The sequence below is a fragment of the Salvelinus namaycush genome, chromosome 9 (assembly GCF_016432855.1).
Source record: "Salvelinus namaycush isolate Seneca chromosome 9, SaNama_1.0, whole genome shotgun sequence".
Taxonomy (NCBI): Eukaryota; Metazoa; Chordata; class Actinopteri; order Salmoniformes; family Salmonidae; genus Salvelinus; species Salvelinus namaycush.
The window spans coordinates 17,612,957-17,757,135 of NC_052315.1; the positions used below are offsets into that span (position 1 = coordinate 17,612,957).

Sequence of the window (144,179 nt, forward strand, 5' to 3'; positions counted from 1 at the left end):
TATATTTATCGAATAAACACTTTTTTCATAAAGTTCAAGGGAATTAACATGGAATGTAGACATAACTTGTAACGACGTAAAAAACTAATTAGGTTCTCTATCAAGATAATAATTATTGCGGAGCTAATGTGATGTAGTAATAAAGGAATTTCATTATGTCGCACGAGAAAAGATCATCCGCTTTTATTAAACTCGCCAGATCTGTTTCCAAATCAATGAATGTCGATTCAACTCGTTGACTGCTAAATTCCCTTTGCGCGTGTGAAATCTTTGCATAGAAACAATTGTATAAACTTTAAGGCTATTTTCTAGTAATTGTGTCGTTATTATGTGCCAGATGTTAAGACTACAATTGCAAAAATCGCTGAAGCTGGAGACTTACATTTCCCTCACTAACTTTAAACATCAGCTATCTGAGCAGCTAACCGATCACTGCAGCTGTACATAGTCCATCTGTAAATAGCCCACCCAATCTACCTACCTCATCCCCATATTGTTTTTATTTACTTTGCTGCTCTTTTGCACACCAGTATCACTACTTACACAACATCATCTGCTCATCATCATCTGCTCATCTATCACTCCAGTGTTAATCTGCTAAATTGTAATTACTTTGCTACTATGGTCTATTTATTGCCATACCTCCTCGTGCCATTTGCACACACTGTATATAGACTTTCTTTTTTTTCTATTGTGTTAATGACTGTACGCTTGTTTATTCCATGTGTAACTCTGTGTTGTTGTTTCTGTCGCACTGCTTTGCTTTATCTTGGCCAGGTCGCAGTTGTAAATGAGAACTTGTTCTCAACTAGCTTACCTGGTTAAATAAAGGTTAAATAAAAAAAGAAAAAAAAGAAACCCATTATAATTGGGTTATTTGTGGGATTTACTTGTCATTTCAATAGTTTTGCGTCTGTTACTGACTAAAATCTGGATTTCTAATTGTATTTCAACTATTGCCATGTTTTTCTTAGCTAAAAAAAGCAGCCAGGGTTTGTTTTAAAATGTAAACTGAATGATTTAGCAGCTTGCTTAGTTCAAATTGAAAGGCTAATTTATTCAACATGAATAGCGAGGCCATTTTGTGGTAATACATTTTTGTCTTGCCTAATAACCTGCTAGAATAGGCTACTGAGAATGGTGTCATAATTTCAGTCACAAAATATTAATAATATGGATATGAACTGAATATACACTATCGTTCAAAAGTTTGGGGTCAGTTAGAAATGTCCTTGTTTTTTAAAGAAAATCACTTTTTTTGTCCATAAAATAACATGAAATTGATCAGAAATACAGTGTAGACATTGTTCATGTTGTAAATGACTATTGTAGCTGAAAACGACTGTCACGACTTCCGCCGAAGTCGGCTCCTCTCCTTGTTCGGGCGGCGTTCGGCGGTCGACGTCACCGGCTTTCTAGCCATCGCCGCTCCATTTTTCATGTATCCATTTGTTTTGTCTTGTTCCCTGCACACCTGGTTTTCTTTCCCCAATCAATTCATATGTATTTATTCCTCTGTTTCCCATCATGTCTTTGTGTAGGATTGTTTTGTGTTACGTGTATTTTGATATTGTGGATATTGTTACGCGCAATACTTTTTGTCTATGTTCTGTGTTTTGGGCACATTTTATGTTACTTTGTGCTGTCATTTTGTCCGGAATAAAAAGTGCGCCTGTTCACTACACTCTGCTCTCCTGCACCTGACTTCGCCTCCAATACACAATCCTAACAGAATCCTACACCTACCATGGAGTCAGCAGGAGCAGGTACCCCGGTCAGAGGAGTCGAGGAACGCGTCCAGGAACACGCGGCTATGCTACATCATCTTGGTGCCATGATGGATCTCTCCAGCGCCTCGACCAGCTCAACCGGGGTTCTCTCTACCCGTCCCATCCGGATCCAGCTCCAGTGGAATACGTCTCTCCCTATCAGCGAGTATGATGGGACGGCCGCACAGTGCCAGCGGTTCCTTTTACAACTGAACCTATACTGGCCACTGTTCACCCAGCTCCCTCAGGAAGGGAGAGAGTATCCGCCCTCGTCTCATGCCTCTCGGGGAGAGCTCTGGAGTGGGCAAACGCCGTGTGGGGAGAGGAAGACGCAGCGTTGGACCACTTCGAGGAGTTTACTCGCCGTTTCCGGGCCGTCTTTGACCATCCGCCCGAAGGTAGAGCGGCGGGTGAACGACTCTTCCATTTGAGGCAGGGGACGAGGAGCGCACAGGATTTTGCGCTGGAGTTCCGGAACTTGGCCGCCGAAGCAGGATGGAACGACAGGGCCCTCATCGACAACTATCGATGCAGCTTACGTGAGGACGTCCAACGGGAGTTGGCCTGCAGGGATGTCACCACCTTTGACCAACTGGTGGATATGTCCATCCGGTTGGATAACCTGCTGGTCATCCGTGGAGACGTCCTGAGGGGGCTCTGTCGGTTCCATCTCCCAACACTCCCGCTCCGGTGCCCATGGAGTTGGGAGGGGCTGTGCGTAGTGAGGCTGGAGGAGGGGCCTTCACGTGCACCATCTGTGGCCGCAGAGGGCACACTGCCAGTCGGTGCCGGGTTGGTCCCTCTGGGTGTTGAGGCAGCAGACAGGGCACTCTGGCGTCACCCCAGGTGAGTATGCACCACTCTCATCCAGAGCCCTGTTTTCCACCTGTTTGTAACTGTTTGTTTCCCTGAGTTCTCCCCGCATTCCCAGCATAAGGCGCTCGTCGATTCAGGCGCAGCTGGGAATTTTATTGACAGAGCGTTAGCACTTAGTTTAGGGATCCCCATTATTCCTGTGTATAGACCTTTTCCGGTTCACACTCTGGATAGTCGAGCATTAGGGTCCGGGCTAATCAAGAAGGCCACCCTCTCCATGGCCATGGAGACGCAGGGGGGTCGCGATGAGAGAATCAGTCGAGCCAACCTTCCCTGGTTGGCTCGTCATAACCCCACTATTTCCTGGCAACAGAGGGCTCTCACGGGGTGGTTGCGAGAGTGCTCGGGGAGGGGTTTCCGTTGGTGCTACCACGGTGGAAAGTCCAGACCAGGTCTCCACCGTGCGCATTCCCTCAGAATATGCCGATTTGTCATGTCATGGAACGTTTGGGGGTCTCGATCAGCCTTACCTCGGGTTTCCACCCCGAGAGTAATGAGCAGGTTGCCAGGACCGGCCGGGACCGGCCGGGGGAGTGGGCGGCGTTCGTGCCCTGGGCAGAGATGGTGCAGAACTCGCTCCGCCACTCCTCCACTAACCTCTCCCCCTTTCAGTGTGTATTGGGGTACCAGCCGGTTCTGGGACCGGAGTCAGACTGAGGCTCCTGCGGTGGACGAGTGGTTCAGACGCGCGGAGGAGACCTGGGAAGCCGCCCATGGTCACCTCCAGCTGGACGCGTGCGCCAAAAGACCAGCGCGGACTGTCACCGCAGTGAGGCCCTGGTGTTCGGACCAGGGGACAGGGTCTGGCTCTCGACCCGAAACCTGCCCCTCCACCTGCCCTGCCGGAAGCTGGGCCCGTGGTTTGTGGGGCCATTCAAAGTCCTGAGGAGCGTGAACGAGGTATGTTACAGGTTACAGCTTCCCCCCGATTACCGTATTAACCCCTCATTTCCATGTGTCTCTCCTCAGGCCGGTGGTGGCTGGTCCACTCCAGGAGTCTGAGGTGAGGGAGGTTCCTTTCCTCTCAGGAGTGTGACATGAGTCCACGTGGAGAGAGCATGGAGAGAGATCCCGTCCAAACTTCTCTCATGCTGCTGGTATATTGGTTGGCAAATGGACAAGACATAATGGGTGATAAAGGTGGTGGCAACCCAGGTGAGACATTGAAATCAGGACATTATCATGGACCATCCACTTTGAACTGTGAATCTATCTGAAGAAGACAATGAAGAGATGCCAGAAGAATGAGTGCCTGAAGCAGGGGTTGGTCAACTGTGCCCATAATTGATTTAGGGTTGCCCTAAATTGTTTATTTGGGGTATCAAGTTGATGTTAGAGGTCTACACACTGCAAAATGTATAGTAATTTAGACTAAGAATGCATTAAGATACTGATCTGTAATTATGACCGTGATGATAAGTCAATGCTAGAATTATAAAATGACTATATTGTATGTTTATATTCATGTCAATCTGTGTTAAGTTGAGGGTTTTAACTTTGAGTGATAGTGATTCACGTTAGTTCTAAGCATTGTAATTCTAAATTTGGGTTGGATAATTCATTAATTGGGTTTTAATTATGATTTGGAAACGGAAAGATTTTTTGTAAACTGACATTGATTTGAGTAGGTTTTTAGTATGTTAACGATATGAGTGGAGCAATTAATGTATTATGGATTGATTTGTTATGCAAATTGTGACGTGTGCTAAGAAGTTGTGTACTAAAGATCTCACCATGCCCCTGCTAAATGGAGAGGGGAAACCCTCTGATCCTGAGAGTGAATCTTATCCTAATCTATTTGACCTATATCCATTACCAAATTACATTTTGATGATAATACTTATGAACTATAGCATGTTTGTGCTAATGGCACATAGAGTCCATAGGCGATGCCCTTAGACTTGACTGCCCTTGACCAGCACAAAAACATCCTGTGGTGTACTGCATTAGCATCGAATAGCCCCCGCGATATGCAACTTTTCAGGGAAGTCAGGAACCAATATACACAGTCAGTTAGGAAAGCTAAGGCTAGCTTTTTCAAACAGAAATTTGCATCCTGTAGCACTAATTCCAAAAAGTTTTGGGACACCGTAAAGTCCATGGAGAATAAGAGCACCTCCTCCCAGCTGCCCACTGCACTGAGGCTAGGAAATACTGTCACCACCGATAAATCTACGATAATCGAGAAATTCAATAAGCATTTTTCCACGGTTGGCCATGCTGTCCAACTGGTTACTCCTACCCTGGCCAACAGCTCTGCACCCCCTGCAGTAACTTGCCCAAGCCCCCCTTGCTTCTCCTTCACCCAAATCTAGATAGCTAATGTTCTGAAAGAGCTGCAAAATCTGGACCTCTACAAATCAGCTGGGCTAGACAATCTGGACCCTCTCTTTCTAAAGTTATCCGCCAAAATTGTTGCAACCCCTATTACTAGCCTGTTCAACCTCTCTTTCGTAACGTCTGAGATCCCTAAAGATTGGAAAGCTGCAGCGGTCATCCCCCCCTTCAAAGGGGGAGACACTCTAGACATAAACTGTTATAGACCTATATCCATCCTACCCTGCCGTTCTAAAGTCTTCGAAAGCCAAGTTAACAAACAGATCACCAACCATTTCGAATCCCACTGTACCTTGTCCACTATGCAGTCTGGTTTCCGAGCTGGTCATGGGTGCACCTCAGCCATGCTCAAGGTCCTAAACGATATCATAACCGCCATCGATAAAAGACAGTACTGTGCAGCGGTTTTCATCGACCTGGCCAAGGCTTTCGACTCTGTCAATCACCGCATTCTTATCGGCAGACTCAATAGCCTTGGTTTCTCAAATGACTGCCTCGCCTGGTTCACCAACTACTTCTCAGAGTTCAGTGTGTCAAATCGGAGGGCCTGTTGTCCAGACCTCTGGCATTCTCTATAGGGGTGCCACAGGGTTCAATTCTCTGGCCTACTCTTTTCTCTGTATACATCAATGATATAGTTTTTGCTGCTGGTGATTCTATAATCCACCTCTACACAGACAACACCTTCTGTATACATCTGTCCCTTCCTTGGAAACTGTGTTAACAAACCTCCAAACGAGCTTCAATGCCATACGTCTCCCGGGTGGCGCAGTGGTCTAGAGCACTGCATCGCAGTGCTAGCTGCGCCACCAGAGTCTCTGGGTTCACGCCCATGCTCTCCCGCTGCCGGCCGCGACCGGGAGGTCCGTGGGGCGACGCACAATTGGCTTAGCGTTGTCCGGGTCCGGGTTAGGGAGGGTTTGGCCGGTAGGGATATGTGGATATTGTAAAGTGTAAAGTGTGTAAAGTGTAAAGTGGATATTGTAAGTGGTTGTTCCACTGGATATCATAAGGTGAATGCACCAATTTGTAAGTCGCTCTGGATAAGAGCGTCTGCTAAATGACTTAAATGTAAATGTAAATACAACACTCCTTCCGTGGCCTCCAACTGCTCTATAATGCTAGTAAGACTAAGTGCATGCTCTTCAACTGATTGCTGCCCGCCCCCCTAGCATCACTACTCTGGACGGTTCTGACTTAGAATATGTGGACAACTACAAATACCTAGGTGTCTGGTTAGACTGTAAACTCTCTTCCAGACTCACATTAAGCATCTCCAATCCAAAATTAAATCTAGAATCGGCTTCCTATTTCGCAACAAAGCCTCCTTCACTCATGCTGCCTAACATACCCTCGTAAAACTGACCATCCTACCCATCCTTTACTTCGGCGATGTCATTTACAAAATAGCCTCCAACACCCTACTCAGCAAATTGGATGTAGTCTAACACAGTGCCATCCGTTTTGTCACCAAAGCCCCATATACTACCCACCACTGCGACCTGTATGCTCTCGTTGGCTGGCCCTCGCTACATATTCGTTGCCAAACCTACTGGCTCCAGGTCATCTTTAAGTCTGTGCTAGGTAAAGCCCTGCCTTATCTCAGCTCACTGGTCACCATAGCAACACCCACCAATAGCTTAAGCTCCAGCAGGTATATTTCACTGGTCATCCCCAAAGGTAACACCTCTTTGGCCGCCTTTCCTTCCAGTTCTCTGCTGCCAATGACTGGAATGAATTCCAAAATCACTGAAGCTGGAGACTTATATCTCCCTCACAAACTTTAAGCATCAGCTGTCAGAGCAGCTTACCGATTACTGTACCTGTACACAGCCCATCTGTAAATAGCACACCTCATCCCCATATTGTTATTTATTTATTTGCTATTTTGCACCCCAGTATCTCTACTTGCACATCGTCATCTGCACATCTATCACTCCAGTGTTAATGCTAAATTGTAATTATTTCGCCACTATGGCCTATTTATTGCCTTACCTCCCTAACTTACCACATTTGCACACACTGTACATACAGTGGGGCAAAAAAAGTATTTAGTCAGCCACCAATTGTGCAAGTTCTCCCACTTAAAAAGATGAGAGAGGCCTGTAATTTTCATCATAGGTACACTTCAACTATGACAGACAAAATGAGAAAAATAATCCAGAAAATCACATTGTAGGATTTTTTATGAATTTATTTGCAAATTATGGTGGAAAATAAGTATTTGGTCAATAACAAAAGTTTATCTCAATACTTTGTTATATACCCTTTGTTGGCAATGACAGAGGTCAAACGTTTTCTGTAAGTCTTCACAAGGTTTTCACACACTGTTGCTGGTATTTTGGCCCATTCCTCCATGCAGATCTCCTCTAGAGCAGTGATGTTTTGGGGCTGTTGCTGGGCAACACGGACTTTCAACTCCCTCCAAAGATTTTCTATGGGGGTGAGATCTGAAGACTGGCTAGGCCACTCCAGGACCTTGAAATGCTTCTTACGAAGCCACTCCTTCGTTGCCCGGGCGGTGTGTTTGGGATCATTGTCATGCTGAAAGACCCAGCCACGTTTCATCTTCAATGCCCTTGCTGATGGAAGGAGGTTTTCACTCAAAATCTCACGATACATGGCCCCATTCATTCTTTCCTTTACACGGATCAGTCGTCCTGGTCCCTTTGTAGAAAAACAACCCCAAAGCATGATGTTTCCACCCCCATGCTTCACAGTAGGTATGGTGTTCTTTGGATGCAACTCAGCATTCTTTGTCCTCCAAACACGACGAGTTGAGTTTTTACCAAAAAAGTTATATTTTGGTTTCATCTGACCATATGACATTCTCCCAATCTTCTTCTGGATCATCCAAATGCTCTCTAGCAAACTTCAGACGGGCCTGGACATGTACTGGCTTAAGCAGGGGGACACGTCTGGCACTGCAGGATTTGAGTCCCTGGCGGCGTAGTGTGTTACTGATGGTAGGCTTTGTTACTTTGGTCCCAGCTCTCTGCAGGTCATTCACTAGGTCCCCCCGTGTGGTTCTGGGATTTTTGCTCACCGTTCTTGTGATCATTTTGACCCCAGGGGGTGAGATCTTGTGTGGAGCCCCAGATCGAGGGAGATTATCAGTGGTCTTGTATGTCTTCCATTTCCTAATAATTGCTCCCACAGTTGATTTCTTCAAACCAAGCTGCTTACCTATTGCAGATTCAGTCTTCCCAGCCTGGTGCAGGTCTACAATTTTGTTTCTGGTGTCCTTTGACAGCTCTTTGGTCTTGGCCATAGTGGAGTTTGGAGTGTGACTGTTTGAGGTTGTGGACAGGTGTCTTTTATACTGATAACAAGTTCAAACAGGTGCCATTAATACAGGTAACGAGTGGAGGACAGAGGAGCCTCTTAAAGAAGAAGTTACAGATCTGTGAGAGCCAGAAATCTTGCTTGTTTGTAGGTGACCAAATACTTATTTTCCACCATAATTTGCAAATAAATTCATTAAAAATCCTATAATGTGATTTTCTGGAATTTGTTTTCTCATTTTGTCTGTCATAGTTGAAGTGTACCTATGATGAAAATTACAGGCCTCTCTCATCTTTCTAAGTGGGAGAACTTGCACAATTGGTGGCTGACTAAATACTTTTTTGCCCCACTGTATATTTTTATATTGTGTTTTTAACTGTACATTTGTTAATCCCATGTGTATCTCTGTGTTGTTGTTTTTGTCACACTGCTTTGCTTTATCTTGGCCAGGTCGCAGCTGTAAATTAAAACCTGTTCTCAACTGGCCTACCTGGTTAAATAAAGGTGAAATAAATATAAATAAATCAATAGTGGGATCATGATGCTTGTCCTGGATCATGTTCATTAGACACCAACCTGAAGAACTTTTACTGAAACCCGGAGATCACTACCTGGATTTGTACAAAATATGCTCATTTTAGTTTCTTCAGATGGTGCTATACGGATGGAAATAAACTCAGCAAGAAAAGAAACATCCCTTTTTCAGGATCCTGTCTTTCAAAGATAATTCGTAAAAATCTAAATAACTTCACAGATTTTCATTGTAAAGGGTTTAAACAACTGTTTCCCGTGCTTGTTCAATGAACCATGAACAATTAATGAACATGCACCTGTGGAACGGTCGCTAAGACACTAACAGCTTACAGACAGTAGGAAATTAAGGTCACAGTTATGAAAACTTAGGACACTGAAGAGGCCTTTCTACTGACTGAAAAACAGCTAAAGAAAGATGCCCAGGGTCCCTGCTCATCTGCATGAACGTGCCTTAGGCATGCTGCAAGGAGGCATGAGGACTGCAGATGTGGCCAGGGCAATAAATTGCAATGTCCGTACTGTGAGACACCTAAGACAGCGCTACAGGGAGACAGGACGGACAGATGATCGTCCTCGTAGTGGCAGACAAGGTGGTACCCATCGTGCAGGCTCATCCTGACATGACCCTCCAGCATGACAATGCCACCAGCCATACTGCTCGCTCTGTGTGTGATTTCCTGCAAGACAGGAATGTCAGTGTTCTGTCAGGATTTGGCCAGGATTGTTCAAGTTTTGGTCACTAGATGCCCCCATTGTGCTTTTTTGACCCTTTTGTTTTTTCCCTTGTTCCAGTTATTAGTTGCACCTGTGTCTCATTTCCCTTGAAAGTATTTAAACCCTTAGTGTTCCTCAGTTCTTTGCTCTGTGTTTGTATGTTAGCACCCAGCCCCAGCCATGCTGTGAACATTTGTTTCTCTAGTTGGATATTCTTGAGGTACTCTGGTTTTGTTCTTGTTTATTTTTGATTATTCTTTTGAGGTTTGTTTTTTCCCTGCTGTTCTTTTTTTTTTTTTTTTTTTTTTTTTTTTTTCTTTGGGGTGGATCAGCTTAATATTGCGGAAAGAATGTTGCTTCCAATGTAATTGTCTGCATCATTTCCAATCCCCCATATTTTTTTGGGTAAATATATATATCCATACCCGCATGCATACATATATACATATATACATACACATACCTATATAGACATACATACTTTTTTAAAGAATATACCTTTATTATTATTCCCCGCAACCCTACCACCGCTCCCCCAATTGGAGTAAACTAATAAACACTTCTGCTTTTACCTTCAATTTATACATCTTATACCTATTTTACAGACACAGACTACTTTATAATAGTTCTCTCTTGTTTGTTCTTAGTCCTTCCTCTATTTCTGTTGTCCATCCAATTTTATTTCCACTTGTAACTGTGCTATTTCACAAAAGCTCCGCACCTATACAAATTTCACAGATCCCGTATGCCCTACATTGTTTATCTTGTTATTAGTCCCACCCTTCAGTTCCACTCAACCCTTCCCATCTATCTTCCAACATCATCCATTTCGGATTTTTATTTGCCATATATTTTTCAACTGTGCTGTGATGCTTCACAAAAGATTTGAACCTTCCTATTCTCATAGCTTCTACAGATTGTAAATTAAAAATAAACATTTTTGCTAAAATAATTATTATATTATTGATTGATTGACTATGGCTTTTCAAATCCCCCAGTATTGCTATCTGTAGCGTTAGTTCTAGGCAAATGTTGCAATTCTTCAGCCATTCCTGGACCTGTGACCAAAAACGAGCTACATATGGACAATACCAAAATAAATGATCTAATGACTCTGCCTCCTCACAACAGAATCTGCAGAGCTGGGAAGATTGTATACCCCATATATATAACATTCTATTAGTTGCAAGAATTTTGTACAGTAATTTAAATTGAAAAATTCGAAGTTTTGAATCCGGCGTTGTTTTGCGTATCAATTCATAAACCATGTGCCATGGAATGGGTACATCGAAAATCTCTTCCCAACTATTTTGCAATTTATATGGCACAGCTGTCAGTTTTTTGGTCCTTAAATGAAATTGGTATATGTTTTTATTTATCACACTTTTCTTTAACCATTTATGTTCTTTAATACAGGGCCGACATACAAGTTCCTTACTTTTTTCCCCTTCTACTTGCCTCTTCCATTTTTGTGGTAATGCTGCAATTAATTGGTTGTAATTTTGGGTAGAGCAGACATTTCCATATGTCTGTGTTAGCTGCATGTGTGACATAACTCCACCAGTCCTATTTATGATATCATTCACAAAAATTATACCTTTTTTAAACATTTCTTCGATAAATACAGTTTTTTTATCAATTACTATATTTGAATTTAACCACAAGATTTGTTGTACTATTTGTTCCGTCCTTTCAGGTGGATTAAACTGAAATTGCAACCAACTTTCTAAGGCTTGTTTAAAAAATAAGGATATTTTGGAGATTATTTCCTTTTCAAACAACCGAAAGTGAGCAGGTGTAATCTGAATAAAGGGAAAAAGGCCCTTCTTGAACATAGGATGAGACATTCGTACCAATTTACTAGAGAACCAGTTTGGATTTAAGTATAACTTTTGTATGACTGATGCCTTTAGTGAGAGGTCTAATGCTTTAATATTTAATAATTTCTGCCCTCCGAATTCATATTCGTTATATAAATAGGCCCTTTTAATTTTATCTGGCTTGCCGTTCCAAATAAAATGGAATATTTTTTGTTCATATAATTTAAAAAGCAGGTCACTAGGTGTAGGCAAAACCATAAGCAAATAGGTAAACTGTGATATGACTAAAGAGTTAATCAGGGTGATTTTTCCACAAATAGACAAGTATTTTCCTTTCCATGGTAGCAAGATCTTATCTATTTTTGCTAACTTTCTATAAAAATTTATTGGAGTGAGATCATTTCTTTCTTTTGGGATTTTTATACCGAGTATGTCCACATCTCCGTCAGACCATTTAATTGGTAAACTACATGGCAATATAAAATGTGTATTTTTTAGTGATCCAATACGTAATATGGTACATTTATCATAATTTGGTTTTAATCCAGAGAGGATAGCAAAGGTATCTAGATCCTCTATGAGGCCGTGGAGAGACTCTAGTTGTGGTTTTAAAAGAAAACATGAATCATCAGCGTACAATGACACCTTAGTTTTTAAGCCACGGATTTCTAATCCATTAATATTAATGTTTGATCTAATTTTAACAGCTAACATTTCGATGGCAATAATAAATAGATATGCCGATAGTGGACAACCTTGTTTTACTCCTCTAGATAGTTTAAAACTTTCTGAGATGTAGCCATTATTTACTATTTTACACCTAGGGTTACTATACATAATTTTAACCCATTTTATAAGAGATTCCCCAAAATTGAAATATTCTAGGCATTTATATATAAACTCCAGTCGTACTTTAAGCCTTTTCAAAATCAGCTATGAAAACCAGACCTGGTGTCCCCGATATTTCATAGTGTTCTATTGTTTCCAGTACTTGCCTTATATTATCTCCAATGTATCGTCCATGTAAAAAACCTGTCTGATTAGGATGAATAATATCTGACAAAACTTTTTTTATTCTATGCGCCAAGCATTTTGCTAGGATTTTTGCATCACAACACTGAAGTGTAAGAGGTCTCCAATTTTTTAATTGGACTGGATCTTTATATATACCACTTGGGTCCTGTTTCAGTAATAACGATATCAGACCTTCTTGTTGCGTGTCTGATAATCTACCATTTATATAGGAGTGGTTAAAACAAGCTAATAATGGTCCTTTGAGTATATCAAAAAAAGTTTTGTATACTTCCACTGGTATGCCATCCAGCCCTGGAGTTTTCCCATCCTTAAAGGCCCCAATTGCATCAAGCAGTTCCTCCTCTGTAATTTGGCCTTCACATGAGTCTTTCTGTACAGATGTTAATTTTACATTATTAATAGGAAAAAAATCCATACAATTAGTTTCAGTTAGTGGAGATGGAGGAGCCTGAAACGAAAACATATTCTTAAAGTACTTTACTTCCTCTTTCAAAATATCATTTGGTGAATCATGCGTGACTCCATCATTTGTAACAAGTTTTAATACATTTTTTTTGGTAGCATTTCTATATTGAAGATTGAAAAAGAATTTGGTGCATTTTTCCCCATATTCCATCCAGTTCGCTTTATTTTTATAATATATTACACTGGATCTTTCTTGAATAAGTTCCTCCATTTCTTTTTGTTTTTCCTCTAACTTATTCTGTGCCTCTATGGTACCGTTTTTATTGCTATCTAACTGTACTGTTAGTCCTTCAATTTCCTTTGTTAATATGGACTCTTTTGATCTAAATTCCCTTTGTTTTATAGATGAGTACTGAATTGCATGGCCTCTAAAGGCACACTTAAAAGTGTCCCATACAATAAGGGGATCTGCTGTACCTATGTTATGTCTGAAAAAGTCAGTTATAAAATCTTCTGTCCTAGTTCTAAACAATTTATCATCTAGTAGACTTTGATTAAATTTCCAATATCCTCGCCCACGTGGAAATTCTGTAAGAGAAATATATATGCCAATTATGTGATGATCCGACCGCATTCTGTCCCCTATCAACACTTTTTTAACTTTTGGTGCCAGAGAGAATGGTATAAGAAAGTAGTCAAGACGACTAGCTTGATTCAGCCTCCGCCATGTATATCTCACTAAATCAGGGTATTTAAGTCTCCATATATCCACTAATTCCAATATATCCATGACATTCATGATTTCCTTAAGTGCCTGAGGGTGATAGTTTGTAGTGTGAATTCCTTTCCGGTCTATAGAGGTATTTAAGACCTCCCTGCTGTTCTTACCACTTTGTGGATTTTTCCTTGTGTCTTGGAGGATATACATGTTTTCTCTTGGAATTACTTTTGATGTTGTGGACTTATATTTTTTGCCTGAAGATCTTTTCCTTTTTACTTTATTAAACCACCGTCTCTAGTACTGCTGTGTCTGCCTCATCTTCTGGGTTCTGCCGACTATTAGTGGCTCAGTTTACTAAGTGACTGTTTCTCACACCGGAGACCCGAGTTCGTTACCGGGTCCTGACATGTTCTGCCATGGCCAGCGAAGAGCCTGGATCTCAATCCCATTGAGCACGTCTGGGACCTGTTGGATCGGAGGGTGAGGGCTAGGGCCATTCCCCCAGACATGTCCGGGAACTTACAGGTGCCTTGGTGGAAGAGTGGGGTACCATCTCACAGCAAGAACTGGCAAATCTGGTGCAGTCCATGAGGATGAGATGCACTGCAGTACTTAATGCAGCTGGTGGCCACACCAGATACTGACTGTTACTTTTGATTTTGACCCCCCCCCCCCCCCCCCCCTTTGTTCAGGGACACATTACTCCATTTCTGTTTGACACATGTCTGTGGAACTTGTTCAGTTTATGTCTCAGTTGTTGAATCTTGTTATGTTCATACAAATATTTACACATGTTAAGTTTGTTGAAAATAAATGCAGTTGACAGTGAAAGGACGTTTTTGCTGAGTTTAGTTATTTCCACCATGCTGTCCAATGGGAGTATGCTCAGTGTCAATGTGATTGTGTTTCATCCCGAATAATTTGTTAAGGTTAAACACAATGAACCAACAGATGGTCATTTACAATGGTAATATAATAGTGCAAGGAAGTTTTTTTAATATATTTAAGTTAGAAGTTGTTTCATGTCTGATGTGTTTTTCTACATTTGTATTCATGTCTTTTTAAAACACATTTTCTTTGAAGTTGAGACAAGTCTTAAAATGGGGGATTATGGTAAAAAATTACAAGATTGTTTTAAAACTGTTTATACATTGAATAAGTTTTCTCAGTACAGTCTCATCTGTGTCTGTGGGACTGAGTTGGGCCTCTGGGGCTTGGGGTTGGCAATTGATTTATGATGGCTAGGTGATAGAACCTACAGCCTGCATTCCATTGATTGAATAGTGTCTACGAAATAGTGGCCTTTCTGCCAGGGCCAGGTGAACCCTCCCTCCAGTTTCTCTCTCACATACAGATGAACACTGGACTTGTTGCATTAGTATATGTGTGTTAAGGAGGGTGAAACTGAAAAGATACCCCTGTATAAACAAGCAGTAAATGACCTAGAGACAGAAACCTGGCGCAATGTAAATCTTGCTGTTGCTTGATAGCACAATGTACTTTTGTATAATTCTACACATGTTTGTCATGAACATTCAGGAGGATGTACTATAAAGAGCTGTAACCCAAATCTGCTCATTGGGTTCTCAACGATTACCGATGGGTGGTTGTTGACCCGCTCCATTATTGCAATTCTTAAATCGGTAATAAAGATTGATTGTTTGAAAAAATAACAAAGTCTCTCTCACTTGGTTAGAATTTCCACTACAAGCCTTAGTTATTTTGTTGCTTTGGCAAAGTCATTTATGAAGATATTTGTGATTTGGTGCTTAATTTCGACTGTCCTTAGGGTAAACCCTATTATGTGAAGTGAACGCTAACTTTAATATGGTTAAACTATTCCTTTAAAAAAACAATTCAAAAGAAACATTGAACATCTCGTACTCAAATCAGAGTAATATCAGGTGAGGTGATTCTACTCTTACATTTTTTGGTGTTTTGTGCTGGAAAACTGAACGGGTCAAGCATAACACAACCCTGCTAACCATAGATAGACAGGCTAGAAATGTTTTAACAATTGTATTTTATTTTTTGTGAAGCTTGCATTCAATTGCCACTCCCTGTTGCACACAACAAGCTTCCATTCCCCGTCTCAATTTATGTCTGATTTAAGATTGTCAACCCGGTTACAGTCAACCTTCCCACTGGGTAAAAACTGTTGGAATCAATGTTTCCACATCATTTCAACCAAAATAAATAAATGTGATGTTGAATCAACCTGGATTGGATTTGCAAAAAGTCACCAACATAAGGGAATGGACGTTTTTTCACCCAACTTTTAACCTAAATCCAATGTCATGGTGAAATTGTTGTTGATTTCTTGTTGACAAGTCAATCAAATGTACATCAGAAATAAGCATTAAACTGACATCTGTGCCCAGTGGGTTTTACTTTATTTGGCACAATTTTTATTTTATTTATTTTTATTTAACTAGGAAAGTCAGTTAAGAACAAAATCTTATTTACAATGATGGCCTGGCAAAAGGCCTCCTGCAGGGACAGGGGCCTTGGATTAAAATAAATAAATAAATACAATATAAATATAGGACAAAACACACATCACAACGAGACAGCACAACACTACATAAAGAGAGACCTAAGACAACAACATAGCAAGGCAGCAACACATGACAACACAGCATGGTAGCAACACAACATGGTAGCAGCACAAAACATGGTACAAACATTATTGGGCACAGACAACAGCACAAAGAGCAAGAAGGTAGAGACAACAATACATCACACAAAGCAGCCACAACTGTCAGTAAGAGTGTCTTTGAATGAAGAGATTGAGATAAACCTGTCCAGTTTGAGTATTTGTTGCAGCTCGTTCCAGTCGCTAGCTGCAGCAAACTGAAAAGAGGAGTGACCAAGGGATGTGTGTGCTTTGGAGACCTTTAACAGAATGTGACTGGCAGAACAGGTCAAGTATGTGGAGGATGAGGGCTGCAGTAGATATCTCAGATAGGGGGAGTGAGGCCTAAGAGGGTTTTATAAACAAGCATCAACCAGTGGGTCTTGCGACGGGTATACAGAGATGACCAGTTTACAGAGGAGTATAGAGTGCAGTGATGTATCCTATAAGGAGCATTGGTGGCAAATCTGATGGCCGAATGGTAAAGAACATCTAGCCGCTTGAGAGCACCCTTACCTGCCGATCTATAAATTAGGTCTCCGTAATCTCGCATGGGTAGGATGGTCATCTGAATCAGGGTTAGTTTGGCAGCTGGGGTGAAAGAGGAGCGATTACGATAGAGGAAACCAAGTCTAGATCTAACTTTAGCCTGCAGCTTTGATATGTGTTGAGAGAAGGACAGTACACCGTCTAGCCAAGGGTAAGGTTAGAGAAAGCTTGTTGGACACTAAGAAAGCTTTGTTGTAGAGAATTTATCACAGAATCCAGGGAGGGGACAGCTGAGTACAAGACTGTATCATCTGCATATAAATGGATGAGAGAGCTTCCTACTGCCTGAGCTATGTTGTTGATGTAAATTGAGAAGAGCGTGGGGCCTAGAATTGAACCTTGGGGTACTCCCTTGGTGACAGGTAGTGATTGAGACAGCAGATTTTCTGACTTCATACACTGCACTCTTTGAGAGAGGTAGTTAGCGAACCAGGCCAATGACCCCTCAGAGACACCAATATTCCTTAGCTGGACCACAAGAATGGAATGGTCTACCGTGTCAAAAGCTTTGGCCAAGTCAATAAAAATAGCAGCACAACATTGCTTAGAATTTAGGGCAATGGTAACATCATTGAGGACCTTTAAGGTTGCAGTGACACATCCATAACCTGAGCGCAAACCAGATTGCACACCAGAGAGAATACTATAGACATCAAGAAAGCCAGTCAGTTGATTATTGACAAGTTTTTCCAACACTTTTGATAAACAGGGCAAAATAGAAATAGGCCTATAACAATTAGGATCAGTTTGATCTCCCCCTTTAAATAAAGGACAAACTGTGACTGCCTTCCAAGCAAAGGGAACCTCCCCAGAAAGGAAAGAGAGGTTAAAACGGTTGGAGATAGGCTTGGCGATGATAGGGGCAGCAACCTTAAAGAAGAAATGGTCTAAAATATCTGACCCAGATGTTTTTTGGGGGTAAAGTTTAAGGAGCTCATTTAGCACCTCGGACTCAGTGACTGCCTGCAGGGAGAAACTTTGTAGCTGGGGAAAAAGAGGGAGACGCATCGGGGATAGTCGCATTAGAAGGGGTGCGAGATGAGGAAATGTTGGACAGGCAGAGTCAAATAGGAATCCTGAATTAATGAAGTGGTGATTAAAGAGCTCAGCCATGTACCGCTTGTCAGTAACAACCACATCATCAACATTAAGGGACATGGGCAACTGTGAGGAGGAGGGTTTATTCTCTTGATCTTTAACCGTTTTCCAGAACTTCTTGGGGTTAGACCCACAGAGAGAGAACTGCTCCTTAAAGTAACAAACTTTGTCCTTCCCGGATAGCCTGAGTGCACTTTTTACTCATTTGCCTGAACAATAGCCAGTCAGCCTGAGTATGCGTGTGCTGAGCCTTTCGCCAAATGCAGTAACTCTGCAAGATCACGGTTGAACCGGGGGCTGAACCTGTATTTAATTCTCATTTTCTTTATGGGGGCATGTTTGTTAACAATCCCATTGAAAATATCAAAAAAGAAGGTCCAAGCGTCGTCGACAGAGGGGATCAAGCTGATTCTATACCATTTTACAGAGGCCAGTTCATGAAGGAAGGCTTGCTCAAGCGTCTATGACAAATCAGAACAGGTCGTTTCACTGAGCAGCCATTATGAACACAGGCTGTAAAACAGTGATCACTAAGGTCATTACAGAAAACACCAGACTGATACCTATCAGGATTATTTGTGAGGATAACATCGAGGAGAGTAGCCTTTTCTGGGTGTTTGGAGTCATACCTTGTGGGATTGGTGATAATCTGAGAAAGATTTAGGGAGTCCCATTGCTTTAGGACCTGGTCAGGTGGTTTAAGCATGTCCCAGTTTAGGTCACCTAGCAGGACAAATTCAGACTTAGTGTAAGGGGCCAGGAGAGAGCTTTGGGCAGGTAGGGTACAGGCCGGTGCTGATGGAGGACGATAGCACCCAGCAACAGTCAACAAAGAGCTATAGGAAAGTTTAATGCTTAAAACTAGCAAATCAAATTGTTTGCGGACAGACTTAGTGGAGACAACCGAGTACTGAAGGTGTTCCTTGGTAAAGATTGCCACTCCCCCACCTTTGGAAGATCTGTCTTGCCGAAAAAAGTTATAACCAGAAAGGTTAACATCAGTATTCAAAACACTCTTCCTTCACCACGTCTCAGTAATGACCAACATCTGGATTGGACCTGTGAACCCACACTTTCAATTTATCCATTTTAGGTAATAAGCTTCTAGTGTTAACGTGCAGAAAACGCAGACTTTTACGAGAACAGAAAACAGTGAAGCAGATATCAGAGCACAAGTCAGAATTGGGGCTAGCAACAGTAGGTGGGCCAGGGTGTACATGCACATTTCCAGATATCATCAACAGTAATACAATCAAGGCACGGCATAGTACGGGGAGAACTCTTGTTATGATTTTTATGAATAATGACTAAATGATGTATACATTTAACGTAGAACTATAACTAACAGAATTCTACCCTGTCACTGTATGATTGTATGAAATGTATTAGAATCATAAATCTAAATCTGATGTGTGTAGTTTTAGTCAGAATTAGAACAAGGACTTTTTGTTCCTTTTTAGTATGTAAGCAGGGTGCAAGTGTGAAACAAATGATAAGAGGAGCTATCGATAGACAAGCTGTACTACTGTGTTCCTTTCAGGACATTCTGTCCCCACCCAGGGAGGGGAGAGACCTTGGGCTTGTAGTAGATTGTATAACAGGTGGCAGACAATGTATGAGAAGGAGAAGACTTGTGAACTATATTGTTATTGTCTTAGAGGAGGAGGGACAGTTATGACGAAATGAGAGGTATATAAACCAATGTACATGTAAGGATGGGCAGAGCTCTCGTAAATAAACATGCTGACTATGGTAGACTGGCCTCTGTCTGTTTCATTTGAATAAGAACCTTACAAATTCTTAGTAACAGACAGAGTATTTTAATTGAAGTTCAGTTTATGAACATCGAGAACAAAATTCTCATGACAACTCTGCAGTGCTGAATTATGACATGTGAATGTGCATCAGATGGCAACAAGATCATATTGTACAGCAATATCATCAGGTAACATGAATACAAAGCCAACGAATGGTGGTTAGAAGAGGATGGGAGGCCAAAAGTCTGTGTAACCAATAGAGAGTCAGAGTCCCGAGTGTGGGAACAAACATAGTCTGTCCCACGGTTGGGTAAAGAAAGTTTGTAGTCAACAAAGTATGCAGGAGTCATGAGGCAAATAGCAAAATAGCAAAATGCACAAAAAATAAAATATACAACGACTTGGGGCTTGCCATTGTAAGATCAGAGTCACTCGCCCCAACAGTGCGTGAGTGCTTGAGGCGAGCGAAAGCTCGGGAGAGAGGGGTGAGTGTGGTGGATGTACCTGAACCAGACAGGGGAGACAGGCCAGGGCAGACGGTGAACAGATCACCAGGTGTTATCCAAGCAGCAGTGCAGCAGGCAATGAGAGTAGGTGTCACACCCACTTAGGAGAAGCTTTTATTTCTGGAGGCAGATTTCTTGTAGAAAATGCCCGTGAATGGTCTTTGAACAGCAGGAGGGGGCTTCAGAGGATGCTTCAAAGACTCCTGACACTTGTTGGGCCCAAAGGCCTTGACACCGTTTACCTCACACCTTAGTGCTAATTGAATTTGTATCTGGTCTGTCCTTGCAAGCCTGGGAGCCTTAACTCAGCATTCAGTCCCCATAAAATAAAATATATAATCGTAATTGTCACGTTCTGACCATAGTTCTTGTGTGTTTTACTTGTTTTAGTGTTGGTCAGGACGTGAGCTGGGTGGGCATTCTATGTTGTGTGTCTAGTTTGTCTGTTTCTATGTTTGGCCTAATATGGTTCTCAATCAGAGGCAGGTGTTTTGTGTTGTCTCTGATTGGGAATCATATTTAGGTGGCTTGTTTTGTGTTGGGGTTTGTGGGTGGTTGTTTCCTGTCTTTGTGTTTGTTTCACCAGAGAGGACTGTTTCGGTTTGCCACGTTTGTTATTTTTGTATTGTTGTAAGTGTTCACAGTTTCGTTTATTAAACATGTTGAGCACTGGCTACGCTGCGTGTTGGTCCGATCCCTGCTACACCTCCTCTTCTCGTGAAGAGGAGGAAGGCTGCCGTTACAGTAATGTACTTTATTTTTCATTATTTCATTTTTCCTTTTCTATTTGGCTTACAAAATAGAATCGGACCAAACACTACTCACTCAGTTCCAGGTTGGAATGGTGTCCTCAGGTCTCTGCTGTTAGAGCACCCTCCGTATAGCTTGGAAAAAGAACCTTGAAAGTAATCTCTCCGGTTAACTTTGGTCAAAATTAGGTTGTAGGTTTGGAGTTCTGATCTGGAGCGAATGCCATGCTGTGGAGGGTAGCATTCTGCATATGCACCTGCTGAAAAAGTTGATCTAACTTCAAATCTATCCTTTTGTAAAAAAACATGTTCTCTGAGGGGGGCGTGTTAATAGGCACTTAATCTATAGTACATTTTTTTGCATGTATTTACATTGTGTGCTCATGGTTCAGGTAATCGAAATCTGAACGCTCTTCCAGCATTTTGAAGTCTGTTTAAAAATGATTTCCTTTGGATATTTTGTAAAAAATGCCCAGCTGCATAAGGACCAACCACTGACAACCAGTAGAGTAAATTCCAATGTCATTTTATTCAGTATCTTGGCAGGCACATAACTGTTTAAAACAGTTATATTGCTATATTTCAGACGGTATGTGTTAGCCCAAGCTATCACCGGATGATGGATCAGGCTACCTGGATGCCTGCTTCTCTACAGCTTATGATGTGATGAAATGGTCCCCAACATAGACTGAGTGTACAAAACATTAGGAACACCATCCTAATAGTTGCACCCCCTTTTGCCCTCAGAACAGCCTCAATTCGTCAGGGCATGGACTCTACAAGGTGTCAAAAGCGTTCCACAGGAATGCTGGCCCATGTTGACTCAAATGCTTCCCGCAGTCAAGTTGGCCAGATGTCCTTTGGGTGGTGAACCATTCTTGATACACACTGTTGAGCATGAATCACCCTATGCATGGCACACACAAAATCCACGTCTCAAGGCTTAAAAATCCTTATTTAACCTGTCTCCTCCCCTTCATCTACACTAATTGAGGTGGATTTAACAGGTGACATCAATAAGGGATCATAGCGGCAGGTAGCCTAGTGGTTAGAGTGTTGGACTAGTAACTGAACGGTTGTGTAACGGATGTGAAATGGCTAGCTAGTTAGCGGGTACGCGCTACTAGCGTTTCAATCAGTTACGTCACTTGCTCTGAAACCTATTAGTAGTGTTGCCCCTTGCTCTGCAAGGGCCGCGGCTTTTGTGGAGCGATGGGTAACGACGCTTCGTGGGTGTCAGTTGTTGATGTGTGCAGAGGGTCCCTGGTTCGCGCCCGTGTCGGGGCGAGGGGACGTACTAAAGTTATACTGTTACATTGATGCTGTTGACCCGGATCACTGGTTGCTGCGGAAAAGGAGGAGGTTGAAAGGGGGGTGAGTGTAACGGATGTGAAATGGCTAGCTAGTTAGCGGGTACGCGCTACTAGCGTTTCAATCAGTTACGTCACTTGCTCTGAAACCTATTAGTAGTGTTGCCCCTTGCTCTGCAAGGGCCGCGGCTTTTGTGGAGCGATGGGTAACGACGCTTCGTGGGTGTCAGTTGTTGATGTGTGCAGAGGGTCCCTGGTTCGCGCCCGGGTCGGGGCGAGGGGACGGTTTAAAGTTATACTGTTACAGTTGCAAGATCAAATCCCCGAGCTGACAAGGTAAAAGAAATCTGTCGTTCTGCCCCTGAACAAGGCAGTTAACCCAATGTTCCTAGGCCATCATTGACAATAAGAATTTGTTCTTAACTGACTTGCCTAGGTAAATAGGCAGTGATTGTGACTATCTGTATGGGTCCCTACTCTATAGAACAATAGGCCCATTGTTTTTATGTCTGCCACTGACAAACACTCCAACAGTCTGACCTTTTCCATTAGCCCTACTCCTCCTGATGTACTTACTTGCACTGTTGCATCTCAACATCATCATGGTCTCCTTTTCTGATTTTCTCAGGTAATTTTACTTCCACCTGTGCAGGTTTTTCAGAGATCAGGAGAAAAGGCCAAGAGGCCATTGATTTTAGGCAGTTAACTTGAGATGCATCCCCAGTCAAACTCAAACACAAAGTTTCATGTCCCTAAAAAGTAGTGGGCATTCAGTAAAGCTCTTGACAGAATTATTTTCTTCATTGGCAGGTACAGTAGTAGGCCTATCCTACAAACAAAGAGAAATACTGTAATGGCCTTAACCCTTTTCTGGGATACACCCAATGATTTATATAAACACTAGATTGAAAAGGGTGCTGTTTTGAAGCCACCACACCTCCATCTTGGCACTCCCCCACCATCGTAAAAAATATATTTTGGAAGGTATAGAAAAGCATTTATTAATGTCTACATTAGTTTTTTCCACGTTTATTATATTACAGATACCTTAATGCATACTTTTAAATTATATTATGTGAGCTCAACATAAACATTTAAAATTAAAACGGTAGCTTCAAAGACTCTCACTTGCCAATACATAGCATCAGCAATCCTGAGGTGCGTTCAGGTCACTTGAACGTTTGCTACGTTGCGGAACGGTTTGCACTGAACGACACGTTTCCCCTAAACGTTCTTGTACATTCTTGAACATTCTTGAACAGACTTTGAGGTATGTTGTTCCCGTTTGGTGGGTGTGGCTTGAAGCAATGAGTTAAGTATTTAAAGGGCAGTGGCCATGCTGACAGCATTACCCAACTCACAACCTCCCTGTTTTTCAACTGGTCTTTCAGTACAGCCCGGCTTCTGTTCAATTTAACGTAACATAAAAACGTACTGTACACATCCCAGGGTTTACGCCTCGATCACACAGACAGCGTTTGTGCGCAAAATGGTATGCAGCATTATCTGGATATTTGTGCAGCAAAAGTTAAACCTTCACCTTCTATTACCATTTCTGTCAAGCCGTCAATGCATACAATTTGTTGCATATGTTCTATAAATCCAATGTATGTACCACACAGAACACGCTGCAACTGCCTCTGCAACACAATGCTGCAAGGCAAACACAGAGTTCCATTGGAAATGAATGTACTTCTGTACCAGAAGTGCAAATGCACTGTCGGTGTGATGAAGGCATTATACATCATTGATACGCCACAACTGAGGTGCATTCAGTTTGCTTGAACATTTGCTACATTGTGGAACAGTTTGTACTGAACAACATGTTTCCTCAAAACGTTATTGAACAACTTTGTGGTATGTTTGGTGGGTGTTGCTTGAATCAATGAGTGATGTATTTAAAGGGGAATTGACAACTGGTGCTGCGTTCAAAATAACTGGGAACTTTGAAAAAAACAAGCTCCGACTGGGAAAAATCGATTTTAACTCAAGCCTCTTTCTAGAGCTCCGACTTTCCAGCCTGAAAATCACTAACGTCATGATTTGACCTCATATTTTTCAGAGTTCCCAGTTTTTTTAAACATGGCATTAGAACTCTCCAGGTCAGAAAGTCGGAGCTCTAGAAAGATGGCAGAGTTTCCGACTTGGAATTCCGAGTTGGATGACCGTTTTTCTCAGTCGAAGCTTGTTTTTTTCCCGACTTGCCACTTGTTTTGAACGCACTGAATTCGGAACTCAGAGATTTCCCGAGGTCCGAGTTCCCACTTATTTTGAACGCAGCAAGTGGCCAATCAATGCTGATGGCATTGCCCAACCCACAAATATTTTACAATTTATGCCACAACCCAACCCCGTATTTCAACTGGTCGTTCAGTACAGCACCATTTCCGTTCAATTGAACGTTCCAGAACGTAAAAACGTACTGAACGCAGCCCTGGATACTACAGGGGTGTATTCACTATGAACCAAACGGAACAAAACGGGGAGGGACCTACCTGCATTTGTCCAACAGAAACTCTTGTTTTCCTTGCAAAACGCAACTGTTTGGATTTTGGACTAATGATTACACACCCCTGGGGTGTATTCATTAGTCGGATTCAGTTGTTGCAAAACGTTTTGTAACTGAAGCCGTTTACTCCAAACGGAAACGTTTTGAAACGAAAACGAGAGTTTCTATTGGACAAATGCATGTAGCCTACGCAAGTCCCTCTCTGTTTCGTTTGCTTCCGTTTGGTTCCTAGAGTAAACGGTTTCGGTTACGAAACGTTTTACAACGGAATCCGACTAATAAATACACCCCAGGATCCATGATGACGACTAACCACGGAAAGGCAGTATGACATCACCAACCCTGCCTTTACATGCTAGGAATCATTTGCTAGTTGTTACTCACACAAAGGGAAGCTGCTTCGAATACTGTATAATTTCTTCAAAGGAACAAAAACTACTATAGATCGTTCAGTTATTTGCAACCGCGGAGAAACACAAAACAATTGTGTCCGAGTTACAGTCTGAAACAATGTCTTTCATCCCAGGACAACCAGTTACTGCTGTTGTGGTAAGTTTTGGAACAGGCTACTCTTCATTCAATAGCTACGGAATCCATTGTCCAGGTCTAAAATCCTGCAATTAGTGCCTAGATGCGAACTATAAATAGGTAAAGTATTTATTCCAAAAATGTAGACTAGCATTACTGGTTATAAAAGTTAATTTAACATTGTGGTCATGCGTGCTTGCTTACTCTTGGCTATGTAACTCTTCGAACTTACCCTTGTCAAAATGGTTACATTGTAGTTAACAGCAAAGTTCCTATGAAACATTGCTGTTCGATAGGTTCTAATCAAACCTACAGTATCTACGTTTTACTCCTTTCTGTTGTAACGTTAGCTGCTGTATCCAGCTGGATAACAGTTTAGGAGCACTTCATGTAATGGGTTATGAAGTTAGTTGTATTTAATTTTCACATGATGAGAAATCTTTTCCCCTAAAATACATGTATCTAGTTAGCTAATATTACACGGTGCGGCCTTGCCAACATGTTTTTTTCTTTAGGAGTAGCCTGTTATCTGTACATTATGGATAGCAGCTAGCATTATTAGTCAACTTGTTTGCTATGCTACATGCATGAAAGTGAAGTGTTTCAGAGAAGGGTGTCACCTACCTACCTGAGACTGCTTGCATAACGTTAGCTTACTCTATTGACACAGCCATTGAAGTAACATGGTCAATACTCTGTAATTCATGAAAGGCTATGCCTCTCAACACACTGTTCATTCCTAACATCCAGCTAGAAATATGAGTCATGAAGTAATTGCCTAGTGACAATGGGTTGATATTTCCAATAATACGGAGATCCTGGTGGTCAGCCTGCATTATACAATTCCATGAGTGTTTCCATGTTCTCATCACCAAGAACTTCAGATCCACTGAATGATGGTTAACCATATTGACCACTGAGTGCAGGGGTTTTAAGAACTTCTGACCACTGACACTGAGGCTCCTCTTATTCACCATCACACAGACTTGCTTTGTGCTGTAAAGAGCAGTGAGCTGGATGTGCCAGACTCCTCCATCTGTTTTATTGAGAGGGCAGCTGTCTGAGGACCATGAGGATAGCTAGACTGAGAAAAGATCTGTCTCCAGTCAGTTGGTGGCAGAGAGTTTCCCTTTAAGTCAGTCACTCAACATAACACACCACAGGGAGATTATCTTTGTCCCTTCAGGGAACTAGTCTATTCATAACCCTTGTGTTCTGGACAATTCCACAGTAACATAATGATGTTGAGACAATTCCACAGTAACGTAATGATGTTGAGACAATTCCACAGTAACATAATGATGTTGAGACTCAGATTTTTCACATTAAAATGATTGGCAAACAAAAAACAATTCTCAATGACTACTTTTAACAATTTCCACAAACATTTAGAAAAACACATTTACTTGAAGAACAGTGCAGATGCAACGTTTGGTAACAGAATCATGGTTTGTGCTGTCATTCTGTTACCAAACTTTGGTTAACAAACCATGGAGATGCCCTTCTGCATTCTTAAAGGAAACACAGTGCATGATGTGGGGGACTCGGCACTAAATTTGACGTTCTATGTAAGTCATCACCTCATTCTAAATATTGTGGCTAGTTATGCTATTGGAACTATTGGTAGTCATTTACCACATTTTTATAACCTGGTGGAATGGGAATGCGAACAGATACTTGGTGGTTGTTGAAGTTATGAGTTCTTTCCTCTCCCAGCTCCACTTTCAACTTTCATGTGCTTTACAGCAACGAATTGAAATCTGCAAACTTCGCCAGGGTGAACATTTGATCCTGGGTTTCAGCATTGGAGGGGGAATAGACCAAGACCCTGGTCAGAACCCCTTCTCTGAAGATAAGTCCGACAAGGTACGAGTAAAACACATGGAAATACTCTCCCTGTCAGTTCTTAGTGAGCTCTGCTCTGGCAAAACTCTAACATCAACAGTAAACTAAGGTATTAGAGAGGCGGTCCTGAACACATCAACTCTAGACTCAGGTAGTAACACTACAGACCCAGATAGCTGATTGCATGGATGGATTACTCAAACAGTGACATTTTGTAGTTCGGATTTATCATCAAACTAGACTATAATGAATTGACGTTAGTTAATACGTTTTATATGTAGATGCACAGATGTTGGACTTTCATATGTATTTCTCTTTTGCTGTATTGATGTTTTTCTGCATGATCACAGGGCATCTATGTGACACGGGTGACACCAGGGGGACCAGCAGAAGTTGCGGGCTTGATGATGGGAGACAAAGTAATGCAGGTATGCCATTTTTTTACATTAATTGCTTCAGAAATGCATGTTTCAAACTTTTGACCCCGATAAACATTTAATTTGACCTTATTGATGCATTTCCACAAGGTGGCACCATTTACTCAATTTCACTAGGGTTGATATACACTACAAAAGTATGGACACTTGCTAGTCGAACATCTCATTCCAAAATCATAGGCATTAATATGGAGTTGGTCCTTCCTTTGCTGCTATAACAGCCTCCACTCTTCTGGTAAGGCTTTCCACTAGATGTTGGAACATTGCTGCGGGGACTTCTGTTCAGCCACGAGCATTAGTTAAGTCAGGCGTTGATGTTGGGTGATTATGCCTGGCTTGCAGTCTGCGTTCCAATTCATCCCAAAGGCGTTCGATGGGGTTGAGTTCAGGGCTCTGTGCAGGCCAGTCAAATTCTTCCACACTGATCTCGACAAACCATTTCTGTATGGGCCTCGCTTTGTTCACGGGACCAATGTCATGCTGAAACAGGAAAGGGCCTTCCCCAAACTGTTGCCACAAAGTTGGAAGCACAGAATAGTCTAGAATGTTGCTGTAGCATTAAGATTTCCCTTCGCCAAATTCAGATTCGTCCGTCGGCCTGCCAGATGTTGAAGCGTGATTATCACTCCAGAGAAGGCGTTTCACTGCTCCAGAGTCCAATGGCGGCGAGCTTTACACCACTCCAGCCGACGCTTGGCATTGCACATAATCTTAGGCTTGTGTGTGGCTGCTTGGCCGCGGAAACTCATTTCATGAAGCACCTAAAGGGAAAGCTTAAAGATCATGTAGGTTTTCTGAGTGTGAGATGTTATTGGTCCCAGATTTCAGTCTGTTTCAAGAGGAGATTCAGTTTGATACTCTGTAGTGAGTGTTGCAACCGAGGACAGACTATTTTAATGGGCTACAGCACTAGGGGGTCCCGTTCTGTGAGTTTGTGTGGCCTACCACTTCGCGGCTGAGCCATTGTTACGTTTTCACTTCACAATAACAGCACTTACAGTTGACCGGGGCAGCTTTAGCAGGGCAGAAATTTGACAAACTGACTTATTGGAAAGGTGGCATCCTATGACGGTGCCACGTTGAAAGTTACTGAGCTCGCCAGTAAGGCCATTCTACTGCCAATGTTTGTTAATGGAGATGTGCTCGATTTTATACACTTGTCAGCAACGGGTATGGCTGAAATAGCCGAATCCACTAATTTGAAGGGGTGTCCACGTACTTTTCTATATATAGTGTATATGCCAATTAGCAGACGCTGTTATCCAAAGCAACTTTAGACATGCGTGCATACATTTCATGTATGGGTGGCCCTGGGATTCGAACCCACAATCATGGCGTTGCAAGCGCCATGTTCTACCAAAGCGAGTCTGCATGATGGTGAATAAGAGGAGTGTCAGTGGTCAGAAGTTCTTAAAAACACTGCACTCAGTGGTCAGTATTGGTAACCATAATAAAGTTCTTGGTGATGAGAACATGGAAACACTCATGAAACTATTCACTGTATACCAATATTCCACTTACATCGCAACAAGAATATATAATACTGTAATGACAAACTATTGTAGGAAGACTTAACAGTGTTGATATCTGTCTCCACCAGGTAAATGGATGGGATATGACCATGGTGACACACGACCAGGCACGCAAACGGCTGACGAAGAAGAATGAAGACATTGTGCGGCTACTGGTGACCAGGAAATCACTGGAGCAGGCCGTCAGACATTCTATGATGTAATGACTCCAACGCTAGTCCTTTAGTGCAGACAGAGTTTGCTATCGGACGTGAGACAATGCCAGTGACCGAGAGCATAGTATTTCAAATCCTTTATCACATACTGTAAGTTTGGGGTGAATTCCACATCAATTCTGTCAATTCAGGAGATGGAATGAAATTGAAAAGTGCAATTTATTTTCATGAAGGATTCCTGAGTTTGAGTTGAAAAGAAATTGATTATGGCTGTTCTCGCATATTCCCAAACAGAGTACACCATTTATACCATGTCTCTACAATTCATCAGTATGGTTCTAGTTATTGGGATCATTAACGCCTTTAACTAGCTGACTTGTGTATTACTTTTTCAGTTATTAGTACATTTCATGATGTCAGTCATGATTTGATTTACTCTACATTTTATATCTATGTTTTCGAGTCAATGTCTGTACAAGCCAAAAGAAAACAATTCAAAGAAACTATAGACTAATAAATGTAACTATGTCATGTGGTGTAACTTCCACATATTTTGCATGAGCAGTTTTATAGTGGGGATAGAGGTTGTTATGCAAACATATGCATACAAAGCACATATGGTACTTTCCAGCATTAATCTGCAACACTAATTTGTATGTCTTCCATAGAGGTGTCCTCTTTATATGACTTGTGTTTTTGAGTTTAATATATGGCTTTAATAACAATTTAACACTTAAGTGCTTAACACCGCCATGTCGTCTGGAAAATTAATGAATATTCATCTTCAGGCTTGGATGATATATTTTGGAATCTTTATTTTGGTATCATCCATGTTGTGCATCCACCAAAGTAACAAGCACAGCTGCACTGCATACTTTATATTCCATTTTACAATATTGTACTTCATGTCTACCAAATACTGTAATATTCATTTGAGGATTTTAGTTTTGTATGTTGTGCAGGAAAACAGTTACTTCTCAACCATATAGTTAATCTGGTGTTGCATCCTTGACGTGAAATCAAGGCTAGGGCATAGTCAACCTTTTTATAAGTGCCTTCTCTCTCATGTTCATATAGAGAAAGTGGCATGTTGGATTCTTCATTAGGTCACTTGCTGGTTGATCTTAGACTGCTAGTTGCACCCTGAAATTGTTTTGTCCAAGGTTGAAGGATCTAATGAATTGAGAGAGATGTTTGATACACAACAGCCTTAAATGAAAATCTAGTGGTTGTACCACTAAATCGTGATGGTGTGAAATAGTGTTTTTTTCTATTCAAGCCCTTTTCCATTCCTATTGTTCAATGATATGTAAACTTTATCACTGCCTTAGCCGTACAATAAACAGGAATGCCTCACTGATTTAATCTAATCTTCTCAGTTCCTATTAAAATGGATCAAACATAAAGTACTGTTGTAATACATATTCCAATGGTACCTAATATACATACACCCTAGTATGTTCTACTAATTTAGTATTTGATATGGCTTTGTTTTTGTTAGAATTTATTTTATTTGGAGATTCTAATTATATATAAACTAGTTGGTTTGAGCCCTGAATGCTGATTGGCTGACCGCCGTGGTATATCAGACCATATTCCACAGGTATGACAAAACATGTATTTTTCATATTCTAATTATGTTGGTAGCCAGTTTATAATAGCAATAATGCACCTTGGGGGTTTGTGGTATATCGGCAATATACCAAGGCTAAGGGCTGTGTCCAGGCACTCCGTGTTGCGCATAAGAACAGCCCTTAGCCGTGGTTTATTGGCCATATACCACACCCCTTCGGGCCTTATTGCTTAAATATCAATGGCAGATTGACACATCTACCTCCACACCTAACTTTTAAAAGAATAAACACTTCAAAAGACTGACCAACCTTTTGGTAAATGTAGCCTTGTATGAACATTTTCTATGAGGTCGATTTCTATCTACATGTCAACTGTTAAACTATCATTTTATTTGTTCTTCATAAGTACTCAGAGTATATGAGGAAAAGCTTTTGAATTTACCATTTTGGCATATGATTGTATACTTTATACTTCGAATGTTCTTTAACATAAATCAAAATCAACTGAAAGAATGCATCCTTTTTGGGTATTATGTGTTTGTCAGGCACTTTGCAAAATTGACTTGTCACCGAGCGGTGATATTTTCTGACAAAACAGGGAATATGTGGTTCTGTGACATGAGCAGGGGTAATATTTTCTCTGTGTGCAGTGTATGTTGGAAGAAGTAGCCTATACCAAGACAAGCTAATTTTATGAAAAAATGAATGATGAAAAGCAGCTGTTCTTCACAGATCCACAGCTGCTAATTAAATGGTGTTTGTTAGCATTAGAAAGATGGGGGGGAGGTGTGAATTTTAGATTTGAGAAGCTGTTGGAGCATCCTGGTGTGTGCATAGATTCATGGTGTGTGTGGGCAGTTGCACAGCTTACCATCACCCTGTCATTGACCATTGTATGAAGGATATTACTCAATAGAAATACAGACGTGGGTATATATGCGATACAGTATTTCCATAGGTTGACTTTTATTATTAACATATTGATAGATTAGATCTTGCATCATACTGTATTTGGTCCAATTGTCTTGATCTTTGGCCTTTATCACCACCATTGGCTTTAGATATCTTCATGTTACCAACTTGAAAGTAATCAGATGACATTTCAAAGCAGTGAATCTATTACCTGACCTTTCCCTGTGTACTCAGGCATTTTATATGAGCAGTTTCTCCACTTTCATCTCTTAATATTGCCACTCGTCTAAAAACAAACACTCCTCTTTTAACTGCAGGTGTGGAGACAACACCCGATGCACCACCCAGAGAGCAACCTGGTCCATCCTCTCCCCTTTAAGAATAGCAGCACATTCCTGAATCAATTTATCACATCAGCTTTTATCCAATTCAGCATCTTTTTATTCATGGCTGTCATTATCAAAGAAATACATGGCACAGTTTTTAACTTACTAATAATATTGCTAATGACATACCCAAATGGGTTATGCTGTTCCCAGAATCAGGGGAAGGGGGGCTGATCGATTCAGTGTGAGGCTTAGCTAAATTCCCCTTTGAGAAATAATTGATGAAGTGTGTGTGTGTATCTGTGTGTGCTTTCTCAGTATGAGAGAGTGAGTCTGTTGACATGAAGACATCAGTAAGAGTTTTGTTTGTCTCATAGGGACTTAGCTACATACATTATTTTGGTTCCATTCCACTTGCCTAAACACTACCCAGGGAGATATGACGTGGGGCTACAGTGAATGTGGTTGAGCACACATTTTCCACAAAGAAATCACACCAGTAATCCATTAAAACTCTGTGTTCTCACTAATACGATCCAATCTTGCCATATTGTCCACAACATTATCACATTGCTTGTTGCTAGGTAACTGGATTTATAATGAGAGAACCACATCCATCTCAATAAATAACAATACTACAATACAGTACTACCCATCCTAATAATATGTAGAGTAGTTGTTGTTCATGTTGAGGTAATCAGTTCATTGAATTAGAAAGTCAAACCAAAACGATGCCAAAACAATAACTTCCAAATATTACTATTACTATACACTTCAGTGTTGTGATGCCCAAATCCTAGCAAAATGCATAGTGCATAATATTGAAACGGTATTGTTGGATATTATTAATCCTAATCAGACAGGTTTTGAACATGGACAATACATTGGAGATAATATAAGACAAGTACTGTAAACAATAGAACACTATGAAAAATATGGGAAACCAGGCCTGGTATTCATAGCTGACTTTTGATAAAGTACAACTGGAATTTACAGTGAGGGAAAAAAGTATTTGATCCCCTGCTGATTTTGTACGTTTGCCCACTGACAAAGAAATGATCAGTCTATAATTTTAATGGTAGGTTTATTTGAACAGTGAGAGACAGAATAACAACAAAAAAATCTGGAAAAACGCATGTCAAAAATGTTATAAATTGATTTGCATTTTAATGAGGGAAATAAGCAAAACATGACTTAGTACTTGGTGGCAAAACCCTTGTTGGCAATCACAGAGGTCAGATGTTTCTTGTAGTTGGACACCAGGTTTGCACACATCTCAGGAGGGATTTTGTCCCACTCCTCTTTGCAGATCTTCTCCAAGTCATTAATAAGGTTTCGAGGCTGACGTTTGGCAACTCGAACCTTCAGCCCCCTCCACAGATTTTCTATGGGATTAAGGTCTGGAGACTGGCTAGGCCACTCCAGGACCTTAATGTGCTTCTTCTTGAGCCACTCCTTTGTTGTCTTGGCCGTGTGTTTTGGGTCATTGTCATGCTGGAATACCCATCCACGACCCATTTTCAATGCCCTGGCTGAGGGAAGGAGGTTCTCACCCAAGATTTGACGGTACATGCCCCCGTCCATCGTCCCTTTGATGCGGTGAAGTTGTCCTGTCCCCTTAGCAGAAAAACACCCCCAAAGAATAATGTTTCCACCTCCATGTTTGACGGTGGGGATGGTGTTCTTGGGGTCATAGGCAGCATTCCTCCAAACACGGCGAGTTGAGTTGATGCCAAGTTGAGTTGATGCCAAAGAGCTCCATTTTGGTCTCATCTGACCACAACACTTTCACCCAGTTGTCCTCTGGCAAACTTCAGACGGGCATGTATATGTGCTTTCTTGAGCAGGGGGACCTTGCGGGCGCTGCAGGATTTCAGTCCTTCACGGCGTAGTGTGTTACAAATAGTTTTCTTGGTGACTATGGTCCCAGCTGCCTTGAGATCATGGACAAGATCCTCCCGTGTAGTTCTGGGCTGATTCCTCACCGTTCTCATGATCATTGCAACTCCACGAGGTGAGATCTTGCATGGAGCCCCAGGCCGAGGGAGATTGACAGTTCTTTTGTGTTTCTTCCATTTGCGAATAATCACACCAACTGTTGTCACCTTCTCACCAAGCTGCTTGGCGATGGTCTTGTAGCCCATTCCAGCCTTGTGTAGGTCTACAATCTTGTCCCTGACATCCTTGGGGAGCTCTTTGGTCTTGGCCATGGTGGAGAGTTTGTAATCTGATTGATTGATTTCCTTCTGTGGACAGGTGTCTTTTATACAGGTAACAAACTGAGATTAGGAGCACTCCCTTTAAGAGTGTGCTCCCAATCTCAGCTCGTTACCTGTATAAAAGACACCTGGGAGCCAGAAATCTTTCTGATTGAGAGGGGGTCAAATACCTATTTCCCTCATTAAAATGCAAATCAATTTATTACATTTTTGACATGCGTTTTTCTGGATTTTTTTGTTGTTATTCTGTCTCTCACTGTTCAAATAAACCTACCATTAAAATTATATACTGATCATTTCTTTGTCAGTGGGCAAACGTACAAAATCAGCAGGGTATCAAATACTTTTTTCCCTCACTGTATATATGCATGTCTGGATTATTACAATTTCGGAGAATCTCTTATACAATGGGTTAAAGTTATGTATATTAACCCCAGGTGTAAAATAATAAATAATGGCTACTTCTCAGAAAGTATTAAATTGTCAAGAGGAGTAAAACAAGGTTTTCCACTATCGGCATATCTATTTATTGTGGCCATCGAAATGTTAGCTATTAAAATCAAATCCAGCAATGATATCAAGGGGCTAGAAATCCAGCGCTTAAACACAAAGGTGTCATTATACGCTGACAATTTATGTTCTCTTTTAAAACCGCAATTTGGATCCCTGCACAGCCTCAGAGGATCTAGATACTTTTTCTAACCTCTCTGGATTAAAACCGAATTATGATAAATGCACCATATTGGATAAAACTTTCTTAAAAAAAACAAAAACTTTACATTACTGTGTAGTTTACCAATAAAATGATCCGACTGTGAAGTGGACATACTCGGTATTACTATCCCGAAATAAATAAATAATCTCACTACAATACATTTAAATAGAAAGTTAGGCAATTTAGATTAGACCTCGCTACATATGGAAAGGACAACACCTATCTATTTGTGGAAAAATCACACTGATTCATTCTTTAGTCATATCCCAGTTGACACATTTGTTTATGGCCCTGCCTATGCCTAACAACTTTTTTTAAATACAGTTAATTCGGAAAGTACGCCTTGACTTTTTCCACAATTTGTTACGTTACAGGCTTATTCTAAAATGGATTTAAAAAATAACAAATCCTCATCTATCTACACACAATACCTCATAATGACAAAACAAAAAGTATTTTTTGCAAGTGTGTTTGTGTGTGTGTGTGTGTGTGTGTGTGTGTGTGTGTGTGTGTGTGTGTGTGTGTGTGTGTGTGTGTGTGTGTGTGTGTGTGTGTGTGTGTGTGTGTGTGTGTGTGTGTGTGTGTGTGTGTGTGTGTGTGTGTGTGTGTATGTATGTATATATATATATATATATAAACTTATTTACTTAAGTATTCAGACTCTTTGCTATGAGACTCTAAATTGAGCTCAGGTGCATCCTGTTTCCATTGATCATCCTTGATGTTTCTACCACTTGATTAGTGTCCACCTGTGGTAAATTCGATTGATTGGACATGATTTGGAAAGGCACACACTGTGTGTGTAAGGTCCCACAGTTGACAGTGCATGTCAGAGCAAAAACCAAGCCATGAGGTTGAAGGAATTGTCCATAGAGCTCAGAGACAGGATTGTGTCGAGGCACGGATCTGGGGAAGGACACCAAAACATCTCTGCAGCATTGAAGGTCCCCAGGAACACAGTGGCCTCCATAATTCTTAAATGTAAAATGTTTGGTACCACCAAGACTCTTCTTAGAGCTTGCCGCTTGGCCAAACTGAGCAATCGGGGGAGAAGGGCCTTGGTCAGGCAGGTGACCAAGAACCCGATGGTCACTCTGACAGAGTTCCTCTGTGGAGATGGGAGAACCATTTCCCAGCACACCAATCAGGCCTTTGTGGTAGAGTGGCCAGATGGAAGCCACTCCTCAGCGGCAGGGACTGGGAGACTAGTCAGGATCAAGGGAAAGATGAACAGAGCAAAGTACAGAGAAATCCTTGATGAAAACCTGCTCCAGAGCACTCAGGACCTCAGAATGGAGCGAATATTCACCTTCCAACAGGACAATGACCCCAAGCACAAAGCCAAGACAACGCAGGAGTGGCTTTGGGAGAAGTATCTGAATGTCCTTGAGTGGCCCAGCCAGAGCCCGGACTTGAACCCGATCGAACATCTCTGGAGAGCCCTGAAAATAGCTGTGCAGCGACGCTCCCCATCCATTTTGACAAGAGTGTTGTAGGATCTGCAGAGAAGAATGGGAGAAACTCCCCAAATACAGGTGTGCCAAGCTTGTAGCATCATACCCAAGAAGACTCAAGGTTGTAATCACTGCCAAAGATGCTTCAACAAAGTACTGAGTAAAGGGTCTGAATACTTATGTAAATGTGTTATTTCCCCAAAAATGTTTTATTTTAATTTTTTACATTTCTAAAAAAACTTTATGTTTTGTCATTATGGGGCATTGTGTGTGTATTTATGAGGATGAAAAAAACAATTTCATCAATTTTTGAATAAGGCTGTAACATAACAACGTGGGAAATAATCAAGGGGTCTGAACACATTCAGAATGTATGAGCAAAAAATATTTTACACTTTATTTGGAACAGTAAGCCAGACAAAATTAAATGGGCCTATTTATATAATGAATATGAATTTGGAGGGCAGAAATGATTAAATATTAAAGCATTGGACCTCTAACTAAAGGCTTCAGTCATGCAGAAACTATACTTAAATCCGAACTGGTTGTCTAGCAGATTAGTAAGAATGGCCTTTTTCCTTTTATTCAAAGCCTCTCACTTTCAGTTATTTGAAAATGAAATCTCCAAAATATCACTATTTTTAAGACAAGCCATAGAAAACTGGTTGCAATTTCAGTTTAATCCACCAGAAAAGACAAAACAAATATTACAACAAATATTACAGTTAAACAAAAACTTATTTTTGGAAGAAATGTTTAAAAACAGTATAATCTTTGTAAATGATATCATAAATAGGACTGGTGGAGTTATGTCAAACATGCAGCAAACATGCAGGAAACGTCTGCTCTATCCAAAATTACAACCAACTGATTGCAGCATTCCCGCAAAAATGGATGAGGCATGTGGAAAGGGGAGAAGGTAAGAAACTTGTCTGTCGACCCTGCAATAAAGACTAAAATTGGCTAAAGAAAATGTTGATAAATAAAAAAGTATACCAGTTTCATTTCAGGACAAAAACAATTACAGTTGCGCCATACAAGTTGCAAAATAGTTGGGAGGAGATTTTCAATGTACCGATTCCATGGCACATGGTTTATGAACTGATACACAAAACAACGCCGGATTCAAAACTTTATTTTTCAATAACAGTTCTTACAACCAATATAATGTTAAGTACAGTGCGTTCGGAAAGTATTCAGACCCTTTGACTTTTCCCAAATGTTGTTACATTACAGCCTTATTCTAAAATTGATTAAATTGTTTTCCTCCTCATCAATCTACACACAATACCCCATAATGACAATACAAAAACAGCTAAAACCCTATCTATTAAAAATAAAAAATGGAAATACTACATTTATATAAGTATTCAGACCTTTTACTCAGTACTTTGTTGAAAAACCTTTGGCAGCGATTACAGCCTTGAGTGTTCTTGGGTATGCCGCTACAAGCTTGGCACAGTTTCCGTGCCAGTTCTTCCCATTCTTCTCTGCAGATCCTCTCAAGCTCTGCCAGGTTGGATGGGGAGCATCGCTACGTAGCTATTTTCAGGTCTCTCCAGAGTTGTTCGATAGGGTTCAAGTCTGGGCTCTGGCTGGGCCACTCAAGGACATTGAGACTTGTCCTGAAACCACTCCTGTGTTGTATTGGCTGCATGCTTAGGGTCATTGTCCTTTTGAATGGTGAACCTTCGCCCCAGTCTGAGGTCCTGGGCTCTCTGGAGCAAGTTTTCATTAAGGATCTCTCTGTACTTTGCTCTGTTCATCTTTCCCTTGATCCTGACTAGTATTCCAGTTCCTGCCACTGAAAAACATCCCCACAGCATGATGCTGCAACCATCATGCTTCACCGTAGGGATGGTGCCAGGTTTCCTCCAGATGTGACACTTGGCTTATAGGCCAAAGAGTCCAATCTGGGTTTCATCAGACCAGAGAATCTTGTTTCTCATGGTCTGAGAGTCTTTAGGTGACTTTGGCAAACTCCAAACGGGCTGTCATGTGCCTTTTACTGAGGAGTAGCTTCCGTCTGTCCACTCTACCATTGGTGGAGTGTTGCAGAGATGGTTCTCTAGATCTCTGTCAGAGTGACCATCGGGTTCTTGGTCTCCTCCCTGACCAAGGCCATTCTCCCCCGATTGCTCGGTTTGGCTGGGCGGCCAGCTCTAGGAACAGTTTTGGTCGTTCCAAACTTCTTCCATTTAGGAATGATGGGAGCCACTGTGTTCTTGGATGCTGCGGAAATGTTTTGGTACCCTTCTCCAGATCTGTGCTTTGACACAATATTGTCTCGGAGCTCTATGGACAATTCCTTCTACCTCATGGCTTGGTTTTTCTCAGACATGCACTGTCAACTGTGGGACCTTTTTATAGACAGGTGTGTGCCTTTCCAGATTATGTCCAATCAATTGAATTTACCACAGGTGGACTCCAATCAAGTTGTAGAAATTGTCCCAGCGTCATCTGGGTTTGGCCAGGGTAGGCCATCATTGTAAATAAGAATTTGTTCTTAACTGACTTGCCTAGTAAATAAAACATTTAATAAAATCATCAGTGGAAACAGGATGCATTGGTTATTGTGTGTAGATTGATGAGAAAAAATATTTAATCAATTTTAGAATAAGGTTGTAATGTAACAAAATGTGGAAAAAGTCAAGTGGTCTGTATACTTTCTGAAGGCACTGCATATGGGGGATACAACCATCCCAGCTCTGCAGATTTTGCCTCGAAGAGACAGAATCATTAGATCACTTGTTTTGGTACTGCCCATATGTTTCTTGTTTTTGGTTGCAGGTTCAGGAATGGCTGAACATTTTAGACATTTACTTGGAGCTAACTCCACAAATAACACTGCTGGGTGATTTGAAAATTCATAGTCAATCAATCAATATTCTAATAATATTCTTAGAATTTTTTTAAATCTTTCATTTACAATCTGTAGAAACAATCAGAATAGAAAGAATCAGAACTTTTGTGAAACATCAGTGGAAAAATATATGGCAGCTAGAAATCAAAACAGGATGGTCTTCAGAGATAGATTGGAGGGGTTGAGGGTAGCTGAAGGCTGGGACTAAAAACAAACAAAAGATAACGAATGTTACATCTCATTCAAAATCACGGATATTAATATGGAGTTGGTTCCCCTTTGCTGCTATAACAGCCGCCACTCTTCTGGGAAGGCTTTTCACAAGATATTGGAACATTGCTGCGGGGACTTGCCCTCACCTTGCCACGAGCAGTAGTGAGGTTGGGCACTGATGTTGAGCGATTAGGCCTGGCTCGCAGTCGGCATTGCAATTCATCCCAAAGGTGTTCAATGTGGTTGAGGTCAGGGCTCTGTGCAGTCCAGTCAATTTCTTCTACACCGATCTCGACAAACCATTTCTGTATGAACCTTGCTTTGTGCACAGGGGCATTATCATGCGTAAACAGGAAAGGGCCTTCCCCAAACTGTTGCCAAAAAGTTGGAAGCACAGAATCGTCTAGAATGCCATTGTATGCTGTAGTGTTAAGATTTCCCTTCACTGGAACTAAGGGCCTAGCCCAAACCATTAAAAACAGCACCAGTCCATTATTCCTCCTCCACCAAACTTTACAGTTGGCACTATGCATTGGGGCAGGTAGCATTCTCCTAGCATCAGCAAACCCAGATTCGTCTGTCCGACTGCCAGATGGTGAAGCGTAATTCATTACTCCAGAGAACACATTTCCACTGCTCCAGAGTCCAATGGCAGCGAGCTTTACACCACTCCAGCCAGCCGACGCTTGGCATTGCGCATGGTGATCTTAGGCTTGTGTGCGTTTGTTCGGCCATGGAAACCCATTTCATGAAGCTCCTGAAGCTCCTGACATCCTGTGCTGATGTTGCTTCCAGAGGCAGTTTGGAACTCGGTAGAGAGTGTTGCAACTGAGTACAGATGTTTTTTACTCGCTACGCGCTTCAGCACTTGGCGGTCCCGTTCTGTGAGCTTGTGTGGCCTACCACTTCGCGGCTGAGCCGTTGTTGCTCCTAGACGTTTCCACTTCACAATAACAGCACTTACAGTTGACTGAGGGAGCTCTAGCAGGGCAGAAACTGACTTGTTGGAAAGATGGCATCCTGTGACGGTGACACATTGAAAGTCACTGAGCTCTTCAGTATGGGCCATTCTACTGCCAATTGTTGTTTATGGAGCTTGCATGGCTGTGTGCTCAAGTTTATACACTTGTCAGCAATCCACTAATTTAAAAGGGTGTCCACATACTTTTGTATATAGTGTATACTGTGTTTGTAAAATGTGTATACAGTAGTATGTATAAGCTGGAAGAGAGAGTCTAAGTATTGTTGTCAATTAGTTTACTCCAGTTAGGGGAGTTGTGGGGTTAGGGGAAAAAGATAACAAAAATATATTTAAAAAAAATATATATATATATATAAAATTATATATTTAGAAAAATATATATATATGGGAAATTGGAAATGATGCAGACAATTACATTGATAGAAGCCACATCTATCTGCAATATTAAAGCTGATCTACCCCCTAAAGAATATATATTACTATTGTGAAAGTATTCATACAGATATTCTACTAATAATTCTACTATAATGCTAACTAATCAACTGGACTTTTGTCAATATCAATTTCCGTTGGCTTTTAGAAGGCAAAATACAGTTTTGAAGACCTTAAAGGGAAATTTCACAATGTGAATTTAACCAATTAGTAGGCAATGCCTACTCGTAATTGGTTGAAATCACATGAAGCACACCAGATGATGCGGTGGAAAAACATATCTTCCTCTATCTTTTTGACTACAAAACATAGAAACGTGCCATTGTCACATATGTTGATGTTGGGGTAGTACTGGAGATGAAGAATATGAAGTAGAACATATTTGACATTTCCCTTTAATTACTTTTTTGTTATCTGCATTCATTTTAATCAGATCAATCAACCATTTCACACTTGAGGAAAACACGTCAATTTAATTAAGAAATCAGATTTCATGCAAGACAATGAAGCCATCATCCATTACACATACTATCCTGCAAATGATGTGCTACTTTCTACAGGGAAGTGCATAATTATCTGGCTAAATGTGGATCATACACGGGCCACACCTCCCACGCTGAGGCAGGGTAATTGTGTTTCCATAGTGATGCAATTTGCTTCCAACACTTTGGAGATACCAGATTGGAATCATGTGATCATGGAACCATAGCTTCCAATCTCTGCTTCTTCTGAGGGAAAAGGATTTTCAAGCCATTCCTTATGATGATGGTTTACCACTTAGTTAAGACAGTGAAATAATGCAGCGCACAATGTATTCATAGCTGTTGGTCAATTCCAGTCTTCACCATTTGAGTGGGAAAACCCCCCAGATTAAGAGCATTGCTCATACTCACTCAGTACTAGGGATTAGGAAATACATTACATTGTGACTAAACAGAAGCACACATTTGGAGGGTTTAAGTGGAAAATGTCCAAATATTGCCTTTAATAACTCTCTTGGCTTGAACTTTGTCTCTCATTAGGAAAAACATTGCATACTATTGGAGATCAGAAGGTATTCACGTGTCTACGCCTGATTTATTTCTGAGGCCACCTGGGACAGTTTAAAAACAATGTCAAATGCTCATGGTAGAGTGCTTGAAGATGTTCAAGACACTTCCTCTTTACTCTTAAATCACCCTTTATCACAGTGGTCTAAATGTCGTCATGAATATAAGAAGGCATTTTTCACATAAATATGAGCGGAGTATATCGGAGTTATCAGAAATAACAATGGCAATGCTCACATGATTGAAGGATATTCACCTGTTTTCTATTGTTTTCTACCTGGGGCGGCAGGTAGCCTAGTGGTTAGAGCGTTGGACTAGTAACCGCAAGATCGAATCCTCGAGCTGACAAGGTAAAAATCTGTCGTTCTGCCCCTGAACAAGGCAGTTAACCCACTCTTCCTAGGCCGTCATTGAAAATAAGAATTTGTTCATAACTGACTTGCCTAGTTAAATAAAGGTAAAAAATTTAATAAACAGGACTGAGTATTGCATGACCTCACCCACATTAGAGCTCCAATACTAAGCATTATTTTACTACTTTGGAGAATTTAATGGTGTTATATCAGTGAAAATACTTATGTCAATGGCATGGTGATGAGGAGCCAATGCATTCTGAACATGGAGTTCTTTGTAGCCCCCTGTAAAGTTCTAGAATATCCACATTGAAGTAATGATTGTATACAAAAACAATATGTGTGGGCAGGAGTGTGGGTAGTCAGGAGTTAAAGGTTATACATATACAATATGGTTCCCAATATGGTTCCCTTTAGCTGCTAAGGCCAGACCCTGAGCAAGTGCGGGAAGGCCGGTTGTCATGGAAATAAGAGCAGCGTTTATGTATGTATCTTCACCTCTCTCTCTCAAAGTTCACAATATCCAAGGAGAAAACAAAACGATTAAAACATTTGAGAACAAATGTCTCAATACAAAATCAAATTCTCAATCATGTCAACCTCACAATCATCCATATAATGACAGCAAATTGATTAAGCTTTTAACTGGTAGAGCATTTAGGATATTTTTAGGCAGCAAATGATCTCTCATCATTATTGCCATAACCACTCTACCACTCACAAATGTTGGGACTACGCGAGCTCCGCCGATTCGGATGGACAGCAGGTGGCTTTTCTTCACGCCAGAAGAATCCTTAAAACCTCTCTTAAAACCTCTTCCCTCCCACGCAGACCTCTGCTCGATATCGAAGCGTTTTTCTATCGTGCAGGAGGGCTAGAGAAAAGCTCAAGCTCATGTAATTGAGGGAAATTAACTGTAGATGTGAATGTGTGCTACTTTGGGCTACTTCAGTTATGTGAGTGGAAGGCAAGCAAAGGAATTAACCATACCGTGTAAGGACCGTCTTGAGAGAAGGTATGAAAATACAACTTTTTTGGATTGTATTAATTTTTAATTAACGGTTGATTATAACATGCAACACATGTACTTCTCCGATTTAGGTGAATTCACTCTCACTTAACAGCTAGATACATTATTTCATGTCTATCAAAGATACCAACTTTGATAACTTGTACACAAGTTATAATATTGTAATTTTTAAGCATATTCTATGATTATACCACCAGTTGAAGACGTTCCACCCAGACCAGAGGAGCTCTCCATGACTGTATCGTATTCTGTGAAGAGAAAAAACATCATAAACAGGGTATCTTTTTCTTTGCAGATTTTTTTTTGCAGTTATTAAAAAGGGTACACATTTAAAAGTGACAATGAACTTGACAGTAATAACTGAAATATTGTCCTGATTTGCTGTCAGTGTTTGGAGAAAAAAAGAACAACAGCTAATATCCTCCAGCATTGAAAAGGAAAAAGGGAGCTCCCAGAGCTGACACTGATAGCTCACTTGTTGATGCTCAGTATGTCTCTTAACCATTTATTGGGATTAGGGCTAGTTGTAATGATTCTGCTCTGCTAGGTTTATCACAGCCCCATGGTAGAATAGTGGCAGTGGTGGTGATGTAATGTCCACCAACAAAAAGAGCATTGGTTTTATATGAATGGTACAAATAGAGGACCAATTTCAAAAACTGAAGTTGCATTGTCATGTATTGCTATTTCCAGCCCTGGAACTGCTGCGGAGACTAATGTTGGCTAGGACAGTGGGGCATGGGTGGAATAGGTGGGGGTTAGACTGTACCTGCGGTTGTCCCAGGGCTTTGTAGTTGTGTGTGTGCTGGTGGGCGGGTGGGTAGGGCAGAGCATGCATAAGAAGGTTAGGTCAGACGAGATGACAGACCTTTTCATGTCTGCCCGCTTATGAAATCAGCGAACCGTCACCTCCAGTCAATTTGCCCCTGACAGTAAGGGTAGACTGCATCTGTTGTATCTCTAGGCTTTGGACTGTTTGGAAAAGAAGCCCTGAACTAAACCATGAGTGGTGAGTATGCTATGCTTAAAGAGTATCCCACTGGGCACAGATGTCAGTTCAACATCTAGTTTTGATTTACATTTGGTTGAGATGTCAGCTAACGTGAATTCAACATGAAATCATAAACAAAAATCACCATGTTATTGGATTTAGGTGAAAAGTTGGATAAAAAAATACTAAAATCCCTTACATTGACAACTTTTTGCAAATCCAGTCAGTTTTCCACGTATATTTTTTTGTGTGGAAATGATGTGGAAACAATCTTGCCCAGTGGGATATTAAAGGTAAGGCAGATTGAGTCAGTTTGAAAAAAAGTGGGAGTTTAAGGGACCAGTTGATATTTTCAGCAAATTTTCTTGATATCCATTGTGTTGTTTGATTTTTGCTTCTTTGTTTACAAAACTTGTTGCATATAAAAGCTGTGATTTGCTTCTGGCTTTTACGTGTTAGAATCATACTGTAGTGTTGGTACTCTGTGTTCCTGCATATTTTAGCAGGATAGTTTGAAGAGGCTCAAGGCTTTCTTGTAAGTTAGGCATGAAATACCATCACCTTTTTAAGCCAACTTCTCCATACATACCATGGCAAGGCTAATGTAGGTTACCTGTGCCCTGGGTGGTGACATCCAGGGACTCGTCCAGTAAGAAATGCATGCAACTTTAATTTCAACCTGCAGCTTGCCAGCCTGTCAGGGTGCACACAGGGCATGTTCATTTGGGTGAAACATTCAGAACATTGCAGATATAAATATAATGTTGCCTATAGAGCTGCCAACGTCTATCAACCCCTACAAAAATGTCCATTAATTATAACCCACATAATAATTTACATGTCCTGTTTTTGCAGGATTATTTTTCCTGCTGTAGCTAACTGGCTCAAATTAAGATTCTACATCTGTAGTATGTACTGTAGTTGAATCGTCATTAGTTTCAAAATAATGCTTGTTTGCTGCCTGTATGCACCCCTTTGGGAGTAAAATCAACATTAAATCAAATCAAATTGCATTTGTCACATGTGCCGAATATAACAATACAAGACCTTACCATGAAATGCTTACTTGAAAAAGCCCTTAACCAACAATGCAGTTCAAGAAATAGAGTTAATAAAATATTTACTAAATATACTAAAGTAAAAAAAAAATCGAAACAATCAAATAGTAACACAAATGTACATAACAATACAGAGTCAATGTACGGGGGTACAGGTTAGTCAAGGTAATTTGTAAAGTGACAATGCATAGATAATAAACAGCGAGTAGCAGCGGTGTAAAATCAAAGGGGGGGGGGGGTGTAAATAGTCCAGGTGGCCATTTGATTAGTTGTTCAGCAGTCTTATGGCTTGCGGAACGAAGCTGTTAAGGAGCCTTTTGGTCCTAGACTTGGCGCTCTGGTACCGCTTGCCATGCGGTAGCAGAGAGAACAGTCTATGACTTGGGTGACTGGAGTCTTTGACAATTCTTTGGGCCTTCCTCTGACACCGCCTAGTATATAGGTCTTGGATGTCAGGAAGCTTGGCCCCAGTGATGTACTGGGCCGTACGCACTACCCTCTGTAGCACCTTATGGTCAGATGCCGAGCAGTTGCCATACCAGGCGGTGATGCAACCAGTCAGGATGCTCTTGATGGTGCAGCTGAAGAACTTTTTGAGGATCTGGGGACCCATGCCAAATCTTTTCAGTCTCCTGAGGGGGAAAAGGTATTGTTGTGCCCTCTTCACGACTGTCTTGGTGTGTTTGGACCATGATAGTTTGTTGGTGATGTGGACACCAAGGAACTTGAAACTCTCGACCCGGTCCACTTCAGTCCCATCAATGTTAATGGGGGCCTGTTCGGCCCTCCTTTTTCTATAGTCCACGATCATCTCCTTTGTCTTGCTCACATTGAGAGAGAGGTTGTTGTCCTGGCACCACACTGCCAGGTCTCTGACCTCTTCCCTATAGGCTGTTGTCGATGATCAGGCCTACCACTGTTGTGTCATCAGCAAACTTAATGATGATGTTGGAGCCGTGCTTGGGTGAACAGGGAGTACAGGAGGGGACTAAGCACGCACCCCTGAGGGGCTCCAGTGTTGAGAATCAGTGTGGCAGATGTGTTGCTGCCTACCCTTACCACCTGGGGCGGCCCGTCAGGATACAGTTGCAGAGGGAGGTGTTTAGTCCCAGGGTCCTTAGCTTAGTGATGAGCTGTGTGGGCACTATTTTGTTTAACACTGAGCTGTAGTCAATGAACAGCATTCTCACATAGGTGTTCCTTTTGTCCAGGTGTGAAAGGGCAGTGTGGAGTGCGATTGAGATTGCATCTGTGAATCTGTTGGGGCGGTATGCGAACTGGAGTGGGTCTCGGGTTTCTGGCATGATGGTGTTGATGTGAGCCATGACCAACCTTTCGAAGCACTTTATGACTCGCGTCACTGGGCAGCTCGCGGCTGGGTTTCCCTTTCTAGTCCATAATATTTTTCAAGCCCTGCCACATCCAATGAGCGTTGGAGACGGTTTAGTACTATTATATCTTAGTCCTGTATTGACGCTCCTTGAAAGCGGAAGCTCTAGCCTTTAGCTCGGTGTGGATGTTGCCTGTATTCCATGGCTTCTGGATGGGAAATGTACGTATGGTCACTGTGGGGACAGCGTCGTCAATGCACTTATTGATGAACCCGGTGACTGAGGTGGTACACTCCTCAATGCCATTGGATGAATCCCGGAAAATATTCCAGTCTGTGCTAGCAAAACAGTCTTGTGGCATAGCATCCGCGCCATCTGACCACTTCCATATTGAGCGAGTCACTGTACTTCCTGCTTTAGGTTTTGCTTGTAAGCAGGAATCAGGAGGATAGAATTATGGTCACATTTGCCAAATGGAGGGCAAGGGAGAGCTTTGTATCCATCTGTGTGGAGTAAAGGTGGTCTAGAGTTTTTTTCCCCCTCTGGTTGCACGTGACATGCTGGTAGAAATGATGTAAAACGGATTTAAGTTTGCCTGTATTAAAGTCCCTGGCCACTAGGAACGCCGCTTCTGGATGAGCATTTCTTGTTTTCTTGTTATAAGGACATATTAGGTGAATTTCCTGGGATTAGTTATATGATATGGCTTAGAACAGGCCCTTACCATACTGGAAGGAGCAGTGAGGGAATCAGATATACTACTTGTCTTATAGGATTGCCTTGGACCAGGTAGGATGATATTTTTCCTTCACTGCATGCCTTGGACCAGGTAGGATGACATTTTTCCTTCACTGCATTATAACAGAATGCTTATGGTCTCCTCCATCTCCTCTCCTCCAGTTTCACAGGAAACCTGCCTCCTGGACCAGGTGCTGGAGCTGATTATGAATGAGAAGCCCACCAACACCACCAGCCTTTTCCTGAACGAGGACGCCGACAAGCCCTCCCTCCCTGAACAAGGCCTCTGGCGGTGGCTACATAGGGCCATGCAGAAGAGAGCGGCCAGTGCCAAGGACACGATGAGCTCCATCACTAAGGACAGCGTCAATGGCTTCCTGAGACGCAACCTCTTTGTCCTCCTCACCATCGCAGCAGTGGCTCTGGGCAAGTGGACAAAATACTTTGTTACTGTCTTATTGGAGTTAGGGCTAAGGTGATGTTAAGAGCTAAGGTTATGGTTAGTTTGTTGGTTGTTTGTTAATAGTTAATACCATATTAATTTAAAAAAACTATAGTAATTGCAGTGTTATTACACAGGCATATGAGCTGCAGCCCCCAAGTGTAGACTCCTGTGTCAATAAGACTTGAAATACATACAGTATTCTTCATCAATGATCCAGCCTTTATATCATGTCTCCTGTGTGTGTATCCAGGTGTCATGCTGGGTTTCGCCCTGCGGCCCCACAACCTGACCCTCAGGGAGATCAAGTACTTTGCCTTCCCTGGAGAGCTGCTGATGAGGATGCTGCAGATGCTGGTTCTGCCTCTCATCGTCTCCAGCCTGGTCACAGGTAGCTGGTCACAGGAGTACTGCTTCCTTAGCATCATTATAATTATTTGCAATTACAGTATGTATTGCTTTTGTCAAACTCAAAGTGAATTACATTTTATGGAGATCTCTCACCCCTTCTGCATGTTTTTATTTTACATTTTCCATACTTCTTGCTATTTTGAGTTCAAAGTTAGTTGGTACAGTAATAGTCTTGTGGTAGCAGCTAGAGTATTAATGAGAAAATTATTAACTTTGTCTTGTCTTGCAGGTATTTCCTCTCTGGACAGCAAAGCGTCTGGGAAGATGGGAATGCGGGCTGTGGTTTATTACATGGTGACCACCCTCATCGCGGTCTTCATTGGCATCGTCATTGTGATTGTCATAAAACCAGGGAAAGGCCATAGGGACAGTCCAGTGGCCTCTAGCGGTACCATAGAGCCGGTACAAGCAGCTGACGCCTTCCTGGATCTCATCAGGTAAGTAACTATTGTAGGATCCCAGTGACAATAAGTCAATAGAAGATATTAATAATTGGTTGTCCTTTATTCACTGTGATAATAGTTCTGCATTGTTTATCTTTCAGGAACATGTTCCCACCAAATTTGGTGGAAGCCTGTTTCAAGCAGGTAAGGGAATTCACTTGCCAATTGATCAAGCAGCTATTCTTCAATACACTGTGTTAAAATGCTTACTCACCAAATAAATTGTTAAGGACTGATACTCTTTACTTATACAATACATACATGTATTCACTGCCTGCACTGTTTCCACAAGTACAAAACAGTCTACAAGAAGACCATTTACACCAAGAAAGTGACCGTTACCCTCAACCTGACTGACTCCCTAAACGCTACAGAGGCTGCCTTGGCTGCTAACATGAGCAGAGTCCTGCAGACCATCCAGGTGGGTGACACATTGGTGGTGGGGTGACTTACCCCAATGTAAAGTCCTTTGGGGGAACAAGTGCTACAGTTACTTTGGATAAGTGTAAATGTGATGTGATGTGAAGGGGCTGTTCTGCTCCAGGAGACAGTGGTGGAGACGATCCCAGTGTCTGGTTCCTCTAACGGGGTGAACGCCCTGGGATTGGTGGTGTTCTCCATGTGCTTCGGCCTGGTCATCGGCAGCATGAAGCAGCAGGGACAGGCTCTCAGGGACTTCTTCGACTGCCTCAACGAAGCCATCATGCGCCTAGTGGCCATAATCATCTGGTTAGTAGTCAGATTAGTGGTTGCAAAGTAACGTGTTAATGTACTCGTAAATGCTTTTACCATTACTTCTCACATACAGTATATATCTCAAAACAGTTGCTTTCGGGGGAATTGTTGTGTTAGGTAGAGTGTGGGCTATCCTACAAATATCTCCCCATCAGGTACGCTCCAGTGGGCATCCTGTTCCTGATAGCAGGTAAGATCGTGGAGATGAAGAATCTGGCCGAGGTGGGAGGTCAGCTGGGGATGTACACGGTGTCTGTCATCGTGGGTCTGCTCATCCACGGCCTCTTCGTCCTGCCCCTGCTCTACTTCCTGGTCACCAGGAAGAACCCCTACACCTTCATCGCTGGCCTGCTGCAGGCCCTCATTACTGCCCTGGGGACGTCCTCTAGGTGGGTGTAGGAACAGATTCAGGGTCAGATGTAGCTAATTCATTGCCCTGGGGATATCCTCTAGTTCAGTGGTTATCCGGTCCTCCAGTAACCCAAACAGTGCACACTTTTGTTGTAGCCCCAGACAAACTCACCTGATTCAACTCATTGAGGGCTTGACGATTGGTTGACAAGTGGAATCAGGTGTGCTTGTCCGGGGCTACAACAAAAATGTGTGCTGTTGGAGGTACTCGAGGATTGGAGTTGGGAAACACAGCTAGTTGTTGTTTGGAGCATTATGATCTCATAACGTCCTCTATTCTCTGCCACCCTGCCATAGCTCTGCCACCCTGCCCATCACCTTCCGCTGTCTGGAGGAGAACAACCGTGTGAACAAGAGAGTGACACGCTTCATCCTGCCCGTAGGTGCCACCATCAACATGGATGGCACTGCCCTCTACGAGGCTGTGGCAGCCATCTTTATTGCTCAGGTCAATGACATGGAACTCAACTTTGGCCAAATCCTCACCATCAGGTGAGTGTTAAGACCATTCATCTGATAAGCCACAATGCTATCAATGAGCTAGACCTTCAACTATGAAGTTATTTTTAAGAATTAAGTTAATTTTAACAATACATATTTGTTTAAATCTCAACTTGGAAAGGATATACGAAAGCATATTAGCTAATTTTGTAACTCCATTAAGAGGAGACTCATAACTCATAACAATGAGTTTTCGTGGTTTTGATGAGATGGATTTTGTGGTCTCTGCCGAACTTCTCCATGCTGTTGGCTTTCTTCTATTGACTTCACAACCCAAGATGGATTACCTCTACCACGGAGTGTTGATTTAGCTCAGGGATGGACAACTCCAGTCCTTGGGGGCCAGAGTGGTGTCACACTTTCCCCCCCATCCCTAGCAAACACAAATAAAAAAATCACATGCTTCATAATAAACAGGTATAGACTAACAGTGAAATTCTTACTTATAGGTCTTGTTCTAACAATGCAGTTAAAGATATACAAAAAAGTATTTTTATAGTCACAAAAGGAATAAATGCACAGTGAATAACAATAACGAGTAAAAATAACATGCTATATACACAGAGTACCAGTACCGAATCGATGTGCAGGGGCACAAAGTAATTGAGGTAGCTATGTACATATACTGTAGGATGGGTAAAGTGACTAGGCAACAGGATAGATAATAGACAGTAGCAGCAGCATATGTGCAAGAATATGCTAATTTAAGAGATGGCTAGTCATTATTAGCAGATACATTATGGGACACAGGTCAAGTTGTTATCGGCGTGCAGCGGTTAGTCTATAACCATGTCCTCCCAGATCAGCCTTAAGTATTTTTCACACATCACTCACCACCGATTCCCTAATGCAATGTGTGTTTCTCTTTCTTATTAAATGGTGCCATCCCTCCACAGTATCACAGCAACAGCTGCCAGCATTGGAGCAGCAGGCATCCCGCAGGCTGGTCTGGTTACCATGGTGATTGTATTGACATCGGTGGGACTGCCCACAGAGGACATAACGCTGATCATTGCTGTGGACTGGTTCCTGTAAGTCTGCCTAAATGTCACTGTAAGGCCGCCACCCCACTATAACAGAGAACAGATCCCCCTGAAAGGTTGGCCATGCATTATGCGCATCAGATTATTGATGAACTGTTAACAACTAGCCCTCTCTAATGTTGTGGTGGGGTATACGCTTTTCTGCATGCCTCATAGTTGGATTTACACACAATGGTTATAATTTTTTTTTTTAAATAACTTGTGGATGGATTACTCCAAGGATTGCATTGTGTTTTTGTGTGGCTGTGCAGAGATTGACACCCTGGGGGGGGGGGGGGGGGGGGGGGGGGGGGGGTGTGTGTGTGTGTGTGTGTGTGTGTGTGTGTGTGTGTGTGTGTGTGTGTGTGTGTGTGTGTGTGTGTGTGTGTGTGTGTGTGTGTGTGTGTGTGTGTGTGTGTGTGTGTGTGTGTGTAAGTAAAATAATGTCTGTGCTTTATAATGTATGTACCTGTGCAGGGACCGACTGAGGACCACTACCAACGTGCTGGGGGACTCTCTGGGGGCGGGCATCGTGGAGCACCTGTCACGCCAGGAGTTGCAGAGCCAGGATGTTGAGGTGGGCAACTCAGTGATCGAAGAGAACGAAAAGCCCTACCAGCTCATCTGCCAGGAGAACGACTCAGTGAAGCACCACAACAATGAGACCCCCATGTAGGGGTCAGGACAGGGGAATTTATAGGCCCAGTCTGAAAACAACCACTAGCCTCTATTGTACTTCTTATTTTAGTCAATGCCACTCCAACATTGCTCAATCTAATATTTATATATTTCTTAATTCCATTATTTTACTTTTAGATTAGTGTGTATTGTTGTTAGATACTACTGCACTGTTGGAGCTAGGAACACAAGCACTTCGCCACACCCATAATAACATCTGCTAAATATGTGTATGTGACCAATACAATTTGATTTGATTTTCAGTGTTTGTGGATATGGAAGAACTGGATACAGTAGATGTAAACAATATGGGGAAAGATATTGGATTCCTAGGTTGAGCCATCACCAAATTGCTAACACCTATCTGGTTAACTTCAGATCTGCAAACACTCTAGGGATAGTGGTTTGGCATTGTTTTGACACTCTTAACCATATCACAAACTCTTTTGGTAATTTCAGTCCAAATCTGAGTCCATGGATACATTGTCTACTCTACAGGACACTGATGAAAGAACTGGACAGGTGAAATCACATTTTCCATAGATATCTAGCTACCATATTGATTTCACTTATCCCATGTTTTCATATCAGTAGAGAACACTTTAGACTGTTATGTACTCAGTATCGGATTCATTTACATGAACAAGAAAATTATTGCCATTCAATTACCTTTTTAAATATGTGAATAAATGGAAAATCCATTCCTATACTCACCATCACGTAGCTGGTTTTGTTGCATGGCTTGAATTTTTATTATATTTTGACACTTTTAGCATCATTGATGTAATCAATTTGAGTTTATAGCAGCCTCAGTTGCACTTCTGTAGTTGGTGGTTGTTGTTTTTATTGCGAATCTACCTCTAATATAATTCAAGTGTACATTATGCTTTCTCTTAAGCCATTTGATTTTCTGCCCCAAACATTACCTAGAGGAAATGTTGTAGGCCTATCATATTATCCATGCTACCAACTTTGATAACCAGTTTTTCAACAGTTTTGAAAACAAACACTGAAGTATTGTCATCAGTTTTGATATAATGTACATCAGTGTGAATGTATACTATATATTTGTATGGATATCTGTAATAATATTGTACACTTGGGTGATTTCTATGTTACTTATTGAGATAAATTGGGGTTGTTAGACTTTAATTTTTTGAAAACAATATTGGTAACAAAGATTTATTTTCAGTGTTTCTTAACTGAACATATGTTGGTACTAGTGCACTGTTATTTTAACACAAGTCACTCAAGACTGAAGTATGTGAAATGTTGATATCATTGGGGGTGTTGTACGTTGCTGTACATTGTAAAGATGGAGAAATATTGACAAAAGGATGTCGTATGGGCTACTGTATTACTTTATATGTTTTCCCCCAATGTTCCTGGTTGTTTGAGTGTTTTCAGACCATGCGAGAATTGAATGTACATTTGGTCCATTTGTAGAATATGAGCAGGGAGATCTAAGTAGATTTCTTGACTAAAATAACTAAAATGCTCACTAGATATTCCCTTTCCTTGATGCTGTAATCTTACATGGTCATTTCAGTTAATTTCAATACAACATCCAGTGCTTTATGGATGCACGCACTTCCGTTCATTTATGATTATGGCTTTTCTCTTTTATTTGACTGTGGGAAAATAAGTGGAAAAATGTTATGCCTAAAGCAGTTACATGTATATACATAATTTAAAGGCAATTAAGTTCAATGTTAAAGAGGCATTCCAGAGGATTTGAAAACAATCTAGTTATTATAAACCCTCTGCAGTCCTAACATTTTTACCTGGCATCATTTAGTGCACGAGATACGCGCTCATTCATGTCATGTAGCCTAATTTGTGCCTCTTGTTTTACGTATTAAATAGTTGATTTATGTTTTCGTGAGATGGTTTACATTTTGATGGCTTTAGTATTTTGATGGAAGAATATGAAAGTTGCAACAAATAAATGTCTCAGGAATTGACAACAATTGTGTGAGTCTGTAGGCTGTGATAAGTGTGGTCGAGAGAGACAGAAGCCTTGTTTGTACCTGGTGCTTTTGTGCTCACATTTGTAGACAGGTGTATACACTCAAAACACACATTCTGATCTGATTGTTTTCAGATCTTCCTGACCACCAACGGAGGTAGTCAGGCACGCACTGTGTCTGGATATCTCACAGGTCTAGACAGATCTGGACAGTAAAGCCATTTAAGCATCATTATCCTTCCTTCTAAAATCATTGACAGCTGGCACCATTGACTTATGACATCAATATGTGTCTTAAAATAAATAAGTATTATTTTGGAAGAATATCTGTCAAATAATATGCATACAGGGAGGGACCAGGAACTCTGGTCACAATCCAAACACAGTGGAGGGATAAGAGACACATTTTACTACCATGTGTAGACGCATATCTGAAAATGTGGGCACAATCAGAATGTGGACAAGATCAGGACCAAGGATGCATGTTAGCGTCAGGTATTAACGAGTCTATTCAGACAGCGAGAGATTCTCCAGGAGATTCCTGTTCTTTTGGTTGATCTGAGGAGATCGTGTAATAGCATGGCTGTATTCTTAATGCACAGAAAATGGCTACCCCTGGTGGAGAATCTCCTGTTTTTGTCTCTGATTCACCATGGAGTCTTCCTCCGACCAGTCTAAACTGCAGTACTGAACACCTGCGGTGCATTCCAGCTGGCTTCACACTTACAGTACTGCCTCTCATTGAGTAAAGCCTCCACATTTTTGCCAGTTATGTGGTCTGACCCTCTAGGTAGTGATATGGTGTCAAACTGTCTTTGTTGAAATTAACAAACTGTCAAATGGAGTGCCAGAGCAGCTTTGGGCGTCTCAAACAGTGTTGAGTCAGAAGCTCAATGCTATGGGAAGCATTAATCAACTTTTATCTGGGAGTGAAGATGCTTGGCACCTCAACATCAAACCAAGTGCATCCACCCAGACACAGTAAACAGAAGCAGCGTGTGGTTTCAGCCAGAGGGGAGCTAACGCTGTCTCTCTGGGCGACTCAGTTTTGTTCCAAACTATTAATACAGCAGTTATTCTGCTTGTTTTATACCAGTACCTTTGAGAACTGTACCTATAAGAGAAATCATAGGGTAACCTACTTTAACCAATGTATACAAAACAATATCAATATTTATGTTTGGTATATATAGTGTATATAAGCACACGGATACTCTGAGTAACCCACTGTGTCCTGTGTAGTCCAGCAGTTAAAGCCTCTGACCCCGGCGCACATGTATGTCAGCATAGGTTAGAATCCGGCCCACTGCCCTTCGACTCCCCCTCCCCCAGTCTTTACTATCTCTTCAATAAAGCAAAAAAATTACAAAAATATACCTTAAAAAAGTAAAGAACCCACTGACCTATAATATAGACTTTTGAAGAAAGAGCCTATGTGGCAATAAGACGCAACGAGGAGGAAAATCTAACTCTTTCAGGTTAATTTATTTATAAAAGATCCACTGAAGATGTGTTTAAACATACAGTGCATTTTTCTAAATAACATTGTGTTTCAGGCGAGAACAAGCCGTCTATGAAGTTGAACAGCCATACATAGATGGTGAAGACCGGTTTCTCGGAATAAAGAGTAATCAGAAATACTTGGCAAATACTTTGGCATAGTTAGCGACAGTGTGTAAAAGACATTTAGCTATATATCAAAACCTCTCATGGACTCCGCAATGTATGGCGATGACAGCTCAGCCACTACACACTCCCAGCCAGATAGATAGTGACACGAGACGACTGGAGAGTCAGCAAGCTTGGCTGAGTTAGGATGAGAAGCCGCTGGAAGTTTACTTGGCCTGCAATGACGAGAGATAGTTCAGTTCAATACATCTTTATTGTCCCCAAAGGGCAATTTAAGTGCAGCATAAATTTCAGACACTAAGTTTATGCGGAGAAAATACAGTACAATATTGCTGGAGTAAAATGATAAACAGCTGTCACCTATGACAATAATTCTCCTTCTGTGGTAACAGCAACCTCACACTCATTCCACATGGAGGGCATCCCACCCATCCTTCTTATCCTGAGAGAGAAAAGTGTGGAAAATCATTGTCTATGGTGACATAATCAGGGAGAACAACTACAGCACACGTTTCAAGAATGCTAACATTACCACTCTCTCTAATAAAGCCATTTGGATGTACAGGATGGATTTAATCTCTCCCACCATAGGAATGTTTATGTAGTATTTTAAAGTAGTATACGTAACTGCAATGTGCGTTAGATTAAAATGAGCCCTATGTGTATAAACAAGGTGCATATTTCCCACCTCCGACATGACTGGCAGGTTGCCATGAGGGTGGAGCCACATGGTTCTATGTGCTTTGGTCCTCTGCCTCTGGAGCAGCTTCCTCAGTAACCTCTTGACCCTTCTATCTCTGGGGTCAGCACACTTCACCGCCTTCTTGGTGTACAGTCTGCAGCCACAACAGATAAAGAACATTCACCAAGCCAACTTTTCAAATGAAACATACAGAACACACTATAGATATGGAGCATGGTTTCAAGAAAGCATTCTCTGAACCAAAGCTTCAACAAAGTTGGCTAGCGAGGCATCTTTTCTTTTTATGTCTTGTTATTCCCACATATTTCCTTCCTCACATCCCTGGCAATTATAGTAGAATCTGAGCCATAACAACATGACCTGGATAGATGACAATGCCTCACATCTCTGAGAGAAAATTTTCTATGTCTGCAGGTTGCTTGGAGATAGTTGGAATACTTGCATGATGGCTTGTATGCTGCAGTCTGGCCCCTCCGTCTGCACTTCAAACCTCAGCACGTCTTTGGTGCGCACGTTCCCCTGGGAGTACTGCATACAGCACTGAACGTCTCTCTGCATCTGTACCCCATCACCTGAGAGAAAGAGGGAGAGAGAGAGGAAGTAGACATACCCTTATGTCAGACTCGTCAAAGCACACTTATAATATATGAAGGCTGATTGCTATTGGCTCATAAGGAGGGTTGTTATGATAGATATGAGCTCAAATAGCAAATATTTTTGTAGGAATGCAAGGCATTTCATTGCACTGTTCTATACAGTATAGTTGGACTATGCAAGGTTAATATGTAATGGTTGCTCTTGTTGACAGGATATGTAATATTGTGTGCAGACAGAGTCAGGAGTATTGCACACCCCCTATACACACAAGAATGCCAGAGGAATTAGCTAGATCATCCCATGATCCCCAACAATGTACTGTTATGCCAGTGGCACTGTGACTACATGACAAGCCTTTTCATCCAATCAGAGTGAGTAAACACAGTAACATTAGCCGAGATAACAGTTACCATATGCATGTCATATAAAAACTGCTCTGAACCTTGTCATATATTATCATTGACATCATCTATCACTTTTTCCCATGAAAGTCTATGAGGTATTCAGTTAGCTTGTTATTAGCATTCAAGGTTTTGATGTGAAATCATTGTCTTCCTGCATTCTAGCCCTCTGTTTACATCCATGGCTCTCCCTGCTGCTGCTCCAGTATTGGCTCTATTCCCCTCCCCTCCCTCTCTCCTCTAGCTTCATCTCCTTCGCCATCACTTCCCTGCTAAACTGGCTCCCAGCAGGGTGCATACTGCTGACGGTCTAGTGTAGGTGTTATTGTGTCTTACCTTCCACTGCGTCCAGGAGAACGACAGTCAGAGAAATAACAGTCACAGTCTGCAGCAGAAACATGGTGAGCCTGACAGGGAAGTTATCCGCTGTATTACCTTCCCCTCTATTGCCGTGTCTCTTATATTTCTCCCTCCCTCCTTTTCACTCTCCCTCCCTCACACTCTCCCTCAAACACACACACTCTTCCCCTCCCTCTCCCTCATCCTCCAGTGCCCCACTCACTGTGTTCATTTCTGTCTTTCCCACTCTTCAAAAGGTGCTTTCCAAAATAAAGCTCTTAAAATAATTCAGATTTATGGCATTCTCTAATGCAGTCATGAAAAGGGATCTACCTTGTTGTAGGTGTGTCCCACTGCTATGTTATGACCCACTGATATGTTATGACCCACTGCTCGAGCAAAATACATCAGTGGAAGCTGCTGAGGGGAGGACGGCTCATAATGGCTGGAACGGAGCAAATGGAATGGTATCAAACACATGGGAACCACGTGTTTGATACCATTCCAACTAATCCGCTCCAGTCATTACCACGAGCCCGTCCTCCCCAATTAAGGTGCCACCAACCTCCTGTGCAATACAGGGAACACCACAAAGCCTGTGATACACTACTTATAAGACAAATGTTACAGTGTACTGCACAGGAGGTTGGTGGCTCCTTAATTGGGGAAGGCTCGTGGTAGTGGCTGGAACAGAATCGTATCAAATACATCAAACACATGGTTTCCATGTGTTATCTGCCATTCCATTTGTGCCGTTCCAGCCATTATTATGAGCCGTCCTCCCCTCAGCAGCCTCCACTGGTGTACTGTAATACATTCATGTGGTTTTTATCCATGCATATGACTAAGGCATCAATAATACCGACATGGTTCAAAATACAAGAAAGTTACACGCAGCCTGTTTCCAAAACCAACCACCACCGTACGCTTGAAGGCTTTAGCTTATCTGTGGTTCAAGCATCAACAATTCACATTATTAAAGAGTGAGTTGAACCAACAGCAGCAGGATGTGATTAGCAGGAGAAAACACAAGTATTAGGTGTGTCTGCTCCTGTTATGGTTTTCATTTCAACTAAATATGTTCAAAACAGATGTCAATAGTCAGACGATGACATAAAACAGCAACCAGCTCTCTACCATTAGACAGATCACAAGATTATGATAAATATTGAAAACAGGAGCTGATCTGCCAGACTAATGTACATTATAGCTTCCATAGTCTCAACTGTGACAGACTTTGTATAGAAGCTTGATTCTAACATTCTCAATACAACACCTCACAACCTTGTCAAGAGGTTTGGACCTCTCTTGGTGTAATGGCAAAGGTCTTGGACTGACAAATGCAAGTCCCAGAAGGCTACCCCATGAATTTACAACATTTGGTGTCAGAAATGGGATGCATCGTGCTGCCCACGAGAGCATCCAAAGTATAATAGAAAAAGTTGGCAAGTGCATTACTTAATTGCCTTTAGGACCCGTGTGGGACAAGCCCCCAAATTCACGACTATAACTAAATAATAAAATGTAAAATGGCTTATGTTAGAGGAAATGGATACAAAGTTAACGCTGGTTGGCGTTTGAGGATTGAATGACCCGGAGACCCAGAGTCGTGTCTTTGGGAAGAGACCGTTTGCTTTGGCAGGTTGGGTGTCATTAGAACCCAGCTGATGCTCCCTACGATGTCAGAAACCTCCCTTCTAACCAAGCAATGAAACTATTGCAGAATTACAGCACGTTCTCTAATGCCTTTGGTATTCAATTAAATAAACAAGGTTGAAAAAGGAAGTGGAAGGAATGCTATAAAAATATTTGATACATAAAATATACACAAAGTTAAAACTGAACAAATGAAATAAAACCCTTGTCTGAAAAACAAACAAAAAACTGGAGAAAAAAAAAACTTTTGGACAAGAAAACCCAAATAACATTAGTCTTTTAATTTTGAGACTGAATACCCACTGTTTAATGTACCTTAGAATAAATGCTTCCAGTGAATACAAGGAAGTGTTAAGCTATTAACTACTGTAACGTTAATAAGACACTTCATATCTTGTTCTGTATTTTACAGCAGTAGCTACTGGAAATGTATTGTTCTATATAATTATGTAGTTGTACAAAGGAATAATACACACTTGGAGAGAATTCCGAATTCAATGAATAGTCAATGTGGTAAAACACACCGCTAATGAATACAGGAAAAATTATGCTTTAAATCCCTGCTGAACGATGGGATTTAGGTAGTGGCATTTATTAAGATGACAAGGCCACAGTGTAATCCCTACTGTGTGCATACCTGAGCCCTGGAAGTGAAACTATGCAGTCTGTTGAGGGGTGTGGAGAGGGCAAGAATTCAACCCTTAAGAAATCAGGTTTGGAATCTTTCAGCTGCAAAAACATACCTTCCCCATTACTCCAGTCTGCTCCTGAGCCAAACACATTTCATGCATATCTTTGGGGCGATTAATAGATCATTGTAAAAGTATTTAAAAAAACAAGTGACTGTAAATCCACCTATGAAGTCATGGACTACACCAGTGTTCCTCTTTGAGGAGGTAGAGAGCCGGAGGAGGGATAAGTATGTCCTGGGGATGTTGTAGGGCAAGGATAACTATACCTGTGGTCCAGGCCAGGGCTGTTTAACCCAAAAGAGTGTTATTAACTAGGCAAGTCAATTAAGAACAAATTCTTATTTACAATGACAGCCTAGGAACAGTGGGTTAACTGCCTTGTTCAGGGGCAGAACGACAGATTTTTACCTTGTCAGCTCGGGGACTCGATCTAGTGTTAAGTTAGGTTTCAGGGGGCACATCTTTGTCCAATTTTGAGATATATAATTTATCAAGCACATAAAATTTGGTATGGAATGTCGAACAGTGTAAATGAATGGGTGATTATAGTCATTTTAGGACATGGTCTTCTCTACAACTTCCTGAAGATTGATCACTTTTAATCAGCTTTATGCCCTAATTTAAAAGTTGTTTCACAGTTCTTTATGTTCTGATCTTGTAAAAAGCATGAGTTGACACAATCCCCATAAAGTTGGGGATGTTTTGACTTAGGGAATAGTAAACTTTAGAAAAAATAAATCAAGACATATTCTATATATGCTCATGTGTCATTTAAAATGGGTGTAAAACACAAACACTTCTTCATGGTTACATAATGAATGATTCTAGGTGGAACCATCTTACTTTATATGATAATTTCCTTATTTACTGTGGCAAATAAAATAATGCAACATGTGATGATATTTTATTATAGCCAGGTCACTAGATGTTCTATCCTGCTTGGCATAGAACGGTGGGAGTAGACTGGTGGGAGTAGACTGGAACCCTTTGAGGCAGTCCTCAAACTAACATCTGTGGTTCACACAGGTTTGTACTTATATACTGTAACACTAAACCAGAACGTGTTTGGTTAAACATAGAAATCAATTATTTAAAATCATTGCAACACTCAATGATCTTGACAGTGCTCAATGTGGGGAAACAGAACACTTTTCCAAAACGGATGTGTTCATCAAAAACTGCAAAAAGAAAAACATGTCAAATCGAGAAGGTAGGGGACCTTGTAATAAATAATCCTCCCAATTTTACTGGTGCTAGGAAATAAATTACAATGACATTAAATGACAGAAATTTCTCAGAAATACTGAAAAGTAACCAAGGGATGAGTTACACCCATCAGATTTGATATATGTTTAATGAAGTGTGTAATTGTTCATTAGAAATAATTTGGGAATGAAATATATTGTTCTGCAGCAATATAATTAATGGCAGGTGTGCTAAACTGCACTCAACCCACCATTCTGTTGATACACTAAAGCAGAATCTATTCAGGAATGCACAAGGAGTGCCTAAGATGTTGGGTATTTTTTGTCCAGTCTTGATTTCATTTGCCATAGCTCCAGACCACCAGCACAGCCACTTTCCCCGGCATGTGTGTCTGTCCTGGCGTGAGCCATCGTAATCTTCAGAAAAGCTCATATTATGCTTTTTTGATTATGGACCTGTCCTGCAGCTCAAGTCCCTCTCTCTGGCCCGATAGTTTATAGAAACAGCAAAACAAACAGGATATAATGGTATTATACGTAAATATAGTCTCTAAGCTTGGAACCTGCAGACAGAGTAATAGATATTAGGAAAGGAAATGCCCAACGTCTTACCCCTTAGTCCGCAAAATATAGACCTGGTCATTTGCTAGACCCCCTGTAAAGCATTGTGTCTGCTAGAGGTTTTAAATGATTTTGGCAGGATAGAATTTGATGTCTCGTACTTTCCATTTTATTAAAATGTTAAGTCTATATTTTCCTCACATTGGAAACTGGCACAGTGTAGTTGTTGCCTAAACAGCTGGACACTACGGAACACTAAATGAAGGTGGATGTATTTCTTTTGAAAATAAATGACCGTTCCCAATAAAGCTTTCTTGATTAAAACGACAATTATTAGATTTACAAACATTTGTATGATTTATTTCAACATACCTCACATTATTTACAACAACAAAAAAGTCAGATTCCTTGCATACAAGACTAATTGAAGGAGGATCATCAATGATGTCAGTATTTACTGAACATGTTCAAGAAGGGAACTCCTTGCAACCAGTACCAAAATCTTCTCAAATATGCAATTACCAACTCAGTGATGTCACTTCAAAAGCAACACAGGTCAGTCTGGTTTCCAAATGCCTCTGATCTTTGAACTGCCTTCTTTCTTCTGAGAGTGTCTAGGCATCTAGAGTACCTTGAAAGAGAACATAGAAAAACAAAAACAAAAACCAAAATATTGTCAACCATACTATACAAATCTATTATTAATATATACTACCGTTCAAAAGTTTGGGGTCACTTAGAAATGTCCTTGTTTTTGTAAAAAAAGCAATTTTTTTGACCATTAAAATAACATCAAATTGATCAGAAATACAGTGTAGACATTGTTCATGTTGTAAATGTAAATGACTATTGTAGCTGGAAACGGCTGATTTTTAATAGAATATCTACATAGGCATACAGAGGCCCATTATCAGCAACCATCACTCTTCTGTTCCAATGGCACGTTGTGTTAGCTAATCCATGTGTATCATTTTAAAATGCTAATTGATCATTAGAAAACCATTTTTCAATTATGTTAGCACAGCTGAAAACTGTTGTCCTGATTAAAGATGCAATAAAACTGGCCTTCTTTAGACTAGTTGAGTATCTGGAGCATCAGCATTTGTGGTTTCGATTACAGGCTCAAAACAGCCAGAAACAAAGAACTTCCTTCTGAAACTCATCAGTCTATTCTTGATCTGAGAAATGAAGGCTATTCCATGCGAGAAATTACCAAGAAACTGAAGATCTCGTACACTGCTCTGTACTAATCCCTTCACAGAACAGCGCAAACTGGCCCTAACCAGAATAAAAAAAGAGGAGTGGGAGGCCCCGGTGAACAACTGAGCAAGAGGACAAGTACATTAGAGTGTCTAGTTTGAGAAACAGATGCCTCACAAGTCGTCAACTGGCAGCTTCATTAAATAGTACCCACAAAATACCAGTTTCAACGTCAACAGTGAAGAGGCGACTCCGGGATGTTGGTCTTCTAGGCAGAGTTGCAAAGAAAAAGCCATATCTCAGACTGGCCAATAAAAAGAAAAGATTAAGATGGGCAAAAGAATACAGACACTGGACAGAGGAAGATTGGAAAAAGTGTTATGGACAGACAAATCTAAGTTTGAGGTGTTCAGATCACAAAGAAGAACATTCGTGAGATGCAGAAAAAATGAAAAGATGCTGGAGGAGTGCTTGACGCCATCTGTCAAGCATGGTGGAGGCAAAGTGATGGTCTGGTGGTGCTTTGGTGGTGGTAAAGTGGGAGATTTGTACAGGGTAAATGGGATCCTGAAGAAGGAAGGCTATTACTAAATTTTGCAACGCCATGCCCTGTGGACGGCGCTTAATTGGAGCCAATTTCCTCCTACTTTATTTATTTTTTATTTTCTTTCACCTTTATTTAACCCGGTGGGCCAGTTGAGAACAAGCTCTCATTTACAACTGCGACCTGGCCAAGATAAAGCAAAGCGACAAAAACAACAGAGTTACAAACAAACGCACAGTCAATAACACAATATAAAAATCTATGTACAGTGTGAACAAATGTAGAAGATTAGGGAGGTAAGGCAATAAATAGGCCAAAGAGGCGATATAATTACAATTTAGCATTAACACCGGAGTGATAGATGTGCAAATGATGATGTGCAAGTAGAGATACTGGAGTGCAAAAGAACAAAAAGATAAATAACAATATGGGGTTTATGAGGTAGTTGGGTGTGCTATTTACAGATTCACTGTACCTGTAAGCTGCTCTGACAGCTGATGCTTAAAGTTAGTGAGGGAGATAAGTCTCCAGCTTCAGTGATTTTTGCAATTCGTTCCAGTCATTGGCAGCAGAGAACTGAAAGGAAAGGCGGCCAAAGGGGGTGTTGGCTTTGGGGATGACCAGTGAAATATACATGCTGGAGCGTGTGCTACGGGTGGGTGTTGCTATGGTGACCAGTGAGCTGAGATAAGGCGGGGCTTTACCTAGCAAAGACTTATAGATGACCTGGATCCAGTGGGTTTGGCGACGAATATGTAGCGAGGGCCAGCCAACGAGAGCATACAGGTCGCAGTGGTGGGTAGTATATGGGGCTTTGGTGACAAAACGGATGGCACTGTGCTAGACTACATCCAATTTGCTGAGTAGAGTGTTGGAGGCTATTTTGTAAATGACATCGAAGTCAAGGATGGGTAGGATGGTCAGTTTTACGAGGGTATGTTCGGCAGCATGAGTGAAGGAGGCTTTGTTGCAAAATAGGAAGCTGAATCTAGATTTAATTTTGGATTGGAGATGCTTAATGTGAGTCTGGAAGGAGAGTTTACAGTCTAACCAGAAACCTAGGTATTTGTAGTTGTCCACATATTCTAAGTCAGAACCGTCCAGAGTAGTGATGCTAGTCAGGCAGGCGGTTGCAGGCAGCAATCGGTTGAAGAGCATGCATTTAGTTTTACTAGCATTTAAAAGCAGTTGGAGGCCATGGAAGGAGTGTTGTATGGCATTGAAGCTCATTTGGAGGTTTGTTAACACAGTGTCCAAAGGGCCAGATGTATACAGAATGGTGTGGTCTGCATAGAGGTGGATCAGAGAATCACCAGCAGCAAGAGAAACATCATTGATATATACAGAGAAAAGAGTAGGCCCGAGAATTGAACCCTGTGGCACCCCCATAGAGACTGCCAGAGGTCCGGACAACAGGCCCTCCGATTTGACACACTGAACTCTGAGAAGTAGTTGGTGAACCAGGCGAGGCAGTCATTTGAGAAACCAAGGCTATTGAGTCTGCCGATAAGAATGTGGTGATTGACAGAATCGAAAGCCTTGGCCAGGTCGATGAAGACGGCTGCATAGTACTGTCATTTATCGATGGCGGTTATGATATCGTTTAGGACCTTGAGCGTGGCTGAGGTGCACCCATGACCAGCTCAGAAACCAGATTGCATAGTGGAGAAGGTACGGTGGAATTCGAAATGGTCGGTGATCTGTTTGTTAACTTGGCTTTCGAAGATTTTAGAAAGGCAGGGCAGGATGGATATAGGTCTATAACAGTTTGGGTCTAGAGTGTCTCCCCCTTTGAAGAGGGGGATGACCGCGGCAGCTTTCCAATCTTTGGGGATATCGGATGATACGAAATAGGTTGAACAGGCTAGTAATAGGGGTTGCAACCATTTCGGCAGATAATTTTAGAAAGAGAGGGTCCAGATTGTCTAGCCCAGCTGATTTGTTGGGATCCAGATTTTGCAGCAGGACAATGACCGCTCCAAACTATGCAAGAACTATTTATTTCATTGTTCTTTTCTCACCCATCTACACACAATACCCCATAATGTAACACAATATCAGGAAGGCATTCCTAATGTTTTATACACAGTGTGATAGATACTGTCCGTGTGTGTGTCTATCACATTGTGTACAAAACATTAGGGAACACATGCTCTTTCCATGACAAAGACTGACCAGGTGAAACCTATGATCCCTTATTGTAGATGAAGAGGAGGAGACTGGTTAAAGAATGATTTTTTTTAGCCTTGAGACATGGATTGTGTATGTGTGCCATTTAGAGGGTGAATGGGCAAGACAAAAGATTGCCTTTGAACAGGGTACGGTATTAGGTGCCAGGCACACTGGTTTGAGTGCTTCAAGAACTGCAATGCTGCTGGGTTTTTCACGCTCAACAGCTTCCCATGTGTATCAAGAATGGTTCAGCACCCAATGACATCCAGCCAACTTGACAACTGTGGGAAGCATTGGAGTCAACATGGGCCAGCATCCCTGTGGAATGCTTTCGACACCTTGTGGAGTCCATGCCCTGACGAATTGAGTTTGTTCTGAGGGCAAAGGGGGTGCAACTCAATATTAAGGTATTCCAAAAGTTTTGTACACTCAGTGTAATATACACTGCTCAAAAAAATAAAGGGAACACTTAAACAACACAATGTAACTCCAAGTCAATCACACTTCTGTGAAATCAAACTGTCCACTTAGGAAGCAACACTGATTGACAATAAATTTCACATGCTGTTGTGCAAATGGAATAGACAACAGGTGGAAATTATAGGCAATTAGCAAGACACCCCCAATAAAGGAGTGGTTCTGCAGGTGGTGACCACAGACCACTTCTCAGTTCCTATGCTTCCTGGCTGATGTTTTGGTCACTTTTGAATGCTCTAGTGGTAGTATGAGACAGAGTCTACAACCCACACAAGTGGCTCAGGTAGTGCAGCTCATCCAGGATGGCACATCAATGCGAGCTGTGGCAAGAAGGTTTGCTGTGTCTGTCAGCGTAGTGTCCAGAGCATGGAGGCACTACCAGGAGACAGGCCAGTACATCAGGAGACGTGGAGGAGGCCGTAGGAGGGCAACAACCCAGCAGCAGGACCACTACCTCCGCCTTTGTGCAAGGAGGAGCAGGAGGAGCACTGCCAGAGCCCTGCAAAATGACCTCCAGCAGGCCACAAATGTGCATGTGTCTGCTCAAACGGTCAGAAACAGACTCCATGAGGTTGGTATGAGGACCCGACGTCCACAGGTGGGGGTTGTGCTTACAGCCCGACACCATGCAGGACGTTTGGCATTTGCCAGAGAACACCAAGATTGGCAAATTCGCCACTGGCGCCCTGTGCTCTTCACAGATGAAAGCAGGTTCACACTGAGCACATGTGACAGACGTGACAGAGTCTGGAGACGCCGTGGAGAACGTTCTGCTGCCTGCAACATCCTCCAGCATGACCGGTTTGGCGGTGGGTCAGTCATGGTGTGGGGTGGTATTTCTTTGGGGGGCTGCACAGCCCTCCATGTGCTCGCCAGAGGTAGCCTGACTGCCATTAGGTACTGAGATGAGATCCTCAGACCCCTTGTGAGACCATATGCTGGTGCGGTTGGCCCTGGGTTCCTCCTAATGCAAGACAATGCTAGACCTCATGTGGCTGGAGTGTCAGCAGTTCCTGCAAGAGGAAGGCATTGATGCTATGGACTGGCCCGCCCGTTCCCCAGACCTGAATCCAATTGAGCACATCTGGGACATCATGTCTCGCTCCATCCACCAACGCCACGTTGCACCACAGACTGTCCAGGAGTTGGCGGATGCTTTAGTCCAGGTCTGGGAGGAGATCCCTCAGGAGACCATCTGCCACCTCATCAGGACCATGCCCAGGCGTTGTAGGGAGGTCATACAGGCACGTGGAGGCCACACACACTACTGAGCCTCATTTTGACTTGTTTTAAGGACATTACATCAAAGTTGGATCAGCCTGTAGTGTGGTTTTCCACTTTAATTTTGAGTGTGACTCCAAATCCAGACCTCCATGGGTTGATAAATTTGATTTCCATTGATCATTTTTGTGTGATTTTGTTGTCAGCACATTCAACTATGTAAAGAAAAAAGTATTGAATAAGAATATTTCATTCATTCAGCTCTAGGATATGTTATTTTAGTGTTCCCTTAATTTTTTTGAGCAGTGTATATAACTATATATTCACTTTGGATTGTTATTTCTTGATTTTATTATTTGTATTGTATTTGCAAGATATTCTACTGCACTGTTGGAGCTAGTAGCATAAGCATTTTGCTGCACCTGCTATAACACCTGCAAATATGTGTACGCAACCCAGAAACTTTTATTTGAATCATTACTGATTCAGTACAGCCAATGAAATCAGGCTAATGCATCACAGCATGATCATCCAATTACATAAAATCTATTAGCAATCTTATGAGGATAAAAACATGGTAGAGGTTTAGTAAAGAAGCATGCTTGGCAGAGAATGGAAGAGAACTTACCTTCCAGAAAAGCAAACTCATCTATGGCCTCGATTGCATTGTCTGTTAGTGAAAAAAAACAATAGTTAGGAACAACTAGTCAAAGGCTAGCCCAGGGGTAGGCAACCCTGTTCCTGGAGTGCCGCTGGTACTTCAGGATTTTGTTCCAACTAGGCACCACACCTGACCAACTGAGCTAATCGATCAGTTCAGTGACTGCCTAAATTCAACACACCTGGTCTTCTAGGTCGGTTTAATCAAAAACCTGAAGTGCCTGCGGCACTCCAGGACTAGGGTTGCCTACCCCTGGTCTAGCCTAAGTGGCCACCAATCCTGGTCCTGTAGAGTTAGGCCTATACCGGATTCAACTTACCAAGGTCTTAGTGGTGAGGTAGAACAAAAGCCTGCACACCAACTCAAATACACACTTTTGCTGTAGCCCCAGATAAACACCTGATTCCTCTTGTCAACGAATCATCAAGCCCTCAATGAGATGAATGAGGTGTGTGTGTGTCCTACAATGAAAGTGTTTACTGTTGGTGGGAGTTGGTGCGCAGGCTTTTGTTCTACCTCAACACTAAGACCCCGATCAGTTGAATCAGGTATAGGCCTAATACGTGTTTAGTACGGGGATGGAACTAAAGTCTGCAAACCCTGTGGCTCTCCAGAACCAGGGGTTGGTGACCATTACACTAAGCATATGGTATATAGGATCAATGTTTGGTCAACAACATGTCCACTTGACATTACTAACCTAAATCTTTCCTCTGCAAAGTTTTCCTCTTTCCTTGCTGGGCATACACCAGGGCATCTTTGGCAATCATCTCAACAAAGAGTTCCTGGAAGACATGAACTGAAGTTTAGTAAACAGTGAGTAACATCCAGGAGCGGCGCTCCCTCACTTTTCAATTTTAGAATACATGGAGCTGGTAAAACTACGTCTGGAAAACTCATTCTAATAATTTCTAAATCAAATGATATTTAATTACCACTAAAATTCCATGAAAAATTATAGAATGACAAACCAAATAAATATGTATAGCAGCCTAGAGGTAAATGGTGGTTTCTTCCCTGTCTTATCTCTGGGAGTGGCTAGAATGATTAACTATAGGCTGTGTGTGTGTGCACACTGCGGAGACCCGTAGGAGGCTTGACCACTTGGCCAATTAGAACTGTGAAAAAAAAGTCAAGTCACTGTGCGTCTGCCTTGATGTTCATAAAACTCAACGAACCCCCTTTGCGCAGTGGAACCCAGAACAATGTGTGACCACTTGTTTACAGAGACAGCGTCCTGCCGAGGACACCCAAACCAGAGTAGCCACCACAAAGCCCAAGGAGCCTGAGCCTCTCTGGAAGTTGCTGAATAATTGCTTGGCTATTAGTTGAGACGGTAGCTCGGTATGTCAGGATGGGCAATTGGAAATGTGAATTGGGCCAAGTTGGAGGAAATAATGCATTTACGGAAATACAGGGGGTGGAGATCGGGGTGCCTTGTGAGAATTGGGGGGTGTGAACAACATCTAGTATTAAGGAAGTCTCAAGATATTGCTCGCCTGAGGTAAAGTATCTCATGATTAGCTGTAGACCACACTTCTACCGAGAGTTTTCATCTATATTATTCATAGCTGTCTATTTACCACCTCAAACCAATGCTGGCACTAAGACTGCACTCAACGAGCTGTATAAGGCCAAAAGCAAACAAGAAAATGCTCATCCAGAAGCGGCGCTCCTATTGGCCGGGGACTTTAATGCAGGGAAACTTAAATCTGTTTTAAGTCATTTCCATCAGCATGTCACATGTGCAACCAGAGGGGAGAAGGAAAAAAAAGATTCAAGACCACCTTTACTCCACACACACAGAGATGCATACAAGGCTCTCCCTCGCCCTCCATTTGGCAAACCCGACCATAATTCTATCCTCCCAATTCCTGCTTAGGAGCAAAAACTAAAGCAGGAAGTACCAGTGTCTCGCTCAATACGGAAGTGGTCAGATGACACGGGTGCTACACTACACGACTGTTTTGCTAGCACTGACTGGAATATGTTCCGGGATTCATCCAATGGTATTGAGGAGTATACCACCTCAGTCACCGGCTTCATCAATAAGCACATCGACGACGTCGTCCCCACAGTGAATGTACGTACATATCCCAACCAGAAGCCATGGATGACAGGCAACATCCGCCCAAGTTAAAGGCTAGAGCTGCCGCTTTCAAAGAGTCGGACACTAATCCGGACGCTTATAAAAAAAATCCCGCTATGCCCTCTGACGAACCACCAAACAGGCAAAGCGTCAATATAGAACTAAGATCAAATCGTACTACACAGGCTCTGACGCTCGTCGAATGTGGCAGGGCTTGCAAACTATTACGGACTACAAAGGGAAACCCAGCCGCGAGCTGCTCAGTGACGCAAGCCTACCAGACAAGCGAAATACCTTTTATGTTTGCTTCGAGGCAAACAACACCGAAGCATGCATGAGAGCACCAGCTGTTTCAGACGACTGTGTGATCACGCTCTCCGTAGCCGATGTGACCAAGACCTTTAAACAGGTCAACATTCACAAGGCCGCGGGCCAGACAGATTACCAGGACGTGTACTCAGAGCATGCGCGGACCAACTGGCGAGTATCTTCACTGACATTTTCAACCTCTCAGAGTCTGTAATACCTACATGTTTTAAGCAGATCACCATAGTCCATGTGCCCAAGAAAGCGAAGGTAACCTGCCAAAATGACTACCGTCCCGTAGCACTCACGTCAGTAGCCATGAAGTGCTTTGAAAGGCTGGTCATGGCTCACATCAACACCATCATCCCGGAAACCCTAGACACCTCCAATTTGCATACCGCCTCAACAGATCCACAGATGACGCAATCTGAATCGCACTCCACACTGCCCTTTCCCACTTGGACAAAAAGAACACCTGCGTGAGAATGCTGTTCATTGACTACAACTCAGTGTTCAAGACCATAGTGCCCATAAAACTCAACACTAAGCTAAGGACCCTGGGACTAAACACCTCCCTCTGCAACTGGATCCTGGACTTCATGATGGGCCACCCCCAGGTTGTAAGGGTAGGCAACATCATCCACGCTGATCCTCAAAATGGGGACCCCTAACGGGTGCGTGCTTAGTCCCCTCCTGTACTCCTTGTTCACCCACGACTTCGTGGCCAAGCACAACTCCAACACCATCATTAAGTTTGCTGATGACACAATGGTTGGCCTGATCACCAACAACGATGAGACAGCCTATAGGGAGGTCAGAGACCTGGCAGTGTGGTGTCAGGAAAACAACCTCTCCCTCAACGTGAGCAAGACAAAGGAGCTGATCATGGACTACAGGAAAAGGACGGCAGACCACGCCCCCATTCACATCGACAGGGCAGTAGTGGAGCAGGTTGAGAGTTAAGTTCCTTGGTGTTCACATCACCAACAAAATATCATGGCCCAAAACACACCAAGAAAGTCGTGAAGAGGGCACAACAGTACCTTTTCCCCCTCAAGAGACTGAAAAATTTTGGCATGGGTCCCCAGATCTTCAAAAAGTTCTACAGCTGCACCATCAAGAGCATCCTGACCGGTTGCATCACCGCCTGGTATGGCAACTGCTCGGCATCCGACTGTAAGGCAATACAGGGGGTAGTGCATACTGCCCAGTACATCACTGGGGCAAAGCTGCTTGCCATCCAGGACCTATATACTAGGCAGTGTCAGAGGAAGGCTCAAACATGCATTTCACACTAAGGTCTCCACCTGTTATATTCAGCACGTGACAAATAAAATTTGATTTGAAGTAGACGAGGATGGGAAAAGAGTGAGGAATCCTGAGAGGATTCCAGTGAGTAGTAGATTTGTGCCAGCACAGAGCGATAGGCCAACAAGTAATTTATGCATTAGTAAGTTTGGCTTCTTAGCATTCATAGCAATGGTTATCAACTGTACCGCAGTTATTGAATGTAAATCACAAAAAATAGATGTTGTGGTGGCAGCTGGAGACATGTATTTGGGTATAAGAGATTTGACATCAAAATAGTTACAAGGTTTGTTGAGAGGTGGTGTTCGATCCTCCCAGGACCTTAGCATGGTGCAGGAGCAGATGGGGTCAATGTAGTGGAATGGGATAGTGTATATTTAATGAGTAAAGGTGGTGTTGTCTAGGGCTATATTTCACATTCGTAGAGGAACAGGACTAATGAAGAGAATTTAATGTAGGTAGGTCGTGACAATAGGTGGCGGTGTATGCACCTAAAAGTTGAATACGATCCACCATCCAAATCCCAAAGAAGGACTTCAGCACCCAAAGACTAGCCCGCAATTACTGTCGGCTATAAAGCCCCACAGTGGAGAGGTTGGGTTAATGCAGAAGACACATTTCAGTTGAATGCATTCAGTTGTACAACTGACTAGTTGTCCCCTTTTCCCTTTCCATAATACCCATAAAACCTAGCAGTCCACCATTTTTCCCATAGGGGATTTTAGAAACACTTCAAATAAGGGCTGTGTTTCATGACCAGCTGGCTAGAGCGTTTACAGACATATTCAATCTCTCCCTATCCCAGTCTGCTGTCCCCACTTGCTTCAAGATGTCCACTATTGTTCCTGTACCCAAGAAAGCAAAGGTAAATGTAAGGGTGCTCTCGAGCGGCTAGATGTTCTTTACCATTCGGCCATCAGATTTGCCACCAATGCTCCTTATAGGACACATCACTGCACTCTATACTCCTCTGTAAACTGGTCATCTCTGTATACCCGTCACAAGACCCACTGGTTGATGCTTGTTTATAAAACCCTCTTAGGCCTCACTCCCCCCTATCTGAGATATCTACTGCAGCCCTCATCCTCCACATACTTGACCCGTTCTGCCAGTCACATTCTGTTAAAGGTCCCAAAAAGCACACACATCCCTGGGTCGCTCCAATTTTCAGTTCGCTGCAGCTAGTGACTGGAACAACCTGCAACAAATACTCAAATTGGACAGTATTCTCAATCTCTTCATTCAAAGACACTCTTACTGACAGTTGTGGCTGCTTTGCGTGATGTATTGTTGTCTCTACCTTCTTGCCCTTTGTGCTGTTGTCTGTGTCCAATAATGGCTGTACCATGTTTTGTGCTGCTACCATGTTGTGTTGCTACCATGTTGTTATGTTGTGTTGCTACCAAGCTGTGTTGTCATGTGTTGCTGCCTTGCTATGTTGTCGTCTTCGGTCTCTCTTTATGTAGTGTTGTCTCTCTTGTCATGATGTGTGTTTTGTCCTATATTTATCTTTTATTTTTAATCCCAGCCCCCGTAGGAGGCCTTTTGGTAGGCCGTCATTGTAAATAAGAATTTGTTCTTAACTGACTTGCCTAGTTAAATTAAGGTTAAATAAAAAAAATGTAAAAAAGGAACTAAATTACTATCGCCACATAGCACTCACTTCTGTAATCATGAAGTGCTTTGAGAGGCTAGTTAAGGATAATATCACCTCCACCTTACACCTACACCCACTTGAATTTGCATACCGTCCCAATAGATCCAGACTACGCAATAGACATCGCACTGAACACTGCCCTAAGAGGAATGTCTATGTAAGAATAATGTTCATAGACTACAGCTCAGCCTTCAACACCATAGTGCCCTCCAAACTCACCATTAAGCTCGGAATCCTGGGTCTGAAATCCGCCCTGTGCAACTGGGTCCTGGACTTCCCGACGAGCCGCCCCCAGGTGGTGAAGGTAGGAAACAACACCTCTACTACGCTGATCCTCAACACAGGGGCCCCACAAGGGTGCATGCTCAGCCCCCTCCTGTACTCCCTGTTCACCCATGACTATGTGGCCATGCACGCCTCCAATTCAATCAAGTTTGCAGACGACAACAGTAGTAGGCCTGATTACCAACAATGACGAGACAGCCTACAGGGGGGAGGTGAAGGCCCTGGCGGAGTGGTGCCAGAAAAATTACCTCTCCCTCAACAAAACAAAGGAGCTGATGGTGGATTCAGGAGACCGCAGAGGGAGCACACTCCCATCCACGGGACCACAGTAAAGAAGGTGAAAAGCTTCAAGTTCCTCGGCCTATACGTCAATGACAATCTGAAATGGTCCACCCACACAGACAGTGTAGTGAAGAAATTTGGCTAGGTCCCTAAGACCCTCACAAACTTTCACTATTGAGCGCATCCTGTCAGGCTGTAGCACTGCCAGGTACAGCAGCTGCACAGCCTGCAACCGCTGGGCTCTCCAGATGGTGGTCTGCCCAACACATCACCAGGGGCACACTGCCTGCCATCCAGGACACCTGCAGCACCCGATGTCACAGGAAGTCCAAAAAGATCAAGGACATCAACCACCTGAGCCATGGCCTGTTCACCCCGCTATCATCCAGAAAGAGAGGTTAGTAAAGGTGCATCAAAGTTGGGACTGAGAGACTGAAAAACAGCTTCTATCTCAAGGCCATCAGACTGTTAAATAGCCATCACTAGCAGGCCTCCACCCAGTATCCTGCACTGAACTTAATCACTGTCACTAGCCGGCTACCACCCAGTTACTCAACCCTGCACCTTAGAGGCTGCTGCACTAAGTACATAGACATGGAATCACTGGTCACTTGAATAATGTTTACATACCATTTTACTAATTTAATATGTATATACTGTATTCTAGTCAATGCCAATCCGACATTGCTCACCCTAATATTTATATATTTCTTAATTCCATAATTTTCCTTTAAATGTGTGTGTATTGTTGTGAATTGTTAGATACTACTACACTGTTGGAGCTATGCACAAAGAAGCATTTCGCTACACCCGCAATAACAACTGCTAAATATGTGTATGTGACCAATAAAATTTGATTTGATGTAGGCTTACCCTGGCGTGACATTTTGATAACTATGTAAATCTCTCTCGGACAAGGTGACTTATCAATATATTCGGCTCTATTTACGCTCAGATTCAAAACTGCTAATTAGCATCAAAATAGACATCATGCAAAACTACAAATCCCTGCAAGCTCCACCACATCATCGCTAACTGATCCCTTTGCTAAAAGGTAGTGTCAATTTAAAAAAAAATGTGCAGAAGACAGTTCACAGAATTGTCCATTTAAAGAAATTTAGCCTATCTATTCCTACATCTAGCTAAAATTATATAGTTAATCCATAGAATCTTAGTTTTACTTCAATTTGGCAGTCTTGTCCAGATTAACATAGCATTTGTAGTTCCTTATGATAGCCACATTAGCATTTCATTTTTGGGAGGGTAAATACATGCAAATATATTTGTTAGGAGAGATTTACACAGCTATGAAAACGTCGCGCCAGGGTAAGTCTACACGAAACACAGTCCTTATTGTAAGTGTTTCCAAAATCCCCTATGGGAAAAATGAAAAGGTGGAAAACGATAGGAACCATTTCCCTGTTTGACCTCTAGGTTTTATGGGTATTGTGTCATCCTGTGGTACTCAACTAACTACAACAAGGACCATAAATCAGCTGGCTAGCCAGTTACATGGCATTAGTCCATGTTGACTGTAGGCTACCAAATATGAAAACAAACTATCATACTGGTAGCTACTCCACGTAATAGTTTTAACTTACTGTGGCTTTAGCTATGATAAACACAGACTCTTGACTGGCGAGGGACACGTCTGGGTCGGCTTTCATCAATGCCTTGATGCGGGATAGCGGTAACTTCGCGAGACGGTTCTGGGGACCTCCTGCAACAGGCCCAGTTTGTTGGTTGTTCTCGCCAGCCTCGTTCCCCCGTACCTCTTCCTCGCCTTCACATCGCTCTGGGTCCGACTCTGTGGGTCCCAAGGGGGCGACAGAGACTGCAACACTTTCCGCCATTCTCTTGTAGCCACATACAGTTCGTAGCTAGCATGTGCTACTTTCCTAGCGTAGAAAATGTGCTCGAGAATCACACATTCGAATGTCCCTCCCCTTTCACTCCCGCCATCTATTCCTTGTGTGTGATTGGATAAATTGCCGACTTCATGAGGCGACGATTGTCTCGAACGGAAGCCAAACAAAGTGTTCACAACTCCTCAGCGCTCCTCCTAAACGTTGTGAAACATTGACTACAGAACGCCCACGATGCTGAATAGGAAACATGACAGATCATGACACTAATTAAGAACTCTATCATATATCTGTTGCATTCAATTGCCATCTCCATTTCTCTATTGCTGTAGAAATGTGAGCAATTATTAATTGTTTGTTGCTAGACCTGTCATAAATATTGAATTTGATTGGCCTACCTTTCAATAAAATGTTCAATGTTTATCATTACATTAGAACATTGACTACAGAACGCCCACGATGCTGAATAGGAAACATGACAGATCATGACACTAATTAAGAACTCTATCATATATCTGTTGCATTCAATTGCCATCTCCATTTCTCTATTGCTGTAGAAATGTGAGCAATTATTAATTGTTTGTAGCTAGACCTGTCATAAATATTGAATTTGATTGGCCTACCTTTCAATAAAATGTTTAATGTTTATCATTACATTAGATTCACATGATTTAGAAAAGTGCTCTAGCTGCGTGTCCAGAGATTTAGTGCTGCCTTGTCTATATCAGTCTCTAATGGATATTAATACACGGTGATAATAGGATTGGCAGGGTGATGCCCTGAGGTTTAGTGATGGTGAGCCACTCCATTCACACACACTGTATCTTCTCTACTGCTGGACTTGAAGGATGAGGGATCCGCAACTACCAGGTAACACTTAAAACTATTATTTTGTGAGTAGTTAGTTATATGCGAAAGAGCATATAAAGTGCATATAAATAACTTTTTTGCTATTTTGTTTATTTTAGATGCAGATGTGTTCATTACGCCAATACGGGTTGACATATAGTCTAATTGCATGTAGTCTACTTATTTAGGCCTTTAATTTGGTCCCAACAAATTTAGATAAAATACATAACATTTTCTATCAGATCAATAAGACAAAAGCAGTTATTTATTGTGCCCCATAACAATGTGTTGCCATTTCTATAGGGCATTATGAAATGGTGTATGTTACTGCAATAGTAGAATAGAATCAAACAAATTAATCAAAATTGTGGTTTTAAATTGGAATTCTGTGCAAACCTCATTGCTTTTTACCTGGGAACTCCTGTTATTACATTCATTTCTGAATCAATGTACCGTATAAGGCAATTGCAAGCACAAAACAGACACCTAGGCAAAAATAATGGCATGAATTTGATATTAGTGTATGTTGAAAAACATTACAGGTTACAGAGAAATTATAAGGAATTGCATTGCATCAGAATATATTATCACATAAAGTTCAGGGGCACCGATCCAGTTGTAACTGATCATTGTGTTGTGTAACAGTTCAACCAGATAGCTTCTTGCAGCACAGCGAGAGAGTATAGTACTGTACCAGTGAGCAAAATTGGTTGAAAGACGTCTTTTCAACGTCTTTTAAACCAAAAATAAGTAATTTCAACGTCTTGTGCTCTCCCTATACTGAGTGTTATCTATTGCATTTTCAGTTGTATTTTCAGAACAGAACTAACCTCCCAAACTGAGCTCTGTCTAATCCTGACCTGCATTGAGAGTGTTTCCAAAGGGGAGAGCAACATCTTTGATGTGTCAGCATCCATTAAATATAAACCAGATTGAGATGACAAATATATAGAGATGAGATAAACCTAAATGTATAATTATATATACCCTTATCACTTTTAAAATGGTTCTGTGCTCATAAAGGGATAGTTCACCCAAATTACAAAATGACACATTGGTTTCCTTACCCTGTAAGCAGTCTATAGACAAGGTATGACAGCAATCCATGTTTTGGTTTTGTTTCCTTTTCACGGTGGCCTACCAATATCAGCATTTTTCGCGCATCATGTCCAAATAATCCGAAAGTATATGACATTGATTGTGAATGGGATTTGTGACAGGGAAATTAAACCAAAGCATGGATTGGTGTCATACCTTGTCCATAGACTGATTACAGGGTAAGGAAACCAATATGTAATTCAGTAATTTGGGTGAACATTTCCTTTAAGCCTGACTTGCCTAGTTAAATAAAGGTTAAATAAAATAAAAAAAGCCTGATGCACCTGTTGTCTTGGGCCGTCATGACTTTAATAGTCTTTTCCAGTCTATTGTTTGAAGGCTACATTGGTTCATACTGTAGGCTACATTACAGAACCATGGGATTCAGTCCCATCCTATTTTTACATTTAATTCACGTATTCATACTCTTTACAAGAGTGTCTAGGGATATCATGGATTTAACATTGTTAACAAAAAGTGCTTCAGTGCCCAATTATTACTTTTGATTCAGTTTATTTCTCAAAGCAGTGTAGGAATGCACAATACAGTTATACTGTACATAAGATTTTGTATAACGCTATAATGGCCTGCCCAGGCCCAAAATGAGATTCTCTGCTCTGACCTCATTAGACCAAGGCCTCATTGGCTAATCCTACCAACTATTATAGATGTTGGTTCTGACCTCACAGTCATATATCTCCATGACCCAACCTGACCTTATGTAACGGGTGTCGTCGTCGGATGAGGAATAATCGGACCAAAGCGCAGCGTTGTAAGTGTTCATGCTTTTTATTTAAACTGAACACTATAACAAAATAACAAAGAGAATGAACGAAACGGAAACAGTCCTGTCAGGTGCAGAAACACAAAACAGAAAATAACTACCCACAAAGCATCGGTGGGGAAAAGATACCTAAGTATGGTTCACAATCAGAGACAACGATAGTCAGCTGTCCCTGATTGAGAACCATACCCGGCCAAAACAAAGAAATACAAAACATAGAAAAAAGAACAGAATGCCCACCCAAATCACACCCTGACCAAACCAAAATAGAGACATAAAAAGCTCTCTACGGTCAGGGCGTAACACCTTATCTGTGCCCACAAAATAAATAATGTAGTGATGCTGTGTGTAAGGTCAATCCCCACCTCTTTTTATGCTTCGAGTTGATGATCTTCAGTTCAAGTACAAGGCCACATATAATTTAGGGGATAGTGCTTGATGTGCCATATATTGTAATCAGCAGTATGCACACATGCCAATCACTGCCTTTTCTCTTCTTACTAGACAGTTTAGTTTAGTTTATTAATACAACCATTTAAAAAAATAAGCACACATAAAACTTAAAAAGCCATACATGCACATGAGTAAAATCCTTGAGGATAACACAATAAAGTCTGGCACTTATTTCCATTGTTAAATGCATTGCTCTTTATGTAGTTTTCCTTTCGATTTGTAAATTGTTCATTATTGATTGATTTACTGTATCTGAGGGACTGAATGATTTGTTTCGCTGGGATAAAAAAAAAATAAACAGATCCATGTATTTGACCATAGGGAGTTCTTAGAGTCAATACTGCTGTGCTATTTCCAAGTGTCGCTGTCTCCAATATGCACTAGTAAGAATAGTCAATGTCACTTAAAGCTGTTAAGATGATTATTTAGCTGGCCGGACATTCCGTTCAAGTCAACAGGAGTCTCCTGCATGGAGATTAGTGTGAGCCAATCTCATTATGACAGTCCTGCATACTGCACATTTACCCAGAGGTAATGGTGGAGCTCCACGTCTGCAATTAAATCACCTTTTGTAACGATGACCTAAAAGACATTTTGACTGCTATTATGAATCCTTAAGGCCAGTCAGACCATCAGCAGAGCTGTGCCCCAAGCCTCTAACAAAGAATGTCAGATAGAGAGAGTTATAATATGTGACAGTTTGAATCAATGATCCTTTGTATCAATGCTCAATGATCCATTTGATCCAATAGGAGCTAACAGGAATAAGAAAGACAGGTAAGTCATTTGTATCAATGCATGATAGAAGGGAGCGGTAGGATATTTAAGAAGTTGTGTGATGTTATTTTATGTGAATAGAGCTAACTGGAGAGGCCAGAGAACATCTACCCCCAATAGTCCCAAATCGGAATCCCTGCCATTGAACACAGGGAACCTCACCCAAATTAAAATCTCACCTGTAATTCATTTTTTTCCTTTGTGCCTTTTAGGACTCAAATCCAGACTAGCGTGGCCGAAACGCAAGGACAAGGAGGATAAGAAAGCCAAGCCAAGTGAGACGAGTGTAACGCCATTGGATAAAACACCCAAAGTCCTTTCAACCTGTCCTATTATACCAGAACTGACCCCAGAACAGAGGATGAGGCAGACACCGTTTGAGAGGGTGCTTTATGACATGAACCATGACCAGAGGGTAGTCAACGACCTCATACTGGGCCGGAGGATCTCCTTCTACGAGCTCAGGGGGGAAATAGGGTGTGGGAACTTCTCCCACGTTAGATTGGGTATCCATGCCCTGACTAAAGGTAAGGAGAGATTTATTTGTTTGTCATCTTTTCAGTAGTTAGTTAAATTATTAATTGGTCAATTCATTAATCTAGTCAAGCCTGACTGGTACAGTAAACAGAGTGAGAGTTGAGCAAGAGTTGAGTTGAGCAGTACCTCGTCTCCAATGATATAATCATATGTTCCATTCAGTACACCAACTGATGCCACTTTGGAAAATGTAACAAAATGGACATTACAGTTCCTACTCAATGGTTGGGACCTGGCAGTATGAAGATATAGCTCTCTAACACATTCTTACTGACTGGTTCCCTCTGAGCTGACCCTGTCTCTAGCCTCCCATGCCTGCCACACAGACTCTGTCTCCAGGGGGGTATTATAACAGGGTGAATACTGATGCCAGAGGACAAGGGGTGGTCACCTGAACTAAGCACCTCCTGATCGCCTCAGATCCCCCCCTCACCCCCTGTGGTGAATTCATGTTTTATACAGCTCTGTTTAATTTCTGTAGCAGGCAGTTAGAGATCCCTACAGGGAAATAACACAGGAGAGATGGCGAGATGGGGGGTGGGGAAAAGGAGAGTTCTTCATTTACCCTCACATTCTCCTCTCAGGCACATGTTTCACTGGACGTTATATAATTTGGTGAAGCTTCAAATTAAATTACACCAGTTGCCATGTCTCATCACCCTTCCTGCTCTCCTATCATTTCTGTATTGGTTTCTCCCTCTCCCCCCCTTCTCTCTGTGTCTTTCTCTCTCTCACTCCCTCCCTCAGAGAGGGTCGCAATCAAGATTTTGGATAAGCTTCGGCTGGACAAGAAGTCTCAGTCTCTGTTTGCCACAGAGATCAGCTGTATGGAGAAGCTGTCCCACCCTAACATTGTTCGTCTCTATGAGGTGATTGAGACCACCAAGCGCCTGTACCTGGTGATGGAGTACGGTAGTGGAGGAGACCTCTACTCACGTATCACCAACCGGGGGCGTCTGTCTGACCTGGAGACCAAGCTCATCTTTGCCCAGATCATCTCTGCCATCAAACACATGGTGAGCTATAGCCAGTCAAAGCATTGAACAGTAGACGGGCACAGATGTCAATTCCACTCTGTGATTAAGGCAGCTTCCTAACTTGAGGATTGGATGCATAACTTTTGCATAAATCATGCATTGTCTATGGCCAGGATTTGCCAGAATGTATCCAATTATTGTAGGCTATTCTTGCTTGATTGATTCAGAGAGCACATCGTAATTTTGTAGCACATCCAACTAACGTACCCCCACCTTACCCCTTTTTGTTATAATTTCAGCATGACAACAACATCGTCCACCGAGACCTGAAAGCAGAGAACATCTTTTACACCACCAGCTACTGCATCAAGGTGGGAGACCTTGGCTTCAGTATCGTGAGTGCTCCATCTGAAGTCCTCACCACGTTCTGTGGCTCCCCACCCTACGCCGCTCCAGAGCTCTTCAAAGACAAAGGCTACGTGGGTCGTTACGTGGACATCTGGGCCTTGGGAATCCTGCTCTACTTCATGGTCACCGCCACCATGCCTTTCCACGCCGACAACCTTGGTCGTTTGAAGCGCTGTATCATGCAGGGAGCCTACGCCTTCCCTGACTATGTACCCAACCCCTGCCAACTGGCCATAAAGGGCATGCTGAGGTCTGTGCCCGCCGACCGTGACTCCATCTCCCTGATAATGACCAGCACGTGGCTGAAGAGCATTGAGTACCCTCGGGCGTACGCCCCCCTGCCCCAGACACCCTTTCACCTGGCTGAGACCTCCCAGGCCCTGTGTGTGGAGGAGCAGGAGGTGAAGTCGGCCCTGTCTGATCTGGGCATCAAGGGAGTCCACCTGCAGAACAACACCTATACAGACAATCGCAGCCCCCTGACGGGGACGTACCGTATCCTCCTCCACCTCGTCCAGAAGAGGAGGTCTGTGGAGGCGGTGGGATACGCAGCCCTTTACCCTGAGGACTTTGGCAGTAAGAACGGCAGGACGACCACTGCTGTTATGGACAAGCACAACCCTACCAGTGTCTGTGTTATCCTATAGACCAGGGATTTTGCAACAGATTTTGAACCAGGGACTGGAAAATTATGGATCTTCTCTTTGGATTAAAACAAACAATTTTGGTGGGCCACTTATATTGAAATTGAACACTTGAGAAGTGAAGTTCTCCCATAACTATGAACTATCTGAGGGACCTGTCAGCAACATCTCAGGAACCAGTGCTGCTCCATGGACCTCCATGGAGGTTGAGAAATAATGCTACAGAGTCTGGCCTCCTGTATAGCCAGGCTCCACCAGAAGAGAATGTAACCGATGTGAAATGGCTAGCTAGGTAGCGGTGGTGCGCGCTAGCAGCCTTTCAGTCGGTGACGTCACTTGCTCTGATCCAGCCGCGGCTTTTGTGGAGCGATGGGTAACGATGCTTCGTGGGTGACTGTTGTTGATGTGTGCAGAGGGTCCCTGGTTCGCGCCCGGGTCGGGGCGAGGGGACGGACTAGAGTTATACTGTTACACACGCACGCACACACACACCACAAATGCACACACACATACACAGACACACACGCACAGACACACACGCACACACCACAAACACACACCACAAACACACATACACACACTACACTCACGGATCTGTTGTCGCTTATTCGTAGCAGTACAGATGATAGATAGATAAATAGCACCATCTTGTGCTCACATTAATCATTACATTTCAGTACTCCTAAGAAATCCGTGACAGAAAGATACAATGGTGAAAAGGTTCAGATTTCAGGGTTGTACTGTAAAGTACATTAATTATATTGCAGCTTTATGTACTAACAAGGCTACAGTAATTGACTTCAGCTTGTTGTGACATCACTCAATAGGCCTATGTTTTGTACAATTGGCTTACAGCGAGAGACAAAGGATTAAAAATACTATCAGCATCAGCATCTTCCAAGCCTACTTAGTCCTGTGCTTCGTCAAAATACACTGCTCAAAAAAATAAAGGGAACACTAAAATAACACATCCTAGATCTGAATGAATGAAATATTCTTATTAAATACTTTTTTCTTTACATAGTTGAATGTGCTGACAACAAAATCACACAAAAATGATCAATGGAAATCAAATTTATCAACCCATGGAGGTCTGGATTTGGAGTCACACTCAAAATTAAAGTGGAAAACCACACTACAGGCTGATCCAACTTTGATGTAATGTCCTTAAAACAAGTCAAAATGAGGCTCAGTAGTGTGTGTGGCCTCCACGTGCCTGTATGACCTCCCTACAACGCCTGGGCATGCTCCTGATGAGGTGGCGGATGGTCTCCTGAGGGATCTCCTCCCAGACCTGGACTAAAGCATCCGCCAACTCCTGGACAGTCTGTGGTGCAACGTGGCGTTGGTGGATGGAGCGAGACATGATGTCCCAGATGTGCTCAATTGGATTCAGGTCTGGGGAACGGGCGGGCCAGTCCATAGCATCAATGCCTTCCTCTTGCAGGAACTGCTGACACACTCCAGCCACATGAGGTCTAGCATTGTCTTGCATTAGGAGGAACCCAGGGCCAACCGCACCAGCATATGGTCTCACAAGGGGTCTGAGGATCTCATCTCGGTACCTAATGGCAGTCAGGCTACCTCTGGCGAGCACATGGAGGGCTGTGCGGCCCCCCAAAGAAATACCACCCCACACCATGACTGACCCACCGCCAAACCGGTCATGCTGGAGGATGTTGCAGGCAGCAGAACGTTCTCCACGGCGTCTCCAGACTCTGTCACGTCTGTCACATGTGCTCAGTGTGAACCTGCTTTCATCTGTGAAGAGCACAGGGCGCCAGTGGCGAATTTGCCAATCTTGGTGTTCTCTGGCAAATGCCAAACGTCCTGCACGGTGTTGGGCTGTAAGCACAACCCCCACCTGTGGACGTCGGGCCCTCATACCACCCTCATGGAGTCTGTTTCTGACCGTTTGAGCAGACACATGCACATTTGTGGCCTGCTGGAGGTCATTTTGCAGGGCTCTGGCAGTGCTCCACCTGCTCCTCCTTGCACAAAGGCGGAGGTAGCGGTCCTGCTGCTGGGTTGTTGCCCTCCTACGGCCTCCTCCACGTCTCCTGATGTACTGGCCTGTCTCCTGGTAGCGCCTCCATGCTCTGGACACTACGCTGACAGACACAGCAAACCTTCTTGCCACAGCTCGCATTGATGTGCCATCCTGGATGAGCTGCACTACCTGAGCCACTTGTGTGGGTTGTAGACTCCGTCTCATGCTACCACTAGAGTGAAAGCACCGCCAGCATTCAAAAGTGACCCAAACATCAGCCAGGAAGCATAGGAACTGAGAAGTGGTCTGTGGTCACCACCTGCAGAACCACTCCTTTATTGGGGGTGTCTTGCTAATTGCCTATAATTTCCACCTGTTGTCTATTCCATTTGCACAACAGCATGTGAAATTTATTGTCAATCAGTGTTGCTTCCTAAGTGGACAGTTTGATTTCACAGAAGTGTGATTGACTTGGAGTTACATTGTGTTGTATAAGTGTTCCCTTTATTTTTTTGAGCAGTGTATAACTGGGGTCGTGCTCGTGGAAGGACATGGCTAATTTGTCTTAGCTGTGATACAGGAAAAGTGCTTTGTTCAGATATTAATTGTAAGGGAGTCAGGCACGAAGCACTGGCCAATGCCCTGATATTTGAATTACAATACTTAGGTTTATCCTCAAACACTTGTATGCCTTCAACATTAATGTAAATATAACAAACATATTCTTGAGGTAAATTCACAAGCTCTATTCACAGGTACATTGTACAATTTGTAAAACATAAATGTTTTGTGCACAGATCTTTATTTTGGCTATTCAGCGGCTTGGAAGTGAAATGTTTTGTCTGAAGATGAATATCTTTATTATGATATAATGTAATTAAACTGCAGTAACATATTGCTTATGTAGATATTTTTGTACAGTCATTTTATAAATGCTTTACTGATATACTTTATGTGGATTAAGTATATCAGTAAAGTATTTATAAAATGTTAATAAATATTATTTGCCTTTGTATGTGCCCATTAATGCTCAAGAGAAATGTCATTTGAATATGAGCCTGACATGAGTAAAAAAAAATATTGTATTGTGTATTGCTATACCATTTAAATAATAAAAAAATTTAAAAACATACACATCAAGACAAATTCATTAAAAAACTTATAATAATCGATCACCTCTTGTGAGTTCAGGGGGCATCCCTGCTGCTAGTAACAGTTGAAAGGCCTTTAGGGAAGACTGACACGTTTATATTGTGAGTATCCCCTGAGTGGAAGTCTAATGAGTAGCATTTGAATATCATCTGTGTACTTGAAGCACATATTTGTTCATTTTTTACATCATGGACATCACAGAACCTCAACATCTTACAGAAAATAAATTCTAGAGAGTATGTTGTTCTATTATCAGTCAAAGTCAATAAAAGTATAAAACTTCCAAAGCCTTTTTAGAGGTTTTGCAGGTTCTTATGAGGTTACTCATAACGCAACCTACGCTCTCATAAAAATCAGGACGGTTGGATTGTATAAACATTAGCAGTTTCTCTAACTGCCCTCCCATCTTACTCAACATACATTTCCCCTGAAGCTATTACCACCTCTATGATCCAAGCAGTGATAAAAGCTGTCAGCACTTTTCCTTTTCTCTCATTATTGTGTGCCAGTTTCTTACAGTTTGTACATGTACCTGTTCTGTTCCTCTCCATTGATTGGCAGTCTGGCAGGGAAATATATTTTGCAATAATGAGATGAACCCCAGTCATGCCTTTGTTAATAAGGATCCGCCCCTTTAAAAAAATGTTTGCCTAAAATTACATACCCAAGTCTAACTGCCTGTAGCTCAGGACCTGAAGCAAGGATATGCATATTCTTGATACCATTTGAAAAGAAATACTTTGATGTTTGTGGAAATGTTAAATTAATGTATGAGAATACAACACATTAGATCTGGTAAAAGATCATTCAAAGAAAAAAACGTGTTTTTTTGTATTTTTTTGTACCATCATCTTTGAAATGCAAGATAAAGGCCATAATGTATTATTCCAGCCCAGGCAGAATTGAGATTTTAGCCACCAGATGACAGCAGTGTATTTGCAAAGTTTTAGACTGATGCAATGAACCATTGCATTTCTTTTCAAAATGTTGTATCAAGACTGCCCAAATGTACCTAATTGGTTTATTAATACATTTTCAAGTTCATAACTGTGCACTCTCCTCAAACAATAGCATGCTATTATTTCACTGTAATAGCTACTGTAAATTGGACAGTGCAGTTAGATTAACAAGAAGTTCAGCTTTCTGCCAATATCAGATATGTCTATGTCCTGGGAAGTGTTCTTGTTACTTACAACCTCATGCTAATCACATTAGCCTATGTTAGCTCAACCGTCACGTGGGTGACCCACCGATCCTGTAGGTTTTAAGACAAGCATGTGAGTACAAAATGGAGAGACAAACTATCAAATTATCTCCAAGCTAGTGCCTAAGTGGAGTCCTGACTTAATCACTTTGAATGTATACTTTTTTTTAGGCTATTGCTAAATATGTCTGAAACATTGCTTTGACTCTTTTCCTTTTGCTAATTCTTTAAAATGATAGGACAATAATAAATCATGTTTCTGACTGGAGCATTTTGGTGATAAGGGGTAACTAATCACATCCATTATCCAGTGTGATGTTTGGAATGGTCTGTTTGTTGTGGTTCTGGGGAGCTTTATGTCTTAGCTGAGTCAATAACCTAAGGTCTACAGTTGAACAGTTCCCACCCCCTGAATATCATAATGTAGTGGTGAAAGCCTGTGCTGAAGGTTTGTGGAACTTTGTGTCTACTGTACACACTTAATTTCACAATTAGCCAATTCATTTCAGCTTTACCTCAACATTTCTGATTGGAATGAGAGTTCGGTATCTGCAAAAACATGTTGAGTGGATAATAATTTGAGCAAGAATGTAATAAGAAGCTAATTCTCTCTGTGCTTACACATAGATCATTTTCTCAGTATTTCATTCCCCCATGCACCTTTGAAATAAAAAAAAACGAACTTCTATGAACTGAGTACTGAGTCACTCGTGAATATCTGCTTAAATTCAAATGTTGACCTGTTTCCTTTTGGCATTGCAACAGCATCCTTTCAGATGAATCACTTGTTATTCTCTTCCTCTCAAGTGAGACTGTTGAGAAATATGAGGTGTGGGCCAAAAACAAGTTTATAGATAGTTTATAGTCTCACAGTGCTCCTGGCAAATACAAAGAAGTCAGTGTTCTGGAACATTGATCACAGTCCATGTTCATATTGCATTGTATTGACAGTTGTATGCCTTGTTCACTGGAAGTTGGGTATGTGGTTTATAGTTCAGAAGCAGCCATTCAGATGTCTGAGATTGATTGAATACATTACTCTTGAACCCTGATAGAACATATTTTAGTGTAATTTCATTGTAGTAGTTCAGTGGCTGTATAGCAATAGTGTTAAATCAACATTAATAAGAGGAATAGGCCACTAGTAGCGATGAAAGAGATACTGTGTGTGTCCTTGGAAAGAAACAGAGGCAAACCAATTAGACAAGGTTGGATTTATGTCTCATTGTGTAGTCTCAGAGATCTTCTCATGGGAACCTTGTCCTCTGCAGCATATTGGAGCCTCCCTGTCACACTCCACTGAGGGCAGGGACAGGAGGTGATACATAGAGAGATTTCTCCTGGGGCATCACACTTGCCTTAAAATGGTGACTGTAGCAAGAATGAACATGTATAAACTGTTGTTGATTCTCTGCCCATCATACTGTATCACATTTCAGGTAGATATGTGGCATTACAAGTGATAAGCTTCAGAGAGCTGAAGTTCTGTGTCTGTAAATGCTGAAGGCAATGAGAGGAGTGAAAGCTTTTTTTCAAATGAAACTTGTGCAGTATAAAGAGTTAATGTATAGATAGAGTGTAATGAGCTGTCCTTGGAATCATACAATTAAAAAGGAAGAATATGAAGACAACTGTGGGGAAGATGGTTATTATGGACATCATGAAAATATGTCTTTCTATTAATATATATATTCTTAATTAGTTTTATGTATTCCCTATTGACATATCCATTGATATTTCTGAGATGTATCAACATTTTGTACTTTATTACATTTTTATTACAAATGTGAACTTATACAAATAATGTTTTCACATAGTAGTGATTGAAATCAAAATAGAAATTGTAGCTTTATATAAAAGTTTAGTGGTCAGGGGCCCTACAGTCAGCATGTAGTCTGCATATAGGCAGAGGCAGCACAGCACACACACAATAATGCTAAGCTGCCAAGTGGCTCATTACTAGCAGGCACCATTCATAGTTAGTCATCTAATGCTAACAGTGAATACAGTAATACAGTATAGTTGTCTTGCTATGCTACTGGATTGCCACCTTAACAATGGAACCTCAGGTATTCTCCCAAAAGCATGTGATATAAACTCATTAAGCCAAACTGTAATATAATGAGTAATATAATGATGAAGCTCACATTCTACTTACAGGATGATATGTCAGATATTTGCCCACACATTTCACTTGACATATGGAAATTGGCATACACTGGTTAAAAGACTCTCCAACGAAGCAGCAGCTCAACTACATCCCCTCATTCTCTTTTCTCAGGAAGCTATTGATACAAAAAGGCCATAATTAGATACTGTAAACTTGTCAAACGCAGAAGCATTTCTAAAAGGATTAGTTAAGAGTGAGAGTTGTACCTAGTTGCTTTGCTGCTTATCGACAACAGTCATCAGATTCTGTACCCACTTCTGGCTGGGATTGGCACAAACAGTCTTCCGTTTCTTCAGCATGAACCTACAGATATGAGACACGTGGTGGGATAAAAAGTGTTTGTTTTCCGTTAGACACTCAGACTCAGTATTGTTTTTTAGATTCACATTCTACGAGGAGAAAAAAAGGATATCAAAATATGTAGAAAAATACCAAATTTCTCTGTCAAAAAGCCTTCTTGGCATCCATTGCAGGAAACTGGAGGATTTGTTCTACCTTACCAGTGTCCCAATGATGGACTGACTGTGTAGCTTTGTTGTTGTTTGGGGAGTGAGGACTTAGGGACAGAAGGTGAGGAGGTGTTCTAACACACTCACACAACAGCCTTGATGTTGCAGTCGCCATCTGTTTCCTGTATCCTGTAGCTCATCACGTTCCTCTTGGTGTTCTTCTTCAGGCCAGCAACGTGCTTCAGACAGCAGTTCCCATAAGAGCCTGACAACAACCAGGGGGAAAGGAAATGGTTACTATTATACTTTGTGCTTACATTTCAATTTAATAAATTATAATGTACTAACATCACAGGAGGTTGGTGGCACTTTAATTGGGGAGGACAGACTCCTGGTAGTGGCTGGTGCGGAATGAGTGGAATGGTATCAAATACATCAAACACATGGTTTGATGCCATTCCATTTGTTCCATTCCAGCTATTACAATGAGTTGTCCTCTCCTCAGCCGCCTCCACTGACTGATATTTCAGTTACACATGGTTTGAAATGTGCAGTTGAAGTTGCGAAATATTACAGTGTGATCATTTTCTAAGAATGTTTTTTTGAGTAAATGTATTGCAGATGTGTGCAAGAGAAGACATATCACCAGGACTATTCATATTCACAATTTCTAATAATGCAAATATGAGAACTGCTTGTAAGTGCAGCATAAGCCATGTATATAACTATTGAAATGGTTGTGAAATCTAGTGCCAGGTGATTTGAGACAATGTTTTGAAAGGATTGGATCACAGAGACAACCATCAGTCTGTGTAAAATTGTCTGGTAAGAAAAATATTTGGAGCCGACAAATCTTTCTCTTCTGGACATAGTATGGACCAGTTGAAGCTTGTAAAAAAAAAAACAACATTATATTGAAATAACTGACTTTGTGCAGAATAATGCTCTCCATTACGAGAGGTTACTACTCTATCTGCAACACGTTATTAGTGTACAGAATGTGGAGTGGCTGCAAGGCAAGTACAGTTGATTTTTCAACAATACCTTCATTACAAGAACAAATCAGGACAAACAATAGGCTTTAGACTGTTACACCAATTACAGGGAACATAAGCTTCATAATAATTAGTCTATAGAATGTACAGTACAGTAGATTTAATCGTGCCTACCTTGAGCCATGCTGAGGTACATGCATGCCAGGAGCAAGAGAAAGAACAAAGCCTGGAACTTCATGGTGTCACTGCTTCTATGGTCCACTGTAAGAACAGGACAGGATGTAAAGCCTGAGAAACGTTCTCTTTTTAATACCACCACACTGTCAACGGGATGTTTTCCTGACAGGGCCACCCCATTTACAATACTGGTATGTTTGTTTTCCAGACCCCAATCCTGACCTCTTGATTTCAAAAACTTGGATGTGTGGAGCTGTTTTGTGCAGCAATGTTGGGTTTGGCAGAAGCTCTGACTATGTTCTAATAAAAGTTAGCATGCATTCCTCAGATTAACCATAACCTCTGTCTCTTAAAACAGCTGCCTCAACTTGTTTCTTTTACCACAGCATAGGCTAAAAGTTAGTTAAATATGAATTAAGAATCAGACAAGCATATTAACAAGCAATAGGTCAGCATATAAACACACAAGCCTACCAACAAAGCAGAACATGTCGCAAATAAGCTTCTCAAAACACAAAATATCCTTGCAGAAATGACCTGTCTTCTCTGTCTTGTTGAGTTCCCTACTGCTTTATACAGTAGCTGCCATTTGATACCTTCTTCACCCCTCCACCAACCATGTTCTCTTAATCAGCCACACCTCCTCTCGCATGACAACTAGTAGTACAGTATGTTTTACAATTGCTGGGAAGAGGTAGAATTTGAACAATTTGAGCATCACAATCAAATGCCACTGCAATGCTTTCCTTGGCTTAAGTCCAGTGAAATGATGAGTGACAAACTGTTGAAGACCCTCACAAAATTCTAAAGATGCACCATTGAGGGCATGCTGTCGGGCTGTATCACCGCCTGGTACGGTAATTGGACCGTCCGCAACTGTAGGGCTCTCCAGAGGGTGGTGCGGTCAGCACAATGATTCACCAGGCACACACTGCCTGGCCTCCAGGATATCTACAGCACCCAGTGTCACAGGAAGGCCAAGAAGATCATCAAGGACTTCAGCCACCCGAGCCACAGTCTGTTCACCCACTACCATCTAGATGGTGACGACAGTACAGATGCATCAAAGTTGGGACCAAAAGACTGATACACAGCTTCTATCTCGAGGCCAACAGAATGTTTAATTGTCACCACTAGCCGGCCTCCGCCTAGCATCCTGCCCTGAACCTTAGTCAGTATTACTAGCCAGCATCCCTGTGGAATGCTTTCGACACCTTGTAGAGTCCATGCCCCGACAAATTGAGGCTGTTCTGAGGGCAAAAGACCACTCAATATTAGGAAGGCGTTCCTAATGTTTGTACACTCAGTGTATATATTTACATTCCGGATTCTGACATTGCTCGTTCTGATATTTCTTGATGTCTGTCTTTTTATTTTTGGGATTTGTGTGTATTGTTTTGTATTGTTAGGTATTACTGCACTGTTGGAGCTAGAAACATAAGCATTTAGCTGCATCTGTGAGAACATCTGCAAAATATCTGTACTCAACCATCATTTTTAATTTTTTTAATGTTATTATGTTTTTCGGGAGGGCTTCCATTTCCCTGAGGCCCCTCATTGCTATTGGAGAAGGATCTAAGGTCCAAGGAGCCAGGTCAGCAATCAGTGTACAGGACCAGGGTTTGTTTTAGTCATTTATTAACTGTAAAAATCAACTACATCCTTAGAATTAAGAAAATGTGGACCACACGCAGACTCCTTAATATCTTTTGTATAACAGCAATGAAAACACTGTCTGGAAACCCACTGTCTGCAATTGATTGAATATCAGCCTGTGTGTTTATGTAAGATTCAATACCTGGTTTTGACACAAGCAATTATGTTAAAAGTAGCATCCATTATTGAAGTTATAAGAGGACGGGCTAATTTTAATGGCTGGAATAGAATAAATGTAATGGAATCAAACATATGGTTTCCATATGTTTTATGTGTTTGATAACGTTCCATTAATTCTATTCCAGCCATTACAATGAGCCCACCAGCCTCCTCTGATTTAACAATACATAAGGGCTGAGACAAGAAAATAATATTTAGGATGTCTTGGGTGGCAGTTGTTTTGTTGTGTTGGTCATTGCTTAGGAAGATTAATTTGCTAGGAACTTGCAAAGACTTGCATAATGTTCTGAAATGTAATTGTCCCGTCAGTCTGAATTTAAATGACTGCACCCTTTTTTTCCTTGTAAAAAGAAAACTCTTGCCATACTAGCCACTATGTGACATCCCTGAACTTGATTCATATCAGATTTGTATAGCATCCCCAAAGTCAATTGGGCAGTTGGGAAAATACTTGTACCTCCCATTTGGCAAAGTGTTATTGAGACCAGATGGTATCAGTCAACATAATACAAGTGTAAATATCTTCAAATCAACTTGAAAATTTGACTTGCTTTGATAGTTGTAAGATCTACTTATCCTCAACAATTTGATTCTTTGATCCATTTGCATCCATTGAATAGTTAACACTTTACATATTTTGAAAGTAGTGACAGATATCAAACAAACAATCATCACACTGGGAAGGAAATATGTTGTCATCCAATAATGTTGTTGGCATCCTTTGGCCCAAAAAATATGCCCTAATGGCCCTTGAAACTTTAAAAGTTATCGGGGCGAGTTGAACTGTTACATATGCAATATACAATTATGTAAAATGAGAGAAAAGAGATGCCCATAAATAATGAACTTCCATTTGACATATTACTCAACAACGTCTTATGAAGAACATTTCCAAAAGCATGGAACATGGTGTATTTTTTTTTATACCCCATCTCAAACTGGCAGTAACTGGAGGCGTATGAGTTTCTGTTTATTGTGAAACCAAATGTTATGTAAAAAACTGCCAAATAAATTATGTTGAAAATGTTGAGATAAAACGTAACGTGATCTTGTTACGCTTTTACAATAAAATAGGAAATCTTCTTGTCAAAACTAAAGGGGTCACAATGAAGAAAAATGATTGATGATTGATAGAATTCCCTGTAAAATGACACGACTCGGTGCAGGAGGACTTCGAGTTAGGGCGAGGAGGACAGGCCTAGGTTAGAATAATATCCTTATAGCATAGCCTACTATTAGCCCAACCAGCCGAAAGATGGCGCTTTTGCTCCTTTTACGTCGATTCTCGTTATACGTCAGACTTTAATGTATTCAGCTGGTACTTTAGAAGCATAAGCATGCTTGGTGTTAATCCCAAAGGAAAATACCTAAGATGTATTCTGTTTCTTCTTTCACTGCAGGATAAGATATATTTAGAAAATTAAGCCTGCATAGGCTACTTTTCACTTACTTGGTTGTGACCATAGAAATAAGAATGACCTTGTTTTATTATAGGCTGTGTTCTATTTTAAACATGACAGCTGTACACAAAAATACATGTATTTGTTTTATGTTCATTGCTTGGATAAAAAGCACATAATCATCCTGTGAATGCTGATGAGGACTAGCCTGACTGACACGACTCGGTGCAGGAGGACTTCGAGTTAGGGCGAGGAGGACAGGCCTAGGTTAGAATAATATCCTTATAGCATAGCCTACTATTAGCCCAACCAGCCGAAAGATGGCGCTTTTGCTCCTTTTACGTCGATTCTCGTTATACGTCAGACTTTAATGTATTCAGCTGGTAATTTACTAGTGTCCCTAGTGGACCGTCTCGTAAATACAACATCCTCCATTCAAGCTGAAAAGGCGTCAGTTTCCTCCATAACTCGATCTAATGGCTCGTCGGTGGAAAAAAACGGGGGAAATGTTTACTACTGTCTTAATGAAACAAAAAAATGCACTATTATCAAGCACACTTGGCCCTTGTAATGATGTTTAGGCTACTGATGTTTTCGTCATTTGACCATGCATTTTGCTGACCGTGCGTCTTGGTTGGGTATTTATTTAAATGTTGTCGTTATAAAAAATTATATTATACCGGGTTTCATGACCAATGCTTTCTGTTTTATAGTTATAACAAATGCACTCCACGAATACAATTTATTCAACACTTATATGTTTTATTTTACACATATAACCAAATAAGAGGACCCGTGACCAAAACGTGCCCCACTCTATGGAAATCAAATGCCCGTGCAAACGGATTCATTCTGGGCTCCGGCTCTGAAGCAAATCAGCAATCTGTTCGCTAGCTAACCCGACCTGTGTTGATTTACTGTTTGCTGGTCCAATCAGAGGCCCTAGTCTGCATTTGAACGCGGCACGTGTATAAGTACAATCAGTTAGCAATTCGGACGTTTCCTAGTTTCGACTAGCACATCAACTGTGCCACAAAATGAGTGACAAAACCTGGCCAGATATTTTCAAGTCATAAGTCAAAGTAGAGTCACGAGGCTCCAAGTCAATGTGCTAGTTGGAACTAGGAATCTCTGAAATGTTCGATTTACTAACTGGTTGTAGTTATAGTCTACACACGCCGTGTTCAACAATTCAGAAAGTTGCACATTTTCCAATGTCCTAGTTCCAACTATAATATGAACTCGGCACAAGTCAAAAAGTCTCTATATCACAGCCGGCCGTGATTGGGGAGCACAATTGGCTCAGCGTCGTCCGGATTTGGCCGATGTAGGCTGTCATTGTAAATAAGAATGTGTTAACTGACTTGCCTAGTTAAATAAAGGTTCAATTAAAAAAAAAAAAACATCCCACAACATTGAAAGTCTTGAACGCGTCCAAGACAGCGCGTCATACAAGTCAGATGAGCCAAGTCATATGACCTAGTGCCAGCTAACGGAAGCAGAGGAAAACAAAGCACCACTCAGCTGCGGTAGCGTATAATGTTAATCTGTTGATTTCACGATTAGTTAGTTGAACAAACTATTGTTAAGACTCAGCCAAGTAGCAAGCTGATTTACCGTAAATGAATAGGGCACATTGCTGTTGTAAGTCTGACTTTATATGGCAGCATATGTTACCTAGCTAATGCAGATCATTTGGTCAGCAGTGCTCATCTGTTCCTCTTTTGCACTTTTAGAATTCAGCAAGGCTCGTGCCCTGAAGATGGCAGATAATAACTTTCTTTCAGTCTTGTTTATAACACTCTGTACGGTCATTACATGTGGTGAGTTTGCCCTTGTTCAACCAACAAACTATGATTTTAATAGCTGGTAATCTTGCCGCGTTCAAAATAACTGGGAAATCGGGAAAAATCGGTCATCAACTCGGGAACTCATGCTGCGTTCGCATGTTAGTCAGAACTAGGAAGCTCGGAAATGTAGTTGAACGCTGCAGGTGTATAACTACAACCAGTTAGCAAGTTGGACGTTTCCTAGTTCCGAATAGGCCGTGAGCGCTGTAAAACAACTTAACTCAAAGTCAAATCATGACGTCAGTGATCTTCAGGTCAGAAAGTCGAGTTGGAATTCTGATTTGTATGACCGTTCAAATAGTTTTTTTCCCGAGTTCCTAGTTGTTTTGAACACGGCATGAGGCTTCTTTCTACAGCTCCAACCTGAAGATCACTGACGTAATGATTTGACCTTGTATTTTTCAGAGTTCCCAGTTTTTTTGAAGGCACCATCTGAACCAGTATCTTGGCTTGAGAAGAAGAAAAATAGGACAAAATCTCCTCTGGCGCCCAGGATCCTGCAATTCAAAATCCCATTAACCAGCTCTGCAAACGTTATAGTCAAATTGTATTTCTCATGATCGCCGAATAACTTACAACAGATGTTGACTTTACCGTGAAATTCTTACTTACGAGCCCTTCAACAACAATGCAGGGTTAAAAAGTAAGAAAAGATGAGCAAATAACAAAAGGGAAACGGTAACAAAATAACCATAACAAGGCAATAAAAAGAGTACCGGTATTGAGTCAATATGCAGGGGTACGAGGTAATATGTACATGTATGTAGGTGTAAAAGTCACTAGGCAATCAGGAAAAGGTCTAAATAAAATCAATGATCTTTCGGGATACTGTGCTGCTGGATCAGCCAACCTGTGAGTGGCAGTAATGAGTGAATTTATTGGAGGTGCTGAAGGTGGATTTAGCGCATGCGCACTTGGTCAAAAACGTTTTATTTATACCTTTTTTGGAAGTGCATACTGTGTGTACTGTGTGTAACGGTAGTAATGACTATAGTTGTTCTGCGAAACTCGATATTTTGGTGAGTACCATTATGACGTTTGCAGAGCTTGTTAATGGGACTTTTGCCGCGTTCAAAACAACTGGGAACTTGGAACACTACAACTTCAAGACAACTTGGAAGTGGGAAAAATCGTTTTGAACAGTCATTCAACTCGGAATTCCAAGTCGGGAACTCGGCCCTCTTTCTAGAGCGCCAACCTGAAGATCACTGATGTCACGATTTGACCGTTTTTCCCCGAATTCCCAGTTGTCTTGAAAGCACCATCAGAATTGAAGGACCCTGGTTATCAGAGGAGATCTAGTCATATTCATCGTCTCCTCAAGCCCAAGTACTGTTTTAGGAATAATACATTTTGCTAAACAGACCTATTTGAAAACTGCAATATCATATTCTTTCAACAGATGGGAGTGTATCCCTGTCTGCTCCAGCCACTGTAAATCTGGAGGTCAAAGGTTCAGCCAATATCACCATAACACCTAGGTAACTTTTCTTATATCTGGGCATCTATTGCCAGTTTGTATCAGTATTCCATGTATGTCTATTTGTTGTGATGTGTTATAATGTTATAATGCAGTGTTTGGTGTTTTATTTCTTTTTGCAGCTCTCCTCTTAATGTGTCCGCACTTATTTCTTTTAACTTCACTGACTCCTCTGCAAATGTTACCTCGATACTTCAACTGCCTCAGCAGGTATGCTTTTTAAACCACTCAAACTTACTGAAAAGCATGACCAAAACACCATGTAATTGATTATTAATGCAATCTGAGATCTGAATCTGTCATATTTCAAAGAACTACAGTAGCCACAGTGTGTAAAACATCAATACTCTGTTGTAGGCATAACGGTTTTATATATTATTTATATGTGCTGTATTTCTGATTTCCAGGTACAATTGCCTGCAAACGCCATATCAAGCACATTTGAGGTTCATGCAGAGCATGTGGGTCAGGTGACCGCCTATTTATACAGTAACAACACTGACATTGCAAGGTGAGTTGTTCTCAGTTTCTGTCTTTTAGTGAATTTCAACTCTGAGAATTTCCCACATGTCACATTTCAGACAGATTTTAAACCAACACAATGTACTTAAGAGTCTCTTTATGTTTTCCAGCTTTAAGACCAGAATCCGTTTCTTGGTCATTAGAAGCAACATCATCGATATCATTAACCAATTAATTGGTTGGATTTACTTCCTCGCATGGTCCATCTCATTCTACCCTCAAGTATATGAGAACTGGAGAAGAAAAAGGTAGTGCCTCAAACTGTCATATTTATTTTTTAAACAATTTAATCTCAGCCTTAAATGATTTAGACTTAAAGTGCATCTGGATTTGATTTCTGACTTTGTCTATTTGACAGTGTGGTGGGGTTGAACTTTGATTTCCTGGCACTCAACTTGACAGGCTTCATTGCGTACAGTGTCTTCAATGTAGGCCTCTTCTGGGTTCCGTACATGAAGGTAAGAGCTCTGCATGCCCTCACTAACAGTGTAACAAATTGGGACGAATCCTAATTTGAGATCTACATGCACAACTCAGATTTTTGTGTCATTCATGCATTGACACCAATGGGGATTTGTTCAAATATTTTGGTCTTCTATTGACCTATTGACTTGTTTTTTACTCCATATAGTTATATTTTAAATATTTTTTTTAGGAAGAGTTTGTGAAGAAAAATCCAAACGGTGTGAACCCAGTGGATGCCAATGATGTGTTTTTCAGTCTCCATGCAGTTGTGCTGACACTTGTGTATATCTGTCAGTGTGCCATCTATGAGGTGAGTAACAGAAGACTAGTAAAATAACTTCCTAGATGTCCCTCTTTGGTTATAGGCCGGAGAAAAATAATGATCAGCTTATGTTTTGATTGTTGGCAAAAAGATACTGTATGTCTGATCCTTTGAAAGGAAAGCATTGTTGTCAAGGCCTCAAATGAACATTGACAGTTAAACGCTTGTTGAAAGTAATGACTGTGTTCCTGTATGTGTGTGGTAAAGAGAGGAGGGCAGAAGTTGTCCAAGATCGCTATTGGCCTTCTGGTGATTGGATGGACATTCGCCCTGGTCACCCTCTTTGTTGCTGTGGCCAATAAGATCACCTGGCTGGAATATCTCTATTATTTCTCCTACATTAAGTTAGGTATCACCCTCGTCAAATACATCCCACAGGTATGGATTTCACAATATTTGACTGCATATTGAATGGTTTTAGCTTATACACAATTATAATTTGTGTTACAGTAGATATTGTTGATTTTCATGATCACCACTACATTGTCTATCATCAATACACTGTCTGTGTGTGTCCTCAGGCCTACATGAACTACCAAAGACAAAGCACGGAAGGGTGGAGCATTGGCAATGTGTTGCTGGACTTCATAGGAGGCAGCTTCAGTCTCATTCAGATGATCCTTCAGTCGTATAACAACAGTAAGGCTGCTCACGCATACCATAGATCACCAATGTGCAGACACCTCAGTAAAACATAATTAGTCAAAGTGAAAACCACAGTCAAAGGACAGTCCCAACAATTGAAAATGTGTCTTCAATTGCAGTCATTCATTGTTTATTTATATAGCTTCTATCTTCATGGGTTTTTCTTAACTTAAAAAATATATATATTTTTTTACAATTATTCCTGCACATTAACATGAGACAGTGGCACAATTATGTAGAATAATTTCCTTTTCATGCCCACCCACGCACAAGCCCGCCCACCAATTCACCATCTCTTTCCCTGTGTTTGGGAGAAGAGCAGACAAATCATAAGAAAAAGTCATCAGCATAAAGAATAACAACAACAAAACCATAAAGAAAGTGGAAAATAAAATGGTTTAAATAATGGTATTAAACATGGTATAATAGTAAATTGAAATAGTGATACATTTTGATGTTGTTTTTCAGATTAGTTCCATCAGTCACACATTCTGCCTTAAACCATTAAATAATTCAGCATGTGATGTAGTATGTCAGGGTATCATATAATGTTTCTATTGTTTCCTAGATGAATGGAAGCTCATCTTTGGCGACCCCACAAAGGCTGGACTTGGTTTGTTGTCCATATTCTTCGATGTGGTGTTCATCATTCAGCACTACTGTCTATACAGGCATAGAACACATTACGAGCCTATGGGTGACCAGAAATAGGCTAATAACCTCTCACGCTCTACCTCTGCCAGTGAAACTGGGGCCAAATTACTTCTTATAGGGATTTATACTATGCAGTGTTCAAGGCCATTGAATGAGAAGCTATTTAAACACAGGGCATTTGCTTAAAAAGTACTTTTTTTCAAAATGATTGTTTAGGGTAATAGGGGTTTCTTTTTGTTACATAATTTGTGAAGAAATTATTAGTTATGGTTTGATATCACTAAGGGAGGAACTCTAATCTTTTTAAAAACTGACTGTATAGGCCTATCACTTTTACATCTGTCAAAGCAATAGTTCATTTTATACAATACAATTGTTTATTTTGAAGTGTGTTCTATATTTGAAAGGTAATTTCTGTTTTGAAATGTAAATAGAACATCATGCTTTATTGTCAAATTAGTAAAATGTTTTCCACGAATTAAGATTAGTGTGATGTTTCATTATGCTTAAATTGATTTTATGATGGACTAGTGCACAGCACAAAATTGGCGGTGGGGACTATTTCTGTTTTGTTTTGTTGCACAAATGTGTAAACATGACTCCCCCTAGAGGTAGTAACATTTATTTGTCGAGCCATAACGCGCATGTCTACCGCGGAGTATTGTGGGTGTCAGTAAGGAAGTAAAATGGCGGACCTGGCAAACGAAGGTAAGGATTCGCTCAGGGAGAAAGATAAACAAATCTAATGAATGAACCACAATCGCGAGTGAATGTTGCCCAGACAGCTTCGGGACTGTCAGCAGATGTGCAGGGAATGCTCCGTTGTGTTTGCAGCTCGATGTGGAGGCAGCAGTTTGACTAAACATTAGCATACGTTAGATCCCCGGCCTTTGCTGGCTATATTTTACAGGGATGTGGAGTGGGGGGCGGCGGTCCGGACCGTGTGGCACAACCGGGGGAGGGGAGGGGCAGTTAACTTTTTTAAATATCACATCTTTACAGAACTAGCTAACATAAGCTACCTACCAATATATCAGCATGTTTTTGTAGTTAACTAGACAAGAAAAGCAAACAAATTAAATACTCACGAACAATAGAAATCACATCTGGGTCACATGTGGGGAAACACCGGGTGGAATTTGTCTCCCCGAATAGCCTTTTAAAACCTCCCACCATCTCCATGTAGCTTGATCTACTATGGTCAGAAACTAGCTAACGGCAACACGCAGACAACAATGGCTATGTCCGGCTATGTAGTGTTTTGCACCGCGGTGTTGCTTACAGACAGAAGTTCAGAACTAGGTCCTTCTTGCTCATTGCCGGAGGTTACAAGTCACAGGTGTCTGACCCATTGTAACGTTAGGCCCGACAGACTACATGTTCCAAATTCAAAGCGTAAGTAATTTACTGTACTAGCCAAGTGGCATAACAGGATTAGCAACGTGCTAAACTAGCTATATGGATTTGACTGACTTTGATATATACGATCAAGTCAATCCATTTTATGTAGCTAACAATGCAACCCTGTCTCAGAGCATTTCGCATTATTCTGTACATAACTAAGAGCGTTTAGTATATGTTAAGTTTTGCTTGGTATGTATTAATGTATGGATGTGTATCACCCATTCGTATGATATGAATTACAAATCGTGTTATGAATTACAAATGTTATATGTTAAGGATTTGCAAAACGTGAGTGCATACATTTTCATATTTGTTCGTACTAGGTGGCTAACGTTAGCTAGCTGGCTAACGTTAGCTGGGTTAGGTCCTCTAAAAGTGTTACGGTTAGGGGAAGGGTTAGCTAACATGCTAAGTAGATGCTAAAAACTAGTTGAAGTTGCTAAAATGCTAATGTTGTCTGTGATGAGATTTGAACTCGCAACCTAGACATTCGCGCCATACGCCTGCTCCGACCAACCCGACTTTCGTTCTTGCCTTATGTAACCGTCTGTCTTATGTAACTGTACCAAACGTAACATATCATACTAATTTGAGCGTCTTTGTTTTACATTTACTATGTTACGTCTAGTCTATGAGACCAGGCTGAGCAATGATGCCAATGCAAATAGGTATCTTGTTGAGCAGGGCCAGTATTGAACAGTATCTATCGCTGAAATGTGCAATCTACTCAGCTGCACATAATGCCTCGATCAGACGAACGGTGTCATTTGCGTTTTGGGACACCAGCAGTACATTCATTTCCAATGGAACGCTGCGTTTGCCTTGCAGCATTGTGTTGCAAAAGCAGTGCATTTTGTGTGTCGTTTGCATCAAACTGTATGTGTAGACTTGACCGAAATGGTAGCAAAAGGTGATTGTTGAATTTTGTTGCACACATATCCAGTAATAATTTTGGATTACATGGATGAGCTAGACACTGCAAAATGTATTACTCGGCATTGATGCCATGACGCTGTCGGTCTTTATTATACATTTTATCTTAATTGTTTTGCACTGACTGCCTTGCACTGGCTCTATGCACAGTCACACATACTACACTGACACTCCAACACACTACATACACTCACACACACAAACACACATGCGTATTGACCCCACTCACACATAGGGTGTTTCTCAAAATGCATACTACCATACTCTGAGCACGAGAGGGTTGATGTTGAGATATGTCTGTTATTTGAACTCTGAAGCATTTATTTAGGCTGCAAGCTGAGGCTGGTAACTCTAATGAACTTATCCTCTGCAGCAGAGGTAACTCTGGGTCTTCCTTTCATGTGGTGGTCCTCATGAGAGCCAGTTTCATCATAGCACTTGATGGTTTTTGGGACTGCACTTGAAGAAACTTTCGAAGTTCCTGAAATTGTCTGCATTGACTGACCATGTCTTATAGTAATGATGGACTGTTGTTTCTCTTTGCTTATTTGAGCTGTTCTTGCCATAATATGGACTTACCCCTATTTGGTAAAAGACCATCTTCTGTATACCACCCCTACCTTGTCACAACACAACTGATTGGCTCAAATGCATTAAGAAGGAAAGAAATTCCATAAATTAACATTCCAGGTCGCTACCTCATGAAGCTGGTTGAGAGTATGCCAAGAGTGTGCAAAGCTGTCATCAAGGCAAAGGTTGGCTACTTTGAAGAATCTCACATTTTAAATATATTTAGATTTAACACTTTTTTTGTGTTATTTCATAGTTTTGATGTCTTCACTATTATTCTACAATGTAGTAAATAGTAAAAATAAAGAAAAACCCTTGAATGAGTAGGTGTGTCCAAACTGTGACTGGTACTGTATATCTAGATGATAATTATGAAGTAAAACATTTGCTTTGTGTATATTTCGTTTTGTCTCTATTGTGGCATTGTCCTGGCTGGAAAAATGTTCAGTGAATGTGGAGATACAGCATGAGGTAATACATTTGAGAAGCACTCCCACTACTGTAATGTTTTATGCGTTCTTCACACTCTCGTCCTCACAAAAACGTACTCGAGAATGTCCTCGAAGTATGCACTTGGAGCATGAGTGTGGAGTACGGTAGTATCATATTGAGAAACACCCATCGACACACTTTCACACTTCACATACGCTGCTGCTACTCTGTTTATTATATGTCCTGATTGCCTAGTGACTTGTACCCCTACCCACATGTACATACTGTACTACTACCTCTACTACCTCGTACCCCTGCACATTGACTTGGTACTGGTACTCCTTTTATATTGCCTCGTTATTGTTTTTGTGTCACAATTACATTTTCTATTTTTTAACCTTGCATTGTTGAGAAAAGGCTTGTAAGCATTGCACTGTAAAGTCTACACCTGTTGTATTTGGTGCATGTGACCAATAAAAATCTATTTTTATTTGATCTAGGCATAAGAGCACAGCCACTGGAAGTCCAAACTTTCAACTGGCTCTCTACTCTGGATTTTTTCTGATTTTACCATCAAAAAAATACTGGGACTTGTAACACTTCTCTTCAGTGCATGCTCGTTCATTCAAATGTGTGAGATTTAAGATGTGAAATTGAAGGTCGTATGGCTAGCTTAAAAATAAGAGGCTTAGACGGTAGGCCCTATGTGAATAGCTAGAAGACTAATGAGATTAATGCCTGTAGCCACTCTTTGCTCCAGAATGTCACTGTGTTTCTCTGGAGTTAGTCTATTTGACAGCTGCTCCATTGAAAGACACTGGAACTCCCATTCCATTTTGTGAAACCCTCTCACTTCTCTTCTGTGGCCTGGATTCCTTTCTCATTTCGTCAGATGCACGAGGTCATAGGAGACGTGTTTGCTATTTGAATCTGCGACAGTCATTGGACGAAGCCTATCACACACATCATTCATTTCTGTCCGTTTCTAATTTCAATCAAATGGGAAGAATAATCAGTTGTTTTGGTCTCGACAACTTGTTCCCCTTACTGAAACTCATCTGATTTTCCTTCTGTTCTTAGCAGGAAGAATGTGAAATGTTCAGTTTGTGATGGTTAGAGCCAGAGGTAGGGATCAAAATTGAAAGCATGGACAAGGACAAGGACAAGGGTGAGTGGAGATGGGTGAGGCCTTTATGCTGAGTGGGTAGGGGACCCAGAAGCAAAACCAGGTTGCACTCGATCTTACTTTAATGAGATAATGTTTTGGTCCGAGGTGGATCTTTGAAAGTTTTTTCCAAATAATTTTGCCTTGTTAAAGTTAGTTTGGGTGCAATATTGTACAGGCCTTTTATCTTGTCCAGCACCTGCGTTCCGATGATGTGAGCAAGTGTCACCTCACTGATTTCTAGATAAGTTATTCTCTCATGGTAAAGAGCTGAGGCTATATGCTGCATGAAGTAGAATAGGTTATACTGAACAAAAATATAAACGCAACAATTTAATTTATTTTACTGTGTTAGAGTTCATATGAGGAATTCAGTCAATTGAAATAAATTCATTAGGCCACAATGTATGGATTTGACATGACTGGGAATACAGATATGCATCTGTTGGTCACAGATACCTTATTAAAAAAGATTGTCCTCACAATGGGCCTCAGGATCTCGTCACAGTATTTTTTTGGATTGAAATTTCCATCAATAAAATGCAATTGTGTTCGTTGTTCTTAGCTTATGCCTGCCTGCCCATACCATAACCCCACTGCCACCATGGGGCAGGTTGGCATCAGCAAACCCACACGACGCCATACACGTGGTCTGCGGTTGTGATGCCGGTTGGGCATGCTGCAAAATTCTCTAAAACTATGTTGGTATTGAAATTAACATTCAATTCTCTGACAACAGCTCTGGTGGACATTCCTGCAGTCAGCATGCCAACTGCACCCTCCCTCAAAACTTGAGACATCTGTTGCATTGTGTTGTGTGACAAAGCTGCACATTTTAGTGTCCTTTTATTGTCCCCAGCACAAGGTGCACCTGTGTCGTGATCTTGCAGTTTAATAAGCTTCTTTATATGCCACACCTGTCAGATGGATTGATTATCTTGGAAAAGGAGAAATGCTCACTAACAGGGATGTGCACAACATTTGAGAGAAATAAGCTTTTTGTGCGTAAGGAACATTTCTGGGATCTTTTATTTCTGCTCATGAAACATGGGACCAACACTTTACACGTTGTGTTTATATTTTTGTTCAGTGTACAGTACGTTGTATCTTAACAACAGACATTCATCTTTCAGTGTGAACACACTGAAATAACTAGCCTAGTCAGAAAGGCTATAGAGTACATTTCAACAGGCTAAGTATAGACTAGAGTGTGAAGGATATATCGAGTTTAACCCAGCATTGTGACACATTTTTATTAAATCAAGGATGTGCAGTTTGTTTTATCCACTTCATTAATTTGATCAAGTAAAAATGCCATTGAGTTTATTTTGTGACAAAGCAAATCCATTCAGTGTCCTTTTGGTTTTCATAAAAAGGGGAATGTTTCATTGCCATATCGCAGATAATAGCACTAGTGTGGTTGGAAACCTCAGTAAAACAATGTAATTATGCAGAAGTTCTCGTCAAAGGCCTTGCAGTGTGCATCCACCATGCACGTTTCACACCTGGAGGGCAAATGAGCAATGCCAAGCCATCACAAAGCCTTTTGCCTCACCTGGGGACGACTGACCACACAAACCGGCAAGCTAAAACACACACACACACAAACATGCATATTGATGCCACACACAGACACACTTTCACATTCTTCACACACACAGTTGCTATTCTGTTTATTATCTATCCTAATTGCCTAGTCACTTTTACCCCTAACTACATGTACATATGACCTCAACTACCCCATACCCCTGCACATTGACTCGGTCGCAGTACTCCTTGTATATCCTCGTTTTTTAAATTGAATTGTGTTGCTAATTTTCTTAGTTTTGAACTCTGCATTGTTGAGGGAAGTGCTTATAAGTAAGCATTTCACAGTAAAGTTTACACCTGTTGTATTTGGCGCATATGACAAATATAATTAGATTTGATTAACTAGGCCTACATATTGAAAAGCTATCTTTTTTTTGGTTGGAACCAAAAATCTCAAATTTGGACTCAAATAAAGGACAGATTTCCACTGGTCTAATGTCCATTGCTCGTGTTTCTTGGCCTAAGCAAGTCTCATCTTCTTATTGGTGTCCTTTAGTAGTGGTTTCTTTGCAGCAATTCGACCATGAAGGCCTTATTCATGCAGTCTCCTCTGAACAGTTGATGTTGAGATGTGTCTGTTACTTGAATTCTGTGAATCATTTATTTGGACTGCAATTTCTGAGGCTGGTAACTCTAATGAACTTATCCTCTACAACACAGGTAACTCTGGGTCTTCCATTCCTGTGGCGTTCTTCATGAGAGCCAGTTTCATCAAAGCACTTAATGCGTTTTGCGACTGCACTTGAAGAAACTTTCAAAGTTCTTGAAATTTTCCAGATTGACTGACCTTCATGTCTTAAAGTAATGATGGACTGTTGTTTCTCTTTGCTTATTTGAGCTGTTCTTTCCATAAAATGTACTTAGCCCTGTTTGGTAAAATAGGACCATCTTCTGACTGGTACTGTATCTGCTTAATATCAGCTTTTACTGTTCAGTGTCAGTAGCTAGGCACATTTTTACATTTTTCATGTACCATGACCATCTCACCTTCACCATAGTTCAACATAGCTTTCTGTTCTGCATTTTTCATGTACCATGACCATCTCACCTTCACCATAGTTCAACATAGCTTTCTGTTCTGCATTTTTCATGTACCATGACCATCTCACCTTCACCATAGTTCAACATAGCTTTCTGTTCTGCATTTTTCATGTACCATGACCATCTCACCTTCACCATAGTTCAACATAGCTTTCTGTTCTGCATTTTTCATGTACCATGACCATCTCACCTTCACCATAGTTCAACATAGCTTTCTGTTCTGCATTTTTCATGTACCATGACCATCTCACCTTCACCATAGTTCAACATAGCTTTCTGTTCTGCATTTTTCATGTACCATGACCATCTCACCTTCACCATAGTTCAACATAGCTTTCTGTTCTGCATTTTTCATGTACCATGACCATCTCACCTTCACCATAGTTCAACATAGCTTTCTGTTCTGCATTTTTCATGTACCATGACCATCTCACCTTCACCATAGTTCAACATAGCTTTCTGTTCTGCATTTTTCATGTACCATGACCATCTCACCTTCACCATAGTTCAACATAGCTTTCTTTCTGTCATTTTATTGCCTTTAAAATGGGTGCTTTCCTCCTTTATACACATTACTGATTTATCATTTCAACAAAATGACGTTGAACGGCTGTGAAATAGACGTTGAATTGTCGTTTGCCCAGTGGGTAGAGCCTCCTCAATTAAGTTATGACTGGAGTTCTAATTATAGCGTGGGGAAAAGATTTACTAGGTCCTGGCTGAGGTTCTATCAAAGCTTTGTGGGCACTGACAGTGACAGGGGAGTCCACTTACACTGACTTAGATGCCTGAACCCTGAGGTGTATTGTGTTATGGGGAAGGTGAAGTAAGTGCACAGTTGTACAAAACTTGTCACGGTTTCACTTTGGCACAACCTGCGGGTCTTTGTCAGCTCTGTAGAATTCAACTGGTAATATTTGTAGTCTAGAAATGCAGACAAGGCTCATAGTAGGAGAGGGGGTTTTATAGACAAAGTGAAGAGACATCCATCATAAAGCTTTTGCCCAAAGATGTGTAAAGTGAGATCTCCAACAGTGACACATCTGATTTCTCTTGCAGAGAAGCATGCCATAGCCCCACCAGTGTTTGTGTTCCAGAAAGATAAAGCTCAGAAGGTGAGAAACACTCTTTTCATACCTCTTCTGAAAATGTAAACAGTGTGACGGCATGCTATGGAGCAGACTTGGCTTCACACTGACTGGATAATTTCCTCGGTTTCCTCTGTCTGAATGTCTGTTATGTTCTTCCTCTCTTTCTTCCTCTATCTCCATCTTTCTCTGTCAAACCCTTAACAGAGATCAGTAGAAGGGTCCAGTGCGGAGGATGGAGAAGGTAAGGATGAGGAGGGTAACCAAGCAGGTTCTAGTACTTTGGAAAATTGAAAATGTCTGTCTTATATTTTGCACTGAACAAAAATATAACCACATCAATTTCAAACATTTTACTGCGTTACAGTTCATATAATGAAATCAGTCAATTGAAATTAATTCATTAGATCTAATCTATGGATTTCACATGACTAGGAATCTAGATATGCATCTGTTGGTCACAGATACCTTAAAAAAGGTAGGGGTGTGGATCAGAAAACCAGTCAGTATCTGGTGTGACCACCATTTGCCTTATGCAGCGTTACACATCTCCTTCGCATAGAGTTGATCAGGCTGTTGATTGTGGAATGTTGTCCCACTCCTCTTCAATGGCTGTGTGAAGTTGCTGGACATCGGCGGGAATTGGAACACGCTGTCGTACACATTGATCCAGAGCATCTCTAACATGCTCAATGGGTGACATGTCTGGTGAGTATGCAGGCAATGGAAGAATTGGGAAATATTCAACTTCCAGGAATTGCGTACAGATCCTTGCGACATGAGGCCGTGCATTATCATGCGGTGATGAGGTGATGGCGGCGGATGAATGGCACCGAAATGTGCCTCAGGATCTCATCACGGTGCATTCAAATTGCCATCGATTAAATGCAATTGTGTTCGTTGTCTGTTGCTCTTGCCTGCCCATACCATAACCCCACCGCCACCATGGGGCACTCTGTTCACAACATTGACATCAGCAAACAGCTCGCCTACACGACGTCATACACGCTGCCTGCCATCTGCCCGGTATAGTTGAAACCGGGATTCATCTGTGAGGAGCGTACTTCTCCAGCGTGCCAGTAGCCATCAAAGGTGAACATTTGCCCACAGAAGTCGGTTACAATGCCGAAAGGCAGTCAGGTCAAGACCTTGGTGAGGATGACGAGCACGCAGATGAGCTTCGCTGAGATGGTTTCTGACAGTTTGTACAGAAATTCTTCAGTTGTGCAAACCAATAGTTTCATCAGCTGTTAGGGTAGCTGGTCTCAGATGATCCCTCAGTTGAAGAAGTCGGATGTGGAAGTCCTGGGCTGGCGGGGTTACACGTGGTCTGGGGTTCTGAAGCCAGTTGGCCGTACTGCCAAATTCTCTAAAACGACATTGTGGTAGAGAATTGAACATTACATTTTCTGGCAACCGCTCTGGTGGACATTCATGCAGTCAGCATGCCAATTGCACGCTCCCTCAACTTTAGACATCTGTGGCATTGTGGTGTGACGACTGCACATTTTGAGTGGCCTTTTTTCCCCAGTACAAGGTGCACCTGTTTAATGATCATGCTGTTTTACCAGCTTCTTGATATACCGCACCTGTCAGGTGGATGGATTATATTCGGTGACTAAAATGTGTATATATATTTGTGCACAAAATTTGAGATCAATATTTGCGTGCGTATGGAACATTTCTGGGATCTTTTATTTCAGCTCATAAAACAAGGGACCAACACTTTACAGTTGAAGTCGGATGTTTACATACACTTAGGTTGGAGCCATTAAAACTCGTTTTTCAACCACTCCACAAATTTCTTGTTAACAAACTGTCATTTTGGCAAGTCGGTTAGGACATCTACTTTGTGCATGACACAAGTCATTTTTCCAACAATTGTTTACAGACAGATTACTTCACTTATAATTCACTGTATCACAAATCCAGTGGGTCAGAAGTTTACATGCACTAAGTTGACTGTGCCTTTAAACAGCTTGGAAAATTCCAGAAAATGATGTCATGGCTTTAGAAGCTTCTGATAGGCTAATTGACATCATTTGAGTCAATTGGAGGTGTACCTGTGGATGTATTTCAAGGCCTACCTTCAAACTCAGTGCCTCTTTGCTTGACATCATGGGAAAATCAAAAGAAATCAGCCAAGACCTCAGAAAATAAATTGTAGACCTCCACAAGTCTGGTTCATCCTTGGGAGCAATTTCCAAATGCCTGAAGGTACCACGTTCATCTGTACAAACAATAGTACGCAAGTATTAACACCGTGGGACCACGCAGCCGTCATACCGCTCAGGAAGGAGATGCATTCTGTATCCTAGAGATGAACGTACTTTGGTGTGAAAAGTGCAAATCAATTCCAGAACAATAGCAAAGGACCTTATGAAGATGCTGGAGGAAACCGGTATCTATATCCACAGTAAAACGAGTCCTATATCGACATAACCAGAAAGGCTGCTCAGCAAGGAAGCCACTGCTCCAAAACCGCCATAAAAAAGCCAGACTACTGTTTGCAACTGCACATGGGGACAAAGATCATACTTTTTGAAGAAATGTCCTCTGGTCTGATGAAACAAAAATAGAACTGTTTGGTCAAAAGGACCATCGTTATGTTTGGAGGAAAAAGGGGGAGGCTTGCAAGCCAAAGAACACCATCCCAACCATGAAGCACGGGGGTGGGAGCATCATGTTGTGGGGGTGCTTTGCTGCAGGAGGGACTGGTGCACTTCACAAAATAGATGGTTCATGAGGAGGGAAATTACGTGGATATATTGAAGCAACATCTCAAGACATCAGTCAGGAAGTTAAAGCTTGGTCTCAAATGGGTCTTCGAAATGGACAATGACCCCAAGCATACTTCCAAAGTTGTGGCAAATGGGCTTAAAAGGACAACAAAGTCAAGGTATTGGAGTGGCCATCACAACGCCCTGACCTCAATCTCATAGGAAATTTGTGGGCAGAACTGAAAAAGCGTGTGCGAGCAAGGAGGCCTGTCAGGATCAATGGGCCAAAATTCACCCAATTTATTGTGGAAGGCTAACCAAAACATTTGACCCAAGTTAAACCATTTAAAGGTAATGCTACCAAATACTAATTGAGTGTATGTAAGCTTCTGACCCACTGGTAACGTGATGAAAGAAATAAAAGCTGAAATAAATAATTCTCTGCTATTATTCTGACATTTCACATTCTTAAAATAAAGTGGTGATCCTAACTGACCAAAGACAGGGAATTTTTACTAGGATTAAATGTCAGGAATTGTGAAAAAGTGAGTTTAAATGTATTTGGCTATGGTGTATGTAATCTTCCGACTTCAACTGTACATGTTGAGTATATTTTTGTTCAGTATAGTTACTTTGCTAATCTTTGCTCATTCTGTCTCCTCCAGACTCTGATAAAGATGAGAGTAGTTACTGTCCCCCGGCCAAGAGGGAAAGGACATCGTCACTAACACAGTTCCCACCCGCACATTCAGGTAATTGTACATTTTGTTTAATTAAAATACTTTCCTTAGTGTTTGGAGAAAGGGTGTGTACTCATGTTATTTATCTTTGTCTTATGCAGTTTCTAAGAACAATGTGTTCATGCCATCCAGTTTCTGTCAGTCCCCGACAGGAAATAATAATTCAGATTCAGAACCTGGTGAGTTCATGAATAGTTATCTTAAGATCTCCTTTTCAATCTATTTGATTTTTGCATGATAAGGAAAACTACCCTTGAAGAATCACATTTTTTATAAACAAAGTTCTGGCTTAGCTTCCAGCTATCTCACGTTCCCTCTCTCTTTCTCCTTCTTTCCCTGTTCTCATGTCAACAGAGGAGAAAACGGTTGGGTTTCGCCTGAAGCCTCCCACCCTGATCCATGGACAGGCTCCTAGTGCAGGTGGGTGCTCTCTCTCTCTCTCTCTCTCTGCGCTATTATTCTGACATTTCACATTCTTAAAATAAAGTGGAATTTTTACTAGGATTAAATGTCAGGAATTGTGAAAAAGTGAGTTCTCTCTCTCTCTCGTCAATGTCATGTTAGTTCTTAAGGCTTTATTGTCCATTTAAGGGACAAAGGAAATGGGTTTTGGGGGTCTAGTATACAGGCTCCGTAACAGGCATAAACACAATGTACAAAACATCACAATAAGAGTGCAAAAAGATGTCCCTTCTTTATCTGGCTTTGGTCTGTCCAGAGCCTTATATTTAGGCCAAGTATAATGTGTTGCAGGTGTCCCGAGCCAGAAACCCAAGGAGCAGCAGCGCAGTGTACTACGACCCGCAGTACTGCAGGCCCCTCTGGCCACCAAATCACTAACCCAGACCGGTAAGCACACTTTCAGGACGGATGAACCTTAGTCTTCAGATCCTCTCAAACAAACAGCTGTATTGCTTTGTTCTGTTCTGCGATGGCCATTCTCCTTCAGCTTTCTTTCATCTCAATGTGCTTCGACAAAACATTTGTTGAAGGTGAAAGGAATCCAACCATTCTCTTCTTGTGGTCCTGATAGGGTTGAACAGTGGTACAAATGGAGTGAATAGGTCATCTGAGGGTCTACCAGTCACCCAGAACAACACAGAGAAGTGTGATGACACGACCACGTCACAGGTAGGCTGAGAGGTGAAAGGGCGTCAAAAGTTTGGACACCTACTCATCCAAGGGTTTTTCTTCATTTTTACTATTTTCTACATTGTAGAATAATAGTGAAGACATGAACACTATGAAATAACACATATGGAATCATGTAGTAACCAAAAAAGTGTTAAACAAATTTTAGATTCTTCAAAGTAGCCACCCTTTGCCTAGATGACAGCTTTGCACACTCTTGGCATCTCTCTCACCTGGAATGCTTTTCCAACAGTCTTGGGATTTTGCGGTCCAAATCAACCCAAACCATCTCATTTAGGTTGAGGTCAGATGATTGTGGAGGCCAGGTAATCTGATGCAGCACTCCATCACTCACTTTCTTGGTGAAATAGCCCTTACACAGCCATGAAAAACAAATGATAGTCCCACCAAGCACAAACCAGATGGCATGGCATATCGCTGCAGTATGCTGTGGTGGCCATGCTGGTTAAGTGTGTCTTGAAAGCTAAATAAATCACTGATAGTGTCACCATTGCTCGTGTTTCTTGGCCCAAGCACGTCTCTTCTTCTTATTGGTGTCCTTTAGTAGTGGTTTCTTTGCAGCAAATCGACCATGAAGGCCTGATTTCAAGCAGTCTCATCTGAACAGTTGATGTTGAGATGTCTGTTACTTGCGACTGCACTTGAATAAACTTTCAAAGTTCTTGAAATTTGCTGGATTGACTGACCTTCATGTCTTAAAGTAATGATGGACTGTCATTTCTCTTTGCTTATTTGAGCTTATTTGAGCTTGCCATAACATGGAATTGGTCTTTTACCAAATAGGGCTATCTTCTGTATACCACGCCTACCTTGTCACAAAACAACTGATTGGCTCAAATGCATTAAGAAGGAAATAAATCCCACAAATTCACTTTTAACAAGGCACACCTGTTAATTGTAATGCATTCCAGGTGACTGCTTATGAAGCTGGTTGAGAGAATGCCAAGAGTGTGCAAAGCTTTCATCAAGGCAAAGGGTGGCTACTTTGAAGAATCTATAGCATATATTTTGATTTGTTTAACACCTTTTTGGTTACTACATAATTCCATATGTGTTATTTCATAGTTTTGACTCTACAATGTAGAAAATAGTAAAAATAAAGAAAAACCTTTGAGTAGATCTGTCCAAACTTTTGACAAGTACTGTATATATTTATCAAGCGAGTTCATAACAACAACAAAAAACACAACAGGACAAGACACAAAGGCAGGTTTTATGCTTGAACATTCATTATGGAATTTCCATGAATGTCTCTCGCTGCTTTAATCTTCTTTCAAGGAGAAGAAAAGCGAGAGGGATGAGAGCAGGACAGGAGGAGGGAAAACTGATCCTCCTGTGGAATACACATTTGTATTTGGCCAGAATGTCTGAGCCAAGCTGACCTTGAATAGTTAACTCAAGTGCATGTCATATGGAATACTTTTCAAAGATGTTGTGAAGTGCTCTGGGCTTTGCCTCATACCTGACAACAGCCCACTGGGTGTGTGGGTAAATCACAATATAGCAGCCTCTTGTGGCCTTGCATGCTTTGTTACATTCTTTTGATCTGATCCTTTTTTGTTATTTGTCTGATCCTTACCTTTTTCTCCATTGGTCTAGGTTGAGCAAAGCAGTGAACAGAAAGGCTCTACATCAGCAGAATCAGGGGAAACCAATTATTTCCTACAATACAGAAGCACTCCCATGTTAGCCGTTTATGGATTCTGTCTACAATGGATATGATCAGTCATCTGTTTTATTAGGCTACTCTTTCATCTCCCCTATCTAACATCCTTTCTCTTGTATGTTTCCCACCCAGCTTACAGAAGGCTGAGAACAAGGCTGACGACGGGGATAAGTTTGTGTTTGGACAGAACATGTCGGATCGTGTCCTGGTAAGACTTGCTCTTTGTGAGACTAATCTAGTCATCTTTTATCACAGTTTTTTTCTACCATTTGTCCCTCTTCCAACTAATGATGGCATCCACAAAGTTGTGTTAAAGCATGTTGTATAACATTCTTGTTTTGCAGAGTCCGTTGAAATGTGAACAAGCAGCCGAGGGCAGCAGAGATCCCCCCACCGCCCCGCCCTGTGAGCTCCCGTCAAAAGACAGCAGCCCTGATAAAGGTGGGTAAATAAAGACCATACTGGATATGAAATTAATGTTAAGAGGCTTATGTAATGGCAATGCAATGAAGGAAACACCTGGCTTTTTTCAGGCCCCTACTATGTGACAGTGTTTGAATGTGGTTTTGGTTCTCTTGATTGCAGATAACAATGTGACAGAGTCTTTGGAGGAGTCGGCGGCGGCCTACACCAAAGCCACAGCCAAGAGGTGTTTGTTAGAGAAAGTAGAGGTCAGAACTGGAGAGGAGTCGGAGAGTAACGTTCTTCAGGTATGCAAGAGGTTTCCTACGTATTTGGTGTTTAATTGCTTGATTTCAATGTCAGAGAATGTTTGTAGTTTACCATGAAATTGAGCAATTGATGATTGATAGTTTTGTGTTTACATGTCTCCTCAGACAGTTGGAAATAGGCTGAAATGGTCCATGGTCATTCTCTGACAGTGGCATGTTTTTTTGTCTCCTTAGGTCCAGTGCAAGTTATTTGTGTTTGACAAAGCTTCACAGTCTTGGGTTGAGAGAGGCAGAGGACTGCTAAGGCTCAATGATATGGCTTCCACAGAGGAGGGATCGTTACAGTCCAGGCTGGGTACAGTCATTAGTCATGAATCAAATCATATCAACAATTTAGTTAATTTAAAAATCTTAATACACTTTACTGTCATGCCACACTGCCCTGGATTGTATCATATGATTCTATGGAGTTGTTTTTGTACATCTGTCAAAATGCAACTCCCATTTGAAGGTATTATTGGTTATTCTATACATTGTTTTCTGTGCTGTAGTGATGAGGACCCAGGGTAGTTTGCGTCTGATCCTCAACACCAAACTGTGGCCTCAAATGCAGACGGACAAGGCCAGCGAGAAGAGCGTCCGCATCACAGCCATGGACACTGAGGACCAGGGGGTCAAGGTCTTCCTCATATCGGTATGAGAAAGACCACATTAGTTATTACTAGAGATATATATTTAAGAGTGTTTGACCAACTTTTAGAATGTTTAATATTGTTATAATGCTTTCAGTTACAAAGAATAGTTTAAATATTCCCCATGTAATGTTAATGGGGAACTAACATGGCTGCCATAGAATGTTGAAGTGTCACGTAAATGCATCAAAACGCAGAAACCGCATTGGCCCAATTCGCTAAATACATGGCTCTGGTTATTACATAGTAATGACACTGACAGTGGTAATAGATGTTGAGTATATCTAACACTTCCAGAACATCCAGTTTAGTGCTGATGTGTCATGTCTGTTCCAGGCAAGCTCTAAGGACACAGGGCAGCTGTATGCAGCGCTGCACCATCGTATTCTGGCCCTGCGGAGCCGCTCAGACCAAGAGCCAGAGCCCAGGGTCCCCATCCCAGATGGCCACATCCCTCATCCCCAGTCTAACGGGGAGGATAGTGATGAGGACGAACCGCTCACACCCACTGCCAACACCACAGGTAAACTAGCTGTTACCCTAACTTTTCCAATCACCACAAACTGATCTGAAGACCTCTTACAGTGATTGTTCAAAAAAGTTATCTAATGATATCCTGGACACAAACTAATGGTCCAAAACTGTTATCTGGAAGTGATCTGGGAAAAGTTGTCTGGTGGTCCAAGAAAGTTATCTGGACATTCCCCCTAACGGTCCAACAAACATTTGAAAGTTCAAGTAAGTGACCTTCGACACCCTCGCTGATGGTCCAAGGAAGTGACCTGGGGGGTTCAAGGAAGTGATCTGTGTGTCTTTAAATAGGACCCTTGCACTGTTTCCTTGGATGTTGTGAAGTGTCTTGGATTTTCCCTTATTTCATGCAAGCAAAAAATATCTGTCCCATTCAAAAAGCCCAAGAATGTGATTTAAAACACTATTTGATTGGACTGCCCTAGTCTATCACTCACCAGGCCTGTCTTTCCTCTCCCCAGAGGGTCCAGAGGCCCAGTCCTGCGGGACTGGCAGTGGGAGTGGGTCGTCATAGCACCTGCCCCCTTTCATCGGCTCACGCACTGCAGTCAGGACCACCTTACAGACCCCTCCATGGACACCTCAGGCCAGCATCTCCCCAGTGGTCCGAGGTCACAGTGGAGCGCCAGGAAGGATCCTATGCAGGTGTTACTAAGTTAACTCTGCAGTTCACACTCTGGATTCACAGTATATCCAGGATGGATGGTCTTTTTTGTTTAGTATTTATCTTTTTTAACCTCTAGAACTGGATTTTGGGGGGAGTGGGGGGTGTTGTGAATTGGATGCTCATCATATTGATGAGTCTGAGGGAACGAGAAAGCAGTTTTCTTTTCTAGCTGATATAAGTACATTCTAAATAGTTTGCTGTTAAAAGTGGGACTTCTTTAGCCACCTTGCAAGAGAACAGACCTCAGGCACTTCAGTGGGGCTTGTATTTTGTTCAGCGAGGTAAAGATTGAGTTGCATAGCAAATATTTGTTTATAAAGTCTTTTTTTATTTCACTGAGTTTTGTCATTGAAGTGTCTGAACTCTTACTTCAAGTTGTATTTTTCTAAGGCAAAATGCTTGCACACACTAGCTAGGATTAGTCCGTCAATACCTCCTCTGGCCACTGTTAGTTTTTAGTCTGTAGTCCACATTGTCATTTATTTTTTTACCACAAATCGGTTGAATTTAAAATCCCTTGTGCAAACACCTGCTTTGATGTTCGTAGCCATAAAATATTTAATTAAATAGTGGAATTTACCTGTGTTCATGATTATTATTATTATTATTATTATTATTACTGATACATTATGTTTTTATTGATAGTTAATATTATCGACTTTGTTTTTGAAATTCACGCGAAAATTAACTAATTCTGTAAATAAGAAAGCTTGTTGGATTTGATTATTTTACAACAGGTTTGCACCATGACCCCAAAGTTTACCCTGAATATAGCCGTTAGATTTGTTTGTTTCAAAAATATTTTTTTTTTTATAGATCAGAAAAATATACATGTTCTCAAATATATATATGGAAGAAACCCTTTTCATGTTTCAGTTGTTTAAAATTATGTAATTAGTTTGCTTTAAATAAGTTCCAATCACAAGGCTTTGTTTATAACAACCACGATCTCAGAATCATATAAGACCATTGCAACAAAAAAAATCACTATTTTTTTCATGCGATCAGAAAGGCCAATATAATAACTTTTAGGTTAGGGTGTTGGCATTTGGTGTATCTAGCATGTCATTATTTGCATCTGTCCTAAACTTGTTTGACATCAAAATGCACATATATTCTCAGAACAGCGAATGCTGCCATTTTATTCAAAGAGCTATAGACATTGGAACAGGTGGTACTACGCACACAGGGTACAGTATTTTTCACCAGTAGTCTGGTGCTGAGCCCTCTATTTATTCCTTTGTTAAATAGATTGCCCTGGGTTGGTGTATTTAAAACAAACAGCCCTTAAAGAGAAGTAGATGACTAATGTAATATTTTCTTCAGTGAAGTGTAGTTCCTCTTGTTTTAAGCCTTTTTCTTCCTCATCGGTGGAATGAGTAATATTTCTAAGTTGTATTATAGCGTTCTACTTTTTCATTTACTACAAGCCTTTGATGTGAAAAAATGTATTTTAACTAAAAAAAAGTATACTAAGAAAAGTTTGAAACAAAAAAAAACAGGCAAGTAGACATATTATTGGTTAAAATGTATAAATCCTGTAATGTATATTATTGAATAAGCAGCCTTTAAAGGAATAATCCACTCAAACTTTATTTAGGTAATTGTCATTTCACTGTTGATAATGAAACAAATTCCAAAATATAGTTTTTGAGTGGATTACTCCTTTTAAGTGTAAAAAAAGGACAACTCCTTATTTAGTACTCTTCTTCACCACAGTCTATAGAAACCTCACCGTGTAATGTGCTCTGTAAAATTGTGTTCTCTCCATTTTTCACATTCTGCTTGTGTAGCTACAAACAGGACTATTCCTAATGGCCCAGTTTTTAAAAAGTCATCTGGGTTTCGCCTATCAGATAAGAATAGAATAGAATGAATAGAACGTAAGTCCCCATTCAAGTCAATGTTTTGTCCATTCTATTCATTCTATTTCTATGCATTTAATCCTATCCGATAGGTAAAATCTAGATAACTTAAAAAGAAACTGGGCCCTGGACATGAATGTATGGCAACTTGTCTCTATATAAAGGGCCAGGGGCCGACGTTCTTCAGCACTTTTCCTTCTCTGTGATATTTCTCCCATCAATATGAATTGTTTTAATGTTCGTAAATGCACATGAACTGGGGCTGTCCATTGATGAATTGGCGAAGGTGGTTGATAATGAAGTGTTGAATGTTGTTTACATTGGGGTCGTTGATGGTTATTTGTTGGGGAGTGACTGTTAGACAGATATACACTTTTGTTCATGTTATATTTTTGTTGCTGAAATTTCTGTCATGTCTGCTATAGTTCCCTTAAAACATCTACCTGTTTTTTTATTATTATTTTTATGCCTAGCTGTTGTTGTTCCATAACCTGGTGCTTTTTTGTTGCATTTCCTATCACTATACAAGTCAATGTTGATATTCTGTTAGATCGAGATCAAAACAGTACATCTTTGAATGGAAGTTGAGTGAAGAGGATGTTATGAAACCTAGTTGACATGGACGCGCCCTTGCTGCTATTGTACAAGGGCACCTATCTCATACTGTATCTGTGACTGGAATATGTTTTCATAGGAACATGTCATCTGCGTTGGCCTCTTAACATACCATTAACTTCAATATATTAGGTGATAGTTTACAGCAGTGGCATTGCTGCTTGTTGTGATTGATCCAATACAACGCAGGTGTGTTCATAGAGTAGGTACCCAGAGATACGCAAGGGATCGGGAGTGTTGCATTAATAGTCATTGGAATTGTCAGAAAAAGCAGATTAATTTCAAACAGGCCCACTTATGAGGGACAGGCTTGCTTACCACCTATCCTCTCTTTCCAATGGAGACATCTAGAGAGGAACCACACCTATCAGGATACAGATGCTTGACATTGAGGAGCACTAGAATAGCTACATGTCTCCTTTCAACAATGCCCACCTTAACCAGTCATTTTGATATCAATCGTCCAATATGTGTGAAATAAGGACAAAGATAGGCTACAAAGTCATAGCAAATGTCCATTCAGGCAACACACAGGAGGAGATACTGTACTGTACCATTCACCCCTGTTGATGTGTGTATCACAGAAAGACTACTTTGAATCTCCTCCTGTCTGAGATCTTGTACGGCTGTCAGAGCATCTACTAGCTGTAGAATATTATTTACCAATCTCTAATGCGTTCACTCGATGGAACGCCTCCTCTTTCTAATAACCCTAGTAGAGTGCCGTCAAATGTCGTTGACAAATGTGAGTCTTTTGGTCTAGGTTTTTCTTAGTTTTTTTCCCTTAAAAGGTTTTGAGGATATTAAAGAAGAAGGCAGTAAATGTCCCCCTCCCCTCCACCACCCTATAGATGTATAAGAGATGAGGGACCATGATGTGACTATGCTTAGATTGCTGATGGATTGAGCTGTAAACATTGGGCTGGAGAACCACAGCATTGCAGTGAGTCATTCTAGCGGTCTGGGCCTACTCAAGGGAGGCAAGGGAGCATGTGGCATGGATTTCTGTTTATAATGCTGCTGTCTGTCAGCAAACCATAGAGGTCTGTCCATCCGTCCAAACAAATCACAGGGATACTTGGAGATCTGGTTCAGTACTCTCTTCCCCCAGTCCTAGGGGTGGGCATCTTGGGACCTGGAGCGCTGCAGGGAGTGCAGGCTTTAGTGCCGTTTAGTTAATTTGCGCATAATGATTTACAATAAAATAGAAGAAAGATTAGAATAAGCCCTGAAGGCTGGTGAAACAAAGGCCTGCACAGCTCTCCATGAACAGAGTTGCCCACCCCTGTTTCAGTCCCTTCATCTGAAATTCATTGTTGAGTCTACTGTTTTGACAGGTGAAACAATCATGTTATTTTTTGCTTTGAGCTTTGGTATAAAATGACTACAAAAAAGGCAAAAACATAAACAAAAAAACTATTATAAAAAATAATCACTTGTGTTATAAAAAAATGTTTATGTAAAATTGTCATATCAAATGTATTTCAAAATTACATTAAAACTTTTAACAGAAAGCAAAGCTTGTTTTGTTGTTTTCATGGTTTAATCAAATAGCTTTGATTGTATGGTTTCACTTGCATGTTAGGTGAACTAGAGTAAGTCATTTCGAAGTACAATAGCTAATCCTGCAAACTCAGACCGTCTCAGTGTAGTGAGTGTTGCTCTCTCGCCACAGGAGGGTGCTCTTAGTCTGAAGATGGTTCACTATCAACAGGAGGGTGCTCTTGGTCTGAAGATGGTTCACTATCAACAGGAGGGTGCTCTTGGTCTGAAGATGGTTCAATATCAACAGGAGGGTGCTCTTGGTCTGAAGATGGTTCACTATCAACAGGAGGGTGCTCTTGGTCTAAAGATGGTTCACTATCAACAGGAGGGTGCTCTTGGTCTGAAGATGGTTCAATATCAACAGGAGGGTGCTCTTGGTCTGAAGATGGTTCACTATCAACAGGAGGGTGCTCTTGGTCTGAAGATGGTTCACTATCAACAGGAGGGTGCTCTTGGTCTGAAGATGGTTCACTATCAACAGGAGGGTGCTCTTGGTCTGAAGATGGTTCACTATCAACAGGAGGGTGCTCTTGATCTAAAGATGGTTCACTATCAACAGGAAGGTGCTCTTGGCCTGAAGATGGTTCACTATCAACAGGAGGGTGCTCTTGGTCTGAAGATGGTTCACTATCAACAGGAAGGTGCTCTTGGCCTGAAGATGGTTCACTATCAACAGGAAGGTGCTCTTGGGCTGAAGATAATGAACTGTCTGTTGATAGTGAACTATTTATTTATCTTGTTAGCAGTACCAAATTGGCGTGAAATGGGCGCTAATCCATATTTTTCTGTCATTATTATAATTTTAAGATAATACCTCTGAAACCACCAGCGGTGCCCTTTAATGGTTGTAAACTGCTTATTACAGTGGGCTCCAAAATTATTGGCACCCCTGACTGGCAATGCACAAACAATACTTAAAAAAATATAAACAATAGAATTACAGAGATGATCTCAAAATACCAACATGTGAGAAATGCTGTACTTTATTAATGTTTCAATGGAACCCACCAAAATCATTTATTGATTTAATTAAAAATCAATGTCCTCTAAATCAAGGTTTCACAATTAATGGCACCCTTAAAGATTATTGTAAATAACATCTACCAAAATTAAACCAGGAATTAAATTCCACTTATTTAAGTTTATCTAAGTCTTAAGGAACTACAGTGGGGCAAAAAAGTATTTAGTCAGCCACCAATTGTGAAAGTTCTCCCACTTAAAAAGATGAGAGAGGCCTGTAAATTTCATCATAGGTACACTTTAACCATGACAGACAAACTGATTTTAAAAAATCCAGAAAATCACATTGTAGGATTTTTAATGAATTTATTTGCAAATTATGGTGGAAAATAAGTATTTGGTCACCTACAAACAAGCAAGATTTCTGGCTCTCACAGACCTGTAACTTCTTCTTTAAGAGGCTCCTCTGTCCTCCACTCGTTACCTGTATTAATGGCACCTGTTTGAACTTGTTATCAGTATAAAAGACACCTGTCCACAACCTCAAACAGTCACACTCCAAACTCCACTATGGCCAAGACCAAAGAGCTGTCAAAGGACACCAGAAACAAAATTGTAGACCTGCACCAGGCTGGGAAGACTGAATCTGCAATAGGTAAGCAGCTTGGTTTGAAGAAATCAACTGTGGGAGCAATTATTAGGAAATGGAAGACATACAAGACCACTGATAATCTCCCTCGATCTGGGGCTCCACGCAAGATCTCACCCCGTGGGGTCAAAATGATCACAAGAACGGTGAGCAAAAATCCCAGAACCACACGGGGGGACCTAGTGAATGACCTGCAGAGAGCTGGGACCAAAGTAACAAAGCCTACCATCAGCAAGGGGATTGAAGATGAAACGTGGCTGGGTCTTTCAGCATGACAATGATCCCAAACACACCGCCCGGGCAACGAAGGAGTGGCTTCGTAAGAAGCATTTCAAGGTCCTGGAGTGGCCTAGCCAGTCTCCAGATCTCAACCCCATAGAAAATCTTTGGAGGGAGTTGAAAGTCCGTGTTGCCCAGCAACAGCCCCAAAACATCACTGCTCTAGAGGAGATCTGCATGGAGGAATGGGCCAAAATACCAGCAACAGTGTGTGAAAACCTTGTGAAGACTTACAGAAAACGTTTGACCTCTGTCATTGCCAACAAAGGGTATATAACAAAGTATTGAGATAAACTTTTGTTATTGACCAAATAATTATTTTCCACCATAATTTGCAAATAAATTCATTAAAAATCCTACAATGTGATTTTCTGGATTTTTTTTTCTTATTTTGTCTGTCATAGTTGAAGTGTACCTATGATGAATATTACAGGCCTCTCATCTTTTTAAGTGGGAGAACTTGCACAATTGGTGGCTGACTAAATACCTTTTTGCCCCACTGTATATTGAGCCTTTACATCACTTCCGTTTTCACTACGGTATAAAAATGAGGTAACACGCATGCAATATCCCCTTGTCATCCAACACCATGAAGAAAACAAAAGAACTGGCAGTTCAAAAGAGACAGATGGTCGTAGACCTTTATAAATCTGGTAATGGCTACAAGAAGATCCACAAACGATTGAATATACCACTGAGCACTGTCAGAGCAATTGTAAAAATAAAAAAGATATGGAAAGGTTGAAAGCCTCATGGGTAGAGGACGCAAATGCTTTTTGCCTCCCAGGATAGGGAGAAGGATGGTGAGAGAAGCAACAAAAACCGCAAGAATCCCTGTGAAATAATTGCAGGCCTTGGGGACGTCTTGGGGTCACCAGGTTTCAAAAAGCACCTCCACAACCACAGGCTCTTTGGAAGGGCTGCCAGAAGAAATCCCTTTCTGACCCCAAGACACAGACGCAAGCACATCGAGTTTGCAAAACGTCATTTAAATTATGACTGGAAGAAGGTGCTCTGGTCAGATGAGACCAAAATTGAACGTTTTTGTCAGATACAGCATCGGCATGTTTTGCGGCGAAACAGAGATGCATACAAGGAGAGGCATCTCATACTCACGGTGAAATATGGTGGTGGGTCAGTGATGTTTTGGGGCTGTTTTAATTCCAGAGGTCCAGGGGCACTGGTTAAGATTGATGGCATAATAAACTCCAAGTATCAGGCAATTTTGGCTGACAATCTGGTTGCCTCTGCCAGAAGGCTGGGACTTGGCCGTAGGTGGACTTTCCAACAAGACAATGACCCGAAACATACCTCAAGATCCATACAGAAAAGGTTCTGTGACAACAAAATCAGTGTTCTGCCATGGCCATCTCAGTCGCCGGACCTCAATCCAAATGAAAACCTGTGGGCTGAGTTGAAAAGGGCAGTTGATAAGCGCAAACCCAAGAATGTGAAGGATTTTGAAAGGATCTGCATAGAGGAATGGTCCAAAATCCCTCCAAATTTGTTCCTTAACCTTGTCAAACACTACAGGAAAAGACTCCATGCTGTTATCCTTGCCAGAGTTGGCTGCGCTAAGTACTGAACGAGGAGTGCCATTACTTATGCAACCTTGATTTTGGCAAAATGTATTTTCTGTTAAATAATTTTATGATTTTGGTTGGTTCCATTGAAACATTAATAAAGTACAGTATTTCTCACATGTTGTTATTTTGAGTTTCTCCATAATTATATTGTTTATATTTTTTTAAGTATTGTTTGTGCATTGTCAGTCAGGGGTGCCAGTAATATTGGAGCCCACTGTATATGTATTTATCTAATTTGGCTATTTCTGCAGTTCCTGCTGAATAAATCCCTTTTAAATCCCTTTGCCTCCAGAACAGCCTGAATTTTTCGGGGCATGGAAACGTAGCTAAATTGGTATCAACATGCGCCAGGAAAACATTCCCCACACCAGTACACCACCACCACCAGCCTGTACTGTTGACACCAGGCAGGATGGGGCCATGGACTCATGCTGCTTACACCAAATACTGACTCTGCCATCAGCATGAAGCAACAGGAACCGGGATTCGTCGGACGAGGCAACCTTTTTCCACTCAATTGTCCAGTATTGGTGATCGTGTGCCAACTGGAGCGGCTGCTTCTTGTTTTTAGCTGATTGGAGTGGAACCTGGTGTGGTCGTCTGCTGCAACAGCCCATCCATGACAAGGACTTACAAGTTGTGCGTTCTGAGATGCCGTTCTGCACACCACTGTTGTACTGCGCCATTGTTTACCTGTTTGTGGCCTGCCTTTTCGCTTGCACGATTCTTGCCATTCTTCTTTGACCGCTCATCAAGGAGCTATTTTCGCCTACAGGACTTACGCTGACTGGATGTCTTTTGTTTATCGCACCATTCTCTGTAAACCATAGACACGTGAAAAGCCAAGGAGGCTGGCTCGCCGTTTCTGAGATACTTGAACCTGCGCGCCTGGTACCAACGGTCATACCTAGGGCTGTTGTGGTGAACGTATTACCGCCATACCAGTGGTCACGAGTCATGAAGGCAGTCAAATTCCACGTGACCGTTGAGACACGGTAATTAGGTGTCTCCAAGCGCCGATGCTGCTGATAGTCATTAGTAGCCCACCAAACTTGCTAACTGCCTAGTACTCAGCACTCTATTGTCCCTCTAATCACTCAGACATCAGTGCAACTGTAATCAGAAATCTAATCAAACACTTCATGAGATCCCATTAGCTCATGTTGCACAACATTTCTATAGGCTATGCAATTGAGCAAGAAAACAGAGTGATGACCTCTAATAAAAAGAGGAGGATCCCATCAGCTTTCTATAGGCTAGACTTACTATATTTATTTATCCACTTTCCTAATATTAAGTACATTGTTTATCTTCACAAACAGGAGTATAGCCTACCTGCCTGGCATGAAAATGAACCATGGAAAAAGCGTCCTCCATTCACTATTTAAGTGTGTAGATGACATGTATTTTTCCCCCTGCCCTTGTTTTGAGACAGGTGCATGATAATGTTCCATTCTAAATCAATACAGCACCAGTCAAATGTTTGGACACACCTACTCATTCAAGGGTTTTTCTTAATCTTTTACTATTTTCTACATTGTAGAATCAAAACTATGAAATAACACATATGTAGTAACCAAATCAAAATATATTTAATATTTGAGATTCTATAAAAGTAGCCACCCTTTGCCTTGATGACAGCTTTGCACTCTCTTGGCATTCTCTCAACAAGCTTCATGAGGTAGGCACCTGGAATACATTTCAATTAACAGGTGTGCAATTCAATTAACAAGTGTGCCTTGTTAAAAGTTAATTTGGGGAATTTCTTTCCTTCTGAATGCGTTTGAGCCAATCAGTTGTGTTGTGACCAGGTAGGGGTGGCATACAAAAGATAGCCCTGTTTGGTAAAAGACCAAGTCCAAATTATGGCAAGAACAGCTCAAATAAGCAAAGAGAAGCGACAGTTCATCATTACTTTAAGACATGAAGGTCAGTCAATCTGGAAAATTTCAAGAACTTTGAAAGTGTCTTCAAGTGCAGTCGCAAAACCCATCAAGCGCTATGATGAAACTGGCTCTCATGGTGACCGCCACAGGAAAGGAAGACCCAGAGTTACTTCTGCTGCAGAGGATAAGTTCATTAGAGTTATCAGGCTCAGAAATTGCAGCCCAAATAAATGCTTCACAGAGTAACAGACACATCTCAACATCAACTGTTAAGAGGAGACTGCGTGAATCAGGCCTTCATGGTCGAATTGCTGCAAAGAAACCACTACTAAAGGACACCAATAATAAGAAGAGACTTGCTTGGGCCAAGAAACATGAGCAATGGAAATCTGTCTTTTGGTCTGAGTCAAAATTTGAGATTTTTGGTTCCAACCACCATGTCTTTGTGAGACGCAGAGTAGGTGAACGGATGATCTCTGCATGTGTGGTTCCCACCATGAAACATGGAGGAGGAGGTGTGATGGTGTGGGGGTGCTTTGCTGGTGACACTGTCAGTGATTTATTTAGAATTCAGGCACACTACAACAGCATTCTGCAACGATACGCCATCCCATCTGGTTTGGGCTTAATGGGACTATCATTTGTTTTTCAACAGGACACTGACCCAAAACACACCTCCAGGCTGTGTAAGGGCTATTTGACTAAGGAGAGTGATGAAGTGCTGCATCAGATGACCTGGCCTCCACAATCACCTGACGTCAACCCAATTGAGATGGTTTGGGATGAGTTGGACTGCAGAGTGAAGGAAAAGCAGCCAACAAGTGCTCAGCACATGTGGGAACTCCTTCAAGACTGTTGGAAAAGCATTCCAGGTGAAGCTGGTTGAGAGAATGTCAAGAGTGTGCGAAGCTGTCATCAAGGCAAAGGGTGGCTACTTTTTTGGGTTACGACATGATTCCATATGTGTTCTGATGTCTTATTCTACAATGTAGAAAATAGTAAATATAAAGAAAAGTGTCCAAGCTTTTGACTGGTACTGTGTATGTCAAGACAAGATTTAATCAAGAATAGTCTGATGGCTGACAATATTAGCTTGTCACATGTGAATGATATATTATCACTTGTGAATGATGCCTAGCGTAAGGCAAGAAACAATGCCTTTTTCGACTCATAGTCGCTCACCTCATGTAGCCTAGCCCATAGGCCTATATGTTTTGATAAGGTTTGTATCACAACTAAAGTGGCCAAATAACTTCTTAAAATTAAGCACATAAATATGCGTTACAAGGACTGTAGAGCCTAACTGGCATACATAAGCAGCGCATGAGTTTCAAGTTTGGGGAAGATAATTTTCACAATAAAAATGCACCTTTATAATAAAAGCATAACATGCATAATCACATTTGCGGGTATTTTGATAATGGTTTTTTCCCACTAATGGAACATTTGTGCTTATAGCCTACTGGCATGTGCACATTGCTGCGATTATATTGTGAAGAAATAGCCTAAAAGTTTATCAACATTTTAAGCTAAATGTTCTGATCTGTTGGTCAGCCACATTACGTAAAAAAGTTTTTTGGATGCTAGTGGTTATATTAATTTGGGATCTATCGCGTCCCACAACTGTCCCAGACTTTGTTTGGACTATGTTTCTTGCACAGAATATAATAGGTTAACTTTTGTACTAAGAGGGATAGTAGATTGACATAGGCTAGTGCTTTTGCTGTTCGTTAGGCCTACTCATCTTGTTGGCTGACGAAAGGTAAATGTGGACAGTTCTTCCAATGTCTTCATTATGCACCTCGGAATTGGATAAGGTCCCTCACAGTCGCGGCACTTCGGGGCAAGGGAACAACGACCACTGGTCGCAAAAGGCATGGAATTTTTTAGGGTGCATTCGGCCACACAACGGGGAAGCCGCCGTGAAATTCGAGGCATTATCAAGTGCTTGTCAAATTGTGAATGAGAGATTGATGAAGTGTATACAGCCTGTGCAAAAAACAAAGCAGAGCTCATGTCTATCAAGCATAATTTCGAATCATATTTAGAGTCACATCATGCAGCCTTACAATGTATTAAAAATCAAAACATTTAGCCCAATGTTTGTAGAACGTGCTTATTTAGACCGGTCTACAAACATTTTTATTGTGAAGGTGTAGGTTATATTACATGGATTTATAAACTTTTTTGTTGCTTTAAGATAATTTATTGAATTGTGTCTTCTATGCAGAATGATGATAATATAGGCTTAAACAGTCTCTCGCTCTCTCTTTCTCTCTCTCTTTCTCTCTCTCTCTCTCTCTTTCTCTCTCTCTCTCTCTCTCTGTCTCTCTCTCTCTCTCTCTCTCTCTCTCTCTCATAATAACAATACCACTGAGTGCTGATATTTGGCCAGTGATCCGGGTGTGTCTGTAATAAAGGCTTGTAATTGGTTACACCTGCAGAGTGTTGGATGGCAGTGAGGCTTCAGGGTTCATCAGAGACATCTTAATCCCTGTAATAAGTCAGAGGGGTTTGGCTACTTCTCTACCACAGCCATGGTTCACCTAACACTCCTCTGTAGCGCTGCCCAATATATATATACAGTATCCAGCTGCAGCACGGAATAGGCACGCTCAAGTCTCACAAATACAGACTACGTCCCAGACACTGGTGTCCTGTTTGGGTAGAGTTAGTGTTGATGTAGGAGTTAAGGTTAGTTATTAGGGATGGGGTTAGGGTTAAGGACTGGACCATGTTATGTTGGCATCCCAGTGCCTGGGAGTGAGAGTGACTGGGTTAGCTGAATCCTATACCTTTGTCAACTAGCTGTTCCTGTTGGGGTTTTGTCAGCTAAAGAAGTCACTGAAACCCTTAATAAGGAGTTTAGTTTTGGAATGGGTGGCTAGTAATAAACTGGTCCTGAACATCTCTAAAACTAAGAGCATTGTATTTTCTACAAATCATTCCCTACGCTCTAGACCTCAGCTGAATCTGGTAATGAATGATGTGGCTGTTGAACAAGTTGAGGAGACTACATTACTTGGCGTTACCTTAGATTGTAAACTGTCATGGTCAAAACATATAGATTCAATGGTTGTAAAGATGGGGAGAGGTCTGTCCGTAATAAAGAGATGCTCTGCTTTTTTGACACCACACTCCAAAAAGCAAGTCTTGCAAGCTCTAGTTTTGTCTTATCTTGATTATTGTCCAGTCGTGGTCAAGTGCTGCAAATAAAGACCTAGTTAAGCTGCAGCTGGCCCAGAACAGAGCGGCACATCTTGCTTTTCATTGTAATCAGAGGGCTAATATAAATACTATGCATGCCAGTCTCTCTTAGCTAAATATTGAAGAGAGACTGACTGCCTCATTTCTTATTTTTAAAAGAAAGATTGTGTTGTAAATTCGTATATTGTTTGCATTGTCAACTTACACAAAGCTCTGACACACATACACACTTTGTCACGTTCCTGACCTTATTTCCTTTGTTTAGTCTTTGTTTAGTTGGTCAGGACGTGAGCTGGGTGGGCATTCTATGTTTTGTGTTTCTATGTTGGGTTTGTTGTTTGGCCTAATATGGTTCTCAATCAGAGGCAGGTGTTTGTCATTGTCTCTGATTGGGAACCATATTAAGGTAGCCTGTTTGCACTGTTGGTTTGTGGGTGATTGTTTCCTGTCTTTGTGTTCTGCACCAGATAGGACTGTTTTCGGTTTTCACATTTATTGTTTTGTTGCTTGTAGTGTTCACGTTATTATCTTTATTAAATCATGTTGAACACTAGCCGCGCTGCGTTTTGGTCCTCTCCTTCATCCCAGGAAGAAAGCCGTTACAGAATCACCCACCACAAAAGGACCAAGCAGCGTGGTAACGGGCAGCAGCGACAGCAGCATCAGCGTACTCAGGACTTCTGGACATGGGAGGAAATTCTGGACGGTAAGGGACCCTGGGTTCAAGCTGGAGAGTATCGCCGCCCTCGTGAAGAGCTGGAGGCAGCTAAAGCCAAGAGGCGGTGGTATGAGGAGGCAGCACGGAAGCGAGGCTGGAAGCCTGAGAGTCAGCCCCAAAAAGGGGAGTGTGGCGAAGTCAGGTAGGAGACCTGCGCCAACTTCCAGGGCTTACCGTGGAGAGCGAGAGTACGGGCAGACACCGTGGTATGCGGAAGAGCGCACGGTGTCTCCTGTACGTGTGCTTAGCCCGGTGCGGTACATCCCAGCTCCACGTATCGGCCGGGCTAGAGTGGGCATCGAGCCAGGTGCCATGAAGCCGGCTCAACGCATCTGGTCTCCAGTGCGTCTCCTCGGGCCGGTGTACATCGCACCAGCCTTACGCATGGTGTCCCCGGTTTGCCAGCACAGCCCAGTGCGGGCTATTCCACCTCGCCGCACTGGCCTGGCTACGGGGAGCATTCAACCAGGTAAGGTTGGGCAGGCTCGGTGCTCAAAAGCTCCAGTACGCCTTCACGGTCCGGTATATCCGGTGCCACCTCCTCGCCCCAGCCCAGTATCACCAGTGCCAACACCACGCACCGGGCTTCCTGTGCGTCTCCAGAGCCCTGTTCCTCCTCCACGCACTCGCCCTGTGGTGTGTGTCTCCAGCCCGGTACCACCAGTTCCGGCACCACGCACCAAGCCTCCTGTGCGTCTCCAAAGGCCAGAGTCTGCTGTCTGCCCAGCGCCACCTGCACTGCCCTTCTGCCCAGCGCCGCCTGCGCTGCCCGTCTGCCCAGCGCCACCTGCACTGCCCGTCTGCCCAGCGCCGTCTGAGCTGTCCTTCTGCCCAGCGCCGCCTGCACTGCCCGTCTGCCCAGCGCCGTCTGAGCTGCCCGTCTGCCCAGCGCCGTCTGAGCTGCCCGTCTGCCCAGCGCCGTCTGAGCTGCCCGTCTGCCCAGCGCCATCTGAGCTGCCCGTCTGTCCTGAGCCTTCAAAGCCGCCCGTCTGCCCTGAGCCTTCAGAGCCGTCCGTCAGTCAGGAGCCGCTAGAGTCGTCCGTCAGCCAGGAGCCGCTAGAGCCGTCCGCCAGTCAGGAGCCGCCAGAGCCGCCCGCCAGACAGGAGCCGCCAGAGCCGCCCGCCAGACAGGAGCCGCCAGAGCCGCCCGCCAGACAGGAGCCGCCAGAGCCGCCCGCCAGACAGGAGCCGCCAGAGCCGCCCGCCAGACAGGAGCCGCCAGAGCCGCCCGCCAGACAGGAGCCGCCAGAGCCGCCCGTCAGCCAGGACCTACCAGAGCCGTCAGTCAGCCAGGAGCTGCCAGAGCCGTCAGTCAGCCAGGAGCTGCCAGAGCCGTCAGCCAGCCAGGAGCTGCCAGTGCCGTCAGCCAGCCAGGACCTGCCAGAGCCGTCAGCCAGCCAGGACCTGCCAGAGTCGTCAGTCAGCCAGGAGCTGCCAGAGCTGCCTGTCACGCCGGCGATGCCGGAATTGCTCCTCAGTCCGGAGCTGCCCCTCAGTCCGGAGCTGCCCCTCAGTCCGGAGCTGCCCCTCAGTCCGGAGCTGCCCCTCAGTCCGGAGCTGCCCCTCTGTCCAGAGGCGCCCATCAGTACAGTGGGGTTATTTTGGTGGGTCGTCATTAGGAGGAGGCCACGGAAGCGGGGATTAACTATGGTGGAGTGGGGGCCACGTCCAGCGCCAGAGCCGCCACCGTGGACAGATGCCCACCCAGACCCTCCCCTATAGGTTCAGGTTTTGCGGCCGGAGTCCGCACCTTGGGAGGGGGGAGGGGGGGTACTGTCACGTTCCTGACCTTATTTCCTTTGTTTAGTCTTTGTTTAGTTGGTCAGGACGTGAGCTGGGTGGGCATTCTATGTTTTGTGTTTCTATGTTGGGTTTGTTGTTTGGCCTAATATGGTTCTCAATCAGAGGCAGGTGTTTGTCATTGTCTCTGATTGGGAACCATATTAAGGTAGCCTGTTTGCACTGTTGGTTTGTGGGTGATTGTTTCCTGTCTTTGTGTTCTGCACCAGATAGGACTGTTTTCGGTTTTCACATTTATTGTTTTGTTGCTTGTAGTGTTCACGTTATTATCTTTATTAAATCATGTTGAACACTAGCCGCGCTGCGTTTTGGTCCTCTCCTTCATCCCAGGAAGAAAGCCGTTACACACTTACCCCACCAGACCTGCCACCAGGGGTCTTTTCACAGTCCCCAAATCCAGAACAAATTCAAGAAAGCGTACAGTATTACATAGTTGTACTGCACCGTTGTTTGCATGTTTGTCCCGCCTTTTAGCTTGAACGATTCTTGCCATTCTCCTTCGACCTCTCATCAAGGAGCTGTTTTCGCCCATAGGACTGCCGCTGACTGGATGTTTTTTTTGTCGCACTACCCTTGTTGCACCATCCTCGGTAAACCCTAGACACTTTTGATTGTGAACTCTCTTCCATCTCATATTGCTCAAATGAACAGCAAACCTGGTTTAAAAAATACAGATATATATTTTGTCATGTTTCATGTTTTGTGTGGACCCCAGTTGCTTTCGCAACAGCTAATAGGGATCGTAATAAAATACCAAATACCAAACCGTGTGATACATAAATTATGTTCACGTCTTATTGGTACTGTGCATTATGTCTATTTGTCTACTATATTCAATGATCCAAAAATACCCCCTGAGAAGTATAATAAAGCATTTCTTTATGCACAATAAAATTGTATGTTAATTAAGATAAGCACTAACTTTCTAAAACATTTTCCGCTGTAACATGTTGTGTAACAGCTGTCATAAGGATGTTGAAATATAAACGCAGTCTCCCTACTGTTTGTTTAGTAAACCACAACCACACTGATCAGAATCCGACATGCCTCTAACCACTTTAATTTCACTTGTGACTAAATCTAAACAAATATTGTGTGTGAATGGAGAGCATTTGTTCCTTGTTTGCCATATTAAATCAATCTCATAGTGATATGGTTACTGTTAAAATGTTTACAAAACATTCATTCACTTTCAATTTTATATAATGAAAATTGGCAAAGAATAACAAAAAAGCTCTGCCAATAACAACTGTTATTGGCAGAGAGGTTTGGAACTCTCTTATTGGTCTATTAACTCATTCACGGCCTGGTGATGTCACCAGGCAGGCCAAAACTCCATCCCACCAAAACAGGCTGAAATTTGAGGCGGTCTTGTCAAACAACTCTTACACTATCATAATTTTCACAATTTCACAGTATTATTCCAATCTCATAGTGTGAAAGTATATATAAAACGTAGGAAAATCACGTTTTTGACTGTACTGGGTCTTTACAGAAAAGAGAGCAATGAAAGTTGGCAACAACATAGAAAATGTTAATGTTTCTCTACCATTTGTTTTTCTACCCTTCCACCTGCTTTCATTTGTTCTTTCTGTCTACTCCTTTTTACTGACCCTTTTTTGTGACAGCGTAAACATTTTACATGGTACAACCTTGTTTGTTTAAACAAGAAATCCAAGTAATCTGCCTTTCAGTTGCCAGGCTTAGAGACAATTAACTCAGGCAAACCATGTGCTCAGTCTGGCATTTTGACTGGTATTAACAGTGACTGGAGTGTGTGTTTGTGGCAGGGCCAGATGTGTTATTTTCAGGAAGAGATCAGGGAGGAGTTTGAAGCGAGCGAAAGGTTCAACCTCACTTGATCTTGAAGGCTGCATGATCTCTGTAAGGTCCTAAATTCCCAGCTTGATAAGGAGGTGGTGTACCTCCAGGAACTCCACAGATCTTCTCTCCCAGACTCTGTTTACACCAAGGGGGAGTCTAGTACCAGATTTTACATGAGATGGGACGCCTCCATAACAAAACATTCTCCACCACACCATGTATTCCGTTTCCCTACCTACAGGGTGTGTAGGCTTTTCTAAATGGAGTGTCATTTGTGACATGTTATTTGCATACTTGGTTGTTTGTGGCACTCTATTTGTTGTTTTGTATTGGTGACATTGACACAGTAAGAGATTCCCCCACATTCTGGTAAAACCATTTAAATCTGTGTTATTAACCTATTTCTCAGTTGCTCCCATATTCATGTCCAAAATTGTAACATTTAATGGGACATTTGTTTTTAGAAAATCAACATATGGGTTTGTGTGAGAGTTGTCCAATTAGCTGTTTGAGAGTAATTCTGATTAATTTAATTGAACTGCATAATATAGTACAAATTATTGTTGTCATGGCATGGGTCCTCAAATCCTCAAAAGGTTCTACAGCTGCACCATCGAGCGCATCCTGACTGGTTGCATTACTACCTGGTATGGCAACTGCTCGGCCTCTGACCGCAAGGCACTACAGAGGGTAGTGGGTACGGCCCAGTACATCACTGGGGCCAAGCTTCCTGCCATCCAGGACCTCTATACCAGGCGGTGTCAGAGGAAGGCCCGAAAAATGGTCAAAGTCTCCAGCTACCCTAGTCATAGACTGTTCTCTCTGCTATCGCACCGCAAGCGGTGCTGGAGTGCCATTTCTAGGTCCAAGAGGCTTCTAAACAGCTTCTACCCCCAAGCCATAAGACTCCTGAACATCTAATCAAATGGCTACCCAGACTATTTGCATTGCCCCCCCTTTTACGCCGCTGCTACTCTCTGTTATTATCTATGCATAGTCACTTTAATAACTCTACCTACATGTACATATTACCTCAATTACCTCGACTAACTGGTGCCCCTGCACATTGACTCTGTACTGGTACCCCCTGTATATAGTCTTGCTATTGTTATTTTACTGCTGCTCTTTAATTACTTGTTCCTTTTATTTCTAATTCTTGTTCGTATTTTTTTAACTGCATTGTTGGTTATGGGCTTGTAAGTAATAATTTCACTGTAAGGTGAAATACCTGTTGTATTCTGGGCATGTGACTAAGAACATTTGATTTGATATTAAAAAAATATATTCCATTGTGACCTGCCGCGCCCTACGATCAATGGAGACCAGGTGTAGAAGAGCCTGGCTTGGGTTAGAACAGGATAGAGGGACCATCATAAGCACCCAATATAATCCATATTACTTCAATCATACCTGACCCAATGGGTCTGTGAGAGGAACAACCATGTAGCCTAGACATGGTCATTATCTCTCTGCTAGGTAGCTATTAGAAACAGTTACAGCGGTTATTAAAGAGATTTTACTTTGAATGAAAAACAGTGATTGATCACTTAGCACTGTCATGACTGTGTCATGTATTACACTTACCCATGAACTTACACTGTTATTGCACAGCAATAGACACTGAGCAATAATGTAGGAAACATTGACTGAGGGCTGGGGGCTGCAGAGCATTCCTAATCCAGTCTTGAAAGATAGTATGCACCTTCAGTTAAAAAAAGATGTAGGTTGATTCACTAGAACTATGTACAGACCTTGATTTTTACTACGAGTCATAATTGCGGGGGGAATGTTCCAGGACACCAAAGCAGCGCTTTCATAAACGGAAAGTCCATCATGTGTTGAAACCCAACTTGTCCAATCAATTCATGTCATTTCTCAGAACGGTGCTAATAACATGTCTAAAAATGAATTATTTGGCCAAGAGAGGTACAAAATCCCAAGTCCTGTAAAGATCTTTTCCATGTGTCTCCAGTCCTCCAGCTCTCTGATTGGCCTAAGTCGTAAACACAGGGGTGTTATAGGAGTGTGGATGGAAAGCTCTGAACTCTTATGGGCACCTTCGCCCGAAAAGGCAGGAATCTAGAAAGTTCCACTTAGTTGTTGATCATCACCCCACATAAGTCCACACTCATGGGCGAGTGAATAGCAAGAAGCAAAGCCGAAATCACTTTTTAGTAAAGGAATTATTTTTCTTTGTCTAGGCCTCAAAAGTCTGCCATTATAGCTGTAGCTAGAGCGGTTTCAAGTGGCCATGGCTGTGTTTAGAAAATGCATCTTTTCCCAGAGAAACTGACACAGCGCAGAGTTGATCTCAGTGTAAATACTCTCCATCTTTTTTCCGTTGCAGATGTAAATATAGAGCATATTTTGGGAATGGTGTTCAGTTCGTAGGTCACATTTTTCCCCTTTAGTAAACCCAGCATTGTGTAGCGTTACGAGTGTGAAAACCTATTACAGGGAGTCTCACCCTAGGGCTCTCTAATTGAACCCATGTCTGAATACCAGTGGTTAATTTGAACACTCCACCAGGACAGTGGCAATACTAGGTCCTCAATCAGTGGAACTGATTCTGACAGGAAGGTACCAAACCCGCACTTAAAGTCAAATCAAATCAAATGTATTTATATAGCCCTTCTTACATCAGCTGATATCTCAAAGTGCTGTACAGAAACCCAACCTAAAACCCCAAACAGCAAGCAATGCAGGTGTAGAAGCACGGTGGCTAGGAAAAACTCCCTAGAAAGGCCAAAACCTAGGAAGAAACCTAGAGAGGAACCAGGCTATGAGGGGTGGCCAGTCCTCTTCTGGCTGTGCCGGGTGGAGATTTTAACAGAACATGGCCAAGATGTTCAAATGTTCATAAATGACCAGCATGGTCAAATAATAATAATCACAGTAGTTGTCGAGGGTGCAACAAGTCAGCACCTCAGGAGTAAATGTCAGTTGGCTTTTCATAGCCGATCATGAAGAGTATCTCTACCGCTCCTGCTGTCTCTAGAGAGTTGAAAACAGCAGGTCTGGGACAGGTAGCACGTCTGGTGAACAGGTCAGGGTTCCATAGCCGCAGGCAGAACAGTTGAAACTGGAGCAGCAGCACGGCCAGGTGGACTGGGGACAGCAAGGAGTCATCATGCCAGGTAGTCCTGAGGCATGGTCCTAGGGCTCAGGTCCTCCGAGAGAGCATACTTAAATTCAAACAGGACACCGGATAGGACCGGATAAATACTTCAGATATAACAGACTGACCCTAGCCCCCCGACACATAAACTACTGCAGCATAAATACTGGAGGCTGAGACAGGAGGGGTCAGGAGACACTGTGGCCCCATCCGATGATACCCCCGGACAGGACCAAACAGGCAGGATATAACCCCACGCACTTTGCCAAAGCACAGCCCCCACACCACTAGAGGGATATTTTCAACCACCAACTTACCATCCTGAGACAAGGCCGAGTATAGCCCACAAAGATCTCCGCCACGGCACAACCCAAGGGGGGGCGCCAACCCAGACAGGAAGATCACGTCAGTGACTCAACCCACTCAAGTGACGCACCCCTCCTAGGGACGGCATGGAAGAGCACCAGTAAGCCAGTGACTCAGCCCCTGTAATAGGGTTAGAGGCAGAGAATCCCAGTGGAGAGAGGGGAACCGGCCAGGCAGAGACAGCAAGGGCGGTTCGTTGCTCCAGAGCTTTTCCGTTCACCTTCACACTCCTGGGCCAGACTACACTCAATCATATGACCTACTGAAGAGATGAGTCTTCAGTAAAGACTTAACCTCACTAGGGTATGTGGGACGGTAGCGTCCCACCTCGTCAACAGCCAGTGAAACTGCAGGGCGCCAAATTCAAAACAACAGAAATCCCATCATTTAAATTCCGCAAACATACAAGTATTTTACACCATTTTAAAGATACACTTGTTGTAAATCCAGCCAAAGTGTCCGATTCCAAAAAGGTTTTACGACGAAAGCACACCAAACGATTATGTTAGGTTAGAGCCAAGTCACAGAAAAAGACAGCCATTTTTCCAGCCAAAGAGAGGAGTAACAAAAAGCAGAAGTAGAGATAAAATTAATCACTAACCTTTCATGATCTTCATCAGATGACACTCATAGGAATTCATGTTACACAAGACATGTATGTTTTGTTCGGTAAAGTTCATATTTATATCCAAAAATCTGAGTTTAGGCGGGACGCTACTGTCTCACTTGGCAAAAAGACAGAGAAAATGCAGAGCGCCAAATTCAAATTAATTACTATAAAAATTACTATAAAAATCTAACTTTCATTAAATCACACATGAAAGATACCAAATTAAAGCTACACTGGTTGTGAATCCAGCCAACATGTCAGAATTCAAATAGGCTTTTCGGCGAAAGCAAACGATGCTATTTTCTGATGTTAGCACCATTGTAAACAAAGAGAGAGAACCATATTTTAATTAACCCTGCAGGCGCGACACAAAACACAGAAATAAAAATATAATTCATGCCTTACCTTTGGCGAGCTTCTGTTGTTGGCACTCCAATATGTCCCATAAACATCACAAATGGTCCTTTTGTTCGATTAATTCCGTCAATATATATCCAAAATGTCCATTTATTTGGCGCGTTTGATCCAGAAAGACACCGGTTCCAAATTGTGAAACGTGACTACAAAATATCTCAAAGGTTACCTGTAAACTTGCCAAAAAATGTCAACGTATTTTTGTAATACAACTTCAGGTATTTTTTAACGTAAATAATCGATAAAATTGAAGACGGGATGATCTGTGTTCAATACAGGATTAAAACCAACTGTAGCTAGCTTTCTGGTCACGGCTTCTAACAAACAGGACACTTCGAGTGACCCTCCTTCAAGATGGTCGTACTTCTTCATTACACAAAGGAATAACCTCAACCAATTTCTAAAGACTGTTGACATCCAGTGGAAGCGGTAGGAACTGCAAGAAGGTCCCTTAGAAATCTGGTTTCCTAATGAAAACTCATTGAAGAGTGACCTCAAAAATCTGAATGGTTTGTCCTCGGGGTTTCGCCTGCTAAATAAGTTCTGTTATACTCACAGACATGATTCAAACAGTTTTAGAAACTTCAGAGTGTTTTCTATCTGAATCTACTAATAATATGCATATCTTATCTTCTGGGGATGAGTAGCTGGCAGTTTAATTTGGGCATGCTTTTCATCCAAAATTCCGAATGCTGCCCCCTACCCAAGAGAAGTTAAAGGTTGAGACCGAGTCTGCGTCTCTCACATGGGTAGGCAGACCATTCCATAAAAATGGAGCTCGGTAGGAGAAAGCCCTGCCTCCAGCTGTTTGCTTAGAAATGTACGTATGTACGGCAGGACCAAATTGGAAAGATAGGTAGGAGCAAACCCATGTAATGCTTTGTAGGTTAGTAGTAAAACCTTGAAATCAGCCCTTGCCTTAACAGGAAGCCAGTGTAGTGAGGCTAGCACTGGAGTGATATGATCAAATGTGTTGGTTCTAGTCAGGATTCTAGCAGCCGTATTTAGCACTAACTGAAGTTTATATAGTGCTTTATCCGAGTAGCCAGAAAGTAGAGCATTGCAGTAGTCTAACCCATAAGTAACAAAAGCATGGATTAATATTTCTGCATCATTTTTGGACAGAAAGTTTCAGATATTTGCAATGTTACGTAGATGGAAAAAAGCTGTCCTTGAAACAATCTTGATATGTTTGTCAAAAGAGAGATCAGGGTCCAGAGTAACGCCGAGGTCCTTCACAGTTTTATTTGCGACGACTGTACAACCATCAAGATTAATTGTCAGATTCAACAGAAGATCTCTTTGTTTCTTTGGACCTAGAACAAGCATCTCTGTTTTTTCCAAGTTTAAAAGTAGAAAGTTTGCAGCCATCCACTTCCTTATGTCTGAAACACAGGCTTCTAGCGAGGGCAATTTTGGGGCTTCACCATGTTTCATTGAAATGTACAGCTGTGTGTCATCCGCATAGCAGTGAAAGTTAACATTATGTTTTCAAATGACATCCCCAAGAGGTAAAATATATAGTGAAAACAATAGTGGTCCTAAAACGGAACCTTGAGGAACACCGAAATGTACATTTTATTTGTCAGAGGACAAACCATTCACAGAGACATACTGATATCTTTCCGACAGATAAGATCTAAACCAGGCCAGAACTTGTCCGTGTAGGCCAATTTGGGTTTCCAATCTCTCCAGAAGAATGTGGTGATCGATGGTATCAAAAGCAGCACTAAGGTCTAGGAGCACGAGGACAGATGCAGAGCCTCGGTTTGACGCCATTAAAAGGTAATTTACCACCTTCACAAGTGCAGTCTCAGTGCTATGATGGGGTCTAAAACCAGACTGAAGCATTTCGTATACATTGTTTGTCTTCAGGAAGGCAGTGAGTTGCTCCGCAACAGCTTTTTCAATTTTTTTTGAGAGGAATGGGAGATTCGATATAGGCCGATAGTTTTTTATATTTTCTGGGTCAAGGTTTGGCTTTTTCAAGAGAGGCTTTATTACTGCCACTTTTAGTGAGTTTGGTACACATCCGGTGGATAGAGAGCCGTTTATTATGTTCAACATAGGAGGGCCAAGCACAGGAAGCAGCTCTTTCAGTAGTTTAGTTGGAATAGGGTCCAGTATGCAGCTTGAAGGTTTAGAGGCCATGATTATTTTCATCATTGTGTCAAGAGATATAGTACTAAAACACTTGAGTGTCTCTCTTGATCCTAGGTCCTGGCAGAGTTGTGCAGACTCAGGACAACTGAGCTTTGGAAGAATAAGCAGATTTAAAGAGGAGTCCGTAATTTGCTTTCTAATGATCATGATCTTTTCCTCAAAGAAGTTCATGAATTTATTACTGCTGTAGTGAAAGCCATCCTCTCTTGGGGAATGCTGCTTTTTAGTTAGCTTTGCGACAGTATCAAAAATACATTTCGGATTGTTCTTATTTTCCTCAATTAAGTTGGAAAAATAGGATGATCGAGCAGCAGTGAGGGCTCTTCGATACTGCACGGTACTGTCTTTCCAAGCTAGTCGGAAGACTTCCAGTTTGGTGTGGCGCCATATCCGTTCCAATTTTCTGGAAGCTTGCTTCAGAGCTCGGGTATTTTCTGTATACCAGGGAGCTAGTTTCTTATGACAAATGGTTTTAGTTTTTAGGTGTGCAACTGCATCTAGGGTATTGCGCAAGGTTAAATTGAGTTCCTCAGTTAGGTGGTTAACTGATTTGTATCCTCTGACGTCCTTGGGTAGGCAGAGGGAGTCTGGAAGGGCATGAAGGAATCTTTGGGTTGTCTGAGAATTTATAGCACGACTTTTGATGCTCCTTGGTTGGGGTCTGAGCAGATTATTTGTTGCGATTGCAAACGTAATAAATTGGTGGTCCGATAGTCCAGGATTATGAGGGAAAACATTAAGATCCACAACATTTATTCCATGGGACAAAACTAGGTCCAGAGTATGACTGTGACAGTGAGTAGGTCCAGAGACATGTTGGACAAAACCCACTGAGTCGATGATGGCTCCGAAAGCCTTTTGGAGTGGGTCTGTGGACTTTTCCATGTGAATATTAAAATCTCAAAAAATTAGAATGTTATCTGCTATGAGTACACGGTCCGATAGGAATTTAGGGAACTCAGTCAGGAACGCTGTATATGGGCCAGGAGGCCTGTAAACAGTACCTATAAAAAGTGATTGAGTAGGCTGCAAAGATTTCATGACTAGAAACTCAAAAGACGAAAACGTCATTTTTTTTGTTGGTAAATTGAAATTTGCTATCGTAAATGTTAGCAACACCTCCGCCTTTGCAGGATGCACGGGGGATATGGTCACTAGTGTAACCAGGGGGTGAGGCCTGCACCCTATTTAATTTGTGGAGCTAGAGGAGTTAGAGCCCTGTCTATGTTGGTAGATAAGATGAGAGCACCCCTCCAGCTAGGATGGACTCCGTCACTCCTCAGCAGGCCAGGCTTGGTCCTGTTTGTGGGTGAGTCCCATAAAGAGGGCCAATTATCTACAAATTCTATATTTTGGGAGGGGCATCTTCATGTCTTAAAGTAATGATGGACTGTCATTTCTCTTTGCTTATTTGAGCTTATTTGAGCTTGCCATAACATGGAATCGGTCTTTTACCAAATAGGCCTATCTTCTGTATACTCCCCTACCTTGTCACAACACAACTGATTGGCTCAAACCCATTAAGAAGGAAAGAAATTCCACAAATTAACTTTTAACAAGGCACACTTGTTAATTGTAATGCATTCCAGGTGACTGCTTATGAAGCTGGTCGAGAGAATGCCAAGAGTGTGCAAAGCTGTCATCAAGGCAAAGGGTGGTTACTTTGAAGAATCTAAAATATATTTAGATTTTTTAAACACTTTTTTGGTTACTTCATGATTCCATATGTGTTATTTCATAGTTTTGATGTCTTTACTATTATTTTACAATGTAGAAAATAGTAAAAATAAAGTAAAACCCTTGAATGAGTAGGTGTTCTAAAACTTTTGACTGGTAGTGTATGTCTCTATCATGTCCATTCTATAACTGTTGTTTGTTGACACCACAATGTTATGAATGAATCCCTCATACAGTCTGAGGGGCTGAGAGCTCTTGTCTGAACATGTATAGTATACAGTACTGTACTTGTACATAGTGTGCTGATTGGTTGGCACCGGCTCAGAACGAACTCGTGCTTTAACAAACATGGGCAACAGCTAGAGTTGAAAAAATTCTGGGAATTTCAATAAATTCCCTGTCAGTCCAACAGTCCTGGTTGGATTATTTCAGATTTCCTGTTTATTCCCTCCTGATTCCGGAAATCCTCCAACAGGGATTTTGGGAAAACCAGGAGCCGGTGTATATTGTATTTTTTTCTGACCTAAGAGAATATGAAAAACTGTTGTTCCTCCTGGAATTAAAGCCCCTTGGATGGTGTACCTTTGTTACAGACAGTACAGTAAAATGTGTGGGATTATTACTGTGCTTGAAGTTATGTGGAAAGACACTTCCCTATTGGTGACCGTAAACTGTTTTCTGAGAAATGCTCATTTCTTCTCTCCCCGGAAAAGGTCCTGCTCTGCACCTGCTAGATAACTATTATTATTATTCTCTGGAATAGAGACAGCATGTTTTACACTGAGGAGAAGAGAGGAGAGGAGAGGCAAGTGCCGTATTCAACATTTGTTCGTTTTTTATATTCCCGGTGAACTTTCCGTGGAACTCTTTACTGTACTTTGATCAGGGTTAAGATACTGACATATTTTGTACATTACTCAAGTCCAGCCTTTCAACAGATTAGTATCTGATATCTATGCAGACAGGCATCTTCTCTAGAATGATTGCCCCAGGAGTATTTTGTCTGTGTGTGTGTCTATGATTGATTCTGATGCAGTGACACACACAAACACACACACACACCTCTCTGAGCCCAATGATATTCATACCTCATCCACATATTGAGTACACAGGAAAAACAAACATGGCTGGGGTACGATGATTGATGATGCTTCTGGCTAAAGAAAACATGATACAGACGCACATCAAATCCCCTTGGATCCATGCTCCATAGAGAGTTGTCTGACTGTCATGAGGACAAAGGGCCTGTTTAGCCAACCAGGAGGTTCGTTGTAAGGGCAGGGCTTCAGATCTCAGTACAAACGGAAGTCTGCGATGTTGGATTTCCTCCTATTTTCTAAAATGGAGGTATATCATCCTGTGAACCCCATTAATTGCTGCTCGCAGATATATTTTTAAGTCTTTTCCAGAAATGAAAATTACACAAAAAATTCAAGCAATTATCTGGGGATGGTGCTGGACCATCTGTCACGCCCTGGCCTTAGTATTCTTTGTTTCCTTTATTATTTTAGTTAGGTCAGGGTGTGACATGGGGAAGGTATGTGTTTTTGTATTGTCTAGGGTGGTTGTATGGTTTAGGGGGTTAAGTAGAGTAGATGGGTTTGTGTTTAGTGTAGGTGTCTAGCTGTGTCTATGGTTGCCTGAATGGTTCTCAATCAGAGACAGATGTCATTAATTGTCTCTGATTGGGAGCCATATTTAAGACAGCCATGGGCACTAGGTTAATGTGGGTAATTGTCTATGTTGAACGTTTGTAGCTTGTGTATGCACTTACATTTGTAGCTTCACTTTTGTTTTGTAAAAGTGTTCGTTTTGCGTTTCGTCATCTTTAATAAAAGAAGATGTCTTCATATCCCGCTGTGCCTTGGTCCGCTTATTATGACGATCGTGACACCATCTGACATGAAAAGAAAATGAGACAGTTTGATGAAAAAGCTTAAGATAACAGTTAAAATCCAGGTCATGTTATATCATAGCTCGGGAAGTGGGGGTGGAGTTGCTGTGATTTTTTTCACCTGCAAGATACTGTTCTTAATTATACAACTACCTTTTTTGCCAAAAAGGAGATGCTGAAAAAAATGTTTTGCCCACGCTACACATGTCAATATCGGTCTGCTAATACAGGACTAGTAAAGGCCCAGTGCACTACTTTTGTGAAAAAAGTATACTTTTATATATATATATATATA

The 144,179-nt window shown here is 41.8% G+C and overlaps 8 protein-coding genes across 10 annotated transcripts; 5 read left to right on the plus strand and 3 right to left on the minus strand.

Annotated features, from left to right (window-relative positions):
* Positions 1 to 24,862: 24,862 nt before the first annotated feature.
* On the plus strand, positions 24,863 to 30,466 carry LOC120053771 (tax1-binding protein 3). Of its 2 annotated transcripts, none has more exons than XM_039001012.1 (4): positions 24,863 to 25,158; positions 26,854 to 27,003; positions 27,333 to 27,410; positions 29,020 to 30,466. In XM_039001012.1, the coding sequence occupies exons 1-4, from the start codon at positions 25,120 to 25,122 to the stop codon at positions 29,152 to 29,154; spliced, it is 402 nt and encodes a 133-aa protein (XP_038856940.1). In that variant the 5' UTR covers positions 24,863 to 25,119; the 3' UTR covers positions 29,155 to 30,466. The 2 variants fall into 2 exon arrangements, with proteins under 2 accessions (XP_038856940.1, XP_038856942.1); XM_039001014.1 differs by having other exon boundaries at positions 24,892 to 25,158; positions 26,884 to 27,003.
* Positions 30,467 to 47,412: 16,946 nt separating this feature from the next.
* On the plus strand, positions 47,413 to 52,093 carry slc1a6 (solute carrier family 1 member 6). The gene is made up of 10 exons (XM_039000527.1): positions 47,413 to 47,772; positions 48,042 to 48,179; positions 48,429 to 48,636; positions 48,744 to 48,786; positions 48,935 to 49,063; positions 49,187 to 49,371; positions 49,533 to 49,766; positions 50,086 to 50,280; positions 51,186 to 51,320; positions 51,789 to 52,093. The coding sequence occupies exons 1-10, from the start codon at positions 47,475 to 47,477 to the stop codon at positions 51,985 to 51,987; spliced, it is 1,764 nt and encodes a 587-aa protein (XP_038856455.1). The 5' UTR covers positions 47,413 to 47,474; the 3' UTR covers positions 51,988 to 52,093.
* Positions 52,094 to 56,115: 4,022 nt separating this feature from the next.
* ccl44 (chemokine (C-C motif) ligand 44) lies at positions 56,116 to 57,688 on the minus strand. Its single transcript, XM_039000334.1, has 4 exons — positions 57,625 to 57,688; positions 56,781 to 56,862; positions 56,276 to 56,423; positions 56,116 to 56,127 (listed from the first exon to the last, which is right to left on the minus strand). The coding sequence occupies exons 1-4, from the start codon at positions 57,686 to 57,688 to the stop codon at positions 56,116 to 56,118; spliced, it is 306 nt and encodes a 101-aa protein (XP_038856262.1).
* A 4,397-nt stretch (positions 57,689 to 62,085) lies between these two features.
* Positions 62,086 to 75,958, minus strand: LOC120053406 (DNA polymerase epsilon subunit 4-like). Its single transcript, XM_039000528.1, has 4 exons — positions 75,545 to 75,958; positions 68,717 to 68,801; positions 67,984 to 68,025; positions 62,086 to 62,372 (listed from the first exon to the last, which is right to left on the minus strand). The coding sequence occupies exons 1-4, from the start codon at positions 75,794 to 75,796 to the stop codon at positions 62,356 to 62,358; spliced, it is 396 nt and encodes a 131-aa protein (XP_038856456.1). The 5' UTR covers positions 75,797 to 75,958; the 3' UTR covers positions 62,086 to 62,355.
* Positions 75,959 to 79,790: 3,832 nt separating this feature from the next.
* On the plus strand, positions 79,791 to 82,672 carry LOC120053172 (serine/threonine-protein kinase NIM1). The gene is made up of 5 exons (XM_039000335.1): positions 79,791 to 79,806; positions 79,982 to 80,044; positions 80,111 to 80,296; positions 81,054 to 81,322; positions 81,583 to 82,672. Exons 1-5 carry the CDS (start codon positions 79,791 to 79,793, stop codon positions 82,336 to 82,338), a joined length of 1,290 nt encoding a protein of 429 aa, XP_038856263.1. The 3' UTR covers positions 82,339 to 82,672.
* Positions 82,673 to 88,434: 5,762 nt separating this feature from the next.
* Positions 88,435 to 91,026, minus strand: LOC120053407 (C-C motif chemokine 25-like). Its single transcript, XM_039000529.1, has 5 exons — positions 90,947 to 91,026; positions 90,470 to 90,556; positions 89,448 to 89,565; positions 89,058 to 89,154; positions 88,435 to 88,966 (listed from the first exon to the last, which is right to left on the minus strand). The coding sequence occupies exons 1-4, from the start codon at positions 90,960 to 90,962 to the stop codon at positions 89,058 to 89,060; spliced, it is 318 nt and encodes a 105-aa protein (XP_038856457.1). The 5' UTR covers positions 90,963 to 91,026; the 3' UTR covers positions 88,435 to 88,966.
* Positions 91,027 to 95,172: 4,146 nt separating this feature from the next.
* Positions 95,173 to 100,128, plus strand: LOC120053772 (cystinosin-like). Of its 2 annotated transcripts, none has more exons than XM_039001015.1 (11): positions 95,173 to 95,237; positions 95,445 to 95,531; positions 96,961 to 97,039; positions 97,161 to 97,248; positions 97,446 to 97,549; positions 97,671 to 97,808; positions 97,919 to 98,018; positions 98,216 to 98,335; positions 98,555 to 98,725; positions 98,869 to 98,986; positions 99,561 to 100,128. In XM_039001015.1, exons 2-11 carry the CDS (start codon positions 95,471 to 95,473, stop codon positions 99,701 to 99,703), a joined length of 1,122 nt encoding a protein of 373 aa, XP_038856943.1. In that variant the 5' UTR covers positions 95,173 to 95,237; positions 95,445 to 95,470; the 3' UTR covers positions 99,704 to 100,128. The 2 variants fall into 2 exon arrangements, with proteins under 2 accessions (XP_038856943.1, XP_038856944.1); XM_039001016.1 differs by having other exon boundaries at positions 95,235 to 95,352.
* Positions 100,129 to 100,636: 508 nt separating this feature from the next.
* LOC120053773 (ran-binding protein 3-like) lies at positions 100,637 to 120,702 on the plus strand. The gene is made up of 16 exons (XM_039001017.1): positions 100,637 to 101,041; positions 107,841 to 107,896; positions 108,077 to 108,113; positions 111,255 to 111,341; positions 111,431 to 111,508; positions 111,684 to 111,749; positions 112,083 to 112,178; positions 112,363 to 112,460; positions 114,081 to 114,166; positions 114,280 to 114,355; positions 114,492 to 114,588; positions 114,733 to 114,857; positions 115,053 to 115,173; positions 115,370 to 115,512; positions 115,847 to 116,033; positions 116,503 to 120,702. Exons 1-16 carry the CDS (start codon positions 100,882 to 100,884, stop codon positions 116,553 to 116,555), a joined length of 1,566 nt encoding a protein of 521 aa, XP_038856945.1. The 5' UTR covers positions 100,637 to 100,881; the 3' UTR covers positions 116,556 to 120,702.
* The last annotated feature ends 23,477 nt before the right edge of the window (positions 120,703 to 144,179 follow it).

Coding starts and splice junctions, on each gene's coding strand:
- LOC120053771 (XM_039001012.1), top strand. CDS start 25,120: ATGTCTTTCATCCCAGGACAACCAGTTACTGCTGTTGTG. Junction 25,159..26,853: donor AACCAGTTACTGCTGTTGTG/GTAAGTTTTGGA, acceptor TTCCTCTCCCAG/CTCCACTTTCAACTTTCATG. Junction 27,004..27,332: donor CTGAAGATAAGTCCGACAAG/GTACGAGTAAAA, acceptor GCATGATCACAG/GGCATCTATGTGACACGGGT.
- slc1a6 (XM_039000527.1), top strand. CDS start 47,475: ATGCTTATGGTCTCCTCCATCTCCTCTCCTCCAGTTTCACAGGAAACC. Junction 47,773..48,041: donor CATCGCAGCAGTGGCTCTGG/GCAAGTGGACAA, acceptor GTGTGTATCCAG/GTGTCATGCTGGGTTTCGCC. Junction 51,321..51,788: donor ATTGCTGTGGACTGGTTCCT/GTAAGTCTGCCT, acceptor GTACCTGTGCAG/GGACCGACTGAGGACCACTA.
- ccl44 (XM_039000334.1), bottom strand. CDS start 57,688: ATGTTTCTGCTGCAGACTGTGACTGTTATTTCTCTGACTGTCGTTCTC. Junction 56,863..57,624: donor TCTCCTGGACGCAGTGGAAG/GTAAGACACAAT, acceptor TCTTTCTCTCAG/GTGATGGGGTACAGATGCAG. Junction 56,424..56,780: donor CGCACCAAAGACGTGCTGAG/GTTTGAAGTGCA, acceptor TTGTGGCTGCAG/ACTGTACACCAAGAAGGCGG.
- LOC120053406 (XM_039000528.1), bottom strand. CDS start 75,796: ATGGCGGAAAGTGTTGCAGTCTCTGTCGCCCCCTTGGGACCCACAGAG. Junction 68,802..75,544: donor TTATCATAGCTAAAGCCACA/GTAAGTTAAAAC, acceptor CATGTCTTCCAG/GAACTCTTTGTTGAGATGAT. Junction 68,026..68,716: donor TTTGCAGAGGAAAGATTTAG/GTTAGTAATGTC, acceptor TTTCACTAACAG/ACAATGCAATCGAGGCCATA.
- LOC120053172 (XM_039000335.1), top strand. Junction 80,045..80,110: donor GGATAAGAAAGCCAAGCCAA/GTGAGACGAGTG, acceptor CTATTATACCAG/AACTGACCCCAGAACAGAGG. Junction 80,297..81,053: donor TATCCATGCCCTGACTAAAG/GTAAGGAGAGAT, acceptor TCCCTCCCTCAG/AGAGGGTCGCAATCAAGATT.
- LOC120053407 (XM_039000529.1), bottom strand. Junction 89,566..90,469: donor GTACCTCAGCATGGCTCAAG/GTAGGCACGATT, acceptor GGTTGTTGTCAG/GCTCTTATGGGAACTGCTGT. Junction 89,155..89,447: donor TGCAACATCAAGGCTGTTGT/GTGAGTGTGTTA, acceptor TCATATCTGTAG/GTTCATGCTGAAGAAACGGA.
- LOC120053772 (XM_039001015.1), top strand. CDS start 95,471: ATGGCAGATAATAACTTTCTTTCAGTCTTGTTTATAACACTCTGTACG. Junction 97,249..97,445: donor TACTTCAACTGCCTCAGCAG/GTATGCTTTTTA, acceptor TCTGATTTCCAG/GTACAATTGCCTGCAAACGC. Junction 97,809..97,918: donor GAGAACTGGAGAAGAAAAAG/GTAGTGCCTCAA, acceptor TCTATTTGACAG/TGTGGTGGGGTTGAACTTTG.
- LOC120053773 (XM_039001017.1), top strand. CDS start 100,882: ATGGCTATGTCCGGCTATGTAGTGTTTTGCACCGCGGTGTTGCTTACA. Junction 101,042..107,840: donor ACATGTTCCAAATTCAAAGC/GTAAGTAATTTA, acceptor TTTCTCTTGCAG/AGAAGCATGCCATAGCCCCA. Junction 114,858..115,052: donor CGGAGAGTAACGTTCTTCAG/GTATGCAAGAGG, acceptor TTGTCTCCTTAG/GTCCAGTGCAAGTTATTTGT.